We start from the raw sequence: 118,859 nt of genomic DNA, 5'->3' as shown, positions 1-118,859 counted from the left end.
GGCGGGGCTGTTTTGGCTCCCTTGACATTTTATGGAAAAAACATGAGCCAAGGCGGGGCTGCCATCAGCTCACTGGAGAGTCAGAGAAAAGGGACCCTTGGGGACAGGTTCAGGGGATTACCAGGGAAGAGCTGCCACTGCCCATTGCTCCCCTGGTTGCAGGTCTCATAGGCCCCTTAGAGTTTAGGAGATGCCCCTCTGGAGGTAAGAAGAGGAAGGGAAAGGTGCAAGCGAGCTCCCAGAGAGAGAGCATGCGCTGAGTCCTTTGTCCTGAGAGTTCTAAAGGCTGGGAGTTTAGGGAAGGATCTCCTAACAGAATATTCTGGGTGTATCCTTTCAGGTCCAGGTCTCCATTGATTGGTTGGCGCTAGGGCAGGGTGCTTAAGTCATCACAGCTGGTCCTGGTATCACCTGCCTGGTTTTGCTGCTTTTTCTGGGCCTGAAGTTGAAATACAGCTGAAGCTTAGATGTTATCTCTAGGGAGGAAAGGTCAGGGGGTTTAAACATGGCCAGTGATATGCCACGGGAGGAAAGTCCACCCTGGGGTCGAGGTCTGGCACCAGTTTTGTGTGTTGCTAGACACCCCAAACTTTTGGCCCTGGTAACCTGTATCTGGCTGTAAATTGCTTGGCCAATTTGCTCAGCCAATCTGTCTGTTTCCCTATTCCACTTGCCAACAAATTTTCATAGCTTATTATGGTCCTGCCTCAATTGGTTTGTCCCAATTATCAGGTAGGCCTTGTTATTTAGAGGCCAGGGGACAGATCCACACAAAGAATTATTTTGCTCAACATGCCCGTCATTTCTTCGATTTGCTAATGAGAAAGATGAGGCTCACATGGTGCTTGGCATAGTGATTGGCATATCGTAGATACTCCATAAATATTTGTTGTTGAATGAGTGACTGCCCAAGAGTTTGGTTCTTTACCTTAATGATCAAGTACAGAAAAAAGTGAGGAAACTGAGGCCAGGGACTAGGCAAATAGTAAGCTCAGAAGGGTGTGCCTATTGTCTTATTTTGAGGGGTTTCGCCAGCCCACTACAGGTTAAATGTGAATACAGTAGGCAGCACAGACGGCTCTGTCTCATGCTTGGGAAAGAAGTCAGGCACTAGCTGAAAGTAATGGCTGACTTCTTTGTAATTGTTTATAAACCACTCCGCGTTTTCTACTTTAGCCTCCTGTCAACCCTGAGAGGTTTATTTCCTTTTTTGTAGATATAACAGTGGAGTCCAGAGAGTTTAAGGCGTTTGGACAGCAATTTAAACTCAGGTCTGGTTGACAATAAAGTGCACTGCTTTTCTGGGTCCCTAAGAAATCTAAACGTAACCCTGGCTGGGTAGCTCAGTTGGTTTCCTGATACGCCAAGGTTGGGTGTTCACTCCCCTGTCAGGGTTCATACAAGAAGCAACCAATGAATGCATAAATAAGTGGAACAACAAATCGATGTTTCTCTCAAGTCAATAAATAAAAATGAGATGAAATGAAAATTTAAGTGCCTTCAGTGGGGCTCAGTTACTGAAGCTGGGGTTCATGTGTGTGGTGGATTCCATGAAGCCTTTGAGAATTAGGAGTGAAGCTCTAACGTGCCTGCATGGAAAGATGTCCATGCCATATTAAGTGAAAAAGGGGAACTTCAGTCTTGTTTTAATGTTAAAAATAACAGCAACTCACTGAACAATGCTTTTCGAGCTATGGGCAGTCCATTAAGGAGATTGTGAAATTATTTTAGTGTCACAAATAAGTCAAACCACATGAAATTGCCCATATTTGACCATGTTGACTAAATAGTTATGTTTCATATGTCTCAACCTCGTAGCTCTAGCAAAACTTAAATGGAGTGAACAGAGCAGAAAGCAGTGCTGCCTTTGCCTGTGAAATGAAGGGACGGAGTGTTTGTTTCAGATATTTACATGGATGTGTGTACTTCTCACTAAAGTCACAGTCACAAAAATTTGAAAACCACTGCAGTTCAACGGTTACCTCTGGGATAAGTTTAAGGGAAACTTCACATGATTTCCGTAAGCACTTTTGGATTGCTTTACTTTACAGTTGCCACTAGCAGTGAAACCCTTGTTTTAATGTCAGGATTCAAGCCCTGTCCTGTCCAAGCTGCTGTTGTGGCTTCCCAGGGGCCACAGAGTAGGATTACAGTGAATATCAACTGCAAAAACCTGGGAGCTCTGTGAAATAGTAGGAGACCAGGAAGTAACTGTGTTTCACTTTTGAATAATAATTGCCTATAGCTAGAAATCTGGGATGTGGGGTGGTGTGTAGGGGCTTTTAAAGACAAGTATTCTATTCGCCTGGTGGAAAGGAGGAAAGGGTGCTCTTAAGGAAATAAAATCTTTAGGGAATACCTTTGGAAGAAGACTGGGAAAGAAGATCTATAGAGCTGTACTTATATATAACTGAATGTATTCATGAGAAAGAATCATGAAATTAAAATACCCAGATCCTGACAGCTATGAAACCTGCTTTCGAAGAGGGAGTTTCTAAGCGGATCGTAATTTAAGGGTAGAGTTCTAGATGTCTTTTTTTTCCCTCAACCCAGGATACTTTTCTATTTATCATCAGAGAGAGTGAGAGAGAGAAAGAAAGACAGAGAGAAACAGCGATGTGAGAGGGACACATCGACTGGTTGCCTCCCGCACGACCTGACCAGGGCCGGGGACGAACTGCAACTGAGGTATGTGCCCTTGACCGGAATCGAACTTGAGACTTACTGGCCTGCAGGCCTACGCTCTAACTGCTGAGCCAAACTGGCCAGGGCTCTAGATGTCTTTTAAGTAGGTATGCTTACCCAGTGTTTGGGGAGGAAAATTTGGCACCATAGTTTTAAATGTAAGAGAAGGAGCCTTCTGGATCCAGCCATAAACTTCATATATCACTTTTCAGTCATAAAAGAAAAAGAAAACTTTTTATTCTGGACCACCACTGCCACCACCAACAAAAAGCCAGGACAAAGACCCTGCTTGACTTACAATTGCTGATCATTAAGCATTCGCAAGGAATATACCTAAGTATTTTATTTGTGTATATACATATTTATTTATTTATTTATTTTTGTTAATCTTCACCTAAGGATATTTTTACATTGATTTTTAGATAGAGTGGAAGGGAGGGTGGGGGAGAGAGAGAGAAACATCGATGTAATTGAGACACGTGGACTGGTTGCCTCCCGCACAATCCCTGGTTAGGGTTGAGGATCAAACCTGCAACCCAGGTACGCACCTTTGACTGGGAATCGAACCTGAGACCCCTCAGTCTGAGGGCCGATGCTCTAACCACTGAACCACACAGTGATTCTTTTATTATTTTTTTTATCTTCACCCGAAGACATTTTTTCCATTTTTTGTTCAGAGTGGGAGGGAGAGAGAAGAAGGGAGAGAGAGAGAGAGAGAGAGAGAGAGAGACAGAGAGAAACGTCGATGTGAAAGGGATACATCGAGTGGCTGCCACCCGCACGACCCAACCAGGGCCGGGGACAAACCGCAACCAAGGTACGTGCACTTAGCAGGAACCAAACCTGTGTCTCTCTGGACCGCAGGCCAACGCTATAACGGCTGAGCCAAACCGGCCAGGGCCCTATTTGATTTTTTTTTGTTTTAAATCCTCATCCGAGGACATTTTTCCATATTTTGTTCAGATAGAGTGGGAGGGGGAGAGGGAGGGGGTGAGAGAGAGAGAGAGAGAGAAACATCGATGTGAAAGGGACACATCGAGTGGTTGCCACCTGCACGACCTAACCAGGGCCGGGGACAAACTGCAGCCGAGGTACGTGCCCATAGTGGGAAATGAACCCAGGTCTCTCTGGACCGCAGGTCGACGCTCCAACCGCCGAGCCAAACCGGCCAGGGCAAAGTTATAGTTTTTTAAAAAATATGTTTTTATTGATATTTTAGAGAGAGAGGAAGGGAGAGAGAGAGAAGCATCAATGTGAGAAAGAAACATCGGTCAGCTGCTTCCAGCATGCCCCCCACTGGGGATCGGGCCCACAACCTGGGCATGTGCCCTGACCGGGAATCAAACCAGCGACCTCTTGGTGCATGGGTCGATGCTCAACCACTGAGCCACTCCAGCCGGGCTAAAGTTACAGTTTTGATAAGAGAAATCCTGTATTTTTTCTCTGATGAAACATATCTATGATGCCAGTTTTTTTTGGACTGCATGCTTCTGACAGAAGCACCACCAGCACGTGGTGGCAGCATACCCAAGGGTAGGTTTTGTCCTGCGTGGTAAACAGAGAACTGGATGTTTGAATGTGCAGCCTGATCTCTGAAATGGCAGCTGCCTGTACCTCAGTGCTGCCCCAGCCTGCTCTGGTAGTCCCGCCCCTTCGGCATCCAGCGTGGCCTGTCTGTGTACCGTGGGCAGGCCACAGCTGAATGCCTCAAATGGCAAGTCAGTGTCCAGGCATCTTCCTTACAGGTCTCAGCCAGCTGCCTGATGTGGGAGGCAGAGGAGGTGTCCTCTCCAACTTCCAGACGACAGAATGAGCTGTTACTCACACCTCTGCCATCCATCCAAGGGCACATGACATCCTAGGCCTTTCCAGAACCTGAGGAGTGGGGAGGGACTTGAAAACCTGGGCTCTTCCAACAACTGCACCCACTTCACCTCCCCTGTGCCTATGGCATCTTCAAGAACAAGGCTGTGCCACACTTTGTCCCCACAGGGCCTGGCCAGGGGCCTGAGCGTGGAGTAGTTACTGAGCCTTCACTCAGCAACCTGAGAGCCAGATACCCTGTTATCTCCACTTGACAGAGGAGCCAGGAGCTCCACACACCCAGATGGCTGCCGGGGCTTTCAACCAGTCTCCCTGTTCCCCCCCCCAGGCCGAGGAACTCTTGTAATTGGTGCTCAGATCCTGTCCTTCCTCTGCTCAAAGCCCTGCCTTCAGTGTGCTCCCTGTCTTTCAGAGTTAGAGCCCGAGATCTCCAGTGGCCTGTGAGGCCCTGCATGAATGGCCCCTCCGTTCTCTGCCCTGAGGACCTGCTCCTCCCTGGCCCCTCACCAACCCTCCAACCCGCCAGTGCATTCCCACTGCCCTGAAGACAAACCTCCCTGTCACCTCCTGCTCTTCAATGCTTTGTTCAGATGTCCAATGTCTCAAAAAAAATTTTATTGTTCAGATATCTCAATGAGGCCCAGCCTGACCACTATCTATCTATCTATTTATTTATTTATTTATTTTTTTATCCTCACCCGAGGACATTTTTCCATTCTTTTGTTCAGATAGAGTGGGAAGGAGAGAGAGGAAGAGAGAGAGAGAGAGAGAAACATCGACGTGAAAGGGACACATCGAGTGGCCGCCACCCGCACGACCAACCAGGGCCGGGGACAAACTGCAACCGAGGTACGTGCCCTTAGCGGGAACCGAACCCAGGTCTTTCTGTACCGCAGGCCGACTCTCTAACCGCTGAGCCAAACCGGCCAGGGCCTGACCACTATTTAAATTTGAAACAGCTGCCCGGCTGGTGTGGCTCAGCGGTTGAGCGTCGACCCATGCACCAAGAGGTCGCCAGTTCAATTTCCAGTCAGGGCACATGCCCAGCTTATGGGCCCGATCCCCAGTGGGGGGCGTGTAGGAGGCGGCCAATCGATGTTCTCGCTCATCAATGTTTCTGTCTCCCCCTCTCCCTTCCCCTCTCTCTAAAATCAATAAAGAAAAAATAATAATACAAATAAATAAATTTGAAACTGCTTAATCCCTGACCCACATTCCCCAAATCCTTTATTTTGCTGTATTTTTCCCATGACACTTAGGTCTTCTACCAGCCTATATAATTCCCTTAATTTATTGCATGTATTCTGCCCAACCCCTCCATCCCCACTAGAATGGACGCTCCACAAGGGCAAGGATTTGGATCTTCATGTTTATTTTATTGAAAAGTAATTGATTCCCATCACTATATGACTTTGAGATGGACAGAATGGTGGTTTGATTCACATATATTGTGAAATGATTACCACAAGGTTCAGTTAACATTCACCTTCTCATATGGAATCAAAATGAAAGAAAGGAAAACAATTCTCCTTGTGATGAGAACTCTTAGGATCTATCATCTTAAGAACTTTCCTACAGACACACAGCAGTGTCAGCTACAGTCATCACGTTGTACCTTATGTCCCTGGTGCTCATGTATAACTGGGAGTTGCATCTTTTGACCACCTTCCTCCGCTTCCCCCTCACCCCACCCTCTGCTTCTGATATTGGACCTTTTTTTTTTTAAACAGATATCTCCCAGCACCTAGAACAGGGCCTGCCACATAATAGCTGCTCAGTAAATATCTGTTGAGTAAAAGACAGAAGCAGAGTGTCCATTAACTGCTTTTTAGCTGCTCACCCAACCAGAAAGCAGCAGTGTCGTCAGCCTTGATCTTAACCACCAGGCTTCTCTGCCCCCAGAGCAAGGCACATCTGGCGCCTACCCTCTGTGTGAGATCACACAGATGCCAACTCCCAGACATGCCCAAACCTAGGAGGGCATCTCACAGGCACCCCTCCCCGCAGGTTCCCGGAGGGCAGCTGAGGCCCGGTGTGGAAGGCAGGTAAGTGGCGATGCCCGAAGAGGACCCCAGGTCTCTTCTCACCCTCAGTTCAACATTCGGCTCCGTGTTCAGTAAAAAGGCCCCTCCGTTCTCACAAATGGCACAGCCCCCTCGGGCCTGGAGGTGTCCATCTCCCGAGGCCTCCGGCTGGCACCAGCCTCCAGCACAGCAAGAGGAAACCTGAAAGGGCAGTCAGCGCGGTCCTTCATTTTATTTTAATTTAATTTAATTTAATTTTATTTATTTATTTATTTATTTATTTATTTATTTATTTATTTATTTTTAATCCTCATCCGAGGACATTTTTCCATTTTTTGTACAGACAGAGTGGGAGGGAGAGAGAGGAAGGAAGAGAGAGAGAGAGAGAGAGAGAGAGAGACGTCGATGTGAAAGGGACACATCGAGTGGCTGCCACCCACACGACCAACCAGGGCCGGGGACAAACCGCAACCGAGGTACGTGCCCTTTGCCGGAACCGAACCCGGGTCTCTCAGGACCGCAGGCTGACGCTCTAACCGCTGAGCCAAACCGGCCAGGGCCGGTCCTTCATTTTACATTTGGGGAAACTGAGCCCCAGAGAGGGCTCAAGGCCCCTGAGGCCTCAGGCCTGGTGGCACATGAATGGTCGTCCTTCTTGGATCCCTTCTCAGCCTTTCTTCTGGACGGGGCCCTCCTGGCCCAGGACCCACTGGTGCTTTGATGTGGGTCAACAGTCCTCCCCAGGTGGACCACAGCAGGTTTCTGCCACGGGTGCAAGTGTCCCTGCCCTTCTGAGGGTGTTGTGTCCCCATTATTTCCAGTCCAGGGTCAGGAGACACCAGCTGGATTGGTGAGAGGTATCTGGTCTGCAGGCTCTGCCACCTCCTTGTACTTGGCCAAGTCCCCTCCCCTTGCTGAATGAATCTCAGACCATCTCTAGAACCCTCTGCTCTTGGCACCCTTGATGTGGTCCTTTGGCTGGGTGGGACAAGGCCAGTGCTCTCCTGTTGCTTGGAGTCCCTGGCCATGCTGGGTTGGGCTTTATCCCCCACTCCAGCCTTTCAGGCCCCTGCTTGTGACCCCATGACCCCGGCTGCCCACTTCCCCACACCAGCCTCCGAATGGGGTCTTTCCGCCTCTTAGATGCCTGCGGGAGCTGGCCTGGGAGGCCAGGGAGAGCAGTCTGAGGCGTGGGAAGGCTGCCTCGAAGGCTGGGCTGACGTTTCTTTCCCTCCAGTGTTCAGGGTCCCAGCAAGGGGCCAGCCTGGCTTCTCTGCCATTCGCAGTGGACGGCGGGAATGGACAAGGAGGCCCAGCTGGGGGCCCTGGACAAGAAGGATCTCGCTGGTGACTGCTTTATATGTGTGGTTTCAGTTGTCATGACAGCCCTGGAAAAGCAAGGGTATTCTCTCCATTTTACAGACAAGAAAAGTGAGGCCCAGGGCCCCGGCCGGTTTGGCTCAGCGGTTGGAGCGTCAACCTGTGGTCCAGAGAGACCCGGGTTCAGTTCCGGCAAAGGGCATGTACCTCGGTTGCAGTTTGTCCCCGGCCCTGGTTGGTTGTGCCACTCGATGTGTCCCTTTCACGTCGATGTTTCTCTCTCTCTCTCTCTCTCTCTCTCTCTCTCTCTCTCTCTCTCTCTCTCTCTCCCTCCCACTCTATCTGAACAAAAAATGGAAAAAAAATGTCCTCGGTGAGAATTAAAAAAAAAAAAAAATAGAAAACTGAGGCCCAGGGAAATCAAGGGTCTTGATCAAGGTCATAAAGCTGGACGTGGCAAAGCAGAGATTTGAACCAAGCCTTTCTGGGACTTGTACCACCTGGGAAAATCCAGGAGCTGTGGTCACCACTGCCACATCTCGAAAAGCCCCGGGAGGCTCGAGGACACTTTGCCGCTCAGCTGTTTATTATGTCTGCTCCCGTCCACTTCCAAAAGTTTGAGTCAGCTTCCTGGAAAAATGTGTATATTAAAGAAATAGCAGAGAATCATAAGCACAAAGCTTTGGATGTGGCAGGGTTCCCGGAAGGATGGGGGGTCGGGAACGTGACAAACTCTTGCCAAGGATGGGGTGGTGATGGCATCAGAGAGCTCCAGGTGAAGTCACCCAGCTCCTGGGAGGCCTGGCTATTTGCAGACTCCAGCTTTAATGAGCACTCACAGGTACTGTGCTGAAGTGAGTCAGTCCTCTCCTCCTACGCCCCGGGGAGGCCCCAGTGTCACTGCCCCCGTCCTTGCCCAGCTCTCAGTCCACCTGGCATCGTCCCCTCAGCGAGACTTTGCTCCCACCCACAGGTCCCTGTGAAGCAGTGGAGAGGTTGCTGGTCTTGGTGTCAGAGACACGGGGGCATCGAGTTTGCCCTACCTGGGGATGTGACTCGGCCAGGGATGTACCTCTGAGCAGCAGCTTACATCTGTCTGAACCTGACGTGGTAGTGGTAGCCCAGCATCTTCCCCTCTGCTCTGGCCAGTAGCACCCTGATGTCCTTTGGGAGTTGCCCCTTCCTCATCCCTGGTCCCCGTGGTTAAAAAGGCGCTGACCTTACCCCCCGGGGCTCCAGGAAATGCCTAGGACCTGGCCTTGCCTCTCTCTCCTTGCCACAGTGACTCATGTCAGGAATTAGCCACAGGACTCAAGTGAGACCAAGGAAGGCCAGGCCTGAGACCTTTGTTGGAGCTACTGGGAAAGTAGTGAGGGGTAGAGAGATGCACCCCCATCCTGGGGCAGCTAAGCTGGCGTTTCTGGTGGCTAGCTTACTACCATGAGTGGTCCCTGCCTGAGGAGGTAGCCAGCCCAAAGCAGAGCAGAGAGGGCGAGACGCTGACCTCTTGGGACATTGTTTGGGCATCATGGTTCAGCCATGCCTAAAGCTGGAATACTCTCTAGACTTGTCAGTGACTCAAACTTGAGTTAGATCATTCTTAAAACTAAGAATCCAGAGAACCCTGATTTCTCTTTCTTATTGAGACTTCTTTGTAAGCCTGAGAAATGTTGAGCAATTCCCGTCAAGTATTAGGTGCTACGTCTTACACGTGGACACAGTCATTAACTTTGTTTTTCATTACAAAGGTATTTAATTAGAAAAAAATCTCCTCCCTGTTCTTGCATTCCACAATTTGTCTTCTTAAACTTAATAATAATAATGAGTAAAACACAAACCTATTGTGTGAACGAAAATTTCATCAGGTTTTTGTTGAGTGCCTTTGTTAAAAGTTTAATAGATGTTTGTGTGGTTTCCTGTGTGCCAGGGACTGTTCTAAGCCCTTTACGCACATTACTCATCAAATCCTTATATTATTATCCCCATTTTACAGATGAGGCATAAAGAGGTTAGTTAAGTGATTTTTCCAGGATCAAGTTCCAGGCCAGAGATGGAGTCCCCTGCTTCTCTGGAAAGCCTTCTCTAATCTCCCCAACAGGAAGTGCACCTCCTGCCCTGCCAGTCTGTATGCCCTCTGGGTTGTAAACTCGTCCCAGCTGAGGCTTAGTTCCCACAAGGCCCATCCACAGTTGCCTGAGGAGGTAGCCAGCCCAAAGCAGAGCAGATAGGGAAGTCAGCCTCACCAGCAGCCTCTGCCTTCTTCCTCTGCTACCCAGCGTTGGAAGCTCCTTTGAGATGCCCTGAAGAGACCAGGCCTCAAGTGAGGGGTGTACATGGTGAGGAAACCTAGAAAGAAGGTCCTCATCCCTGGGCAGCTGGCAACCCCAGAGTCTCTCCAGTTCCAGGAGGTGTGGGAAGGAATTGGGACGAAGCATCAATGCATCCTAACTTCTCCCAAACCAGCCATGTGACTGTCCCCTCCCTGTGCCTCAGTTTCCTCAATGGTAAAATGAGGAGGTTGGTTAGGGAGAGTCTCCCAGAAACCCAGGGCAGGTCCTGTGGGAATGAGTTGAGACAGAAGTTTCTTTACTCATCCAGGAAGCTTTTGGGGTTCCCAGATGTCAAGCTGCCTGCTGGACTTTTGCTCATGTATTCATTCATTAACTGAGCACCTGTTATGCTTCAGAGAGTAAGACAGTGATCCTGCTGCCCAGGAGCTTACTCTGTAGCCCTGGTTTGGGAGGTCTCCAAGCCTTCACCTACCGAGGTTGCAGGCCCCTCCACACACCTGGTCCAAAGAGGGAGGACTGGGGCTGGGGGAGAAGGGGAGGCGTGTCCTCCCTCCAGCTCTGCCCTCTCCCACCCAGCAACCTTGCCTCTCAGGCACTAATTTCTTTACCTTTTAAGTGAGAGGTTGGACTGGATGGCCCTGAAGCCTGCTCTGCCAGCCTGGGAGGGGGTCCACCTCTGTGGGGAAGCTTGCATAGCCATTCATGGTTAAACATTACCCACTCCGTGTCCATCCCTCCCTGCCACTCCTCAGTGATATCAGGCCATAAACACTGCCTTCTCTGGTTTTCCTCCAGGGTTGTGGCCTGCTGGAAGGGGCCGCAGGCACACTTGCTGACAGTTTCCCCCCAGAGCTGGGGTCTGGAGAGGGGAAGACTGGGGTTCAGGGCTGGAGCTATAGGCTGGGGTGGGGACACTTGGGCTCTAGCCGCTGCCCTCCCCACCCTGAGATGTTTTTCCTTTGTTACATCATGCATGTGGCTCCCTGGATCCTTCTGTGGACTGGGTTAATGAGCCCCTTAGGTGCCCGTCTCAGGAAAGACGCCCAGCCCTCCTGGTTTCTGGGAAACAAAAATAGTTCTGAGAAATCAGGGCAGTCTCTGCATGGGGTGCCCCACTTCAGCCTCTGCTCCCAGCCCCTCACAAGCAGGCAGTGTCAGGGCCGGCTGTCATGCCCAATCCCATCCACCCAGTCATTTTATTTTAAACATTTGTATTGACTTTTAGAGAGAGAGGAAGCAAGAAAAGGAAACATTAATGTGAGAATGGAACACTGATCCACCGCCCCTGTGTGCCCCGCACCGGGGATCAGCCCACAACCCCGGCATGTGCCCTGACCAGGAATCGAACCAGAAACCTTTTGGTGCAAGGGAAGATGCCCAACCAACTGAGCCACACTGGCCAGGGCCAATCAGTCATTTTATTTATTTAATTTTTTAAAGACTTTCCTTTTGTATCTTTTTAAAAAAAATATGTTTTAATTGATTTTTTAGAGAGAGAGGAAGGGAAAGAGAGATAGAAACATCAATGTGAGAGAGATGCATTGATACTAGGGATCGAACCCAAAACCCAGGCATGTGCCCTGACTGGGAATTGAACCGGGACCGTTCAGTCTATGGGACAATGCTCAATGCCCTGAGCTACAACCAACCAGGCCTGCCCAGTCATTTTAAATTACGAGCCTGCATTAATCTTGCATTCCCACAAATCTCAGGAACGGGAATAAATTCCAGCTGAATAGTACTATACAATATGCAAAGAGCTCTTCTCATTTCCTTCTTTCCATCTTCAAAACAAATTTGTAAAATAGGTGTGACTTCTTTGTTAGGCCCAGCATATATATGAGAACACTGAGGTGCAAAGCGATAGACCCGGTGAGTAGAGAGCCAGCTGTCAGAGTCGTCTGCTGACTAACTCTAAAGCCCAGACTGGTGTCATGTCCAGGTCTAGGAGAGCAAGGAACTATTACTCTCAATGCGCTGTTCATGACAGACATCACTAATCAATCATTGCCAGGCAGACAGTGTTAATCAATTGCAGTGCTCTTTTTAAAGAAGATCAGAAGCTGCTGTACACTCAGCACAGTACCCCAGGACACCATCACCAGAAGACCAAATCCATGGTATTTGCCATTCTTTTGATCCCACATCATCAATCTTGAGCCCTCAGGACTCAGGCACAACCCCCAGATGCCCTAGTAACCAGACCACAAGAATGCATTGCCCATGCAGTTCCGGGACAGGAGTTACTGGCTCCTCCACCCCCCAAACAGATGTCCCTTCCAAGCATAGTTGGAAATACAACAACTATGCAGGTTTGCCTGGGGCTTCAGGGCTTGTTAATAGCATTTTTGGTTGTTGTTGTTAATCCTTACCTGAGAATATTTTCCCATTGATTTTCAAATAAAGGGAAAGAGAGGGAGGGAGAGAGGGAGAAAGAGAGAGAAACATTGAAGTGAGAGAGACATATTGATTGGTTGCCTCCCCCACGTCCCTGACCAGGGCTGAGGATCAAACCTACATCCCAGGTATGTGCCCTCAACCGGAAATCAAACCCAAGACCCTTCAGTCCGAGGGCTGATGCTCCAACCGCTGAGCCAAACCAGCCAGAGCAGCATTTTTTTTTTTTATTATAAAACATTTCAGGTATACCTTGAAAATGTAGATGATATTATCACACGGAACTGTTCCCACAGTTTAAGCAGCAAAACGCCACAGACACATCTGAAGTTCCTATGTCCCCCTCAGCCCATCTTTCTGAATTCTCATTCCCATGCATATTTTTATACTTTTATTACATATTTACAGTTACATATTATTAACCGACATTGTGTTGTTCGAATCTTGTTGCTGCTTGTTCCTGTCACACGATTACAGGCGTGATGATCCGTGCAGCTTTGAATCTCCCACCGGCTCATAATTGTGAATATCTGCTGAGCCCTTACTTTGCACCAGGCACGGTTTTAGGTGCCTTACCTGGCTTAACTCATTTAATCTTCACGACAAAGTGATTTTTCTCCCCATTTTACAGATTCGACAACAGTCACACGAGTGAAGTCACAGCCCCGCGTCACATAGCTTGAAAGCTGTGCTTCTGCCTGCTAGACGTCACTCTGCACGGTCTGTTGGATGAGAACACACTACCTTATCCACCTGTTCTCCTATTTCAGGGCCATTGATTATCTTTGCCTCAACATTGGCCCCAGAAGGTCTTGGGTGGTTGTATTATTTCACGTGGTTCCTACATCAAGACTGTGAGTGGATATTTGTATCATCCACCTAACGCCCTTTACAGTTGGGGAAACAAAGGCTCGGAGAGGATGACACCTTCTCAAAGCTGCACAGCTCCGGTGTGCGGAGGTGGGCTGTGCCGGAGGTGGCTGTACACTCACACTGCTCCTGCTCCAGAGCCCAGAGGCTCTCCATGTCCCCTGTGAGCCTTCGGTCCCGTCGTCTTCTCTGGACTCTGTCCCTGGCAGCCTGCCCGCCCTCCCCCAGAACACCCTCCCCACACCTGGGCTTTGATCTCCCTCCTCTGGCCACCCTCCACTGTCCTCCTCCCAGAGAAGTGGCCCAACCGGAAGGCCAGTTCGTGTCAGGAAATTCCAGCCACGTGAGCCAACCCGAGCCAGGGATTCTGAGCAGCCTGTGGCTTTAGAAGAAACTGAAACTTGTCTTGCTAGGGGCGGAGTGGTCACTGAGGATTTAAAGAGTCATCACTTCCTTGGGTCCCCAGAGGGCACTGAGAGGCCACAGCAGCCGAGGGACACCCTGCACCAGATGTGAGCATTTGCTCCACTGCCCAAGCCATGCGCCTCTGCGGGGGTGAAGGGCTGCTGACAGGGATGGTGAGTACAGGGAGCCAGGGAGAGGGGAGGAGAGGGGACATATGCCCCAGGGTCCCTATGCCTGGGTGGGGAGAATGTGGTCAGAGCTCCTCTTCCCAGCTCTGCAGACATGGGCTGTGTGACCGTCCGTGACCCCTGCCCACCCCGCCCTCTCTGGGCTTCAGTTTCCTTGGGGATTGGAATAATGGCTTTCCAGCGCTCATGTTGCAGACCCAGCCTCCAGCTTAGAACGTGGCCTCTGAATACTGCTCTCCTAACCCACCTGCTCTCCCCTCACGGCCCTTAGGGTAGCCGCCCTCTTCCCTCCCCATTCTCCAGCACGACTCCCCTTGGAGACCCTGCCTCTCTCCCAGGACCCAGAGGCCACCCCCTTCTCTCACTGCGGTCTTTTCCTGATCTCAGGTTCTTGCACACACACACCCCCCCCCCCCCCGCCACCCCAGCACCTGGAATGGGCCTGCTGTGGTCACGGACTTAGGAGCATAGTGTCCTCAGCCAGGGAGGCCAGGGTCTCCCCTGAGCTCCCTTCAATCAGGACACACCTTCCAGAGGGACCTGTGTGAAGGGAGGTAGGGCTGTGGGGCCTCCAACATTCTTTCTGCCTGACCTTCCAAAACTCTGGGCATTTAGGTTAAATAGTTCGTCTAAGCATCAGGGACCCTTCGGTCTGGGGTCCGGCAGGGCAGGGTCACAGCTGTCCACCTTTGAGCCCACTCTTTCATCAGACAGACTTCATGCCTTCGTTCTAGGCTGCTGCCCCGCTCGAATGGAGCAACTCGAGGGCAGGAGTTTTGCCTGTTTTGTTCACTGCTGTGTCCCCCTAGCTCAGTGCCTGACACACAGCAGGTGCTCAATAAATACGTGTTGAGTGGATGAATATCACCTTCGGGGCTGAGTTGAGCATGGCCTCATGCAGCCGAGTCAGCACCCCCCCCCCCCCCCCCCCCGACGGAGCTCACCGCTAGGGAAGCAACCACCTTGACTGTGGAAATAAGAGCTATGGGAGGCTGACCGTTACTAACTCCGGCTCTGGGCTGGCCCTGGGCTGCCTGCTTTATGGCCTGTGAGGAAGACACTGTGACATTGAAGATAAGGCTGATTCAGAGAAGTGAGTGACTTACCCAGAGCGACAAAGCCGATAAAGAAAGTGTGGGTGTGAGGTCAGGTCTGTCTAGGTTCGAATCCCAGCCTCCCAGCTCCCTTTGTCCTCCCCCAATGTGTGATGTGAGCAGGACATTGGCATTGAGTATGGCTGGCATTTCAACGAGGTGTGCCATGCCTGCGATGGGGTGTGTGGACTCCAAGGGAGACAGGTGGCCTCTGGGAGAAAGGGGACCTTTGGGGACTTGACATGGGAAGGGCATGGCTTTATGGAAGGCCAGGGCACAAGCCGTTGCCAGGACCTGAACCCTTTGCTTGTGCCCTGCAGGACCCTGAGGGGCATCAGAGGCAGCTGAAGAAGAAACAGAAGAACCGGGCATCTGCCCAGCGCAGCCGGAAGAAGCACACGGACAAGGCAGATGCCCTGCACCAGGTGGGGGACTCTGCCCTCCCCACCCTGCCTGCACCCACCTGACCCAGCTGCCTCTTCTCCAGCCACCTATGAGCAGACCCCTACCCTGCGGTGTGTTCCCTGGTGCTGAGTTTGGGAGGAGGGAAGGGCTCTGCCCTGAGATTTGGAAATTCCTGGGTGCTGAGTGCAAACTGGGTTTCAGATACACACGGGGCTCTAGGGGCAAGAGGTGTGCCCACAGTCTACCCTGCCCTCTAGGTGCCCCAGTCAGTGCAGGGAGAGGAGACAGCAAGTGAGGGGAAACGGGAGAACCCAGCGCAGCAACCAGCTGAGGCTCTTACAAGGCAGATCCCTGGCCACCCTCGCCCAGGGCCCACCTCCGGAGGCCAGAAGCTGCACTGTGATTAAAAACGGGACAAGGATGCCTGCCCACCGGCAGGACACTTGTGGAGACTAAAGGAGGCAGAGGAGCCCAGTGGGGCAGGAGGGGGCGGCACCTGCACTGGCCTCTTGGCCTTGAATGGTCCTTTGATCTTGCATGGTAACCTACCCTTGGAGAGTCCCATCTCCTCTGTGCAGAGAGGAAGGACACCATCAGTCCCTTCCCAGGGGGACTATTATGAGCTGGGCTCAGGGCCTGGCCCTTCAGAAGAAAGGCTGCATGCACTTTAGTCCTTCTAGGGATGAGTAAAACCCACTGCGCTCTGTACCCAAAGGCCCTACACTCTCTGTAACGCCACCCCCACCCAGCCACCCTCCTCTCCTAACATCCCAGTCCTGTTCTCCCTGGTCCTTGTCTGGACAAGCACACCCAGCCTTGGGGGCTCTGCTTTTGTTGTTCCCTCTACCCTCCGACAGCAGTCCAGCTAGATCCTCACTTCTTTCCAGTTGTTTGGTTGCAATGTCACCGCCTCAGAAGGGCCTTCCTAAACCATCTGAGCTAAAGAGATCTTTCCTTGTTACTCTGGTTTATTTTTCTTGTCAGCACTGACCTCCTTAGATGTTGTTCATTGCTTGTCTCCCTTGCCAGACTGTAAGCAATATGAGGGCCGATAACCCTCTGTTCCCTGCCGTTTCCCTGTCACCTGGAACAGTGCCTGACAAATGGAAGGGACTCAGTAATTCCCTGTGGAGCGAATAATACAGCCAGAATAAAATGCTCTAGAAACACAAAGGGGGCAAAAACAGGCAGTAGCACCAAGGTGATATAGAGATGAAGTCTGAGCTGGTCTTGAAGGATGAATAGGAGTTTTCCAAGCAGATGAAAGTAAAAAAAGGCATTGCAGGCAAATGAAATTGTGTTGGCGCAGGTGTGAGAGAGCAACACCCTGTAGTTTACATGAGAGTAAGGACTGATGCCAGGATGGGGTTCCATTGATTCATTCATTCATTTATTCATTTACTCACTCATTTATTCCCTTCTTCAAGAAATGCCTGTTGAGTGTCTCCATGTGACAGGCACAGTTCTAAGTATTAGATACACAGCTGTGAACACAGCAGACAAAAGCCCAGCCCACGCTCCCCAGGACTCATATATATTTTTTTTTTATCCTCACCCGAGGACATTTTTCCATTTTTTTGTTCAGATAGAGTGGGAAGGAGAGAGAGGAAGAGAGAAAGAGAGAAACATCAATGTGAAAGGGACACATTGAGTGGTTGCCACCCGCACGACCCAACCAGGGCCGGGGACAAACTGCAACCGAGGTACATGCCCTTAGCGGGAACCGAACCCGGGTCTCTCTGGACTACAGGTCGACGCTCTAACCATTCAGCCAAATCGGCCAGGGCAGGACTCATATTTTTATGGGGAAGCCGGGCAGACAAATAAATGGTTTGTGAGGTGTTTGGGATGTCAAATGGTAACGATAGTGCTATGGGGGAAAAAAATTAAAGCAGGGAAGAGGGAAGGGAGTGGGCAGGTGGGGTGAGGGAAACCTAACAAGGGATGACCTCCCGGATAGGTAACATTTGATCAGCCTAAAGGTGGCAAATGAATGAATGAATGAGTGACTGAATTTCTGGAGGTGAATTGAAGCCTTTGGGAAATTTAGGTGAAGGGTGACTTAATACTATTTAAAAAATGTCCTTCCACATGCAGAGACCAGCCTGGGATGGGGCTGCTGCTGGCTTTCATGCCTGTTAGGACTTTGAGTCCACGGCTGAAGCAACATTTTTATGTTTTACAACTTCTCCTTTTAAAAAGTATCCACAAGGGGTGGGGTGAGGGAGGGAACCGAAGGAAGTCATCCAGCCTCCTGAGCTTCGGAAATGAGTTCTTTCTGCATTTTCTACCACTGTGCTCATCATAAACGGCTGTTTAGAAGTGTAGGCTGACTTCTCGCGCCCTGGGCTCTGAGAACCCAGCAGGACAGAACCTGACACACGCAGACTCAGGAATGCTGACAGAACTCAGTGCTGCAGAGCAGGACCTGGGCTCCTCCACAGGGCCTCAGTGGGCCACGCTGGGCGCCCGGGAGGTCAGGCAGGGCATTAAGCAGCCTGGGCGTGTCCAGGATAGTAGGACGCCTCAGTTGCCGTGAAGTCCATGTAAGGATTAGCCCAGGGGAGGGCAGAGCTGGAGGTGTGTCCAGGGAGAGGAGACAGGAAATGTGAGAAGGCAGAGTCCATCTGAGGGACAGGAAGTGGGAGGGGCAGGAGAAGTTGAGAGATAAAGCTGCAGGTGTGAGCTGGGATCTTCACGCACAGGCACAGGGACTTGTGGGAGCCTTTGAAAGGCTCTAATGTTTGGTTAATGACACAGTTGCCCAATGGTTCCTCGGGTCAAGAAAGCAGGGTGGGTCCGGCAGGTGTGGCTCACTGGTTGAGCGTCGACCCATGCACCAAGAGGTCGCCAGTTCGATTCCCCATCAGGACACATGCCCAGGTTGTGGGCCAAATCCCCAATGAGGGGCATGCAGGAGGTGGCCAGTCAATGTTCTCTCTCATCAATGTTTCTCTCTCTCTCTCCCTCTCAGTAAAATCAATAAAAGAAAAAGAAAAAAAATGTTTAAAAAAAAGAAAACGAGGTGGTTTTTGAGGGGGGCACCCCAGTTAGGACACTGGTGAAAATCCTAGGTGAGTGGAAATCGCAGACTGGTAGAGACACCGGCTGGGGGACTGAGGATGGGGAGCAGGCACACCTGAGCCCCCGTAAGAGGTAGAACGGGGGAGACTCGTTGGTGGTTGTGGAGAGCTGGCCAGAGTGTAGTGAAGGGCCTCCAGCTTGGACATTTGCAAGGCGGTGGTATCTTTTCCCTAAGTTGAGAACCCTGAGGGGTTGGTGATGGGTGGTGGTGAATAGGGTTCATGCTGAGCCCCTAGTGTTGGCTGACACCCCCCTCCCTGCAATCTGCTTCTCTCTGCAGCAGCACGAGTCACTGGAGAAACACAACCATGCTCTGCAGAAGGAGATCCGGGGCCTGCAGGCTGAGCTGGCGTGGTGGAGTCAGGCCCTGCGCATGCATGAGTGCCTGTGCCTGGTGGACTGTGCCTCCTGCTTGGCTCCTTTGCCCCCTGGCTTCTGGAGCCAGGCCAAGCAGCCCCTGGACCCCGGGCCTCACCGACAACATGACTGCCAGGAGCAAGTGGGCCTGTTTCAGACCCCAGTCTCCTCTCCCTCGGCTCATCAACTCTCTCCAGATCTGCAGCCTCCTGCTTCCTCTGGCCTCCTGTCCCCTCTGCCTTCACTGTCCCTTGGCTCAACTACAATTACTGCACCTCCTGCCCAACTGTCCTCCACCCCTGTCCAATCTGCCTCACCCTCTGGCTCCAGCCTGTTGAGACCTTCCTCCAAGCTCAAAGCCCTCCTGCCCAGCTCGTCAGCCCAACCTGCCCCTCCACAGCCTTGTGGGCCGGAGCACCTCACCAGGGGAAAGCTGATGTCCTCACCCCACAGTCCCTCGGCTGCACTGGGGCTGGCCTGTCTGCAGGACACGGAGCACAAGCCTCTCTCAGTAGCAGACCAGCAGGGTCTGGGTGTGGAGCTCAGCCCCCACCCTCTTTTGGCCTTCCCCCTGCTCTCCTCTGCTCAAGTCCACTTCTAACCCGGCACCCTGGAGCTGGGCTGGCCCTTCCTCAGGCTCAGGAAGCAGCCCTGGCACACAAGCGCCTCCTCCATTGGACCAGAGGCTGCTCTTGGCTGACCAGCTGGCCCAGCATTTGCCCACGGAAAGGAAGCCGTCACTGTGTGCCTACCACTCCACCAGCCCTGTTTCCACCGCTGTGTCATTCAACTTCATGCTCATCTGCAACATCCAGATTACCACTCCACTCTTCCAGACGAGAAGACAGGCTCAGAGAAGCCAAGTGACTTGTCCAAGGTCACACAGCCTTTCTTGGGACCTAAAACACCACCGTCTGCCCTTCCTTCTCCTGGTGGGATCCCGGCCAACGCACTGTAGGGGCTGAAGCCCCAGGAACTGCAGGCTGGTGTGAAGAGGCTTACGGGCTGGGGGCAGAGAGGAGCTAGCTCTCTCCTGCTCTGTGATTCCCAGGGCCACAGGGCCCTGCAGTACCTGAAACCTCGCCCTACTAGGGGTGGTCCAGAGTCCGAGCCCGGGGGGATAGGCCAGGCGGTGGGAGCCTGGGACTCTTCCCCAGCAGTGCTTTCAGGTCCAGGAACTGGACCTGTGGGTGGGAATTGGAGAGAAGCCTGGAAAAGCCTCCCCCAGGGCTTCTGCAGGTGAGGTACCTATAGCCATACCAAGACCTGGGGAGATTCTGCAGGGTAAACTCTTCAGGCTGTTCCAAACAGCTCCCTGCCTCTTCCCGCCCCACAAGGCCACAGTGGGGATGCGGAGACTTGAGAGCTGTTCACTTCATGCACAAAAGGCTGAAGGAAAGGAGGGAAGGGCCAGGCACAAGGTCATGTTTAAGCAAGTGCTGGACCTGAACCTGGCAGTAGAGAGACCTGTGCCTTCTTCAGTACCACCCCCCTCCTTGTGCAGCCCCCAGGCCCCTCTGATCAGTGCCCTTCACTGTGCTTTGGTCTGATGGCACCTGGAAGAATAGGGACCAGAGACCAGGCTAGAGCTCAGCAGCAGTCTGTCCCAAGGAGGGTTCTCATTCAGACACAGGACAAGCACTGTAAGGGGCTTGAGATGAGAAGACCCCGCTCTTCGCCAGATGTTCACACACTCATACGCAGGCACTATGCTAGTATTTGACACACTCCAGGATGCTGAGCCTCAGTCTCGGCACATTGTTATAGTAAATAAAGTGTTTTCCGATTTATTTTGCTTTGGCTAGTTGTTTAAAGCTCTGTACTCTGTGCTATTGAAAACAAAGCACCTTTGAAAGAAGAGGGAATAGTCTTGAATCTCGGAGGTGAGCAATCCCTCATGGACCTCCTCATCTAACCCTCCTTCCATATTTCAGATGAGGAAACTGAAGCCCAGCGATGTGATAGACTTGCCCAGGATCACCCAGCAAGAGTAGGTGCGCTTACCCCATGTGGCTCAGTGGTTGAGCATCATCCCATGGACTGAGAGGTCCTGGTTCAATTCCCCATCAGGGCTCGTGCCCCGGTTGTGGGCTCGATCCCCAGAAGGGGGCGTGCAGGAGGCAGCTGATCAGTGTTTCTCTCTCACATCGATGTTTCTCTCTCTCTCTCCAATAAAATCAATAAAAAAGATATTTAAAAAAAAAAAAAAAGAGTAGGAGCGATGGTCACAGTCTTGTGGATGGCAGCAGAGCTGGGACACCAGGAGGTGAAACCAGACAACAAATGGGTCTGGGCTGCCTGTCACTATTTGAGCCAATTAAGCAGAGACAGGATGAATCATATATGAGCATTTATTGCAATATTGCCAGTAGTATGGGAGCGCAGCCAGATCATCCTGCAAAAATCTGCTCTGCACTCCCTCCATAGCTGGTCACTTATACTGGGTATCACATGAGGAGTAGGCAAGAGGAATACCAATGGGTACAATGGTTGGGGAAGTAGGCAAAGGGAATGTCAGTGGGTAAAACAGTCACAGATTACAGGCGTGAGGAAGTAATGGGAGCTGGGGAATGTGGGCTGTCTCCTGTGCACGCCTCCAAGACTCCAAGGTTGTTAGTCTTCCCTTGATGGGGGCTGGGGGGTGGGGAGCAGTTTTCAGGTGAGGAGAATAGAGACAGCATTTCCGAGGTAAACTCGAATACAGCTCCCAGCCAGGTCAGAATGGGCTTCCTTTAATCAGAACAAAGCAATCATGATGAACAGAGTAAGGATGTTCAACATTTCTTATCATTATGGCTAGCCTCCCATTATGATTAGTTCTCTATTATTCTAGTATTCTCTCCCTCCCCTTTCAAAGGGTCAGGGAGAGCAGATTGGCAGGAGGGAAGCCGAGATGTTATCAGAGGGCAGCTGGACTCTGGGGCAAGAGTTGCTGTAATGCACACCGACCAGGACCAGCTGGGGGGATGAGCGTACCAGGATCTGGCTTGTGTCTGTACACCCTAAGTTTGTCAGGCACTGTGCTGTGTTTTACTTGGGTTAACTCAGTGATGCCTCTAATAACTCTATGAAGTAGATAGCATTATTATCCCCACTGTTCAGAAGGGGAAACTGAGGCCCAGGGGAGTTAACTAACAAGTTCAAGGTCATCTAGCTAGGAAATGGTGTAAACTTGATGCGCTGCTAGGAGCACTTGGCTGCAGGCAATCCTGCCTCCTGCCTTCCCCATTCTCTCCCGGCAGGTCCTGCACCAGGGCAGCCGCAGGCTGACAGACATGACCCGAGAAGGTCGAAGTCTTAAGAAGTTCAAAACAAATTAGAGAGGGGAGTGACTAAGTCGGTACGCTCATGACAATGACTGAAGAGGTGCTAAGAACAAAGAATGTTTTGTTATTATTATTTTTTAATCATCCTCACCCGAGGACATTTTTCCATTTTTTGTTCAGGTAGAGTGGGAGGGAGAGAGAGAAAGAGAGAGAGAGAGAAACATCGATGTGAAAGGGACACATCGAGTGGTCGCCACCCACACAACCAACCAGGGCCGGGGACAAACTGCAACCGAGCTACGTGCCCTTAGCGGGAACTGAACCCGGGTCTCTCCGGACCGCAGGCCGATGCTCTAACCGCTGAGCCAAACCGGCCAGGGCATGTTTTGAAGAATATTTAATAAGGTGAGAAAATGCTTGCAACATATTAAGCAGAAAAAATAGAATGTGCAATTGTCACTATAGTTTGATGTTCTGCTTGTTTAAAAATATAAACCATTGCCCTGGCTGGTTTGGCTCAGCAGTTAGAGCGTTGGCCTGCGGTTCAGAGACACAGGTTCAGTTTCCGCTAAGGGCGCGTACCTCAGTTGCAGTTTGTCCCCAGCCCTGGTTGGGTCGTGCGGGTGGCAGCTACTTGATGTGTCCCTTTCACGATCGATGTTTCTCTCCCTCTCTCTATCCATCTCACTCTATCTGAACAAAAAATGGAAAACTATCCTTGGGTGAGGACTGAAAAAACCAAAATATATAAACCATTGCCCTGGCTGGTTTGGTTCAGTGGTTAGAGCATTGGCTTGTGACCAAAGAGTAATGGGTTTGATTCCGGTCAAGGGCATGTACCTTGGTTTCGGTTTGTCCCCAGCCCCAGTTGGGGTCATGTGGGAAGCAACCAGTCGATGTGTTAATCTCACATTGATGTTTCTCTCTCTCCTCCCCACCTCCCTTCTACTCTATCTGAGATAAATAGAAAAGTATTCTCGAGTGAAGATTAAAAATATATACATATAAAAACCATGCCCTGGCCAGTTTGTTCAGTGGTTAGAGTGTCGACCTGTGGACCAACGGGTTCAATTCCAGTCACGGACCAGACCCGGGTTGCAGGTTCCATCCCCAGCTCCAGTTGGGATTGGATAAGAGGCAATCAATCGATGTGTCTCTCTCACACGATGTTTTTCTCTCTCCCAACCTCCCCCCTCCATCCCTCCTTTCCACTCTAGCTAAAAATCAATGAAAAAATATCCTTGGGTGAGGATTAACAAACAAACAAAAAATTGAAAATAAAAATATAAACTAGATCAAAGAAGTGGGAGTAGATACTATGGCTTTTTGAGAGAGAGGTGCTAATATCTGTGAAGGCTGATTTGTAAACATGGCCAGCACTATTGCAGGAGCCTTCCATATGGTTGAACAGATCCTAGGGCTCTATATTTGAGTGTATCTATTGCTACATAACAAATTATCGCAAAACTTAGTGGCTTAAACAACAAACACTTATCCTCTCCCAGTTTCTGTGGGACAGGAACCTGGGCATGACTTAGCTAGGTGCCTCTGGCTCAGGGTCTTGGCATAGGCTTCAGTCAAAATATTGGCAGGGCTGTAGCCGCTCAAAGGCTCACTGCGGGAATCCAATACCAAGCTCATGCCAATGGCTGTCTGAAGGCCTCAGAAGGTCCACTTCCAAGCTTACTTACAAGGTTGTTGGCAGGATTCTTCTGTTCCTTGAGGGCTGTTGGACTGAGGAGCTCAGGTTCTTGCAGGCTGTTGCGTGGAAATGTTAGTTCCTTGCTGCTTGGGCGTCTCCACAGGGCAGTTTGACATCTCTAAGCTAGCTTGAAAGCCAGAAAAGGTGAGCAAAGGGAAGCCGCAGCCTTTTTGTAACCTAATTTCAGAAATAACATCCCGTCATGTTTACTGTGTTCTAGCAGCAGAGGCAAGTCACTGGATCCAGCTCATGCTCAAGGTGAGAGGATTAAACAGGGCACAAAACCAAGAGGGGCATGAAGGGGGCATCCATCTTAGAGGCTGCCTACCATCCTGGGTGAGAACCAGCACTTTCTTGGGTCCTTTCTATTTCCTTTTATCACCAACACTAGAAGTTGGCTTTTTTTTGAGGGGGCCATTTTTCAGAAGGAAATAATTTTGTCCCCTCTCTAGCAGTGGCAATGTCCCCAGCAGTGAACAGAGAGGATCCACTGGGTTTGGGGCTGAGCAACAACCCCCAAACCTCCCCCTAGAGACACACAGCCTCGTATTAACCTCGTAGCAAGCACCATGCAGACTCCCCTCAGACTTTGAAGTCATGCACGAAGGGTCAGTGCCGAAATCGCCAGTATGCTCAGACCAAAAGTCTTCTCTGCTTTGAAAAGTGATCATTCACTGGAGGACTAAAGTTTAAACTTAATTTAAACTCTTTTAGCTGCTTTACCCCTGGTATTTACCTCTGTATGGGTTGAACAGTGGCTCCCTAAAATATATGTTCACCCAGAAGCTGTGAATGTGATCTTGTTTGGAAAAAGTATCTTGGCAAATGCAATTAAGTTAAAGATCTAAAGCTGAGCCCTGGCCGGTTTGGCTCAGCAGTTAGAGAGTCGGCCTGCGGTCCAGGGAGACCCGGGTTCGGTTCCCGCTAAGGGCATATACTTCCATTGCAGTTTGTCCCCGGCCCTGGTTGGGTTGTGCGGGTGGCAGCCACTTGATGTGTCCCTTTCACGTTGATGTTTCTCTCTCTCTCTCTCTCTCCCTCCCTCCCGCTCTGTCTGAATAAAAGATGGAGAAATGCCCTTGGGTGAAGATTAAAAAAAAAAAAAGATCTAAAGCTGAGATCCTCCTGGATTATCCAGGTGGGCCCTAAATCCAATGACCAGTAAAAGGAGGTCACTAGTAATAGGAAGACACAGAGGAGAGGCCATGTGAAGACAGAGGCAGAACCTGGGGTCGGGCTGCTCCAAGCCAAGCAACATCTGGAGCCACCAGCAGCTGGAAGAGGCAAAGAAGGCGTCTCCCTCTGGCCTTCAAGAGGCCCATGGAAGCAGGGAGGGCAGTGAGGAGGCTGTTGCAGTCATCCAGGTGAGCGATGGTGGTGGCCAAACCAGGGTGGTGGCAGGGAGGTGGTAAGAAGAGGTCAGATTCAGGGTGTGCTTCACAGTTAGAGCTGATGGGATGTGCTCATGGATTGGATGTGGGGAAAGGGAGGAAAGAGGCATGATATTGTGGTTTGGGGCTTGAGCGGTTGGTGGTTGGTAGTGCCAAGGACCAAGAAAGATAGATTGAGAAGAGAAGTTTTGAGTGTGTGTGTGCGTGCGTGTGTGTGTGTGTGTTAGGTGGGGATCAGGCACCCTGGTTTGGGCTATGTTAAATTTGAGATGCCTATTTGTCATCCATTTGGATAAAAATGAGTTTAGAGATCAGGGAATGGCAAGACTGGTATATAAATTTGGAAGCCAGCAGTGTAAATATGGGTGGATAGACAATGGCGATTGGATGAGATGACCTATGTGGACCCTTGCAGCTGTGTTTCCATGAGGGCCTTTCTTCTTCTTCTTCATTTATTTATTTATTTATTTATCCTCACTCGAGGACATTTTTCCATCTTTTGTTTAGATAGAGTGGGAGGGAGAGAGAGAGAAACATCGGCATGAAAGGGACATATCGAGTGGCTGCCACCTGCAGGACCCAACCAGGGCCGAGGACAAACTGCAACCGAGGTACGTGCCCTTAGCAGGAACCGAACCCCGGTCTCTCTGGACTGTAGGCTGATGCTCTAACTGCTGAGCCAAACCGGCCAGGACTAGGGCCTTTCTTCTTAAAAAAAAAAAAAAATGTTATTGATATATTAGAAAGACAGAGAAAGGGAGAGGGAGAGAGAGATAGAAACATCAATGAGAGAGAACATCAATTGGCCGCCTCCTACATGCCCCCGCACTGGGGATTTGGCCCACAACCTGGGCATGTGCCCTGACCGGGAATTGAACTGGCGACCTCTTAGTTCATGGGTCGATACTCAACCACTGAGCCACACTGGCTGGGTGGGGCCCTTTCTTCTTGTGCCCCCAGAGCCCTATCAGCCTGACACTCCTTCCATCGTCACTCCTGAGTGCCCAGAATCTGCCCCCATCCTTCCTCTTAAAATGCTTCTTCCTCCAGGAAGCCTCCTATGATCTTCCAAGATAAAAGTGACCCCTTTTCTTCGGGCTCCTCATCACACTCCTGTGCCTTTTATCAGCAACTGTCATTTTCCTTCTTGTGTGACTGAGCTTTCCTATCTTCTTATCGTCCTCAGTGGCAGCAGCCACCTTGGCACACCAAAGCACTTTTAAATAGCCTACACTTCGGGAGACAGTAAAACATAATGGTTAGAGAGCTTGAGCTCTAGCGCCAGACAGGAATGGGTTCTTGTCCCAGCTCTGCCACTGCCTGGCTCAACTTTCAAGCCTCAGTTTTCTTATCTAAAAAATGAGAACTGAGGCTCAGCTGGTGTGACTCACTGGTTGAGCATCGACCCATGCACCAAGAGGTTACTAGTTCGATTTGTGGTCGGGGCACATGCCCAGGTTGTGGGCCTGATCCCCAGTGTGGAGCACGCAGGAGGCGGCCAATCGATGTTCTCTCTCATCATGTTTCTACCTCTCTTTCCCTCTCCCTTCCTCTCTCTCTAAAATCAATAAAGAAAGACTTCCGGTCAAGATGGCAGTATCGCGTCCTCCCACAACCACATCCAAGTTACAACAAAACTACAGAACAACCACCATTCAAAACCGCCTGAAATCAAGCTGAATGGAAGTCCTACAACTACGGAATTAAAGAAGCTGCATCGAGACTGGGAGGGGCGGAGGGGACGGGCTGGTCCCACACCCACGTGTGGCGGATAAAAATCAGGAGGACACCTCGGCTGGGAAGGTCCTTCCTGAGGACTGAGGGGTCCCCGTCCCACACCAGGTGCCCTGCTCAGGGTTCCAGTGCCAGGAAGAGAATCCCCATCCCTTCTGGCTGGAAAACCAGCGGGAACTGAGGCTCAGGGAGGCTGACATGGCTGGAGCCCCAGGCAGCTCCTTAAAGGGCCCGCGCACGGACTTATCGGACTCTCTCCCTCTAAGCTTGGAGGGGAGGCAGCTCGAGGGGCGCCAGAGACATACAGGGAAGAGCTGTTTGGCACTGGAGCGAGGGCTGGAGAGAGGGCTTTCTCCGGGACAAACGTGCTGTCAGAGGCCTTTGTTCCTTTGGTAAGCCCTTCCCTGGGGCGGCAGACAGCCGCCATATCTGGGACTCCAGCAACCTGGCTCACACTGGTAGCCCCGCCCTGCTGACTCCCTGAGGCCCCGCCCCGCCCCGCCCCGCCCCACCCAACTTTCAGGCCCACCCAAGCTGTTGGCACTTGCTTAACCATAGGATTGGCCTGACTTGGATCCTGCTTCAGGTTTTCCTGAATTTTTTCAAACGAGCAGCATCTGGTCTCAGCTAGCCCCATACCGCTCGTTAAGTAATACACAGAAACAAACACAGGGAGGCAGCCAAAATGAGGAGACAAAGAAACAGGTCCCAAATGAAAGAACAGAACAAAACCCCAAGAAAAGAACTAAGCGAAATGGAGATAAGCAACCTAACAGATGCTGAGTTCAAAATACTGCTTATAAGGATGCTCAATGAACTCAGTGAGGGCCTCAAGAGCATAAAAAAGGACCAGTCAGAAATGATCGATGCACAGTTAGAAACGAAGGAGGCTTTAAATGAAATAAAGAATAATTTACACAGCTTCAATAATAGAGAACGTAAATCCAAGGAGCAAACCATCGATTTGGAATATAAGGAAGCAAAAAACGCCCAATCAGAACAGCAAAAAGAAAAAAGAATCCAAAAAAATGAGGATAGTGTAAGGAACCTCTGGGACAACCTCAAGCGTGCCAACATTCGCATCTTGGGGGTGCCGGAAGGAGAAGAGAGAGAACAAGAAATCGAAAACCTGTTTGAAACAATAATGGCAGAAAACTTTCCTAACTTGGTGAAGGAAACACACATACAAGTCCAGGAAGCACAGAGAGTCCCAAACAAGATGAATCCCAAGAGGCCCACACCAAGACACATCATCATCAAAATGCAAAAGGTTCAAGACAAAGAGAGAATCTTAAAAGCAGCAAGAGAAAGGCAGCTAGTTACCTACAAGGGAGTTCCCATAAGGCTGTCAGCTGATTTCTCAAAAGAAACTTTGCAGGCCAGAAGGCAGTGGCAAAAAATATTCAGAGTGATGGAAAGCAACAACCTACAACCAAGATTACTCTATCCTGCAAAGCTGTCATTTAGAATCGATGGCCATATAAAGACTTTCCCAGACAAGAAAAAGTTAAAGGAGTTCTCACCACCAAACCGTTATTATATGAAATGATGAAGGGTCTTTTTGAAGAAAAAGATAAAATATATGAACAAACAAAATGGCAATGAATACATATCTATCAACAATGGAATCTACAAACAAAATGAACAGATAGAACAGAAACATTCTCATAGATACAGAGAACATTTTGTTGGTTGCCAGATGGGAGGGGGTTTGGGGGAATGGGTGAAAAAGGTGAAGGGATTAAGAAGTACAAATTGGTTGCTAAACTGACAAACCTCAAAGGGAGAGGGGCTGGGGGGGTGGGAAGAAATAAACCAAAGAACTTATATGCATAACCAATGGACACAGACAGTAGTGTGGGAAAAGGCAGGAGGGAGGCGGGAGCTGGGAGGAGGGAGTCAATGGGGGAAAAAATGTGGAACATCTGTAATACATTTTACATTCAACAATAAAGGTTTAAAAAATATATTAAAAAAAGAACAAATATTAAGAGAAACATCTGTAAAAAAATAAATTAATAAAAAATATATATTAAAAGAAAAAATGAGAACTGCGTTCTGGCCGGTGTGGCTCACCAAAAGGTTTCCGGTTCCATTCCCAGTTGCCGGTGATCAATGTTTCTCTTTTACATCATAGTTCTCTATCTCTCTCTTCCTCCCTAAAACCAATAAAAAAAATTTTTTTTAATTTATTTTTTATCCTCATCTGAGGACATTTCTCCATTTTTTGTTCAGATAGAGTGGGAGGAGATAGAGGAAGAGAGAGAGAAACATCAATGTGAAAGGGACACATCAAGTGGCTGCCTCCCGCACAACCCAATCAGGGCCAGGGACGAACCACAACCAAGGTATGTGCCCTTGACTGGAATCGAACCCGCGACTCATTGGTCCATGGGCTGATGATCTAATCACTGAGCCAAACCAGCCAGGGCTAAAAAGATATTTTTAAAAAATGAGAATCAAAAAATGTACCCACCCACAATCACCCTTTGTACATGTGCATATGTGTATACATATCCATATATACATGTACATACAATTTTTCTTTTTTTTTAACCTCACCTGAGAACATTTTTTCCATTTTTTGTTCAGATAGAGTGGGAGGGAAAGAGAGAAACATCCACGTGAAAGGGACATATAGAGTGGTTGCCACCCACACGACCCAACCAGGGCCAGGGACAAACTGCAACCGTGGTACGTGCCCTTGGCGGGAACTGAACTCAAGTCTTTCAGGACCACAAGCCGCTCTAACCGCTGAGCAAAACCGGCCAGAGCTGGATATATCATTTTTATAACAGGCCTATGTTCACCATACGACACAAACATGAATGTTTATGTCAGCAATATTTATATTTCAGAAAACTGAAAACAACTCAAATGTTCCACCAATAGTAAAATGAATAAATTGTGGAATATTTTACACAAGGTAATGCTACATGCAAAGAGAATGATCAAACGACAACCATTTAGAACAATATGAATAAACTTCACAAACATAATGTCAGGCTATAGAAATCAGACTCCATACAGGAGCCAATTTATATGATTCATTTATATGAAGTCTAAAATAGAAAAAAAAATACTATGGTGTTAAAAGTCAAGGCTGTGGTTATAGTTGGAAGACAGCACCTAGAAGAGGACATGAGGGGCCTTCAGGGTACTGCTGGTGTTCTGTTTCTTTTTTTCCCTTTTTTTTTCTTACTTTATTGATTTTAGAGAGAAAGGAAGGGAGAGGGAGAGATAGAAACATCGATGAGCCCTGGCCAGTTTGGCTCAGTGGTTAGAGCATCGGCCTGTGGACCAGAGAGGCCCAGGTTCGGTTCCTGCTAAGAGCATGTACCTCAGTTGCAGTTTGTCCCTGGCCCCGGTTGGGGTTGTGTGGGTCGTAACCACTCGATGTGTCTCTCTTGCATTGATGTTCCTCTCTCTCTCTTCCTCTCTCTCTCCCTTCCACTCTGTCTGAAGATAAATGAAAAAATGTCCTCGGGTGAGGATGGAAAAAAAAAGGAAACATCGATTGGCTGCCTCCTGCATGCCCCCCACTGGAGATCGGGTCCACAACCTGGGCAGGTGCCCTGACTGGGAATCGAACTGGCGACCTCTTGGTGCATGGGTTGAAGCTCAACCACTGAGCCACACTGGCCAGGTATGTTCTGTTTCTTGATCTTTCTTGGTGGTTACATGATATAGTCACTATATGACATTTCATTGAGCTGTATGTTTATGATCTGTGCTCTTTTTGGTCATGTCTGATACACTTCAATAAAAAGAGGATGAATGTAAGGAGCATGTCACAGTCCCTGACACATAGTAATTACCTCAATAAATGTTAGCTACTGCAAAGGAATGAATGAAAACTCATGCTAGCCCTGGATGGGTAGCTCAGTTGGTTGAAGCATCCTCCCGATATGCCAAGGTTTCAGGTTTGATCCCTGGTCAGGGCATGTATAAGAATCAACTAATGACAATGAATGCATAAATAAGTTGAATAACAAAATTAGTCTCTTTCTCTCTCTCTAAAATCAAAATATAAAAAATTAAAAAGAAAACTCATGCCTTGCCTCCCAGTGAAATTCATAAATAATCAGAACCATGGACAGATCAGAGTCTGCCCTCAAGAAAGGTTGGAGGAAAAGGAAGAGATTCAGACAACACCAAATAGAGACTCTGAGAGCTTTTCCCTAAGTTAATGGTTCAGTGCCTTCTATGGGCATTGCTTCCATGAAGAAAAGAGACTCTTCCTAGGGGACCGTGGGTGTCTGTGTGTATTCATGCAGAATTCCATTCCATTTTAAAATGTCTGCAGCACCTGGGTTTTCTAAGCCAGTGAATGCTGAAAGCTCCCTAGAGAGGCAAGTGCTAGATTTAGTATATCCGATGGCTTGCTCAGGCTCTTGGAGGCTTTTGTCACTGTCTTGGGCTTATAGTTATCTGGTTGGGGGACAGGAAAGAAACTCTAGGCAGGGTAAAAATAACCTATGACAGAAGATCTTCTCTCTGTCATGCCCAAGCTCCAGGAAGAAAGACATATTTTATATCAATTTAATGAGCTGCTTTATTTGGTAGTGAGTTCCCTGTCACTGGGAGTATCCACACTGAGGCTACACAGCTCCCTTTCAGGATATTGCAAGGAGTACTCCTACAACATCAAGAACTTGCCCAGGTGCCCGCTGAGGGCACTCCAAGGCTAAAATTCTATTATTTAAATCAACACAAAATTTCCTTGAAGGCACGAACTGCTTCTTTCTGTATCTCCCTCCCCAAGTATTTTTCCTTTTTCCTAAGAATGGGAATATGTCATGTTCAGCAGGAAATTTGAAAAGCAGGGGAAAATTGTATTCTTATCACTGAATACTACTCAGCGATAAAAAAGAATGAATTATATATACACGTAATAACTTGGATGGAACTCAATGGCATGCATTATGCTGAGTGAAACAAAAAGCCAATCTCAAAAGGCCACATACTGTATGTCTCCACTTATGTAACATTCTCAAAATGATAAAGTCATAGAGATGGAGAACCTAAAGTCATAGGTTGGGGGAGGGGAGGGAGTAACTATAAAGGGCTGCATCTTTGAGGTCATGGGACATTCTTCATCTTACCTGTGGTGGTTACACAACTATACTCGCGTGCTTAAGTGACATGGAACTATACAACACTTAGAGTAATGACGATTTCCTGACAGTTTTTGATGTTGTACTAAATCATATAAGATGTAATCATTGGAAGAAAATAAATGAAATCTACATGACCTCTCTGTACTGCCTTTGCAATTTCTTGTGACTATAATTATTTCAAAATTTTAAAAAGTATATAGCTTTGGCTGGGTAGCTCAGTTGGTTAGAGTTATCATCCTGATATGCCAAGGTTGCAGGTTTGATCCCCGGTCAGGGCACATACAAGAATCAACCAATGAATCCATAAATAAGTGGAACAATAATGAATCAATATTTCTCTCTCTCTCTCTCAAATTAATAAATAAAAAGAAATTCGGCCCTGGCCAGTGTGGCTCAGTGATTAGAGCATCAGCCATGTGAATGCATTCCGGAAGCAGGTTCTCCAGCCCCAGTCCAGCCTCCAGATGACTGCACTCCAATCTACATCCTGACTGCAAGCTCACGAGAGACCCCAAATCGAAACTACCCACCCAGGGTGTCAAGGCACCCTGATGCACAGACACTGCATGTGAGATACATATTTATCATTTGAAGCCATGAAGTTTGGGGGGAAATTGTTACACAGCAATAGACAGTTAATACAAGCAGTTGGCTAGGTGATGGGGAGGATTCATACGGCAGGGAGAGAAGTCTGGGCAAAGGGAACAAATCGAATATAGAAGGCATAACAAAACCTTTTGCTTTTCTGCCCCGCCCCCGTCTTCTCTGCATTGGGAGCAGCTCCCCTCATCCCCTGAAAATGTATGCCTGCGCCAAGTTTGTCTCCTCTCCCTCCTTGGTCAGGGGCACCTCTCAGCTGAGCCGGTCACTGTCTGCAGTGGTGCTCAAATGACCAGAGACGCTGACAAATGAGAGCCTCAGCAGTTTGGCAGCCCCACGTTCCCGACCTCACTTATTTCTAGCCGCAGCATCCAAACCAGCGCCATTTCAAGAGACATCGACACAGCCGTCAAGTTCATTGGGGCTGGGGCTGCCACAGGAGGGGTGGCAGGCTGTGGGGCTGAAATTGGGACTGTTTTGGGAGCCTCATCATTGGTTATGCCAGGAAGCCTTCTCCGAAGCAACAGCTCTTCTCCTAAGCCATTTTGGGCTTTGCCCTCTCTGAGGCCATGGGGCTCTTTTGCCCGATGGTGGCCTTTCTCATCCTCTTTGCCATGTGAAGGAGCTGTCTCCACCTCCCAACCTCCCTTAGTTCTTTCTCCCAAGTCTTGTCTGCCTTGTATGTTTTTTCCTTGACCTCCCCAGGCAGCCTGGGGAAAGTGGTTGGCTCAGGGTTTGACAGAGGGAAGAAAAAAATAGGCACAACAACCAGAGAGAGGATGCTTATGGGGATGGAGTAGGCCAGGTCCTGGGGTACCCCAACTCAGCTGCAGGGCTGTCTCCTCCTCCCCAGAGTGCCCCGTGGCACAAAGGAGCTTGATCTAGACCTACAGCAACACCCAAGGGGGCTGAGATGGCAAGTGGAGGACAGCCATTAAGGTCACAGGCAGCGACTGCATCAGAGCTCTGAGTCCTTCCGGTCTGAACGGTGCCCCAGCAAGCTGCAGGGACCCGGGGCCAGGGCCCACCTGAGGAAGGAGGAGCCAGCAGGGACTTAGCTAAGATCCTCATCTCTGTCCGGAACTGGCAGATGCCATGGGAAGCAGTGACACGGAGGAGAGACACATCAAGCTCCCTTTCTGCCTTTGTCGCTTACTGTGTGGTCTTAGGCAAGTTATTTAACATAATGGAGCCTGTTTGCTCAGCTGTACAGACAAGACTCATGACAAGGCTTACCTGGCTGGGTTGGGCGCGGCTAAATGGGGTTGTGCGTGGAGAGTCATGTGTCAAAGCCCGGCATACAGTCAAACTTGGGGTCTGGTGATTCCATTTCTTTCTTCCCTGGGCAAAAATAGGGGTGGGGAGGTGAATGGACGAATGTGGTTACAAGAAGGTGGGCTTGTTTGGTTCACTCTGGATACCCACCTTCGGCAGCATAGAAGCAAAGCCAAGTACCCAGGAGGAGAGACGTTGCGGAGTTGTCATCCTGAGTTAGGGGGCGGGGCCGTGCCACTGCTTGGGGAGGGCAGAGAAGAACAGATTTGAACAGATACTTCACAAAGGAAGATAGAGGAATAGTCCATCACTTCATGACAAAGTGCTCAGCATCATTAGTGTGAAACTACTGACGTCAGTAAGATACTGCTACACCCCCACCGGAATGACTAAAATAAAAGTGACTGGCAATACCAGATGTTAGTGAGGACTGACATGTTTTTGGTGAGTGTGTACAGCGGTATAATCACTTTGAAAAAAGGTCTATATAATGAATCATACATCTATCTGATGACACAGAGATTCTACTTTTAGGTAAATGAAAAATACATATGCCCACAAAAAGACTTATAAAGTGTTCATAGAAGATTTATTCATAATACTCAAAAACCAAATAAAGCCCAGGTGTACAAACTGTTGTATATTCATACACTAGAATACTTCTCAGCAGTGAAAAGGAAAAACCTGTGCAGACTTATGCAACAATGTGGCGAAGTCTCAAAAACCTTGTGCTGAGTGGAAGGAAGCTTCACACAGAACAGTACACACGACACAGACTTTCACTTACATGAAGTCCTAAAGCAAGCAGACAATCTACGACAGAAAAAAATTAGGACAGTGGTAACCCCGGGGTGGGATGAACTGGGAGGGGACAAGAGGGGACTTTCTGGCGTGTGGCTAATGGTTCAGATCTTGGTAGGGTCTGCGCTACACAGTTATATGCATTTGGCGAAACTCAGCAAATATACACTTAAGATTTGGGCATTCCTGTTTGTGTAAATTTTATTTTTATTCCTCACCTGAGGATATTTTTCTATTCATTTTCAGATAGAATGGGGGAGAGAGAGAGGGACACATCGACTGGTTGCCTCCTGCACAATCCTGACCAAGGCTGGGGACCAATTGCAACCCAGGTATGTGCCCTTGACCGGGATTGAACCCTGCGACTCCTTGGTCCACGGGCCGACATTCTAACTGCTGAACCATCCGGCCAGGGCTCAATTTATGTAAATTTTATCTCAAGAGAAAAAAAAATTTATAAATCAAATTTGATCTCTATTTAATGATGTACATGATGAAGGATTTAGGGGGAAGTATACTGATGTCTACAACTTCTTAGAAATGCCTCAAAAATAGTGGACTGACAGCTGGACAGACGGATGGGTAGAAGGATGGACATGTGAGAAAGCAAGTCGAGCTAAATCGTAACAATAGAGTCTAGGAGGTAGATGTACAAGTTTGAAGATTTTCATAATAATTTTTTATATTTTTTACATTTACCAGTTTATCATGAAGGATACAAATCAACAGCCAGATGAAGAGGTACATAGGGAGCGGTCAGACAGGGCCTGTGCACAGGAGTTTTTGTCTCCCGAGAGGTTGGGGTGCGCCATTCTCCTAGCACATGGATGTCATCGCCAACTCCAAAGCTCAATCATTTTTATTTATTTATTATTATTATTTTTATCCTCACCCGAGGACATTTTTGCATTTATCTTCAGATAGAGTGGGGGGGGGAGAGAGAGAGAGAGAAACATCAATGTGAGAGAGACACACATTGACTGGTTGTTACTTGCACGACCCCAACTGGGGCGGGGACAAACAGCAACCTAGGTATGTGCCCTTAATGGGAACTGAACCCAGGACTCTCTGGTCCGCGGGCTGATTCTCTAACTGCTGAGCCAAACCGGCCAGGGCAAAGCTCAATCATTTTTAAAAATCAAGACAAAAATCACTTGGGATCCTTGGTACAGATGTAGAGTGCTGCCCGCCTCCCTCTCGCCTGCATGTGATTCCTGGGCTAGGACTGGGACCCGGTGCCTAGAACAGCTTCCATGGAAGATTCTCAAGCTCCGAGGGGCTCAGTCTCCCAGCGAGGTCCACACTCAGAGCCTTCCCAAGGAGTGCTCTTCTGAAGGGGTCTCTCCAGGGTCTTTTTCACCTCCTTAGGGTTCTTGCTTCTGTGCTAGCAGCCAGCACCGGCAGGAATCAGTTCTCATTACTAAATGCACACAGACCTCCAAAGTCTAAGCTGAGCCCAGAAGGATTCTGAGGCCTCTTTGGGCGGCCCGGCCCATCCCATCGCCTCCCTAAACTCTACAAGGCTCACACCTGGGTGCTTACCAGGTTTCACAGCCCTGCTGTGACCCAGATACCCAACAGGCAAAGAAGGAGAGGCAACTGGCAAACTGAATGATAATCTCTATCCTTAAGAGACAGCCCTCATCCCCCACCCCTGGTCCGCTCCCAGGGCTACCTCTCTGAGTCGGGTCAGTTCTCTTTGAGGCCCTGCCAGACCAGTCTCTGGCCTCCAGCCTCCCCCACTCAGGACTGAGGACTGTGGCCTGGCAGGTAATTGGCGTGGGAAGCCCAGAAGGAGGGGGAAGGGGACTCAGGGGAGGAGGAGCCCCAGGTGCAGCTGTTGATTAAGTGGCTCCTTCCCAAGGCCTGGGAGACCAGAGCTGCAGAGGCCCAGGGAGCAGCTGATCTTAAAGGAGACAAGACCCCATTCTAACCCTCATGGGGAGGGGGCAGGTCTGTCCAGGGGTTACCCTAAGATCTGTGGCTACCCGTGCCCCACTCCTGGAACTCCACTCTTCCTTCCTACAACCTGGGCTTCTTCACAGCTCATGCTCAGCATTTGTCCTGTCCTCTGGGGCTCCTCGGTAGAACCATTCAATGAGAGGGAAGCCAGTTAAGGAATCCATGTGACCAGGCCACACTGAGAAGCCCTAGGGAGTCCCTGGGATATAAGGCCCAGGAGAGGGAACCATAACTCCCAGCTCCAGCTCAAAGCAGGTGGGATAAAACTCAGACCAAGGAAAGCCCTGAAGAACCAGGTAGTCAGATGGCTGTGATGAACGGAAGCAATGACAGCCTCTTGACAATGCCCAGCCAAGGGCTTGGCATGAGAAGCACCTGAATTGTAACCACAGGCACATCCAAGGTTCTCAGAGTGTGGTCCCCACCAGCAGCAGCACCTGGGAACTTACTTTGCAGGTTTGACATGCAAATTCTCAGGCCCCCTCCTTCCAGACCTGTGCATCAGAGACGTGCCCAGCAATCGCACAAGCCCTCTAGGCGATTCTGGTGCACACTCAAGTTGGAGAACCACGGGCACAGTCTCACCGGACTCTGGAGCCGGCTGCCTACAAAACAGTCTTCTTCACAAATTTGTTCACAGTCATCAAACATTCATTAGCACTTTCTATGTGCTAGACCTCATATCAAGCTTCACAAGGAGCTCAAAATGGGGAAAATTCTAGTTCCTACCCTCTAGGCAGACTAACCAGTAAGTGCAGCAGGGCAAAGAGCCCTGGGAAGGAGCCAGTCTTTCTGAATAGGGGATTAGTGAAGGTTTCCCAGAGGAAGTGACCTTTGAACTGGGCCTTGAAGGATGAGCTAGAATCAACAAGCAGAAAAGGAAGGCACCAGAAACATTCTTCTAAAACCAAATTTAACTTTTAAAGGCATCTTATTGCTTTCAGAATAAAGTGCCTCAGCACAAGCTTGTCCGCGATCTAGCCCATCTCCTTCATCAACCCCATCTCCTCCATTCCACACCTCCATTCACATGTTCGAGTAAAACGGAACTACTGCCTCTTTCCTGGAATGCCCTCTCTGTGTCTCAGCCCAGTACCTCCCCATCCTTCAGGGCTCGGGTGTTTTCTCTCCAGGAAGCGGTCCTGACTCCTGGCTGGTTAAGTATCATCCTCTCGGTCCCCCAAGGCCCGGAACACAGGTTCATCAGTGCCCCCACTACCTTGTATTTGAAAAGCTGCTTTATGTTAACCCCCGTTAGATTGTGAAATCCTTGTGAGTAGGCATCTCCTTTAACTTTGTGATCCTAGAGCCTAGCACAGAGCTGACATGCAGTGGTTTTCGAGAAATATTTATTTAGCGAAGGAAGGAAGGAAGGGAGAATGTGAAATAGAAGGTCTAGGATAAGGCAACAGCAGGAATGATGAGGAGTTCGACAGGGGCACATCTCAAAGGCAAAGCCCCAAAAGTTTTCCTCTACATAAAACCTGGGACAGAGGAGACGGTGCTTAGCAGCCGGTACCTCTTGCCGCCCGCTTGCTGGTCTGACAGATCCGGCATATGTGCTGAGTCCTGCTGTCATTGGCTGAGCGTTGTGTTAAGAAGTTCCAGAGTGTCAAGCCAAGGGGGAACCTAGATAAGTCTCGTTAGCACTGTAAGTTGGTTTCTGAGTTGAGGTACAGGTTTATTAAGTCTCAAGAACCCCAAGGGCTCATGCAAAATGCTCAGTTATCATTAGTCATTAGGGAGATGCAAATGAGATCTGCACCTACATACCATTAACATCTATTAGAATGGCAAAAAGTTTAAAAACTGAAAATACCAAGTGCTGGAGAGGACTCAGAGCAAGTGGAACTTTCATACTCTGGCCCTGGGGATGCAAAATGGTACAGTGGCTCTGGAAAATAGGTTGGTCATTTCTCTCTTTCTTTTTTTTTAATCCTCACCTGAGGATATTTTTTTCTATTTATTTTCAGATAGAGTGGGAGGGAGAGAGAGGGAGAGAGAGAGAGAGAGAGAGAGAGAGAGAGAGAGAGAGAAACATCGATGTGAGAGAGATACATCAACTGGTTGCCTCCTGCATGACCCCAACCAGGGCCAGGAACAAACTGCAACTGAGGTACATGCTCTTGACTGAAATCGAACCCACAACTCATTGGTCTAAGGGCCGATGCTCTACCACTGAGCCAAACCGGTCAGGGCAGGTTGGTCATTTCCTATAAAGTTAAACATACACCTACACTATAAGCCAGCAATCCCACTTCTAGGTATGACTTGAGAAATATGAAGACTGCAGTTCACACAACCTGTACGTGAATGCCTATAGAAGCTCTTTGAAATTACCCCACCCTGGAAACAACTCAAGTGTCCATTAAGAGGCAAATGATAAACAAATGGGGGTCTATCCATACAACAGAAACCACTCACTAATAAAGAGGAATGAACTATCAACACACACAACACGGATCAGTCTAAACTCACTGTGCTAAGAGAAAGAATCCAATTCTGAAAGGTTGCATACTGTATGACTTTGTTTATATGACTTTAGAAATGAGAACAGGTTGCCAGGGGTTGGGGTGGCAGGAGGACGGTTTGACTACAAAGGTGCAACTTAAGGAAACTTTTCTGAGTGATGAAATTGTTTTCTATCCTGATCTATGCATATGTTAAAACTCATCGGCCTGTACACCCAAAATAATGAGTCATATTATCTGTAAATTTAAATGAAATTTAATACCAGTTTAAAGAAAAAAAGAATCCCAAGGGACAGGCAGTCACCAGAGGTGGCTCCCTCACCCACTGTCTTATTGGCAGTGGCCAGTGTCTGTCCCATCTCTAGTCAGCCCATACAACCCTCCTGGTTGGCTCACTAAGCAAGTTGTACATCTGGCTGATGCTCCAGGTGATGTCACAGGGTTGAAACCCCCTCCCCCCCAAACAATTCTACCATTTAGTTTGATTTCAATATTATCTCCATGATGGCAGCTGACTTTGTCTTGTTCACCAAGGCATCCCCAAGGGCCTAGAACAATGCTTCTATAGGGTGGGGCAAAAGTAGTTTATTCTTGTATTATTTATTAATTATTGTATTATCTTCCAAACAAACAACTGTAAGCCTACTTTTGTTTTGTTTTGTTTTATCCTCACCCAAGGACATTTTTGCACTTATCTTCAGATAGAGCTGGAGGGAGAAAAGGAGGAAGAGAGAGAGAAACATTGATGTGAGAGACACATCAACTGGTCACCACCCACACGACCCCAATCGGGGCCGGGGACAAACTGCAACGGAGGTACGTGCCCTTAGTGGGAACTGAACCCAGGTCTCTCTGGTCCACGGGCCAACGCTTTAACTGATGAGCCAAACCAGCCACAGCTCTAAGCCTACTTTTGCCCCATGCTGTATATAACAGTTGTGTGTGTTATGTGCCATTGACTCAGCTCTAACTCCTTGTGACCCTGTGAATGACTGATATCCACAATGTCCTGTCCTCAGCAACCCTGCTCAGCTCCTGTAGACTCCTGCCTATGGCTTCCATTAGCCAATCCATCTCATATTTGATTTTCCTCTTTTCCTGCTGCCTTTTGTTTGTCCCAGCATCACTGTCTTTTCCTGCCTTCTCACAATGTACCTGAAGTAGGACCACTTCAGTTTGTCATTTTTGCTTCTGGCGATGTTTCAGGCTTATTTTGCTCTAGGACCCACTCGTTCATCATTCTGGAAGTCCAGGGCATCCATAGAGCTCTTCTCCAATACCATATTTTAAATAAGTCAATTTTCCCATCAGCCTCTTCACTGTCCAACTTTCACATCCATTCACAGTAATTGAGGACATGAAGGTGTGGATGATCTTAGACTTGGTTTCTAGTGACACATCTTGGCTTTGGGTGTTTTTCCCTAACGCTTCCATTGGCTGCCCTCCTGAGTCTCAGCCTTCTCTCGGTTTCTTGGCTGCAGTCTCCATTTGAACTGATGACTGCACCAAGGTAAGCAAATCTTGAACAATTTCAATGTCTTCATTATCTATGTTAAAGTTGTGAATTTCTTCTGTAGTCATGATTTCTGTCTTCTTAATATTCAACTGTTCTCATTCCAACAAGGATATGTCAACAAATATGGAAACAAAACAATGGCGTACAGACTGGAAATATTCAATATACGTCCCAATTTTCAAGAAAGGAGATGCCAAGGAGTGCAGTAACTATAGGACCATTGCTCTAGTTTCCCACACAAGAAAAGTGATGCTTAAGGTGATGCAACAAAGACTCCTACCTTATATAGAGCAAGAAATGTTGAACATCCAAACTGGATTCAGAAAAGAAACAGGGACTCCAGATCCAATTGTGCACATTCGTTGGATATTTGAGTTCTCCAAAGAATTTCAGAAGAAGGTTTGTCTATGTTTATAGACTGTAGTAAAGCATTTGACTGCATGGATCTGAAAGATGCTCTGGAAGAAATGAGCATGACTCAGCACTTGATTGTCCTGAAGTGTAACCTGTATTGTGGACAGGAAGCCCCTGTCAGAACAGAATACACAGAGACAGAATGGTTTCCTATAGGCATAGGTGTCAGACAAGGGTGCATTTTATCTCCTTATTTGTTTAATCTGTTCACAGAACATGCTATACAAAAAGCTGGGCTAGACTCAGGAAGGAGTGGAAATTGGTGGGAGATTAGCAATGTAATAGTTACTCATCCATATTTGTTGATGGAGTAAATATTTGTTATCTCTTTATCTCACTGCCTCCCAACTCCTGAATTTAATCTCTTAGCTTAAACACTCAGCCCCTTTCTCCAATAATGCCACTTACTCTAACTGGAATTTTGGCACTTAATATCCTGCTCAGGTGTTGGCTCTGCCCCTCCTCTGGCCCAAGGGTCTCCTGAGGTTTCAGGTGAGAATTCCTCCCTCTCCCTCTTGATGCATCCCATTGTGGCCCCTCAGCCAGAGATCCAGTGGAAGCAGCCCTGGCTTCGTTGCAAACAATGGTGGCCAACATGGGGCTGCCACTCTCCTCAAGCAGAGGTGTCAGTGGGCTGAGAAACCACTTCGGGCTCTCCAGGTGCTGCTCCCATGCCTGACAGCAGTGTACGTGTATATTTGCCAGGAGGCACTATTTTTTTGCCAGGAGGTTCTTTGGTTCTGTTTCTCTCACTCAGTCAAAAGGTTTGTGTGTTCCTTTTCCTTTCATTTCACTTGACACTCCATAGTCCATGTGGGATGTTCAGTCGTTAGGCGTTGTAATAAAGCCCTCTGGTTGGAATCCTTTGGATTGCTGCCTATTTCCCTCCATGTTGGTTGAAACTGAAGGCTATTTGTGTCCAATCAGTGGTTATTTCCTTTGTCCTTTGTCCTTCACACCTGGCAGAGGCCCTCCTCCACAGGAAATCATTATGTACATCACACAGGCGGCCACTTAAGACTCATGACGTTCTGTACTACAATCTTAGGTATAAATAATATCCAGGTAAGTAGATTGCAAGGAAACAGTACAAGTACAGAACAGTTTTCTCCAGCCTCACCAGAATGCTGATTCCTTTACCCTGCCTTGACCCCACTCCACTTCACCCAGAGAAGTAGGGTCTTTCTCTTGGTGCCCAAGCAAGGAGAGTGTAAGGAATATGAACCCAAAAGCAGCCAGAAGGCAGCTCTGTGCTGGAACTCAAGTCCTATTAACTCGGTCAACTTACTCTGTGCCTTACTCTGTGCCAAGCAAGGTCAGAGTTGCCAATGGGTGGCTCAAGAGTTACACTTGCCCACAAAGGTGTTAGCTTCAGTCGACAGAGTGTATTAGACTTTTTCGATTAGTTGCCAATATTTTCTTTTCTTTTTTTTATCCTCACCCGAGGACATTTTTCCATTTTTTTGTTCAGATAGAGTTGGGGGGGGGGGAGGGAGACATTGACGTGAAAGGGACACATCGAGTGGTTGCCACCCGCCGGGGACAAACTGCAACTGAGGTACATGCCCTTAGCGGGAACCGAACCAGCGTCTCTCCGGACCTCAGGTCACCGCTCTAACAGCTGAGCCAAACCGGCCAGGGCGGTTGCCAATATTTTCTAATTGAGAGATTAGAAAATAAGATCTGGCATTACCTGACCACACTTCCCACAGGTCTCTCTTCAGTGGGGGACTGGATAGCAGATGCCCTCTTTAGATGGGGCTCATGTCCTGCTGAGATCCAGTTTCTTGTCTCCCTCTCCCTCTCCCACTTCTTTCTTTTCCTGCCTTGCTCTCCTATGCCTCTGGGAGTACTATGCAGTAGTAAGCGGTAGTTGCCCTGAGCATGAAGATATATAAGACTCAGCCTCCAAGGACTTTACTATCTGGACGTAGTTAAGGTAAGAATATCCAAACCTGTAGAGAATTAGTTTATTTGAGCCAAACTGACAATTGCCAAGGAGCAAGATCTCAAATGCTTTGGAGAAAAATAGTTTTACAGTTTCTTTTATGCATTTGAGATTAAGGAGGGAAATGTAAAGAGGATGAGAGAGGGATTGGATTACAGGATAGTGAACAAGATTGGGTGCTTTCTTGGGGGTGGTTAGGCTTATTTCAAAGGTATGCACAAAAACAAGGGGCAGTAAACAAAAAAAGTTATATGCCTGGGGTGGGACTGCTTACCACGACCTGTCCCATTAAGATTTTATTATCAGATCACTCTGTGAAGTTACTTTCCCTAGAAACCCTTTCCTATCCACAACATGTGGAGTAGGGTTTTAGAGTGAGGTGGGTTTAGGGATAGGGGAGACACTGCATTCCGAGGGAACATGGACAGCTAAGGTGGAAGCAGAATGCAGAACTGCAGGGATGAGTTGCCTCCATGGGGTATCTCCCAAATGGGCAGGTCTATTATCAGGAAGGCAGCACCCCCAGCACCCCCAGCCCTACCCAGACGTGGGACGGAATCACTTAATAATTCACAACATGGTCAGAATTTGATCAGCAGGAAGTGGGAGGGAAGGTGCAGGGCCTTGGATCACACACAGACCTTTGTTCTCCACAATTTGCTCCCATTTCCAGGTCTCTTTAAAATTGGGATATTCACAACTACTTTGCAGCATGGCGGGCCGTGAGGATTAAAGGAGAGCGTGAACGGAGAGTGCCTGCACTATTGCTCTGCACGCAGTAGGGGCTCTGCTGTCAACAGTTCCAAACCGGACCACGCCAGGCAAGCAGTAGGCGCGAAATGAATAGGTGCACATGCCTGGGGAACTGCTGAAAGGCGCCGGGGTGTCTCAGTTCCCGCGGTTGGGGTCGCTCTGGGTCTTCGCATAGCGCGACCCCAGGCCAGTGTTCCAGCGGCGCGCAGGCGTAGACCGCGGCCAAGCCTGTGAGCGCGCGCCCGGCGGGTGGGGCGGGGGAGCACTCCTGCGCGGGCGCAGAAGGCCTGATGGGCGGGGCGTGCAGCTGCGCGTGCGCAGAAGGTTTGGCGGGCTTGTAGCGCGAGCAGGAGGCGCGGGCGAGCCCTGAGTGGGTGGTGTAGCTGGGCTCCGTTCGAGGTCGGTGCCCACCTTTTCCAGAGAGCATTCCTTAGTGAGTATTCCTGCCGAGGCCACTTTTATGAGGCACGAAGAGCCTTAGTGCGTGAGAAAGTCTTGCTGAACCTGGGAGGTCCTTGGGTGTGAGGTAACAGCCACCAGCGGCCTGGTGCTTCGAGTTCGTTGCTTTTTCTCTCCCGGAGGGAGATTTACGGCCAGGCCCGGCCCCACCCCACCACTCCGCCGCTGCCGCCTAACGTAACCCTCCCAGCCCTTGGACCCCTTGGAACGCCCAGCACACCCTGTGCCCAACCTGGGCCTCCTCGTCGAAGTGGCGGCCTGGTGCTCAAGCAGCAGCTGCTCGCGATCGAGGGAGAGCGGGGTGGGGGTGGGGGGGCAGCAATGGCGTCTGTGGGCCTTCGCCAAGTGCCCGAGCCGGCAGGATCCACGGGCCAGTGAGCAGCGCAGACAAGGAGAACCTCGACCACCTGTCTGTCTACCGGACTGCAGAGACCAATCTTTCTGCCGCACCACACCCGGCAGGAAATGCTGCCGCTGATGGAGCTCCAGTCTTCCGCACCCTCACCCTCTTTAAAAAACTTTCCCTGATAAGAAGTGTTATTCTGATCCATAGCTATCCTCTAACCCAAGCTTAACAGTTGCCATGAAAACAAGACTTCTTCCATTGAAGCATTTCTTGTCACATCATGTCTTAATGACTGGGATGAGTTTCTGGCTTTCAAATACCTGATTGAACCTAGAAAGTAACATCTGAGTCACGGTGCTCAGTGAAATCTCTGCTCAGCCCCTCAGGTTCTTGAATCTTGGCATCTGGGAACGTGGACAGAAAGGTTCAAGCAGGTATACTTTGCTGTACATCCTCAACTTTTCCGAACTTTAGTTCTTTCACCTGCACATCTGCAGGTAGTAGGCCTACCACAGTATCCAACAGTCCGCCTAGACTCTCTTTGGATATCTCATGAGCACCTGATGACTGAGAAGAAAGTGGCGCATTTATCCTTTATCCTAGTTTAAACAACTAGGAATGGTCCTTGTCTGTCCCTCACCCCACCAAGTCATCAAATCATGAGTAGACATCATCCTAGACATTTTCCAAACTAGTCTACTTCACTTCATCTACGCTTTCATCATTGTAGACCAGGCTACTATCAGTTTCTGCCTGGAACCATGGGAGTCTCCTAGCTGGTTCTCTTTCATCTGCTCTTATTCTGGGTTATTTGCACATTACAACCAGAGGGAATTTTCCTTCTTCTACCTCAGAGTTATGTGGTCATGTCCTTCCTTTTATACCCTCAGTGCTTTCTTATTGCTTTTAGGATAGACTACACAATCCATAATCTGGCCTATAAGGAAGGCCCTCATTCCTTCTCTACCTGTGCTTTCTTCTTAGATGATGTCATCCATTCCAACAGCTTCAAATGCCACCTAAATACTATTGATTCAGATTTATGTTTCCACTCCTTGCACACTAGGAGACCACCCCTTAGCATATCCACTGAGATATCTAATAGGCCTCTCAGACTTAACCAAAACAGAACTATTGATTTTTCTCTCCAAATCTCTTTTCCTAATATCTTCATCTCAGTAAACAGCATGTACCAATATCCAATCTCATAGCGAAGGCCAAAGTCAAGTGACATCTTTGATTCCCACATCTAGTCCGTCAGTCTAAAATATGCCTCAAGCCCTGATGGGTTTGGCTTAGTGTTTAGAGCATCGGCCCAAGGACCAAAGAGTCATGGGTTTGATTCCCTGTCAAGGGCACGTACCTCAGTTGCTTCGTTCTCGGGTCCCGGTCATGGTGGGGCGGGAGGCAACCAGTTGAAGTGTCTCTCTCACATCAGTGTTTCCCTGTCTCTCCCTCCTCCCTCTCTAGCTAAAAATAAAATATCCCTCAAATTCAACTATTCAATAACTACTAAGACCCTAAAGTCCAAATCAGCAACATCTTTCTCCTAGACTACTACAAAAGCTTCCTAACTGGTCTTTTTGCTTCTATTCTTGTCCTCTTCCAGTTCATCTTCCTCTCAGCAGCCAGAGTGATATTCCTAAAGCATAAATCATTTTGATCCTTTTTATAAAACCCTTAGCATAAAATCTGAGTTCTTGCCCGGCCGATGTGGATCAGTGGTTGAGCATCAACCAGAGCACCAAGAGGTCACCAGTTCAATTCCCAGTCAGGGCACCTGCCCAGGTAGTGGGCCCAATTTCCAGTAGGGGGCATGCAGGAGATGGCTAATCAATGTTCTCTCTCATCAATGTTTCTATCTCCCTCTCCCTCTCTCTCTAAAATTAATAAAGAAAATTTATTTTTATTTATTTGTTTTTTAAATCCTCACCTGAGGACATTTTTCCATCCATCTTCAGATAGAGCGGGAAGAAGATAGACAGAAACATCAGTGTGAGAGAGACATCAATCGGCTGCCTCCTGCACAACCCCAACCAGGGCTAGGGACCGAACCACAACCAAGGTATGTGTCCTTGACCAGAATTAAACCCGTGATTCTTTAGTCTAACCGCTGAGCCCAACCGGCTAGGGCAAGAAAAATTATTATTTTAAATGTTTTTATAGATTTTTTAGAGAGAACATTGATTGGCTGCTGCCTGTATGCCCCCCACTAGGGATCAAACGAGCAACTAGGGCATGTGCCCCAACTGGGAATCGAACCGGGGCTCTCAGTCCATGGGACGACACTCAATCCATTAAGCCACATTGGCTGGGCAAGAAAAAATATTTAAAAAAAAAATCTGAGTTCTTTACAATGGTCTGCAGGCCTTACGTGATCTGGCTTCTGCCTGTCTCTCTGATTTCATCTCCCTCTGCTCTGTCTTCATTCTCTGTGTTCCAGTTACACTGACCTTTCTGTCCATTAACTCACCTATCACAGGACATCTGTGCTTGCTGTATTTTCAGCTTGGAATGCTTTTCCCCTTGACTTTGCATGATTGTTTTACTTTCCATTAAGGCCTCAACTCGGTTGTACTCTCTTCTGAAAGGCCTTTGCTGGCCATACTTCACTACTATAAAACCCTATTTTATTTTCTTTATATTACTTAGAGTACTTCAAATTGCACTTATTTATTTATATGTTTATTGTTGCTCTCCACACCTCTCCTGAAGTGGAAGCCCTTAAAGATGGAATCATGTTTCTCTTTTTCCCACTCATCAGTGCTCAGAACAGTGCATGATGCGGAACAGAGCCTTGAGGCTCTCAAATGTGTGGTGACTGACTCACTTGCAGTCTTATCTCAGAGAACTGCCCTTACTGTCCACTGTGTTCCAGGTTACTCAATATCTCTCTTTTGAAAGAAAATGCAATGCTGCTCCCAGCTGAGGACTCTTGCATCTTCATTTGTGCATTCCTGAGTCATACCATCTTTCAGATAGGAGTCACTTAGACTGGGCTTCCCTGACTTCCATTCTAGGTTGGAATACTCTGTAACATGTCCCATCCTATCACCCTATTGTTTATTTATATTTTATTATTGTTGTTTTTAATTCTCATCCAAGGATATTTTTGCATTTATCTTCAGATAGAGTGGGAGGGAGTGATGGGGAGAAAGGGAGAGAGAGAGAGAAAAATAGAAACATCAATGAGAGAGAACATCGATTAGCCGCTTCCTGTAAACCCCCCACTGGGGATTGGGCCCATAACCTGGGTATGTGCCCTGACCAGGAATCAAACTAGTGACCTCTTGGTGTATGGGTCGACACTCAACCACTGACCAGGCATATTTATGTATGTATTGTTAATCCTCACCTGAGGATATATATTTTTTTCCATTGATTTCAGATAGAATGGGAGGGAGTGTGGGAGGGAGGGTCAGAGAGAGAGAAAGAAAGAAATATCAGTGTGAGAGAGACACATCATTTGGTTTCCTCCTGCACAACCCTGACTGCAGCGGGGGATCAAACCTGCAACACAGGTACATGCCCTTGACCTAATCGAACCTGTAACCCTTTGTTGGTTGCGGGTCGAAGCTCTAACCACTGAGCAACCGGTCGGGGCTCACCCGATCTTCTTTTTTTATCCTCACCTGAGGACATTTTTGCATTTATTTTCAGATAGAGCCGGAGGGAGAGAGGGAGGAACAGAGAGAGAGAGACAGAAACATAGATGTGAGAGAGACACATCAACTGTTTGCCACCCACACAACCCCAGCTGGGGCCGGGGACAAACTGCAACCAAGGTCTGTGCCCTTAGGGGGAACTGAACCTGAGTCTCTGTGGTCCTTGGGCCAATGCTCTAACTGCTGAACCAAACTGGCCAGGGCATCACCCTATCCTTTTTTAGTTGTTACAGTTAAAATTATTTGTAAGCTCCTTGTAGGCAGGGACCAAGTTTTGTTTTGTTTTGTTTTTAATTTAGAAAAGCTTTTTACTCCCAGTTATGGTTTATTACATTGAACGGATACAGATTGAAATATCAAAAGGAAGAGGAGCATAGGGTCCAGGAGATGCTAGGCATAAGAGTCTAATTGTCCTTTCCCAGTAGAATCAAGTGAATAGTAGCCAGTTTTCCCAGCAACACTATGTGACAACATACATAGAGTACTGCAGCCAGGGATGCTAACCTGAACCTTGGTGTCTGGGCTTTTTATTAGGAGACAGTCACATACATAGGCATGGCTGACCTCCCACATGACTTAACTTAGTCTCCAGCCCTTCCAAAGAGCAAGCTGATACTGCATAGTCCAAGGACCCCAGGTAAACCAAGATACTCTTTTTGAGCATGGTATTCCAAGGGCTTAGAGGTTACCTTCCAGGAACTGGGCAGGGACCAAGTTTTTATTCTTCTCCGCTTTATTTCAAGAACTTTGTTTCTGGAACACAGTAGATACGTAGATATTTGTGAACTGAATGAATGAGTGTTGAGTAAACACAATTTTGAGAGAATCAAATCAGGCAAAAATTAGAGCTGTTAGCATAGAGCATAAGCTGAATTTGCCTTGTGTACTTCAGTAGAAGTTTTTGGACCTTGTGGGGTAGGGATAGGAAAGCATTGTATAGACTGAAAGTGCTTTATAAATATGAGGTCTTTTTTTTTTTGCTAAGGCCCATTCACACTCAGATCTCTATGGTTTTATGGTCTTTCAAACTACGAAGTTTTATGTTTCTTAGCAATAATAGCCTGCTTCTGTTATTTTAGAGCTATGCTTAGGTGGTAAAATAAAAGAATTGAGTCTAGGCCAGCTCATAAGGTAACTACATTCTTAACACCCTTCATTCAGCTGCATTTTCTTGCTTTAGCAATACAGCGAAGTTTTAGTCTCGCCCTTCATGTGTGACCTTGGCCAAATTAGATGATCTCGCATCAGGTATGTCATTTTGTAAATCCCATGAATACAACTCTACCTCCCTAACATTTTACCAGATTTGTACTAAAGTTAGTAAAATATTTCGCCCTGGCCAGTTTGGTCTAGCGGATGGAGCGTCGGTCCACAGACCTGAGAGTCCTGGGTTCAGTTCCCACTAAGGGCACATACCTCGGTTGTAGTTTGTCCCCAGCCCCAGTTGGGGTCATGTGGGTGGCAGCCACTCGATGTGTCTCTCTCACGTTGATGTTTCTCTCTCTCTTCCCCCCTCTCTCCCTCCCACTGTACCTGAAGATAAATGCAAAAATGTCCTCGGGTGAGGATAAAAAAAGTTAGTAAAATATTTCAATTTTCCTATATGAATTTTCTCTATTTTTTAAAAATATGTTTTTATTGATTTTTTTTTTTAGAGAGAGAGAGATAGAAACATCAATGTGAGAAAGAAACATCAGTCGTCTGCCTCCTGCATGCCCTCTACTGGGGCTCGAGCCCACAACCTCGTCATGTGCCCCTACCAGGAATCGAATTGAGACCTCTCAGTCCATGGGACAATGCTCAGTCCACTGAGCCACACCAGCTGGGTGAAATTTTCTCTCTTTATACAAAAGTAATTTGGTTTTCTTATTAACTTAATTTCTTCAGAATCTGCCATTATTTCATGCCAAGAACAAAGCTGTATATTTTAGAAGCCTTCTTTTCACACTTTCCTATATCTGTTTTCTACCATTAAGACCCTTGAGATATGTACATCAAGGACTCATGATTTATAGCTCAAAATTATAAAAGATGTTCCTTTCTCTCTAGCTAAGAATATTCTTTCCACCATTTGCCCTTCTGAAACTGCAGATGATTTTTTCTTAAGTCTTCTTCCTTATATGTACTGCTTCAGGGCAATTCACTCAGTGGTGTCACCAAAAAATAAAATGTCCCTCTTTGCCTGTAGTTTTATATCTAAATGTTTTGGGGGTTTCTGGGATTGTAGGATTTTTAGAGTGCTGCAGTGAATTTGGTGTAATGTGAATGCTAATAAGTTGATCTTCATGTATCAAGCTGCAACTGCTACTGGCAGGGTGGTGAGATGAGATACTATTCTATTGCTTTTCCATAATAAGAAACACAGTCCTGGACCTGTTGATGAAAGATAGTTTTTCTTTTAGCTTCTATGATGGTTAAGATGGAAGTGGAAGAGGCACTTAGGTGCAAAGAGTATCTTAGGGGTTGACTTAGACACCTTTCTGGGTCTATGCAGTTGTCCACTAAGGCCTTTAGATTTCATTTCAGGGCATCTTCCTACCTCTCTGTTAGGAGTTTAGTTACTCCCTCCCAACAAAACAAAACAAAATCTATTCCTAAACAAATGCCAATGGCATTTTAAAGATTGTGCCTTACCAGAAAGAGTAGGAAGAAACCTAATGAGAAAGAGTGACATCAATAATCATGAAAGTATCCTGAGTAGTGTTAGATCAGTCTCTTCCTGTCCCATATTTTAGCACTTTTTTTTTTTAAGGGCTACTCTTTATTGAGTAACCTATGTATAGAGCATTACAGTAAACAATTATATATGCATTATTTCATTAACCATTCTAATCACCCTGTAAGATGAGGAAACTGAAAATAGAGCTTGGAAAAAAAAAAGGAAAATAGAGCTCGAAGACAAACAAATGTGAATGTAACCCTTTACACCACAAGATATAATTCTAAGAACCTTTAATTAGAAAATCTTACGTTTTGGTTTTATGCTTCTACTCAGATAAGTTTGCCTTTTGAGTCATCCAGAGTTATGAGAGTGACCTTTTGAATTCTGTTATGGTTTAATACAATGACTAACTGAATGATGTGTTGTAATTGGAAATGTATGGGCTAAAGGAATCAACAGTCTCTAGGGTGCTAATCCTGGTTCTATACTGAGTTGTGACCTTGTGGAAATTAACTTTTTTCTTCGGTGAAGCTCTTCCCTCTTGTCCCCTCTAAAACAAAGGGCAACCATAGCTCTCTAGTTGGAAATACAGACTTTCAAAGAGTCTGAATCTATTTCAGCCAAAGCAGGCAGACCTCCGAGGCTAGCCACGGATTTTTTTTTTAATCCTCACCTTAGGATATTTTTACATTTATCATCAGATAGAGTGGGAGGGAGGGAGGGAGGGAGAGAGAGAGAGAGAGAGAGAGAGAGAAACAATGAGGTGAGAGACACATCAACTGGTTGCCTTCCGCATGACCTGACCAGGGCCAGGGACAAACCGCAACCAAGGTGTGTGCCCTTGACTGGAATCAAACCCTCGATTCTTTGGTCCACGAGCTGACACTCTAACCTCTGAGCCAAACTGGCCAGGGCCAGACTTTTTTTTTTCTTTTAATCTTTATCTGAGGACATGCTTTTGATTTTGAGAGAGAGACACACACACATTTATGTGAGAGAGAAACATCGATCAGTTGCCTCCTGTATACACCCTGACCTGGGATCAAACCCACAAACTCTTGGTGTGAGGGATGACGCTCCAACCAACAGAACCACCTGGCCAGAGCTAGCCATGGACTTTTATTTTTTAATCCTCACCCGAGGATATTTTTCCATTTTTTGTACAGATAGAATGGGAGGGAGAGAGAGGGAGAAACATCGACGTGAAGGGACACATCGAGTGGCTGCCACCCGCACAACCAACCAGGGCCAGGGACAAACTGCAACCGAAGTACGTGCCCTTAGCGGGAACCGAACCCGGGTCTCTCCGGACCACAGGCCGACGCTCTAACCGCTGAGCCAAACTGGCCAGTAGCCATGGACTTTTTAAAAAGTTGTTTTCTTTATTGATTTCAGAGAGAGAGGAAGGGAGAGGGAGAGAGAGACAGAAACATCGATGAGAGAGAACATCGATTGGCCGCTTCCTGCATGCCCTACATTGGGGATTGGGCCCGCAACCTGGGCATGTGCCCTGACCAGGAATTGAACCGGCAATCTCTTGGTGCATGGGTTGATGCTCAGCCACTGAGCTACACCAGCCGGGCTAGCCATGGACTTTTTGAAGGTGTAAGGAGAAGTTATCAAATAACACCGGAAAAATTTAGTGACAGTACTTAATTATCATCTTCTTCTACCTCAGTAGACAATGTCATTATCTTCATATAGCATTCAATCCAGCTTCAGGTTCTGTGCACTGACACAGATTTTCCTTTATGTGAAACAAATTACTAAAACCGTGAAAAATATTTCTCTTTCTAATATCAGTGCCAATGTGTCATTTAAGTCTAATTATTGGGGATTTTCAAGGAAATATTTTTGATTGGGATTTGTCAGATCTTGCACTGAGATTAAAGCTAATCAGTTTTTGTTTTTTGAATTTGCTTTTCTAGTGAAGCATTAATAGAGAAACTTAAAATCTATCCAAACAGCTAATGTTTATATAATACTCTTGAATTTATGAAGTGCTGTTTTATAACATTATCTCTTATTCAGTGCCCACAATTCCAGAAGTAGGTGGGATCCTGATCTGTAGAAGTAGAAACTGAGAAATTAAGAGGCTAAGCGAGTTGTTGAGGGTTTAATAACTAATAAGAGACAGGGCTAAGACTCAAGCCTTGGTCTTCCAATTCCAAATCTTGTATCTTTTCCATGATCCCATATTGCCTATAACTTTTCTTCTTTTGTTTTAATGCCATCAGGTTTTGTGATCACCTAAAAATGGGTCGAGAGTCTGTCCCTTCATCTGCAGGATCCTATCAACTTAATAATAGTTACAGGGACATAGTGTTGCCATGACTGCTATATTCACGTTGAAAAATAACCTTGTGAAATCTTTATTTATTTATTTTTTGATCCTCACTGGAGGATATTTTTCTATTTATCTTCAGATAGAATGGGAGGGAGAGAGGGAGAGAGAGAGAAACATCAACGTGAGAGGGACACATCGACAGGTTGCCTCCCACACGACCCTGACCAGGGCCAGGCACGAACCCATGACTCATTGGTCCTTGGGCCGACGCTCTAGCCACTGAGCAAAACTGGCCAGGGCACCTTGTGAAATCTTTGAACCACTACTACTATGTGGTTGTTTTGGATTATTCTGTCTAATCTTTATTTTCAAATGAAGTAATTAGTGTATGATGTTTATTTCTGAAGTGGGCAGCCAACAATTGACAGGAATAGGCTCCAGCTAGAAGAGAGCTGTTTTTACTTCTTTCAGTAGTGCAGCACATGAATTGTCCTCTCTGGATTGTCATTTCCAGTAAATGTCCTTCATGCTCTCATGCCCCCAGCCCTCAGTCTATGAGGAGAGAGGACTGCATTTCAGAAAAACCCTCTGAATAATTGAGATCTAAATTTTTGTGGCAGCAACCTAAGTCTCACTAGGTAAACCCCCTGCCTACTTAGAAAAATCATCTAGAACCCAAAACACCATCAAATCTAGCCTGGGTTCCTGCTATGCGTTAGGTATGGAGAATCAGCAAGGTTTTTCTCAGGATATGAACAGTATTTCCCCTCTGGTAACTTTGCAGTTGGCACCAACTATTTCTTTTCACTTTTGACTGCAATTCTAGTCTAAATAGTCTACTGGGCTCTGGCTCCAACCTCCGGTCATTCTAATCCCAAGCAGCCAAGATCAGACACTGGGATATCTCTTTACTGGCAGCCCTAGGCTTGAACTTGGGAAATTGTGGGAAATTCCATTATTTGGGCACATAGATCTTCTGACTCCACCATACAGGAGTTTTTTCTGCTCAGTAATGTGGAGTAAAGAATAATGAAAATAGTCCTTTATGTGTGTATAATATTTTAGTACTTATAAAATGATTTTATATTCATTATTTTTCCCCTTCATAATAAGCCCAGGAAGCAGAATGGAAAAGTAGTTAAGAGCATCAAGTCTGGATTTATACTGTTTTAGTTTGAATTCCATTTCCAGCATTCAAAGCTATGGAGGTTACTTCATCTCTCAGTGTCTCAGTTTCCAAATTTTATTTAACTCATAGGCTTATTGTGAGGATTGAGATAAGAGGACATTAAAAAATTGTTAGTTATTATTGTATAAATAAGAAAATCAAAGCTGAGAGAAACTAAGTAAGGACATTGGAGCTGATATTTAAACCTAAATTGTTCTTACTTTGTGCCTGTTCTGTCTACCTCATCTCGGCTTCCTTTGAAAACATTATCTTGCATTATATAAAAGTAGCTATAATCTTCAAGAATTATGGACCTCTTACTCTCATTATTTATTATTTAATCTTCTATATGAGGAGACAGAAAGTACAAGGTTTATTATCTCTACAAAGAAAAAAGAGGCACAGAAAAATCCTAGTGACTTAGAAAATCACAGTGTGCTTGATTCTTAGCTCTGAGCACATACCAGTTGCCCTCTTGGAGGAGAAGAGACATGTCATCCTTCTTTTTCCATCTTTCCCCTTTCCTGAGTTTCCCACAATAAGAACTTTAAGTGGGCAAAGAGTCTAGACTAGGAAAAGTAAAACTAATAAGTACTAGGAGGATAGTAAGCACTAGTGGCACAGTGCAGTCTCACAAGTGGTGAAGAGGAAGAGTGATTGAGAAGTAGGGAAGGTGAGGCATTCCTCAGCACCACTGGGAACAGTGTACATCCTTATTTGCTGCATTGGCTCTGGCAGGGAAGTGTGCTCCTCCCTTAACTGCATGTAAAATTAATAGCAGAGAGGTCTTCCCAGTTGTGCTTCTTACTGGTATATCCTTTAGATTATTTCATTATTTGGCTTGAGCCCTGTTCACATTGGCCTAGATTACAGGGAAAGTGAAGACAGAGGTGGAGAATAGATTCAAGAGATAATTGGGGATACATATTTAATCCTAACAAAAATCCTGTCTGAGTCATCAGATGTTAGTATTAGTCTCATGGAAGAGAAGTGATTTGCACAAAGTTTTAAGGAAAATGACAAAACATGCTCAGTATTTTTTACTTCAAGTATAGAGGTTGTCCCAAAATACCATGTATTCTTCCCAATGCAGGTAGGACAGTCAGTGGTTCAGGTGATGAATATCAGAACTGACTGAGCCTGGGACATAGAAAATGCTACAGTTTGGGCAGGCTCTCTTTCCTAAGGAACCTTCTTTAGCTTTTTAATAATTGTTTAATATTTCTATTTTATTTAGGCTATCGTTTGGGAGCAATGAGTTTAAAACCCTTCACCTACCCATTTCCAGAGACGAGATTTCTTCATTCAGGATCCAGTGTATATAAATTCAAAATCAGATATGGCAACAGTATCAGGTAAATTTAAAGCTAGGAGGGGTAGCCTTTGCAAACAGGTTAGTGCATTTTTTCATAGGTCATTCCTTCTCTGCTTTTATCCAGTCCAGGAGACTGGCTGAAATAACACCTTGTAGGACTTTCTTTTCCAGGTATTTTGTATTCTATATGTTATTATTTATATAAGTTTCTAAATTAGTAATGATATGCATTTGGGGCAGTGGTTCTCAAAATTTTTTATCTCAAACCCTTTGCACTCTTAAAATTATTGAGTATCGCAAAGTTTTTGATTATGTGGGTTATACCTGTCATTATTTATCATATAACAATTAAAGCAGAAAAATTAAAATAACATACTAATTTTTAAAAATATTCAATTTTTAAAAATTAATTTGAGAGAGAGAGAGGAAGGGGGGAGAGTGAAAGAGAAAGAGAAACATCAATTTGTTATTCCACTTATTTATGCATTCATTGGTTGCTTCTTATATGTGCCCTGACTGGGGATCGAACCTGCAACCTTGGCATATTGAGACAACACTCTAACCAACTACCTGGCCAGGGCTTTATATCCTTAAATGTTAACAAATAAAATTTTATTTAAAATAACTATATATTTTTAAAAGTTAATGAGAAGGTTGGCATTGTTTACGTTCCTGGGATTTACTCCAGAATGCAAGGATGGTTCAACATACAAAAATCAGTCACTATAATATACCATATTAGGCACGCTCTCCCTCTCAGGAGCATGCCCATACCTTTCTTCCCTCTCAGGCATGTATCTCCTAAACTCTAATAAGGCTCCCCATGAGACTTGCAACTAGGGGAGCAATAGGCAGTGGCTGCTTGTCCTGGGCAGCCCTGAACCTTTCTCTGACCTTTCAGTGAGCCAGAGCAGACCAGCCTAGGCTCATTGCTTCTCTATAACAGTTCTAGAGAGCCAAAACAGCCCTGCCTAGGCTTTCTCCTGTTGTTTCTTCTATCCTCTGACTTTCCAATGAGCCAAAGCAGCCTCATCTAGGCTCTTTCCTGTGCTGCTTCTACCCTAATCACTTCCATGTTTCACTGTTCTCAACTTTAATAAACATATGCTCAAAATAAATAATTATTATATGTATATATACCACATTAATAAAATGAAGGGGAAAAAAACCCCATGATCATCTCAATTGATGCAGAAAAAGCATTTGACCAAATCCAGCACTTTTTTTTGTGATAAAAACACTCAATAAACAAAGGATAGAGGGGAATTTCCTGAACGTGATAAAGGCCATATATGAAAAACTCATACCTAACATCATACTCAAATGGAGAAAAACTTAAAACTTTCTTCCTAAGATCAGATATAAGACAAGGATGCCCACATTCACCACTTCTCTTCAGTATAGTACTGCAGTTCTAGTCAGAGCAATTAGTCAAGAAAAAAATAGCCCTGGCCAGTTTGGCTCAGCAGTTGAGTGTTGGCCTGTGGACCAGAGAGTCCTGTGTTCGGTTCCCGCTAGGGGCACATACCAAAAAAAAAAAGGTGTTAATTCGAGCCCTGGCTGGTTTGGCTCAGCGGTTGGAGCGTCGGCTTACGGACCAGAGAGTCCCGGGTTTGGTTGGTTCCTGCTAGGGGCATGTACCACCCCCTCAAATAAATAAATAAATAAAATACATACGAATTGGAAAGGAAGAAGTGAAACTATCTCTATTTGCAGATAATATGATCTTATCTATAGAAAACCCTAAAAAAATACACACACAAAAAAAACCTGTTACAGCTGATCAATGAATTCAGCAAAGTTGCAGGATACAAAATCATGCAAAAATCAGTTGTGTTTGTATATACTAGCAACAAACAATCTGAAAAGAAAATTAAGAAAATGATTCCATTTACAATAGCATTGAAAAAGAAAAAATATACTTAGCAATAAATTTAACCAAGGAGGTATAAGACTTGCACACTGAAAACTATAGAAAAATTTTGAAAGAAATGAAAGAAGACCCAAATAAATAGACATCTTGTGTTCATGGATTGGAAGACTTAATATAGTTAAGATGACAACAATACTCAAAGCAATCTACAGATTCAGTGCAATTCTTATCAAAATCTCAATGGCATTTTTTTTTCAGAAACGGAAAACCCATTCTAAAATTCATAAGGAATTTCAAGGGACCCCAAATGTCGAAAACAATCTGAAAAAGAACAAAGTTGGAGGACTTCCACTTCTCAGTTTAAAAACTTAATACAGAGCTACAAGTAATAATAATAAAAAAAAGTAGTACTGGCATAGGGACAGATATATATATATATATATATATATATATATATATATATATATATATACCAAAAGAATTTAATTGAGAGCCAAGAAATAAATTTTTATATCAGTGGTCAATTTATTTTCTAATAGAAGGCTAGGACCATTTAATGAGGAAAGAATAGTCTCTTTTAACAAATGGTCTGAGAAGACTTGATATCCACATGCAAAAAAATGAAGTTATACCTTTATTTTACCCAATATACAAAAGTTAACTAACAGTGGATCAAAGACCTAAATTTAAGAACTAAAGCTATAAAACTCTTAGAAGAAAACATAGGAGCAAATCTTCGTGACTTTGGATTTGACAGTGGTTTATTAAATACAACACCAAAGGTATAAGCAACAACAAAAATCAGATAAATTAGTCATTAAACATTTTTAAATTTTGCACCAAAGAACACTATCAACAGAGTGAAAAGGCAACCCACAGATGGGAGAAAATATTTGCAACTCATATTACCAGGCCCTGATTGGTGTGGCTCAGTTGGTTGGAGCATCATTCCATGCACTAGAAGGTCATGGGTTTGATTCCCAGTCAAGGCACATACCTAGGTCAGGTTTGAGCCCTGATTGGGGCACGTACAGGAGGCAACTGATGGATGTATCTCTCTCATGTCAATGTGTGTGTCTCCCCCCCCCTTCTCCTTTCCTCCCTCTTTAAAATCCAGAAAAAAAGCATATATACAGATTATATAAAGAATTACAACTCAATAACAAAAATATACACAACTCAATTTAAAAAAGAACAGAGGACTTGAATAGATATTTCTCCAGAGAAGATAAAGTGGCCAGTAAGCACATGAAAAGATTTCTAATATCATTAGTCTCAAGGGAAATGCAAATCAAAACCACTTCACAATGAGGTATCACTTCATATTTCCTAGGATGGCTATGAGTTTTTAAAAATGTGTTTTTATTGATTTTAGAGTGAGAGGGAGAGAAACATTGATCGGTTGCCTCCTTTATGCACTCCAACCAAGGATCAAACCCAAAACCTGGGTATGTACCCTGACTGGGAATCAAACTGGTGACCTTTCAGTACATGGGATGGCGCTCAACCAACAGAGCTACACTGGCCAGGGCTATAACTTTTTTTTGGAAAATAATAGTTGTTGACAAGGATGTGGAGAAATTGAAATCCTCTTATATTGCTAATGGAAGTAAAATGGTGTAACCACTATGGAAAACCGATGGTTCCTCAAAAAGTTAAACATAGAATTACCATGTGACCCAGCAATTTTACTTCTAGGTATATGCCCAAAAGAACTGAAAATGGACTCAAACAGATGCTTGTACAACAATGTTCATAACAGCATTACTCACAATAGCCAGAAGGTAGAAACAGCCCAAGTGTCCATCAGTAGGTAAATGGATAAGTAAAATGTGGCTATATGTGTGTTATATATACAATGGAATTTATTCAGCCATAAAAACAAATTGCAAAAGGAATGAAGTTCAGATACATGTACAACATGGATGGACTTTGAAACATTCTAAGGAATAAACCAGTAACAAAAGGACAAATATTGTATGATTCTACTTATGTGAAATGTTAGAATAGGAAGAGTCAGAGAGACAAAAGTAAATTAGAGATCATCAAGGGCTGGATGGAGGGGAGAATTGGGAGTTACTGCTTAATGAGTATAATATTTCTATTGGGGGAGATAAGCTTTGGAAATAGTGGTCATGGTTGCACCCCATGGGTTGTAAATGTAATTAATATTACTGAATCATATACTCAAAAATGGTTAAAGTGGCAAATTTTACATTATATTTTACCACAGTTTTGAAACATTAATTCTTAAATTGATTTTAGAAAGAGAGAGAGAGAGAAAACATTGATTTATTGTTCCACGTACTGATGCATTCATTGGTTTCTTCTTATATGTGCCCTAACTGGGGATCAAACCTGAAACCTTGGCATATTGGGACAATGCTCTAACCAACTGAGCTACCTGGTCAAGGCTTTTTTTTTTTTGCTGTGGTAGTTTTTTAAAGGTTAGCTGCAATGTGGAATCTGAAATTATATCAATGGATTTTTTGAACTCTGCTACATTAAAATTCATTGGTCATTCTTGTTCTTTGAATGAATCTTTCACCTAGAATGATTTTGTAACATAATGTGTTTCATTGGTCATTTGGAAAACATTGGTTCACTGACTTTAGCAGATCATATATATGTCAGCACATTTCATTATACAAGCATACCTGTGAGATATTGCAGGTTTGGTTCCAGACCCGGCAATAGAGCAAGCCATAGTCTTTTTGCTGGTGGAGAGTTTTGCCTTGAACTTTTAAAAAAGACAACGTCTGGCCAGCCAGTGTGGCTCAGTGGATTGAGCATTGTCCCATGGACTGAGAGGTCCCAGTTTGATTCCCGATCAGGGCACATGGCCAGGTGTTGGGCTTGATCCCCAGTGTGGGGCGTGCAGGAGGCAGCCGATCAATGTATCTCTTTCACATCGATGTTTCTATCTCTCTCCCTTCCTCTCTCTCTCTAAAAAATCAATAAAAACATATTTTAAGCCCTGGCCAGTTTGGCTCAGTGGTTAGAGCATTGGCCCATGGACCAGAGTCAGTTCCCACTAAGGTCACATACATTGGTTGCAGTTTGTCCTTGGCCCCAGTTGGGGTTGTGTGTGTGGCAACCAGACGATCTCTCTCTCTCTCTCTCTCTCTTCCCCCCTTCTCCCTCCTGCTCTATCTGAAGCTAAATGCAAAAATGTCCTCAGGTGAGGAGTCAAAAAAAAACCCAAACATTTAAAAAATAATAATAAAAAGGCAACATCTGTGAAGCACAATAATGCAAAGCACAATGAAACAAGGTATGCCTGTACAATATCAAAAACGCATATTTGCTAATGTCCTACCAATCTCATCAGAAAAATGTTTTAAGTATTTGGAACCTGCCAACCTCACAGTGGTGGACAGAACTTTCCTAAAGTGCAAATTTCTGCTTGAAACCCCCAAATTTATCATTGACGACGAGTACTATTAGTTGTCATTTGACAACAAATACTTGAATTGATAAGCTAACTGTTCATTTTTGAGAAAATGTCACATTATCAAGTCTGAATAACAACCATAGTTTGTGTGTCAACTTAGCGTTCAAGTAAAATACTGTTCCATGAAAAGAGCAGCTAGTTCAGTTTGCAACTCAATTGCACAAGTGCTTTTCCTCCAGACAGTTCTGATATTTCTGTAAGCAGAAGTGCTTTAGGCATGCTTCCCACTTTATATATAGTGATACAAGTATTAATATTTTTTTAAAAACATGTATTTGCCCTGGCCGGTTTGGCTCAGTGGTTCGAGCATCAGCCCGCAGACCGAAGAGTCACGGGTTCGATTCCAGTCAGGGCACGTACCTTGGTTTCAGTTCAGTCCCCAGCTCTGGTCGGAATCGTGTGGGAGGCAACCAATGGATGTGTCTCTCTCACATCAATGTTTGTCTCTCTCTCTTCCTTCCTCCCTCCCACTCTATCTGAAGATAAGTGGAAAAATATCCTCAGTTGAGGATTTAAAAAAAAAAGACATGTATTCAAGGGTTGAGACTTTATAAAATTATTACATTTGTACTGCTTCCTCAAGGATATTAAATGAAACTGGATTTTTTCCCGTGTGGCAATAATGATTACCACAACTGCTAGTATGGTTTAGTGCAAGCGACTTAGTTTATGCTAAGACACCAGCAGTTTTGCTCACCGTTTGTTTTTGCACTAATGATTACAAATGTTAACACAGTGAAAAAGGCAAATAACATGTTAGTATTATTATGAAAATAATGTTTGCCCTTGGAGACCCCTTGAAAGTGTCTTGAGGAGGACCCCTAGGGGTCATCAGGCTACATTTGAGTACAAATGATCTAACAAATTAGTAACTTTCACAGTGGGAATGTCAAGTCTTGGCAAGTTAGTGGAGGAGATATTTTATTATATGCCTTGTACCAATTCTCAGACCACACCACTAGGTGATCACTTCCTCCCATGAGCACTGGGTCAGCACACAATTGTTCTTTAGTCATGTTTCTTTAGCTCTACTGTCTATAGAGCTTTCCTTCTTGGCTTATCTCTTGTTTATTTACCTTCTAGAGGGGAAGACATAGAAAATAAGGAAGTCATCGTCCAGGAGCTGGAGGTAGGGAAAGAAGCTGACAACTTCTGGGAAGGTTATTCTTTAAGCTGAGGATGTGTCCATATCCAGATTGTAATTCTTTCTTACCAACTGAGTCACAACCTCCACTTAATTACTTGGCTTCTCCCTGCCACATTTCCTCTGCAAAGCAATTTTACTGTTTTTCCAGGGAAATTAAAACCGGTGTCCTTTCTCAGTTTTTCTAGTTGAAATGTCAGCACCTTTGAGGCTGAGTGATTTTGTTTCTACCAGAGTTCCCAGCCACGGGCAGCTCTCTTTTGTGGCAACTGGCATAGAGAAAGCTTCCAGAGAACTGGAAGGACTGCCGCCTTCCAAGGCCCTGGAAAACCTCACTATCCCAACCACTGCCTGGTATTTGACGTTCAGGAAACTCAACTGTAAATACAGAGACAAGGCTGCTGTGTCTTCATTTTAATTGAAAACATTTGCCATTGCTTTATTCCCACTTCCATTTTCATTCCTTTTCTACCCAGCTCCTCTAACTTTAGATTTTCCCACAGGAAGAAGACTGAGCAGGTGGACATTTTGGTAAACTGGTAAAAGCACTAGGCAGGGGGTTAGAGTTCTGGAGACTGGCCCTGGATTCCAGTCCTGGCTGAGCCACTAATTAGCTGTGTGACCCTCAGCAAACCATTTACATTTCTGGGTCTTGATTGCCTTATTGATAAACTGAGTATTTTAAAGTAGTTTATTCTCTTCTAACTTCACAACTCAGTGATTTATGACTATTGTGGTTTGTGAAGACATATGCTGCCACATTTCAAAGAATTCTAACATAATTAAATACATAAACATAAAACTCTATGAAACTAGACATTTGAGTCATAGCCCTAAAGATACTTGTGACTCTTTGGCTAAGTGTTGAACAATACATTAGGATCTTATAGGACCTCAGAGACATCATTATAAATAACAATATAGGACCATGACAGTTTTTTGCTTGTTTTAATTGTGAGTAGAGCAGAATTTATTTCATTTTGCTCCAGTTAATTAGGACAGAGAAGAGCTCAAGGCAGCATAGTAAATAGAGAGAGCATAGACTTTAGAGCCTTTTAAACTTTTATTTGAATTCAGTTCTGCCTTCACAGTATGACTTTGGGCAAGTAACCTACCTTCTCTGAGTTTTTATCCTTACCTGACAATGAAGTTGATAAATAATGCCTGTTTTTAAGATTGTGGTAAGGATTAGAAATAGATGTGTGCAATGCCTGCCACCTAGTAGCTCAATAAATGGTAGCTAGAGAGCATTTATATAGATTTATAATCATATTAAAGTTTTCAAAGTGCTTTTCATATGTTCTCTTTCTCTTGCTCTCATTAGTTTTGAGGTAGATGTTATCATTCATTTAGAAAACATTTATTGATAGGCTGTATAGCCTAATTATTAAGAGTGTAAGCTCTGGAACCCCACTGCCTGGGTTCATATCTTGGCTCCACATTACTAGCTATGTAACCTTGAATAAGTATTTTCTCTCTCTTTGTCTCAGTTTCCTCATCTGTAAAATGGGGATAATAGAAGTGTCTCTCTCATACTGTTTTTATGAGTGTTAAATTAATTATTATGTATCAAAACAATACTACATACCAGAGTGATTACTCAATAAATATTAGGTATTAAAATTATAAGCTAGCTCGGCTGATATAGCTCAGTGGTTGAGCGTTGACCCATGAACCAAGAGGTCACTGGTTTGATTCCCAGTCAGGGCACATGCCCAGGTTGTGGGCCTGATCCCCAGTGAGGGGTATGTAGGAGGCAGCCAATCGATGTCCTTGCTCACCAATCTCTCTCTCTCTCTCTCCCCCTCTCCCTTTCTCTCTAAAATCAATAAAGAAAAATTATTATTGTTATTATTATTTTGTATATGCCCCTAGCGGGAACCAAACCTGGGACTCTCTGGTCTGCAGGCCGACCCTCCAACCGCTAAGCCAAACTGGCCAGGGCTAAATAAAAATTACTTTAAAAAATTATAAGCTGGCCCTGGCCGGTTTGGCTCAGCGGTTAGGGCGTCGGCCTGTGGTCCAGAGAGACCTGGGTTCGGTTCCCACTAAGGGCATATATCTTGGTTGCAGTTTGTCCCTGGCCCTGGTTGGTTGTGCAGGTGGCAGCCACTCAATGTGTCCCTTTCTTTTTTTTTTTTTTTTTTTATCCTCACCCGAGGACATTTTCCCATTCTTTGCTCAGGTAGAGTGGGAGGGAGAGAGAGGAACAGAGAGAGAGAGAAAGAGAAACATCGACGTGAAAGGAACACATCGAGTGGCTGCCACCCTCACGACCGACCAGGGCCGGGAACGAACTGCAACCGAGGTACATGCCCTTAGTGGGAACCGATCCTGGGTCTCTCAGGACTGCAGGCCGACGCTCTAACCGCTGAGCCAAACTTTCCAGGGCTCAATGTGTCCCTTTCATGTCGATGTTTCTCTCTCTCTCTCTGTTCCTCTCTCTCCCCCACTCTATCTGAACAAAAAATGGAAAAATGTTCTCGGGTGAGGATAAAAAAAAATTATAAGCTAGATACTATGCTTAGTACAGAGAATACAGAGATAAACAAGACACAATTTCTGCCTTCTGTGAGCCCCAATATGAGTAAAATGAGGCTTAGAGAGATGAAATGACAAAGCTGGGACTGAAATTCTGATCTTTTTCCCTATAGAAATCTAGTAGTCTTTATATGATACCAAATTGTTTAATTAGTAATAAGCATAGGTTAATTAGAGATGAATCAATTAAAATGTTTTAAAGAGTAGAAGAAAAGGTTTGACTTAAGCAAAGTCAATATAACTGTCTATCAGTAAATACCAGCTTGATTCATTCATTCAATATATGTATACTGGAGGCTTGTTTTGCATTGTCCACTATGGAGACACCAGAGAACGGATACCAAAATAAATCAGGTATATAGTCTACCTCAAGGAGATTTCTCAGTAAGGAAAATAAAACATGTATACATGGAATATAGTAAAGGCCCAAGGCTAATTACTGTGGAGTTTGAGGCTAACCATTAATTACAACTTGGAGAATCAGGAAATTTTTTGGAGATGGCTTTGAACTGTAGCTTAAAGGTAAGTAGGATTTGGACTTAAGCAGGTGTGTGGAAAGGGCATTTCAGCAGAGGGAACAGATTATGTCAGAGTATAGAAATGGAGATTCAGAAAGTATATTCAGGGAACAGCAGATAGTTCAGCTTTAATAGAATATGGGGTATGTGAAGAGTAGGGACAAGTATAAATGGAAAGATAGGCTGAGACTAGACAGGATTCAAGTCATTTCAAATTTTTTTTCAGGATTCTATTCGTGTAGTCTTGGGAAATTTGGACAACCTGCAGCCTTTTGCTACAGAACACTTCATTGTATTTCCCTGTATCCTTTCATTTCTGGATGGGAATGAGCTACATCTCAGATTATAGATTCAAATGGAAGCAACAAACCCATAGGCAATTTGGAGGGTAGGTCAGGGAAAGGAGAAAGAGTCTTATTTCTAAAATAGTATTCAAGGATTCATTTTTTTTAAATTTTGTTTTCCTTTATTGATTTTAGAGAGAAGAAAGGAAAGAGAGAGAGATAGAAACATTGATGAGAGAGAACATTGATTGGCTGCCTCCTGCATGCACCCCACTGGGAATCAGGCCCACGACCCGAGCATGTGTCCTGACAGGGAATTGAACTAGTAACCTCTTAGCACACGAGTCGATGCTCAACCACTGAGCCACACCAGCAGGACTTAAGGATTCATATTGACTTTTTTCCTCACTCCTTAGCATTATTTCCCAGATAAAAGCAAATGGGAGAGAGTGTCCCACTTGAAATTCAAACGTGGGGAAATCGTCTTGGTCCCCTATCCATTTGTTTTGACTCTGTATGTGGAGATGAAGTGGTTTCATGACAGCCTGTCACCTGGTAAGTAGAATGGTGGAAGTGTGGGTGTTGGAGAAGAAAAAGGGGGAAGATTGAACTTCCATGGATTAGCAGTGTAAGGTGAATATGGCAAAATGGTCAGCCGGACTGGGCCCCAAAACCACACAGTGTAGAGGTCAAGAGCATGTGCTCCAAGCCAGACTGCCTGGTTCAAATCCTGGTGGCTCTGTCACTTAATTTGTGTGACCTTAGATAAATTAATAAAAAAAAAAAAAACGTTTTTACTAGAGGATATGTTTATTAAATTCATTTTTAGATAAATTTCTGTGACTCCTTTGTGAAATGAAGAATAATAATAGTACTTATCTCATTAAGTTATTAAAACCATTAAATATATAAATAGTGGGAGATGGAAAGTAAGTACAAATCACTAATCACTCAATGAAAGAGACCTATTATATGAATACTTCCTTCCATTTTAGAGTATTCAGTGACTTTCACTTTAGTGGTATCGCCCAATTTTTAACCTCTAAGGGCCATCACTATTTTTACTAATAGAGGGACAAGTAGACACCTGCTAGTTTGATTTGGAAAAGAGTGTAGAGGCCTTGCCTTAAAATATCTCCCCAATTAATTTGTCACTGATATCAGAAGTTCCATCTTTTGTTTCATAGTAGGGACACCCCTTTTAAGTGGTATATTGTTAGAATATAGTGTGACTCAAACTCTGAATTTTCAGCTTGTAGATAATAGTTCTAAAATAGGGGAGGAAGAGCTTTTTGAAGACTGTATTTCTAGGATAAGTGGTACCAGGCAGAAGGGGAAAGGGCACACACAGCGATTTTGAGTAGGACCAGTTCTGAGAAGTAAATGGTAGCCAGGAATCCAGGTGGAACATTGTCTCAATCCATGATGACATTTTAATTTCCTGTTGTAGGGAAACCAAAAAATGACAGTCCTCTTGGATTGGTAAGTTTTCCTTTTGTATATAAAGTGAAAATTGCCTTTATTGCTTCATGTTGTCCAAAAAATCCTGCTCTAGTCTCTTCTTGTTACTTTTTTCCTTTGTTGCTCGTCAGGTCCAATCAGAATTGGATACACGAGACCATCTTTTCCCCCTTGGCTAAATTTCTAAGACTGTCTCTGACAGAATGTCTACCCTTACTTGCAAAGCTGGCAAAGTTCCCTTTGGCAACTTAAAGATGTGCCCTCATGAACTGTGGGCAGCTCTGGAAAAGGAGAAGTCACAGGTGTCTGGTTCCTCTCTGAAGGTCCTAGCTGAAAGGAAAGCAGCTGGAGCCATGAGGAAGAAACGAAAACGCATGGAAGTATCCAGCTCCCCCAGCAGGCCAAGGCTGGACAGGTCAGTGGTGTTATGAGAAACTCAAAATCCTGCATCCTAGTTAGGCCTTGCCAGCTGTTGCTGCTGGTTGATCTTGTCTTTGAGCAAGTCACTTTCTCTCTCAGAGCTTCATTGGTATCTGCCTATTCCAGTGGGTGGACTAAGGGAAGGAAGCAAGTTGATATTTGCAGTGTAATTTGAACACAGTCCCTTCCTCAGCAAAGTAGGATTCTTCTGTTTATTAAGACAAAGGTTGAGAAGAAATGCAATCAGATCTATACAGTTGCATCCAACACATATTCATTGGGAATTTACTATGGCCGTACTACCAGAAAATGCAGCCAGAAGGCACAAGATTTCCCAGGATATTATATAAGAACATAGAACAAATAAAATGTAATTCTGTTTTCACCTAGTGAGCAGTAAAATCTACCTTGAGATAGTCCAGTCTAAAACATAAATGTCTGCAAGAGGATATGTATCAATTATTGGGTGAGGTGCTGCGATATTAGGTGGAATATTGAGCACATCCCTAATATGTTGAAGTTGCTATTGAGAAGGCTACTTATTTTCTTCTTTTTTAAAAATATGTTTTTATTGATTTTTTTTTAGAGACATATAGAAACATCATTGTGAGAGAGATACTGGATTGGCTGCCTCCTTCACGCTACCCGCTGGGGATTGAGCCTGCGATCTGAGCATGTGCCCTGACCAGGAATCAAACCAGAACATCTCAGTCCATGAGATGATGCTCAATCCACTGAGCCACAGTGACCGGGCTTATTTTCTTCTGATTCTCTGTCAAGGACAGAATGAGTCAGTAAAACAATTCAGTCATTCTTATTAGCACCCAGAGAGGGCTGCTGGAATAATCCAAAGTGTGGTTTGCTTCCTAGCCCAAAGTGCTTTCTGCCGAGGTTCACAGAATGCAGCTGCTTTCTTCCTGGGATTGTGTGGACCCCAAGATATACAGTAGACCATGAGGAAGCTGACTCCTACACCCTCTCAATGCACATAGTGGAGAAGAGTTAGGAAACTCTTTTCCCAGCCAGGATCCTCTCATCCTTTAGAGAGGGAACTTAGAAGTATGGAACTTCGCTGATGAAGCTTCACGTCTTCCCTTTCTCTGTGTGTGTGTGTGTGTGAATCCTCACCTGAGGATATTTTTCCATTGATTTGTTAGAGTAGAAGGAAGGGAGGGTGAGAGAGAGAGAAACATTGATGTGAGAGAGACACATTGATTGGTTACCTCCTGAACAACCCTGATTGGGCCAGGAATCAAACCTGCAACCCAGGTATTTTTAAATCCTCACCCAAGGACATTTTTCCATTTTTTGTTCAGATGGAGAGAGAGGAAGAGAGAGAAACATCGACATGAAAGGGACACATTAAGTGGTCGCCACCCACACGACCCAACCAGGGCCGGGGACAAACTGTAACCAAGGTATATGCCCTTAGCGGGAACCGAACCCGGGTCCCTCCGGACTGCAGGCCGACACTCTAACCGCTAAGCCAAACCGGCCAGGGCCAGGTATGTACTCTTGACCAAGAATCAAACCCAAGACCCTTTAGTCTGTGGACCAATGCTCTAACCACTGAGCAAAACCGGCCAGGGATTTCTCAGGGTTTTGATGCATGGTCAAGTATTTTAAAATCTGATTCTTGGTATCAATCCACTTTCCTTTTCTCAACCACTAGATCCCTAAAAGTCTTAAATTGGGATTCTACTGTGAATTAAAGCACCCAAAGAAAATTTGGCCACACAATTTATTCTGCAGGCCAGGAGAGGTATAAAAATAGCCAACCTGCTGAAATATTCATTTGAGCCACGTTTGCTTGAATGTGGTGATGCTGCTGCCAATAACATTTCCTGGGCTTTTTTCCCCCTACCTCAGGGCCAGGATGAGGACTTCCAGCCAAGGTCCCAGCAAAAAGAAGCTCCTTTTGGAAACCAGGAGGGTAAGCACCACAATGGAGGCTTCGAGGCTCTTGACTGTTCCTGCTCTGTTATAAGCAAGTCAGGATTCCTGTTACCAGCACATCTTGGTACTTAGTGCAGACTGAATTGACTGAACTCATTCTCAGGTTTCACCATCTGCGAAACAACATTCAACCATTCTATTCTTGCCACAACCTGTCCCAAAAGTAGCTGCTTGATACTGTACACATTGATGAATTATTTTGTTAAGATTTTTTTTCTCTTCTCAGCTTAAAAAGCTGCTTATTGTACTTGCAGTTGAAATAAGAAAAAAGGTGTGCTGAATTGAGGTAGGATCCAATATAGAATTTTCTCCTTAGAAACCTTTTTGCCTTCATCTACGTTGGGATTTGGGTCTAGGAACATCTAGTTTTTACAGACAAGGTAGGCATATAGAAGCACAGTACACTGGTAAGAGAAAACTTAATGTTCTGTGTTAGGTGCAGGGGTGTACCCAAACATGTAAAATATGGTTTATTTCTAGGAGCTTATCATTTAGTTGGAGGAAGAGTGAACTCTTTGGGACTCACACTTCTACCCGTGATGGGCTGGCCCCCATAGTATTTGATTTCATTTGTGAGGTCTGTTCCCCATTTAGATATTCATATTTCTGCTACTCCTCCATTTCAGAGCTTCTTTTCCGTAGTAGTTTCTAAAATAGTTCTCTCTTTCTTTTTCTTCTCTCTTGAAATAGTGTTATTTATGCCTTTTTCTTACTCTCTCTCTCCAAAGTAACTCTTAACTTTTTTTTTTTTTTATCCTCACCCGAGGACATTTTTCCATTTTTTGTTCAGATAGAGCGGGAGGGAGAGAGAGGAAGAGAGAGAGAGAAACATCGATGTGAAGGGACACATCAAGTGGCTGCCACCCTCACGACCAGCCAGGGCCGGGGACAAACTGCAACCGAGGTATGTGCCCTTAGCGGGAACCGAACCCGGGTCTCTGTACCGCAGGCCGACGCTCCAACCGCTGAGCCAAACCGGCCAGGGCCAAAGTAACTCTAACTTTAAGTATCCAAACACTCTTACCTCACCTCCCTCACCTTCCCAGGACCCATAATATGATCAGTTAGTGAGCAAACATTTATATATGCATTCATTCAACAAACTTTTAACTAAATCTACTGTGTGCCAGGTAATAGGGATATCACAATCTCTCCTATAAACGCCAACACTGTAAAGCTAGGCAGACAATTACTGATAGATGTGCCATGTGCAGGAATAAAGGAAGCACAGGGTACAAAGGGACCACAGAGGAGAACCTCACCCAGACTAGGTGGATGTGAGGAGGGTTCCTGTAGTAGCTCAGAGCAGCTCAAAGAATTAAGGCGAAGAGGAGAAAGTACAGTGTTTTCAGTGACTGCAAGCCGGTGCCCTTGGGGCTTGGAGTAAGCACAGTGCTCGGAAATGTGACTTGAGAGGTCAGCACTGGCTGGATCATGAAAGGCCTTATGGCTAACTTCAATATTACAGGAATTCCCTAAAACACCTTTAAGTAGAGAAGTGAAATGATTTTCATTCCTAAATTATTATTCTGTCCCCTGTTTGCAAGGTACTGTGTTAGGTGCAGGGGTGTACCCAAACATGTAAAATATGGTTTATTTCTAGGAGCTTATCATTTAGTTGGAGGAAGAGTGAACTCTTTGGGACTCACACTTCTTCCCTTGTGGGCTATAGGGCCTTCTTATGCCATGGCCAACTGGCCCATGGAGTGATTTTAGGCAGATGGTTGCCCTCTTCGATCCTCTCATCCTTTAGAGAGGGAAGAACTAAAAAAGTACAACAGAAATACATGAAGCTCTGGAGAACAAAGATGCTTTATACAACCAAGATAATTACTGTTAAAGGAACATTTCCTTCACTCTTACCCTTTGTACGTTCCTATTCTTAGTTTGACAAATCATCTCCCTCAAAAACAGTACCCACAGTTTCTTATTCAACATAATTACCTTTTCAATCTGATACTGAGTTTAGAAAAAACTGAGAAGAGAAAAAAAAAACGGGAACGTGTTTATTGATTTTGACTCAAAGCCCAAAGGCGGTCTCCGTTGTAGACCCTTTTCCCAGAGAGAGGATTTCTCCTAAATTAAAGTGATCACAGTGACTCTCAGTGTAAGTCACTTGAACTGGAAACAATTGAATTTGCTCCTATGGTCCAATGCTTAATATTTTTTCTCCCCTTTGGGGGAAGTTAGGGTGTAGGATCACAGTGTGGATTATGCATGTCTGAACATATTGAGAGCTTATGTGAGGAAAGCTTAGAAGAATATAGCACATATCTGAATAAGGCCTCTGTTCCATAGAAGGTGTTTTGGGAAGAATGGTAAGGAAGGGCAAACCCATTTATTCCCTTTGTTACCCCAGGTCCCAGACCTAGAGATCCAGAGGTTGGAGGGATAAAATATAGGAGAGAACAGAAGAATGATCCAGAGGTGAAACACGTTGCCATGTACGTGTAGCCTTTTTTCCCCACCTCTGCTTGAATTGCACTTCTAAGCAAATCTGGCCCTGAACATACCGAAGACAGTCTTGTGTTTGGTTTTCAGGGTATTGCGTCCCACTGGATGTCCCAGATGATACCCTCAGTCTTATTTCAGACTATAATGTTTTTTCCCTTTGACATTTGCCTAAAAGGACCCACGTTTCTCAAGATTTCTGGAGAACAGAAAAGCTAAATTATCCTGTGAGGGGACTCTCCCCTGGTTCAGAAGTAGGCTCTATCTCTGCCCTAGCGCCTTTGCCCTTCTGGTTCCTGCTAGCAAGTTACTAGATGCTTTCATTAGGGTCCATGCATCAGGATTTAAGCCCCAAACCATAATTTCATTACATTTGTAAGAATCATCTCCTCAAGCTAGAAATTAGAGCTAGGCCCTCTGAATTCCCTATCTACCCTGTCTAGAAGAGGTCAAAGATGGTCCTCCTTCCAAGAGTTCCCTTTCACTTTTATAGGAATATGACTTAAGTGGCTGTCTATGTGGTCTAGAATTTGATGGTTTGTGGAAAGGCTCATATCAGAAATATCAGCTTATGCTTAGGATGGGGGCATATCCTAACTTCCCTAGGGGCTTGCCATGCTTCTGCCTCCCAGACCTACCTTGATAGTTTACAACCCCGTGCTGTAGAATTCTTTACCAGCACAATGGCTCAAGGAACTCCCCAGCACTGCTTGGTAGTCGGGCCCTCAGGTTCTGCCCAGGTGAGGGGAGTGGTCAGTTGGTAGAGATTCCCAAAGAAAATATATGAACCATGTTTCTGACTGTCCAGGTGTCTACTGGAAATGTGGACTTGGAACCAGGTTGTGGGATGTCAGAGGAAACTCGAAAGGAATAGCACAAGGAGAAATCATGAGATCGCATCATAGTGTGCTGATTCCTTATGCTGTGGTCGTTTCCCCTACCCTAGTTCTAGCCATGCTAATCATATTTACTCATTAATGGCATTGTGTCTTTGTACATCATGTCCCTGTCTGGAATGGCCTGCTCTCTCTGACCATCTCCTCACCTCCATTAACCCCCATTATGACAAAAATGCCACTCATTCATCAAGGCTCCATTCAAATAGCACTTCCCCTGTGAAGTCTTCCTTGAGTAACCACCACCTACTCTATTCACGTCCTCCCCATCAACCACAGCATTCTATATAGAATCTCATCACACTGTCTTATAATACTTAGTCTACATGTCAGTTTTACCACATAGATTATACATTTCTCCACAGTAAAGTTAAGGTTCTGAGTTCTGAAACCTCAATATTCTGTCCTTATTAATAGTTGGCACTCAGTAATATGGAATGATAAATTAAACCCAGCTTGGTCTCTTCTCGGCTTTACAAAGACAGTAGTTAGGAAGCTGAAATGGGAAAAGGACAGTCACATTGAAGGAAATACAGAACCAGCCTAGGCAGTCAAAAGCCAGGCCCCAGCGCTGATGTGAAATCATTCACCAGCAAATAACATTTGGACCCCCAAACTGTATAGGAATAAAGTTCAAACTTTTTTCTTGGTCCTCTTTTTATCAGAACAGGGAAAGAAAAACTCAGCAGGAATGTCAGGAGACTCCAGCATTTGGTGTCAGTGATGTCCAGGAACAGGGTAGGTTCTGGGAAATGCGTTTACTCTCCTTCAATAATCGTCCTGTCTCCTTTAGTTTTCTGATGAGTGGAGCAGCACAGAGCTCTGAGTCTGGGCACGCTTGGTGGGTGATATGCTCCCATGGAGATGCCTGATGGCCCCCTCCAGTCTGGGGGCCTGCCCTTGAGTAATAGAAGCCAGCTTCCAAGAGAAGTGAAGGGAGGCAATGCTTGTCCTTCCCATGCTTTTGATAGCGAAACTGATACTTCAAAACATTTCCACATAGGGTGATAAGTTTTACAGAAATGTAGGAAGGGCTTTGTTTCACTTTTTTGCCTTTTTGAAAAACAATCTCTGAGAAGCTGTCTTTTCTCTTCCCTTCCGGGCATTAGTATTAATAGTAAAGGTGTAGCGGATGCTCAGCAAGGCAGGAAATACATGTCGAAGTGTTGCCCTTCTAACTTGCTGAGCTTTTACCCAGCATGGGGACTCATTATGGACTGCAGTTATCATGGGTGCAGGATAGAAACAAGTGAGTTCTTCAACAAGTTGTCATTCCATGTGAAGACACCAGCCGTGGTGGGTGGCTGGGACTTGAATAGTGTGAAAATATCAGAGGCCTGACTTTGAAAATACTCCAAGGTAACGATAGCATCTTACTGAGCTGAGATGAAATTAGAAAAGTCAATACAAACAATTCTCCTGGCTTCAAAAAGTCCTGGTGTGAGGCTGCCTTTGGCTCATGCTGAGAGTGTTCTGCCTTCTGCTCACATGCAAGTAGCCTACGGACTAACACCTTTCCCTGCCTGAGTGTCTTCCTTGCAGATTCTAGATGGGAGGGCAGTGTAGCAGGGGAGATTATCCCACCAATGCAGCCAAGCAATCCTCCTCCACCTAAAGGACCCACAGACCTTGGAACTAGTGGCTTCTTTGGGTTTTTAAGGTAAGACAGACTTCTCTCCTGCCATCAGACTGAGACCCAAGGTGAAATAGCACCAGAATCTTCCTCATGGGGTTTCTCAGGGAAATTAGAACAGAAAGCAGATTTCCTGCATAATCTCTATTTTATCCAGGATAGATCTTGAAAATGAGATTGAGCACAAGTCCCCTAACTGTGAATTTAATAAAAACTGTATCTTGTTCATTTTTACACACCCCACCCTACCCAATGTGCCCAGCATTGGGCCTGGTTCCATAACTGCTGCTTGGACAAAGACTATTCTCATTGAACTTGGCTCATTTAGATGATTTGGTTACCAGGGTGCTTCCATTCTCCCCTCTGAATCTAGACTGTGGCTTCAGAGTCTTTTTTGTAGAGGACAGTTAGCAAATCCCTTTATCTATCTAGAGCTCAGCCACCCCATTGTAATTCTCCCCCCCCCCCCCCCCCCCTGCCTGAGTATAATCTAATTTGGGTACCTTTTCAAATGCTGTTCCAGACTTTGAATTTCCATTTGGTGGTTCCCCAGAGCAAAAACACCCTAGCTAATGGAGCCCTAATGTTACCTGGGAGAAGAGAAGGGGACCTCTAGAGTCTCAAACTGTTCTGCTTTCTTTCTTGCAGCTCTCTCTTCCCGTTTCGGTATTTCTTCAGAAAGAGCAGCCAGTGAGCCTTCCAAATGCAGCAGTAGGAAGTTTCCTCCCGCAGTGACTCCTCCCACTCTGTCTTCAGCTGATGACATGCCAGTCATTGGGGATGAGGACCCCAAACTCCCTGAGTCCTCCTTTTGGTTTATCCTGTCCTTGACCCCTTTCCAATGTTATTTTTATTATTGTTATTTTCAATTTAAAAAGAAATGTATAGAACTTACTAAAATGCTCTAGTCTGAGAATTGTACTGCTCTGAGGTTCAGTTTAGGTTTTTCATCTCCAGCACTTAGGATTTTAATGACAATAAATTATTTATGAACAGTTATTGACTGAGTTCAGTGAAGTAGAATGTGAGAGAGAGCAAACTCTTCCCTCAAGATGCAGGGAAGCAATGCCTGAACCCTCCCCTGGGTCTACCTGGTTCTTGTTGACAGAATGCTTTCAGTGGCTGGGGTCTCCACCTCCCCTCAAACTTTATAGGCCCCCGTGGGGAATTAGAGAACGGGGTCTTGCCCAACTCACTGTTTTGAGACCTGCTGACCCTCAAAAGCCATCTTTCCCCAGTTGCCCCAAAGAGTTGCCTCTCAGTGGACAAATGCTTCCCACCCACCCATCCCTCTGGCTTTTGACAGTAATGCAGGTAAGTTTATCGTATTACCTGGAAGTCATTCCAGGTTAGGGCCCCTGGAGAAGACCAGGGCACCTGAGCTCTGTCTTCATGTAATGCAAGAGCTGATCCGGGACAGACAGATTAGATTTGTGTTGCGTGGCCACAGAGGATCAAAGTAATTGTTGGAAATTTAGGGAAACTCATTTTAGTTGAGGACAAAGGAGTCACTTTTTTTTTTAATCCTCACCTGAGTATATTTTTCTATTTTTGTACAGATAGAGTGGGAGGGAGAGAGAAAAAAATATAGATGTGAGAGGGACACATCAACTGGTCACCTCCCGCACGACCCTACCATGGCTGGGAAGAAACACAACAGAGGTACGTGCCCTTGATTGGAATCGAACCTGCGACTCATTGGTCTGCGTCCCAATGCTCTAACCATTGAGCATGACTGGCCAGAGCAAATGAGTCACTTTTTAACTATTAGAGATGTTTAATATTAGAATGGACCACCCTATGAAGTAATGAGCCCTTGTCAACCTCTAGTCTTTAAAAAGCTGATTTATCTGTCAGGTGCTAGAAGGTTCCCGTGATGAATGGGAACATTGGGGCTGGACTGCTTGGATCCCTTGGAGATCCCTTGTTTTGCTGCCTTTACCTTGGGTGGGGAGAAGAAAAGGGGTTGCTGCGAAAGGGCTGGGGGACCCGAGGAGACCAGGGTCAAAGGGGAAGCCGCTGTGTGGCTGGACTGGAGGACTAGTGACAAGTTGCACTGACAAACATGGCCTGCTTCCCAAAGCTGCCGAGAGGCACAGCTCTGGAATCTGGAGACCTGAGCGCCGTCTAACTGACTGGCTTACAGCGAAGCCTTGGCAATGCTGCTTTCTCTCTGGTTCTTATTTTCTCATCTAGAAAATGAAGGGGTAGGATTTGATGAGCTCTCAAGTGTCTTCCAGCTCTGGCAGTCTGCAGCTGGCTCTGCCTTTCTGAGCAGGTCGGTGAGGCCCTGGCCCTGGGGTATGGGAGGCCAGTCGCCCCAGGCTTTCTTCGGATTTCCGCCCCAGTCCCTGCAGCTACTGGTAACTCTGGGGTCTTTTCCCAACTTGCCACATTCTTGTCCCAAGTGTAATTTAGCACCATTCGTGGAGAGCAGATTTGGGTTCCCAGTCAGCCCTGACATTAGCTATGATGTGACTTTCAGTAACATTCCTTCTTTGAGCCGTAGTTGCCTCACCTGTAAAACCAGAGCTGGAGCTGGGCCGAACCGATGGGATTTGCTGAGATCAACAGCTTCAGGCTCTTCCCGGAGTCAGCTTGTTGTTCCAGGGACGAGGGGAAGCCCTCTCTGTAGCTGACCCCCAGGGTGAGAAGCCCTTCACTTGACAGTGGAAATGAAGCTCTGAAATGGACGCAGAACCCCTCTCCCTCTGGCTCTGCCACCAAGCACATTTCAGGAGACTGCCACTGGTGTCATTTATTTCTGTTTAGATAATACAGGAAAGGCAAGTGGCAGCTGCCTTGAGTTTTGGCTTTGACCCGAGCTGTCAGTCTCTCCAGGTTGCTCTCACATGCAGTTGGAGATCCATCCCATGGCTACAACCAGCCACAACCCTTGGAAAAATGCTGTCATTTCTCTTGTCCTTACAAATCTCCTCCAAGACCCTTTCCTCTGCAGCAGATTAAGGAGATGGCAGGGCTGAGTTCAGTAGTTTCAGGGTTGGGGTGGTGAGGCCCTCTATGAGTGTCCTGCCCAAGGCCACACAGCCAAGAGAACCCAGGTGGTCACAACTCAGCCCAGTCCTGGGCCCCCTCTTTCCAACTGCACACAAGCTGCGCCACTCCACCAGCTCCTGGGCTCTTCTCCACACCTCACTACCCCCAGTCCTGGACCTTGGCAGCTTTTGGACAGAAGGGTGCAGAAAGGAGCAAAAGCCTCTCTCCCAGGACCACACCTCAGATCAGAGCAGATCTCCCAGGTGGGATTGCCCTGAGGGCTGGCAGGCGGGTAGGCCTGAAAGCTGATCTCCGAGAAGGCGTGGCTCCCAAATGCTGGCAAATAAAATTCCGGAGAGCCAGCACCGGCTGGAGACCAGCAGCAGGCACCAGGAGCAAGCCTCTCAGTTCCTGAGCCTTAGAAGTGGTAAGCCCCTAAGGTAGGAGCCCTGGGGGCATTTGGGGACTGCAGATGGGGTCCTGCAGGCCAAGATGGGGCAGATGGAGGCAGGCAGATGTTTGTGCTCCGGATGGTGGAGAAATGCAGGGGGAGATTACCACAGTGGGCTGACATACAGGTTACATCCAGAGACAGCTGCTCACAATGACACCCATCCAGAGAGACACAGACAGATGCACACATACTAAAGGCAGGTAGAGGGAAACGATAGCCCCACTCACAGGCTTGCCTCACCCCAGGCAGATAGGCCAACCCAGCCCTGGCTCATTCACCTGGAAGCATTCAGTATTTAAAGAGCTCCCCCTTCCACCTGCATACCTGTCTAGAGACATCTATCTACCCACTGTGTTTGAGATGCTCATGGCGCACCCCCAAGCCCTGCTCTTCTGCCTGCTGTTCCTGGTGATCGCTGAAGGCTGGGGTCGGCAGGCGGCCATCCCAGGCTGTCACTTGCACCGTGAGTAACCCTGGGAACAGAGAGCTGGGTAGGAGCAAAGAGCTGATGGACCGGACAGAGGGGCAGGCAGCACCCTCGATGGACTCAAACTGGGGGAACAGGCAGCAGGAACTGGGCGAGCCTTTGGAGAGGCCCTGTCTACCACTTGCCTATCTCCTTCTAGCCTTCAATGTGACAGTGCGAAGTGACCGCCAAGGCACCTGCCAGGGCTCCCATGTGGCACAGGCTTGTGTGGGCCACTGCGAGTCCAGTGCCTTCCCTTCCCGGTACTCCGTGCTGGTGGCCAGTGGCTATCGACACAACATCACCTCCATCTCTCAATGCTGTACCATCAGTGGCCTGAGGAAGGTGAGGGGGCCCAGCCCCATGGTTGGGGGAGACAGAGGAGACAGGTCTAAAATGGCCCAAGGAAAGGGACTGGAACATGGATCCCCCTCTCCCACAGGTGAAGGTGCAGTTGCAGTGTGGGGGAGACCGGAGGGAGGAGCTGGAGATTTTCACAGCCAGGGCCTGCCAGTGTGACATGTGTCGCCTTTCACGCTACTAGCCCACCCTTTCCCCACCTCCTTCCCTGGATCAGAGATTGAGTTGGAGTACATCTCGTATATCCTGAGCCTCGCTTCAGGGGGACAGTGGCTTCAACCCTCTTAAAATTCTTTGTCACCTCCGTGAAAGGGGAGTTTCTGCCTCTTCCCTGCCTCTACCTGGCCTCCTAACCAGTCTTTCATCATTTCACTCCCCTCCTTGTCCCCTTAATAAAGCAAGCAGTCCTCGAGTTTCTGTCTTTATTAGGTCTACCCCCAGCCAGTGGAAGGGGAACAGACCATGGTAACTGACTCCACCTTGCCCCAGGACATGGGGAATCTCTTCTTCCTGTGCCCTCACCCCTCCCCCTGCCCAATAAATAAAAAGGGGACAAGAAAGTATAGGGTGAGGGAGGGGAGGAAAGGAGGATGCCCTGGGCCCAGGACAGCGTCTGTGTTGGGGGTGAGCAGGGGAGAATAAATAGACCATGGATCCATGGTGGGGTGAGGAAGGACCTCGCGCTGGCACGAGGGGGGTGCACGAGGAGCTGAGTCCCATTGCCCTAGGCTGGGAGTAGGGGCTGGGAACCTGCCTGCAGTCTGGAGCCCAGCTTTTCGGGGCAGGGAGATCCCTGATGGCAGCTTCCTGGTCAGGCTTGCCCTGGTCAAGTCCTGCCACAAGGGCCTGAGAGTTCTGTTGCCAGGACCTCCATGTCCTCTCCTCTCCCCACAGTGAAAGCTGCCCACGTTGGGCCAGGCAGGAAGCCCTCCAAGCCCACTCTGGCAAGGCCAGGGGTAGGTGTGTGTCTCTCTGGGCCCCTGGGCAGAAGAGGGGATAGAGGGACCGATAGCTCTGGGTTTAGCTCCTCCCTTTCTATGGGATCTCTAGCTCTGACCCCCACTGGCAGCCACCTGGGGTGTAAGGCGCTGGAGGGGAGCCTCTTTGGCCCCCTGGGTCCCCTGTAACCGGCGTAGCCGTAGCTCCTCCAGGCCTTGCCACAGCTCCTGACGCTCCTGGGCCTTCTGCTGCTCCCTGGGGAGAGAGGGTAAGGCAGCTCCCCGACCCGTGGCCCTGACTACAGTCTAGCCTCCCTCACCACCACCTCATCTGCAAAGGGTCTGTGGGAACCTTCCACTCCTGGAAGAGATCAGAGAGGAGAGACTGGTCAATGAGCAGATGATGAGCCTGGCTCCGAGAGGCCGGGCTGGAGGGGAGGAACCTCCAGGGGGTCAAAGCTCCCTACCTGGAGAAGCACTTGGGAGGATGACTGGAGAATGCAATGGAAGTTGGGCATGAATGGCCCAGCATTGCTTTAGAGAGAGACTAAATATCTGATCAGATTAGATGTGGGGTCATTCTCTTAGGCTCCCTCCAACCGTGAGAAGCTGGTTCTTTCCTGCTTTTCTCCCCGCTCCCTCTATGCCCAGCACCCCACTTCCCCCAACACTCACTGCTGCTTTTCCAGCTTGTAGGAGGCTGTGAGCTCATCAAACAGCTTCCCATTCATCTCCATGAAGGTCTTGAGCACATTGTAGATCAGAGATACAATGGTTCTTGGCAGGTCAAGGGAGGGGGTGAGGAGATGAGAGCAACTTCAGTTTGGCCCTGCCTCCTTCTATGGTACCCTGCCCATCCCTGTTCCCCAAACACAGCATGTGGCCCTCTACGCCCTCTATGCCACGAGCACTGCCCTCTTCCTGCCCTTTCACCACCCTCGGCCCTCTTGAGATATCTTTCCTCATCCTCTCTAGCTAGGAGTAGCCCCGGGTCTGGACTGGCTGGCCCTGGACACAGCTTCTGGGGGTTAAGTCAAGGCCTGGGCGCTCACTGATTCCAGTGCTCCTTGGAGACTTGGTAGAGGGTCCCAAACACAGCAGGTAGCACAGTGTGGCAGTTGTCCTCAATGAGGCTCAGGATATACTCGTTGTTCCAGAAATACAGAGCCCGCTCTGCAACCTAGGGCAACAGATGGCAAAGTGAGTGCCTGGCAGTGGCTTCCCTGCATGTGCAAGAGCTGGTACCTACCCCCACCCCAAACCCAGGGTGCCCTGCCCTCCACACACGCCATCCTCGGGACTCATCTGACCCACTGGAGGAAGTGATGTGACGAGGAGGAAAGAACACTGGATTTGGAGGCCAGTGCTCAGGGTTGGATCCTAGCTCCCCTGCACAATGGCCACACTTTGGGCAAGGCATTTAACCTCTCAGCTTCAGTTTCCTCATCTGTAAAATGGGGCTGACAGTAGCTACTACCCCAGCTCTGTTGTAAGGATCAAATGAGGTACCAGAATCATTGTAAGAAATTGACTTCCACCAGGTTATGGCTCATAAGGATGGGAGAAAGTCTGTACACATATGTAAAACACTAGTTATAGCCAGCCTCATGATGTGGGGAATCCTGGCTGGGCCCTGAATTGGGACTAATGAAATTGGAGGGACTAAGAAAAGGAGAGAAATGATAACATCCCACGGGGAGCACTTTTCGGTTTACCAAATATGTTTACACTATGATCTCCGAAGTCCTCATCCTCATCCTCTGAAGAGATCCCTGTTGGCCCATGTTACAGAGGAGGAAGCGTAATCACACTCAGAGTGGCAGAGTGATTTTCCCAAGGCCCCTCAGCCAGCGGGAGGCTGATCTGAGGCTTGACCCAAGGGCTTCTGACCCTGAGTCCAGTGTCTCCCCATTATCAGACCCAGGAGGGTCCAGAGGGCCAAGGGAGCTGTGCTACGTCAACTGGCCAACCTTCCTAGTCCATTCCCCAGCTCCCACCCTCACCCATCCCCACCCCATACCTGGAAATGGGGGCTGGACACACAGCGAGCCACCTGCTTGAAGAGGGGCTCCTGGATCTTCACAAATTGGGAGGGCTCGATGACATCAAGAATCTCTTCCATCTCCCCCAGAAACATCACCTGGGGGTAGGGACATAGAGGGCAGCAGTTCCATCGCCCCGACACACACCTGACTGCCCTCCAGAAGCTAAGCTCTCCCAACCTCCCTCTGGTGGTCGTCAGAGCCTTCTTCATACCTCCTTCTGGGTGCAGGTTTTTGGCCAGTATTTGAGCAGTCCCCGGATCACCTGTGGGAGGTGAGGCAGAACGGAGTCAGACCTGCAGGGATGGAGACTTGCCTTTCCCCCAGAGGTACTCACATGCTCTGTCAAGGTGGCATCCTTTTCCAGGAACTGCACCACACAATATGCCAGCTGTAGGGTCGCGGAGAAAGAAGACTGGGGTCAGGAGGGGACCAGGACAGGACTCTAGAGGTTTGCTTCCTTACTGTGTCTATGCTCACTCACACACGCTTGGTGTGCGGGGACATGATCATTTCACAGAGGAAACACTCAGTAAACCAGTCCTTACAAATTTTATAGAAGTTTCCATGATAAAAATCTGTATCATAATCTACAGGAATATAGGAGGAGGAGATTGTAATCCTGCCTAGGGCAGGTCGAGAGGAAAGGGCTGGGAAGGAGTCACAGAGCTGATGTCTGGGAGCCTTAGAGGATCGTGGGAAATCTCTAAGGTAGATGGAACAGAATCAGTAAAAAAAAAAGGTGAGAGAGGATCCCATGAACTGGTGACTTAATGTGGCTAAAGCCAGAATGTTAGGTTGACCCAGATAGCTGCCCTGTCAACTCTGCTGCGCAGGGCCAGGCCTGTGCCTTACCTGGGCGTGAAAGACAGACAGCGACTTAACGGAGTGCAGGGGAATCAGGACCCGAACCAGGAATTGCTTGTGCTCAGTCTTCAGGGGTAGCGCAAAGCCATTGATGATACTGAGGAGGGGACAGAAGAGAGGAGGAGGGCTTAGATGACCAGGCCTCAATTCTTCCTCCCGGAATACTGATGCTCTGGCTAAGGCCCAGGGAGAGTCACCTTCCTAAGATCTCTAGCAGCTCAGCCACACCATTGAAGTGCTCAAGTTCATAGATGAACCTGTGAGAGGAAGAGAAGGATGTAGAAGGGCTCAGAGCAATCGGAGCAGGCCCCGCCCCTCCCAGCCATCCTGTCTTCCACTCAACCTGCATGCTACTTCAACTCTCTCCCAACCCAGCGGCCATGCTCCCTTCCCAGTACCCTAAACCAGGCCCCACCGAGATACACACCTACCTCTGAATCGCCTTTCCCAGCCCAGCCACCGGTACCACTCTGGGTCCCAGCACAAACCTCTTCTATGAAGCATTCCAACTCATCTCTTCTCTCAGACTCTAACCCTCAGTACCTGCTCCCCATCCAGTCAGCAGGCACCTAGCCTGTGTCCTTCACTCTTCATGCCAGTCAACCAAAAGAATGACAAACACTTAGAGCATCTACCCTGTGCTATGTACTTCTTGAAATCGTCCCAGGAGGCAAGGCTTACTAGATCCATTATACAGATGAAGAAATCAAGGCTCAGTGGTTCAGTGAAACTTATCCCAGCCCAGCTGGTGTGGCTCAGTGGTTGAGCATTGACCCATGAACCAAGAGGTCACTGGTTTGATTCCCGGTCAGGGCACATGCCCAGATTGTGGGCCTGATCCCCAGTGGGGGTATGTAGGAAGCAGCCAATCGATGTCCTTGCTCATCAATCTCTCTCTCTCTCTCTCTCCCTCTCCCTTCCTCTCTAAAATCAATAAAGAAAAAAATAAATAAAAAAGAAACTTATCCCAAAGTGGATAAACAGGGGATCTAAGGGACTCTGAGCTCCTGGAGGAGAGGGATCATGTCTCACCTATTCTGTAGCTAATAACTGAGAGCTAATATTTCAGAGTCTTCGCCTCAGTCTGGGCACTGGACTCAGTGCTTGGAGGCATTACCTCATACCATCTTGATGACTGTCCCTGATATAGCTATTATTCCTATTTTAGAGATGAGGAAACTAGGAGAGAGCTTAAATAATTTACCTGAGTACCCAAATATTTGAACCAAACTCAAATACGGGCTGTCTAACTTCTGAGCCAGTCTCAACTACAAGGCCATGCAAGTACCGGTGCTCAATACACATCTGCACAAAGAATCTTTCTATAGTCCAGTCAGTGTGGCTCAGTGGTTGAGCATCGACCCATGCACCAAGAGATCGCTGGTTCAATTCCCGGTCAGGGCACATGCCCAGGTTGTGGGCCCGATCCCCAGTGAGGGGCATGCAGGAGGCGGCCAATCAATGTTCTCTCTCGTCGATGTTTCCATCTCTCTCTCCCTCTCTCTCTAAAATCAATAAAGGAAAAAAAAAGAATCTTTCTATAGGTCCTTGTGGCTGAGCACAATAAGGGTCAAAAGATATAGATCCTAGGCCCCCTTGGACTGGCCTAGGCCCTGCAAACCACTTCATCTCTCTTGGCCTCTATTTCTTTATCTGTAAAATGGAGATAAATACCTTTCTGTGCTGACCTCACAGGCTTTGAATAATCAATATTATGTAATATGTTGCCAAGAAAGGACTCAGTAAACCAGGGCTTCGCAGGGCCCCCCTGCCTGGAGCCTCTGCCCCAGTCCTCTCCCCCACGCTCTCCCTCTTCCTCTGCAGGGCTAGCTGGGCAGGCAGCAGGCACCTACCGCAGGAAGATGTGGCTGCACTGTTTGCGGATGTAGGCCCGGAGCCCCAGGAACTTGCCATAGACCCGGTGCAGGATGGTCTTGAGGTACTCACGCTCCCGGGGGTCCTCGCTATCAAATAGCTCCAGGAGCTATGAGACCCAAGGGTCAAGGGTCAGGATAGAAAGACCAAGCCCAGGATGCTTCCATCCTATCTCCATGCCCCTCAGTGAGCCTGCCCCTGCCCCATGGCACCACCCGGCCTGGGCTCCCCACTTCACCATCAGGACAAACTTTTGATCCACATATCTCTTGGCCACGGAGGGCTGGAAGTCTGGGCTCTCCAAGAAACGCAGGAAAAACTCATATACCAGCTGGAGGAGGGGAAAGATAAAAGCATGAGTCCGGGAACAGACTCCCACTCTCCCTGCACCGTGGCCCTCATCACCAGTCCAGGACCTAAGGAGACCCTCTCCCCGGTCCTCGATCTCTTCTAAAACTCGATCCCTGCCTTCCCAGCCCTCGTACCTGCAGATGTGGCCATGAAGGCTCAAGGTTGGGCTCATCTTCTTCAGGGTCAAATTCGGGGTTCTCACTGGGTGGCAGGGTCCGGAAGATATTTACTGAGATCTGAGGGACAGAATCAGGGTTCTTTAAGGAAGAGCCCTCAAAGGCAGAAGCCAGGACCTCAGTACCTGCCGGAGCAAGCAATTCACTCCTTGGCAATCATTAGTGGAAGCCCTGGGCCAGGGGCTGGGGACCCAGGGGTGGACAAGCCCACCCCTGCCCTCTACTGGGTGCAGGGGGGAGATGCATGGAAAGCAGTAGGTCTACAGCAAGAGGGAGATGTCTGGCTTGGGCACTGAGAGAGGCTTCACGGAAGAAGTAGCACCTGAGCCAGGCCACTGCGATGAGGGACTTGGGGCAGGAACTGGAACGGGGGTGCACAACCAGGCCTGAGGAGAGCATGAGCAAAAGTGTAAGGTGGAACAGGCCCAGAGGCCACCGAGTGGGTGACCTGGAGGACGGAGTGGCGGGGGTGGGATGTGGGACTCATTTCCAAGCAGAGGCTACTGGGTTTTTCCTCCGCACAGGAGCGCCCAGGCAGTTCAGTAGTATTCCTGTGCCCCCCAGACCCTCCCCCAGAGGCTGAGTGACAGGTGCTCACCATACGGATGATGTCTGGGTAGACAGGCTCAATGAGGACCCCCCGGGTGCTCCCCACGCACTCCACCAGCTCGTTGAGTGCCGCACGCTTCACCTCCTTCCCCTTCAGGTCGGCCACACAGTCCAAGAAGTCAAACATGACCCCACATTGGGCCAGCTTCCTGCTCAGCAGCTCGTGCAGCTCGGAGGCCGGCACATCTGGAAGGAGGGAGGGGCTGAGCCTGGGCTCCCGCTGCCACCGCTCTGAGGAGGGCGAACCCTCCTAACCCTTAGGGCAGCCTCCCCTGCCCCAGACCCCATGCTCTGGTGCCATCGCCACTCCGTCAGAGAGCAAATGACTCCTGTCCCATCCTCCATTCCTGTGGGGTAAAAGGGCTTAGTGTCTTCCTCCTGACCCAGACTCAGAGGGCATGACGGCCTGACTTTAAAGCAAGGAAACAGACCCTGAGTGCCCGGGCTTTCCACAGGTGCCCCAGACAGCACTGCCTCCCTCTTATAGGTGGCACTCCAAGAGCCAGAGGTAGGGAGGAGGGTCAGGGCTGAGTATCTGTAGGGTGCCCTCTGGCTCAGCCAGTCAGGCCCTGTGGCCCAGAGGTAGGGAGGACTGTGTGGTGACCACAGGGAGCCATGCTAAACACCTGCTCCAGGACCCTGGCAGCGCCTGGGCTGCTAGTGGCCTCCTGGAACCCAGGCTGTGGGCCCCACCCTTGGCCCTGGTCTGCCCCCCAGGGTGGCGCCACCTCCAGATGCCCCACCTCCAAGGATGACAGGCCAGTCAGGCCATGCGTCAGCACTGAGGGCTGGGGAAGGGGGTAGCTGGGATGGCGGCGTCCCTGTCCTGGAAGGGGCTATCCAAACTCCCTGGCGGCAGCTGCCAGCGCTGCTGACTACTCCCTGCAGCTTGGCAGCCAGCAGTCAGGCTCACCTTTGAGCAGGGGCAGTGGAGTGAGCTCCTGCTGGGTGCTCTGATAACGAAACTGAGAGGAACTATGGGACCTCCGGGGCCGGGCCCTTCGAAGGGACCGGCGGGAGAAGCCATCCACCTTGTCGGGCGGGGGCACAGGTGACAGCCCAGGGGAAGAGGGGCTGGTGGGGGTACTCGCAGGGGGCAGCTTTGTTTCCATGACAGCCAGGCAGTGGTCAAGCCTTCAGAGACCCCGGGGTTCCTGCTGGCCCTGGAGGATGCTGAGTGAGGCCTGGCTGACTAACTTGGGCCCATCCTGGGAGGGGGGGGGCACAACCACAGTCCGGGCCCCCCCCCAGGGCCTCCGGCAACTGCCCAGTCCTGGGGGGCAGGCAGGGTAGAGAGGAGGATGGCTCAGGCCCTCAGGTCCTTCCTGGGGGTCACGAAGAGTCCAGTTAGGGTTCCCACCCTGGATCTTTTGAAAACGAAGTCAGGGCAGAGAGGTCAGCAAGAAAGAGATAGAGAGAGCCTGTCAGTTTTCCAGGAAAGACAGCCTGTGGGTGAGTACTCCTGAGTGCCCAAGTCCTCTTTCCCTCCTACCCCTGCCCAGACCCTAAACAGAGGCATAGCCTCTTCCCATAGACCTGTTCCTCCCTTCTCTCAGACTGAATGGCCCCAGCTCCAAAACAACCCCTCTCAGAATAGAGGCTAGCCCCAAGCCAGCCCCTACCTAGAATGGACCGTTCCTCATTGCTGGCCCCTAATAGAACGGGGCCCCATTTCTGCCCCACTAATCCTGGCCACCAGGGGCTTCCCCAAGAACGGGGCCCTATCCCTGTGCCATCCCCCTTCTAGAACCCAGCACCCTCCCCCACCTCAGCTCCTTCCTCGCCCCCCAGATCTCATCTGCCTCCCGGTGGGGGGATACTCACTTCTAAGAAGCCCAGACTTTGGGCCCCAGACCTCAAGGGCTGCTGGTGGGGAGGGGGCAGCTGTTCAGAGCTCCTTCACCGCGGTTCTGCTCCGGCTGCTGGGCGGCGGCGCTCCTGGGTTCTCTCTCGGGCTCCGGGGGGGAGGGGGGGGCCGGAGCATACCCTCAGCTCAGCCCCAGGCCGGGGCGCGGGTGCTCGGCCGGCGGGCGGTGGGCTGGCCTGGGCAGCGCGCGGACCTCTTCTCAAGTCCTGGGACCCGACCTGGCGCAGCGCGGCGCCGCGGGAGCCCTGGCTCTGCGCGCACCGGCACCCGCCGCCCAGCTGCTCAGGATGACATCAAGTCACCTCCCCCCTCCAGGCCCGCACCGCCCCGCGGGCAGGGGGGCAGGGGGGGGGCTGCGTCAGGAAGTTCCCGGGGCCGCTGGGAGATGTAGTCTCCGCATCGCTTAAAGGGGGCTGCCAGACCAAAGGGGTAGCTCCTGTTGGCACCCAGGGACAAGACTGAAACATAGTGGGATGGGGTCCAAATGATGCTGGGCTCCTAGGTTCTGGAAGGGAGACTGAATAGAGAGGAGGACTCCGGAGTTTGCACCAGGAAGCTCGGACTGATGACAGGACACGGGCAGAAAGAGGCCCAAAGCTGTGTCAGGCCCGAAAATCGGGCCTGCTCCATGTGTGCCCCAGCCATTCCACCCCCATCGGAACCCCACTCTCAACAGATTTGCCAGACACTTTACAATCCCCTAGGAAACCAGCACTGGGCAGGTTAATAGTCCGCTTAAGCCAGTGCCTGCTGGGAGGGGTGTGGCACCCCCAAGGCTGCTGGGAAATGCAGTCCATCCTCAGGCCTGCAGTCCCCCTCCCGTCTCTTGCTGTCTACGGTGACATCATGGACTGGGGTTTAAAGGGCCAGCCTCGGAGTGGCAGAGCATCAGAGCTGGAGATGCTCTCTGGCACTGACACCAACCGCCTCCACGCAAGCTGGACTCCCCGGACAGACCTCCTAGCCCCTCTGGGCCCTAAGATGTGGAGTCTCTTATTCAAAATCCTGTGCAGAGTATCCAAGGCACAGGTGGCATTCCAGGAGTTGGGCATTCCTGCCAGAAGTTCCTGGCCTGCAGTTCCCTTCACCCCTTTCTAGGACCCTGGATCCCAATAGCCTTTATACCCCCGAACTCGGTCCCCCTACACTACATTATGAAAGCACCACCCAGAAGTTTTGCTGGATAAACAATTAACTGGTCCATGTGAGCAGCAGGAATGGTCAATGAGACCAGACAATGAAGTCAGGGAGGGGTATAGGGGTTAGGGCCCTTTTGCCAGTCTTTCCCACACTGCCTTGGGCCTTGGTGACCACTCAGTGCTTCAATGCAACCACCCAGCCATCTTTCCTGTTGTATAGGGAGCCTAGGTGCCCAAAGGTGCCCACCTGCTATAGCAACAGAAAGCCAAGGCCCAGTTTAGCCAGCCTGGAATCCAGGACTGTGCCACCGGAGAGCTGGCCAGTGACCCCCTTGCTCAGAAATCTTCACCAGGCTTGTTCATCTGGCCCTTGGTGTCCTTGTCTGTCAATGGAAACCCATAATCTCTCCTTGCCCAACTCCCAGGCTCAAGAGGTGCAGTCTCTCCCCATCCCTGCAGAAAAAACTGGAGGAAGCCCTGGCTGGGTAGCTTAGTTGGTTAGAGGGTCACCCTGACACACCAAGGTTGAAGGTTCAATCCCCTGTCGGGGCACATACAAGAATCAATCAATGAAGACAAAGGAAAAAAATAAACAAATGGGACTACATCAAACTAAAATGCTTCTGCACAGCAAAAGAAACCACCATCAAAATGAAGAGGGAACCCACTGTATAGAAGATTATATTTGCCAGTGATACATCTGATAAGGAGTTAATTTTCAAAATATATAAAGAATGCCAGGAAAACAAACAAGCCAATTAAAAAATGGGCAAAGGCGCCCTGGCCGGTTTGGCTCAGTGGTTGGAGCATTGGCCCATGGACCAAAGAGTTGAGGGATCGATTCTGATCAAGGGCATATGCCTCGGTTTCGGTTTGGTCCCTGGCCCTGGTCAGGGTCATGCGGGAGGGAGCCAATCAATGTGTCTCTCGAACATCAATGTTTCTCTCTCAACCCGCCCCCCCCTCCATCCCTCCCTCCCACTCTATCTGAAGATAAATGGAAAAATATCATTGGGTGAAGTTTTTTTTTTTTTAATGAAAAAAAATGGGCAAAGGACCTGAATAGACACTTCTCCAAAGAGGACATATAGATGGCCAATAAACATATGAAAAAAATGCTTAATGTCACTAATCATCAGAGCGATGCAAACTAAAACTACAATGCATTATCACCTCACACCTGCCAGAATGGCCACCTTCAATAAATCAACAAACAAATGCTGGCAAGGATGTGAGGAAAAGGGAACTGCGGTCTGAATGCAGACCAGTTAGCCACTGTGGAAAACACAGTATGGAGTTTTCTCAAAAAGTTGAAAATGGAGCCCTGGCCAGTTTGGCTCAGCGGTTAGAGCGTCGGCCTGCAGTCCAGAGAGACTCGGGTTCGGTTCCCGCTGAGGGCATGTGCCTTGGTTGCAGTTTGTCCCCGGCCCTGGTCGGTAGTGTGGGTGGCAGCCACTCGATGTGTCCCTTTCATGTCGATGTTTCTCTCTCTCTCTCTCTTCCTCTCCCACTCTATATGAACAAAAAATGGAAAAATGTCCTCGGGTGAGGATAAAAAATAAATAAAAATAAAAAAATTGAAAATGGAACTGCTGTTTGACCCAGCGGTCCCACTTCTGGGGATATATCCTAAGAATCTTGAAACATCAATCAGAAAGAGTATACGCACCCCTATGTTCACAGCAGTGTTATTTACAATAGTTAAGATCTGGAAACAGCCCGGCCTATGTGGCCCAGTTGATTGAGCGTCATCCCATGGACAGAGAGGTCCTGGTTCAATTCCAGGTCAGGGCACATGCCTGGGTTGGGGACCTGATCACCAGTAGGGGACATGCAGGAGGCAGCCAATCGATGTGTCTCTCTCAAATCGATGTTTCTCTCCCTTTCTCTCTCTCTAAAAAAATCAATAAAAACATTTAAAAAAAAAAAAAAGATCTGGAAACAGCCCAAGTACTCATTAGAAGGTCTGAGCTGGCGGGAGATCACATCCACAACACAAGGCCAATGTAGAGCAAAATAGCTTTATTGCATACGCCTGGTGCAGGCGAGCTGAGCCGAGAAGGGATCAGCCTTGAACCTTCTTTGTTCTCTGGCTTATAGAGGCACAAGCTACAGAAACTACAAAAAAAACTACATTAAAAAAAACCCACATTCTCTTGGCACCACGTAATTGGTGCCGGGGCTGATACACACTGTCTCAGAGGGAAGGGGGGAATCTGCACCAGCAGGGTCTGGGCCATCATTAATCTCTTTCTTTTTATGGTCCCTCCAAGTTTCCCAAAGCCACCATTAACCCCTTATCTTTATGTTTCCTCTGGGTGTCAGGCCCAGGGCTTTTAGAAAACTGCTCGGGTGTTTACGTGCAGGAATAACTGGTCAGAACGGAGTTTAATTTTGTTAAAACATTACTAACCCGCCCTGGCCAGTGTGCTAAGTGGTTAGAGCACCGGCCTGCGGTCCGGAGAGACCCAGGTTTAGTTCCCGCTAAGGGCACGTACCTTGGTCGCAGTTTGTCCCTGGCCCTGGTTGGGACGTGTGGGTGGCACGTCGATGTTTCATGTCGATGTTTCTCTCTCTCTTTCTTTCTCTCTCTCCCTCTCCCTCTCCCACTCTATCTGAACAAAATATTGAAAAATGTCCTCGGGTGAGGATAAAAAATAATAATACTAATAAAATAAAATAATTTTTTTTAAATATTAAAAAAATAAAACATTACTAACCCTTTCACTCATCAATAGATGAGTGGATACAAAAGCTGTGTCGGGCCCGGGCCGGTTTGGCTCAGCGGTTAGAGCATCGGCCTGCGGTCCAGAGAGACCCGGGTTCGGTTCCCGCTAAGGGCACGTACCTTGGTTGCAGTTTGTCTCCGGCCCTGGTTGGGTGGCAGCCACTTGATGTGTCCCTTTCACATCGATGTTTCTCTCTCTCTCTCCCTCCCACTCTATCTGAACAAAAATATCAAAAAAATGTTCTCGAGTGAGGACAAAAGCTGTGTCGGCCCATGTACTTCGATTCTGGTCAAGGGCATGTACCTGGGTTTCAGGTTTGATCCCCAGCCCTGATCGGGGCATGTGCAGGAGGCAATCAATTGATGTGGATGTGTCTCTCTCACATCAATATTTCTCTCTCTCTCTCTCTCCCCATTCCCTTCTTCCCTTCCGCTCTCTCTAAAAATCAAAGGAAAAAATATCTTTGGGTGGGGATTAACCTAAATAAATAAATAAATAAATAAATAAATAAATAAATAAATGCTGTGGTATATTTACACAATAGAATACTATGTAGCTGTGAAAAAGAAGGATCTTTTACCCTTAGAGACAGCATGAATGGACCTGGAGAGTATTATGCTAAGTGAAATAAACCAGTCAGGGAAAGACAAATATCTCATGATTTCACTTACATGTGGAATCTAATGAACAAAATAAACTGACAAATAGGTCCAGAGGCATGGATGCATAGAACAGACCGATAGATCTCAGGAGGGAAGGTTGGTGGAGGGGACAGGAAGAGATGAACTAAAGAACATATACGCATACATGCATAGCCCATGGACACAGACAAGAGTGAAGGCCTGGGGTGGGGTGAGGGCTGGGTTCAGGGAGGCTAAAGGGGGGAAATGGGGAACATGTATAACACTGTGAATAGTAAAAAATAAATTTTAAAAAAGAATCAACCAATAAATGCATAAATAAGTGGAACAACAAATCAAGGTCTCTCTCTACAAACCAGTAAATAAGTAAATAAATAAAAAGAAGAAAACATGGGGACAGGGCAAGCCCATGGAGCCTTCTACAGCCAGACAGAAGATCCCAAGCTCCAGAGAGGAGAAGGCTTTGCTCAAGGTCACACAGCCTATTATCAAAGGCACCTACTCCTAAGAGACAGATGTGGCTCCCAGGCAAGTTACAATGAGGGACAGATGTGAGTGCATCTTCAATAGAGAGAAGCCCACCTAGGAAGCTGCTACCCCAGATTGGGGACCTGAATACTAGGCGTGGTCCTGTGTTCTCCACCTTTGCAAGGATAACATTTCCTAGTCTCCAGAATACGCTCTTTTATTCCCACTGCCTTTGGGAGGAGAGGTGATGCTTGTTCATTCACTGACTCCACAAGCACTTAGGCACACAGCCTCTTTTCCTCTCCTGTAAAACAGGGATATTAAAATTGTCTTTCATTCAGCCAGTGTCGCTCAGTGGTTGAGTGTCGATGCACCAAGAGGTCACCAGTTCTATTCCTGGTCAGGACACATGCCCAGGTTGTGGGCCTAATCCCCAGTGGGGGGCATGCAGGAGACAGCCAATCGATGTTCTCTCTCATCAATGTTTCTCTCTCTCTCTCTCTCTCTCTCTCTCTCTCTCCCTCTAAAATCAATGAAGGAAGAAATTTAAATGAAAATAGTGTCTCTCTGTGAATGGTGGTGAAGAGCAGATGAGGTAATGCAAGTAAAGTGATAAGCCCAGGACGCTGGATATCACACAGGCTCAATTCATAATGTCTTTTTTTCCCCTTCTTTATTGATTTTAGAGAAAGGGAGGGAGAGGGAGAGACAGAAACATGGCTGAGAGAGAACATCAATTGGCCGCCTCCTGCATGCCCCTCACTGGGGATTAGGCTTACACCCTGGGCATGTGCCCTGAACAGGAATCAAACTAGTGACCTCTTGATGCATGGATCGACACTCAACCACTGAGCCACACCAGCCAGAGTGTCTTATTTGTTTAATAATCAGTTTAATAAACATTCGATGAAAACAGCAGTGCCCCTGGTCTGTCATGGGGGAGAGGCAGATCTCTTGAATCATTCCATAAGCATTTCTGAGTGGGCATCCTGTTAGCAAGCTTCCCATAGTCTCCCAAAATTCTCCTGGAGGCTGTTCCTCAATCCCCTCTGGGAGTCCTGCCTACTAACCCAACCCTGGGTTACAGGGAATAAAACAGGCTCACAGGTTCTAGGAGCAACAGTGACTTGCCTGAGGCCACATAGAACCGAGACTGGCATCCAGGCCTCTGCTTCTAGGCCAGGGAGGTTGCCCTTGCTTCAGGCTGGTTTTTGCCATTAGATTGCAGTTGAATACACCTCCCTAGCAAGGCTAAAATAGAATTTCAATTACCTTTGGGTATCTCTTAAGTCACCCGTGATGTAACAGGGCTTGTGTGACCAACCTTATAGAGCAGGAATCTGCAAACTTTTTCTGTTAGAGGCCAGAAAATAAATATTTTAGGCTTTGCAGGCCTCTCTCTCAAGTACTCTAACTCTGCTGCTATAGCAAGAAAGCAGCCTTAGACAGTACTTAGTCAAATGAGCATGGCTGTGTTCCACTAAAACTTTAAAAATTTATTTATTGGTTTGAGGGAGAGAGCGAAAGAGACATCGATTAGTTGCTTCACTCATTTATGCATTTATTGGTTGCTTCTTGTATGTGCCCTGACAGAAGATCAAACCCACAACCTTGGCTTATCTGGATGACACTCTAACCAACTGAGTTATCCGGCCAGGGCCCACTAAAACTTTACTTATGGACACTGGCATGTGAATTTCATATGATTTTCACATGTCATGAAATCTTATTCTTCTTTTGATTTTTTCCAACTATTTAAAAATTAAAAAACCATTCTTAGATCACCAGCTGTGCAAAACAATAGACCCCTACGGAAGGGGTTGAGAATCCATTCTTTATAATTTTAGGATTAGAAATATAAACAACTACTATTATTTCAGAGGGGATAGAACTCTGACCACCCTGAGAAAGAAGGGACAGTCAGTAAGTCTCCTGCCAAGCTTTCCATGCAAGGAATGGAAAAAGACCTTGGTGATGGCCCTGTCTGGTTTGGCTCAGCAGTTAGTGTGCCCTCGGCCTGCAGGCGAAGGAGTCACAGGTTCGATTCTGGGTCAAGGGCTGCAGGTTTCATCCCAGGCCCTGGTCAGGGTTATGCAGGAGGCATCCAGTCGATGTATCTCTCTCACATTGATGTTTCTCTCTCCGTCCCTCCCTCCCTTCCACTCTATCTAAAAATCAATGGAAAAATATTCTCAGATGAAGATTAATTAAAAAAAAAAAAAGTTCTTGGTGACGCACTCACAGCAGCCTTCATAAATCTATTTTCCTATCTGTAAAATGGTGACTATAATCTTTACTTTGGAAGGTTGTTACTAGGGTTGAAAGATTGAAAGGATGGTAAAGCGTTTTGTAAGATGCAAATGTTTATTTGTTTCTACAGATGCATGCTGGAACTCTCATACCAACTTTTTCTCTATTAAGTTTTATGAGACATTGTCCCTTTAAATTGTCCCCAACTACTTCAAGTAATTGTACGAGTCAGCACATGCGCATTCCTCTGCAGGGCTGACATCTCCAGCAATAGTCTTCCCAGAGCCTGTAGAAGGAAGGTTAAAGGTCCTCCCACAGAGAATTTATACGCAAGCGCATATCAAGATTGGGAGCACTATATCACGCAGAGAGCCCAGTCCCTTTTTGGCGCTTGAAGTCTCCGCCCCCCTCGGCCAATCAGTAGACCTCGGCCTTTGCAATGACCAATTACAGTGAGTGTTGGGGGCGTGGCTGAGCGCCCCGGGGCGCGGCCTGGCGCTGAGAGAAGCGGCGGGGCGAACCCGAGGCTCTAGTGAACAGCGCAGCAGGGCTGGTATCGCCGGCGGCCGGCGAACGGAGACGGCCCGGGCTCGGCGGTCTCCGAGATGTCACGATGGCTGTGGCCCTGGTCGAACTGTGTGAAAGAGCGGGTCTGCCGCTACTTGCTACAGCACTACTTGGGACACTTCTTCCAGGAGCACCTCAGCCTGGACCAGCTCAGCCTCGATTTGTACAAGGGCAGCGTTGCCCTGCGGGATATCCACTTGGAGATCTGGGTGAGCAGCCAGGCCCGAGCCCGGGAAGAGAGCGGGGGGCACGGGACCGAGGGACCAGGTACCGGGCGTGTTGAGGTCGTGGAAGTACGGCTCGTTTCAGGCGTCAGAGGGACCCGGCTTATCGCCTCCAGAGCAAGAACCTGGGCGGGAAGGGGTTCCTTGCGGCCACTTCACAGGAGGAGAAATTGAGGCTGGGGAGAGGGATGCCACTTGTCTGGAGGGTGCCAGAATAAGCACGTTGAGTTTGGGGCCTGATTTGAGGAGCATGGTGCCAAGGGATTAAGGAGAGGGTGAGGAGGAGCGCAGCGGAGGAACTAAGGGGTTCCAGTAGGATCAGGCCGGGGCAGTGATGAGTTGCGGCCATGCAGCTGGACAAGGAAGACTGGTAGGGGTCCGGAGCCCTGCTGAGAACACCTGTGGGAATGTTACCCTGACTTCCTGACCCCCTGACCCTACAATCTGGGGCCCAGTGGGTGAGGTTCGCCTCCGGATGTGAATGTCAACAACCGCGTCAGCACCCATGTTGATCAACACCTCGTGTGACTGCCGCCGCTGCTGCTCCTGCTTACTTCCTGCTTTTGGGAGAGTGGGATGGACCGAGTGGGTGTGTAGGGAGGGGATTGGGAATGAACATCCCCACCCGGAGGGAAGCCTCCAGGGTAGGGCGGAGAGGTCTGGCCACAGGGTGGAAGGAGGCAGGGGAGATGCTGGGGAGGCAGAGAAAAGTCAAGTCTGGGTCAGGCCTGAGTCTGGGGCCGGTGAGGGGCGGTGACTCACATCTCAGCTGACCTGGAAAGTTGCAAAGGAGCCACCAATTAGAGACACCAACCCAGGGCTGGCCCTGGATGGCATGGGGGCAGGGGCTTCTCAGTTTTCTGTCTGGGCGCTTTGCAATCAGGCAGGAAGAGTTGTCTTAGAGGTAGACCATGTCTGGGGTGAGGGAGGTCCCCTGAGCCTGGCGTTGGGAGCACCTCCCAGTAGCCTCTTGCCTGTGAATCCCAGTGCAGAAAGCCTTTTCAGACCTGTAAACTGCCTCTTTCTACTTCCAGTCCCAGGAAATACTTCTTCCCCTCCTAGACCTATTGGGATTGAATTGACTCCTAGCTGATTATGCCCTGGTGGAGTGCAGGTGCTTTCTCAATAGCCAGCCCCTCCTCCCAGCTGTTCTGCCTGCAGCCCCTACCTTGAAGATCCCAGCAGAAGCTGAGCCTGGGAACCCTGAGATGGGATAAGGAGAGAGGCCCAGGTCCCAGTACACTGGGTGACTAGACTAGTCCCTTCCCTAGGCCTCAGTTTCCCCATCCGTGGATCTTGCATGAGGAGTTTGGACTTGATCTCTGTGGGCCTTCTAGTTTGTTTACTTGTGGATCCAACAAGTGTTTACTGAGGTCTTCTCTGGGTCATTCGGAGAAAGCAGGAGGGCTCCTACCCTCGAGGAGCTCCCAGGCTGGTGGAGGTACTATTCCCCCATCTGTAACAGTGGGGGAGTGTGGGGGCTCAACCTGTGCCTCAGAGAGATGTACAGCTACACCAAGTGTTTGGAGTTGGGGGGCATCCCCTCAGCTCAGGTCAGGCCCCTGCCTGCCTCTCCTGGACACTCCCCATGAACTCTGCTGCACCCTCTGCCCAGCCTTTGAATGTGCTGTTCCCAAGTCTGGAACATACCACCTTCTATCCTGTCTACCTGGCTTCCTCCTCTTCATCCTTCAGCTCTCCCCTCCTCTGGCTTGAAAGACTGCACATCTGGGTTATGCAGTGATAGGGCCAGCCAAGAATAGGGATTCGGCACGAGCAAAGTTAGGACCTTGTAGTAGCATGTGGAGGATCTGGGAGAGCGAGGGTGCTCTCCAAGGTAGAGCAGACAGGCAAGGGATACAGCAGCCAGGGAGACAGCCCGGTTCGGGATTTTCCTGAGCCAGCTTTGTACCCTGTCTGCTCAAAGTCTGTGAACGAGGTGCTGGAGTCCATGGAATCGCCATTGGAGCTGGTGGAAGGTTTTGTAGGCTCCATCGAGGTGGCCGTGCCCTGGGCCGCGCTGCTCACTGACCACTGCACTGTTCTTGTGTCAGGCCTCCAGCTCACCCTACAGCCCCGCCAGGGCCCAGGTGAGGGCAGGGTAAGGCTGGGGAGGGGGTGGGAGAACAAATGGTGGGAGTGGGCCTGGGCACTCAGGAGCTGACTGGGCCTACTCACAGTACCAGGACCTGCTGACTCGCAGAGCTGGGCCTCATGCATGACCACGAGCCTGCAGCTGGCTCAGGAGTGCCTGCGGGATGGGCTGCCTGAGCCCTCTGAGCCACCACAGCCCCTGGAGGGCCTGGAGATGTTCGCCCAGACCATCGAGACTGGTGAGCAGGCCCCTCCAGGTCACCCTGCTACCCCAGAAGGGAACGTCTACCTACCCTTTACAACTCTACCTGACCTGAGACCCCTTCTTACCCCTTAGTGCTGCGAAGGATCAAGGTGACCTTCCTGGACACTGTCGTGAGGGTAGAGCATTTGCCGGGTGATGGGGAGCGTGGCGTGGCAGTGGAAGTCCATGTGCAGAGGTAGGGGCAAGCCTGGTGGGGTGGGCTGGCATGAGGGAGAGGGGGTGGAGGGGCTGTCAGGTGGCCCTGGCCCTGACCTCACCTCCAGCCTAGGCTCCTGGAAAGTGGCAGAGCAAGTCTGGATGGGCCTGGGCAGTGGCCACAGCAAGGAGGAAGTGGGCTGGAGTGGTGTCCAGGGGCCAGGTAGTACAGGTGAAGTGGGGTGGGAGGTGGGGACGGTGTGTGCCAAGGATCAGGTTACGTGCTAAGGGAGTGAGGAGCAAGGACTGGCTGTGGATGTCCAGGATGGCCTGGCTGTGATGGGGCAGCTCCATGACCCCAGACTCCTAGAACAGAATACTGGGCGGGGAGAGGAGCTCCACACCTGGGGTGACCAGGGCAAAGGCTGACCCTACACTCCCCAGACTAGAATACTGTGACGAGGCAGTGCGGGACCCAAGCCAGGCGCCCCCCGTGGATGTTCACCAGCCTCCTGCTTTCCTGCACAAGCTGCTGCAGCTAGCAGGAGTCCGCCTGCACTTGGAGGAGCTTCCCCTCCAGGTGGGCCAACTCTAATCCCACGGGCTCTTTCTCCTTCTAATCCCTGCCCTCTCTGGCCCTTGACCCCTCTGCCCACCCATCCCTTCTGACCAGCTCTGATGTCATCTTGAGCCTTCCCCTCCTATATCCTCTTGCCTCCCAGGACGGATCCCCAGATCCCCCCTTGCAGATTGGCAGCTGCTCAGGGTACATAGAGCTGACAGTGAAATTGAAGCAGAATGAGGCTTTCCCAGGCCCCAAGGTGAGTGCTGGGGCCTGGGGGGAGGAGGGAGCATGCTCCCTCTCAGAATTCTTAGCAATTTTTTGTTTTAACTTTTTTCTTCATTGATTCCAGAGAGAGAGGAAGGTAGAAGGAGAGAGAGAGAGAAACATCAGTGAGAGAGAACATCAACCGGCCGCCTCCTGCATGCCCCCCACTGGGGATTAGGCCCACAACCTGGGCATGTGCCCTGACCGGGAATCAAACTAGGGACCTCTTGGTGTGTGGGTTGATGCTCAACCACTGAGCCATGCCAGCCAGGCATCCTTAGCAATTTTTATCTTCCCTGGGACAAAGCAGGGTTGTTGAGTGGGGGAAGTTACTGCCTTCTTGACAACTGGAGAAACAGGCTCAGAGAGGTCAAGTTGTGGCCAGGGTCACACAGCTAGTTGGTGAGAGAGCTTAGCCTGGCTACTGGCATCCTACCTCCTCTGGGTGAGGCAGGTAGGAAGTAGCTCTCAGGGGGCTTGAGTGGCTGGTATAGGCTCCATGGTTGCCCTCTCTGCCCCCAGCTGGAGGTGGCCGGACAGCTGGGCTCCTTGCACCTGCTCCTGACCCCACGGCAGCTCCAGCAGCTTCAGGAACTGCTTGGTGCCATGAGCCTTGCAGGTGAGGCCTCTGGGCAGTCCAGGAGGTGGGATGGCTGGAGAGGTGCCAGCCAGGCCAGACTGACGCAAGGAAGTGTCCTCCCCTGTAGACCCCAAAGCTCTGGTCAACAAGCTGAACAAGAGCCGACCGCTAGGTGCTGAAGACCTGTGGCTAATTGAGCAGGACCTGAACCAGCAGCTGCAGGCAGGGGCTGTGGCTGAGCCCCTCATCCCAGACCCCCTAACTGACCCCCTTGTCAACGTGGACAGCACTGGTAGGTGTGGAGCAGGCCTGGTGGTTGGCGGGGTGGCTAGTGTGGGCGCAGGAATCAGGGGGCCAAGCATGCTGTCCCTGACCCCCTCGCCTGGTCCACAGACCTCTTCTTCTCCATGGTGGGCCTCACGAGCAGTGTGGCCTCAGCCCGCTCGGAGCTCTCCCTCTCCGACGTAGACCTGGGTGCCTCTGTGCACAGTGACATGACCGCTCGCCGGCTCTCTGCCCAGGGCCACCCAACTGGTGAGTGCTCCAGGGGCAAGAAGAACTGGAAGAAGCCTTGATGTTGGTGTGATGTCACAAGTCTGAGGGAGGCCTCCAGTGATGCCCAGAGGCCCACTGTGGGTGACTTGGTTCCCTGGGGAGGCTGGTGGGCCTGGACAAAGCCTTGGTTTCAGTCAGTGATCATGGGTGAGCACTTCAAGTCTCCCAGACTTGGTTTCCCCTTCTGTTAAATGGGGGTAATAAGATCTGACCTCGGGCTGTGTGTTTTCGCTGATGTTTAGTGTCGGGTACTGGGCTGAGTGCTTTATTACCTCCAGTCCTTACTTCGTGACACCCCTGCCTGGCCAAGCCTCTACCAGAGCCACAGTCCAGCTGGGCCAGGACTTCTCGCAGCCCCCAGCCTGGGGTGCCCGTGAGCTCTGGGGAGCTCCTGGTGAAGCCTCTGTCCCCTCAGGCAAGACGGCCCTCACGCCCCATCTGGACACCATGCGCCCTGACTCACTACTGAAGATGACGTTGGGGGCCATGACCCTGACCTTGCTTGAGACATCAGCCCCGTCTTCCGGACCACCTGACCTCACCACCCATTTTTTTGCCGAGTTTGATGCTGTCAAGGATGGGCCCTTCAGCTCCCGTGACTTCCACCATCTCCGACTGCGCTTCCAGAGGGCCTGTCCCTATAGCCATGTCCGGTACAAGCCCAAGGCAGGGGCCTGAGGAGAGACTCCCTGAGCCCTGCAATCCCCTCATCTGATGCCCAGCTTCTTCCCCGCAGGCTGACAGGTGCAGCTGTGCAGCTGTCCTGGGAGGTGCGGACAGGCAGGGGCCGCCGGACCACCAGCACAGAACTGTACTTCGGGCAGCTCGAGGTGCTGGAGTGTCTGTGGCCCAGGGGCACTTCGGAGCCTGAGTACATGGAGGTGAGGGCCAAAGGCGCGTGTGGTCAGGGACTGGAGGTGGGGGTGGATGTGAGGGCTCAGCCTGGTCCTCTCACCTCCCATGTCCCATCCCAGATCCTGAGCTTCCCCAGCAGTGAGGACTCTGAGGCCTCGGCTCAGCCCTGCGCCCACCTGCACCACACACAGACCCTGCGCCATGTGCCCAAGGTAACCCACCGCGCTCCAGGCCTAACGGCCCTTGGCTCTTTCCTGTGGCGCATTGACACCGCACCCCAACCCTCCCCTCCCCTGGTACTTCCCTGCTCCCACCCTCTACCCTTTACCCTGTGCTCCGAGCACAGCATACCTCCCATCTGGGGGCCCTTGAATACACCTGGACCTATCCATGTCCTTAGCCTGGTTGCCCTGTCCCTAGCTCATCGTGGCGATTCTTAGCTGGTGTCTGTGAGTGGTGAATATTGAATGGCTGGGTTTTTTTTAATGTTTTTATTGATTTTTTTAGAGAGAGAGGAAGGGAGAGAAAGATAGAAACATTGATGTGAGAAACATCTGATCGGCCGTCTTCTACATGCCCCCTACTGGGGATCGAGCCTGCAACCTGGGCATGTGCCCTGACCGGGAATTGAACCGGGAGGACGCTCAATCCACTGAGCCACACTGGCCAGGCTGGATGGCTTTTATTAAACAAGCATGGTCATTTGCCTCAGGCAGGGTAGTGAGGGTCTCTTGGTCCCCTCCCTTGGTTCCTTGACCAGACTCTTCTCACCACCACCTGGAGGGTTCTATTTTTGCTCAAGGGGGCCCCTTCCCGTCCTGCCCTCACCCACCCCACAGCCCTTGCTGACCTGAACACCCTCAACCTCAGAGCCGATCCCAGCGCCCAGTTACCTGCCATTGCCACTCAGAACTGGCCCTGGACCTGGCCGACTTCCAGGCAGACCTGGAGCTGGGGGCCCTGGACCGGCTCACAGCCCTTCTGCACCTGGCCACCGTAACCCCTCCTGAGCCACCTAGCAGCCTGCTGGTAAGATGCCTAACCAGGGCTGGGAGTGGGACACAGATCCTCTGACTTGTGATCACGGTGGTGGGGGCCCTGGCTGCAGCTGTGACCCCCACGCCCTCTCACAGATGGAGTCCCCGCCAGCTATCGAGCAGGAGACAGTGGTGCGGCTGTCGGCACCCCGGGCCACGCTTCGGCTGCACTTCCCCGTTGCCGACCTGCGGCCCGAGCGGGATCCCTGGGCAGGCCAGGCTGTTCGGTCTGAGCAGCTGCGGCTGGAGCTGACTGAGCCCCAGTTCCGGTCGGAGTTGAGCAGCGGGCCTGGTCCCCCAGCCCCTACCTGCCTAGAACTTACTTGCTCCGACCTACACGGTGAGAGCCCCTGGGAGACAGCACCTAGGTCGGGCTCAGGCCTCTGGGAGACATGGGCATAGGGCTACTGAAGAGGCTGGGTCACTGGGGAGCAGACCTGAGCCCGGGCCTTTCCAGCTCTGTGGAGCACCAGTATTGCCTGTCCCAGGCCTGCTGTGGGCAGCAGGCAGAGCGGACCCTTGATCCTTGGGCTGCAGCAGGCTGTGGGCATGTCTGTAAACAGTGAAGGAGAGACCACTGACTCCAGCTGGCATCGGGGAAGACATGGGGAAAGGCTGCAGCAGGCTGTGGGCATGTCTGTAGACAGTGAAGGAGAGACCACTGACTCCAGCTGGCATCGGGGAAGACATGGGGAAGGCTACAGTGATCTCCACCCTACCCCCATTTTTCCATCCCCTCCAGGCACCTATGAAGATGGAGAAAAGCCACCTGTCCCCTGCCTGAGAGTCTCCAAAGCTCTGGATCCCAAGAGCCCTGGTTGCAAATACTTCCTGCCCCAGTAAGTGGGGCTGTGGAAGGGGCAAACAGGACAGGAGGACTTTGCTACTGTGCCAGGAGGTCACTTGGGATCAGGAGCTGAGATACCCTGCAGACCACTGACAGGCCTGTGCCCCGGCAGGATAGTGGTGACCCTGAACCCCCAGATCATCAGTGCACAGTGGGAAGTGGCCCCAGAGAAGGGAGAGGAACTGGAACTGTCTGTCGAGAGTCCGTGCGAGCTGCGGGAGCCTGAGCCCTCGCCCTTCTCCTCCAAGAGGACCATGTTCGAGACAGAGGAGGTGAGGCCTGGGACTCCTTGGGTCTTGTGGAAGCCACATGGTGGCTCTGAGCCAGAGGGAAAGGACTACTTGGGGCTCCAGGTGATATGACCCAGCACCAGTGAGAATTTCGTTTCTTCCTTCACCTTATGTCAATGGGGAATCAGAAGCATCCCAGCTCGTGGGGCCTGGAAGTGAGGGCGCTGGTGAGGACAGACGACAGGGGAACGATCAGGACCCCTTATTTAGCCTTGGGATCCTTTCCTGATAGTGATGAGGGTTTGAGTGAGAGGCAGTTTAGGTCCTGGCCTCTGGGCCAAAATGTCTGGGTTTGAATCCAGGCTCTGCTACTTAGTGGCCATGTCATCTCAGCTTGTTGCCTAACCTCTTGGAAAGTTACATACAGATGAATTTCCTCATCTGGAAAGTGGCACAATGACCTCTCTCAGACCTGTCCTGAGGATAAAGGAATTAACATATGTGAAACCCTCAGAGTTAGGGTTGGCATGCGGTCAGCACTGCATGAGATGGCTGTCATCCTAGCAGAGAAGAGCTCATATGAATGAGTCAGTAAGAATGAATGAATGTCTTTGGCCCGTGTGCCTCAGTTGGTTGGAGCATCATCCCATATACTGGAAGGTTGTGGGTTCGATTCCCAGTCAGGGCACATACCCAGGTTGCAGGTTCAGTCCTAAGTTAGAGTGTGTATGATGTTTCTCACATCAATGTTTCTCTCTCTCTCTGAGGATTAAATAAAAAACTTAAATTGTAAAAAGAATGATGCCCTGGCCAGTTTGGCTCAGCAGTTAGAGCATCGGCCCATGGACCAATGAGTCGCTGGTTCGATTCCAGTCAAGGGCACGTACCTCGGTTGCAGTTCGTCCCCAGCCCTGGATGGGTCGTGTGGGAGGCAGCCAGTCAGCGTTTCTCTCTCACGTTGATGTTTTTCTCTGTCTCTTTCTCTCCCTCCCTCCCACTCTATCTGATGATAAATAGAAAAGTATCCTAGGGTGAAGAATTGAAAAAAAAGAATGAATTGCCCTGTCCAGTTTGGCTCAGCAGTTAGAGCATCACCCCACAGACCAAAGGGTCATGGGTTCAATTCCCAGTCAAAGGCACATGCCTGGGTTGCAGGTTCAATCCTTGGCCCCAGTCAGGGTCAGGAGGCAATTGATCAATGCATCTCTCTCACATTGATGTTTTTTTTTCTCTCTCTCTCCCTCCCTTCCACTCTATCTAAAAATCAATTGAAAAAAGACCCTGGGGTGAGGATTAACAACAACAAAAAAAGAATGAATGATCCCGGCTGGCGTGGCTCAGTGGCTGAGCATCGACCCATGCACTAAGAGGTTGCTGGTTCCCGGTCAGGGCGCATGCCCAGGTTGTAGGCTAAATCCCCAGTGTGGGGCATGTAGGAGGTGGCCAGGCGATGTCTCATCGATATTTCTATCTCTCTCTCTTTAAAATCAATGAAGAGCCCTGGCCGGTGTGACTTAGTGGTTAGAGCGTCGGCCTATGGTCTGGAGAGACCAGGGTTCAGTTCCCGCTAAGGGCATGTACTTCGGTTGCAGTTTGTCCCTGACCCCAGTTTGGGTTGTGTGGGTGGCAACCACTCGATGTGTCTCTCACATCGATGTTTCTCTCTCTCCCTCTTCCTCCCTCTCCCCCTCTCGCTCTATGAATACAATCCTCAGTTGAGGATTGAAAAAAATAAATGAATAAAATAAAATAAAATCAATGAAGAAAAAATATTAAAAAAGAATGAATGAACGGTAGGAAGTTAGGATGAAGACCTGCGTCTGATTCCCAAGCCAGCAGCAGGCCTGGACATCTGTCAGATGCCTTTCCCCACTCCCCCATCTAGTTGGTGATTCCTGGAGACCCTGAAGAGATGAGGACCTTCCAGAGCCGGGCCCTGGCACAGTCGCGCTGTAGCCTAGAAGTGGTCCTGCCCAGCGCCCATGTCTTCCTGCCCAGCAAGGAGGTCTATGAGAGCCTCTACAACAGGTGGCAATGCGGACGGGTGGGGGGTGTGGCAGGGAGCTGGACTGGGCCTCCCTTACTGCCACCATCCATCTGCCCATCTCAGGATCAACAACGACCTGCTCATGTGGGAGCCTGCAGACCTGCTTCCTGCCTCCGCCCCTGCCTCTCACCCTCCTGGCTTCCCAGGCCCCTCGGGCTTCTGGCATGACAACTTCAAGATGTGCAAGTCAGCCTTCAAGCTGGGTAGGAGTGGCACCTGGTAGGGTCCTGGGGCCCCCAGATCTGGGCAGGGCTGAGGCAGCCCTTCCAGGGCTCCTTCCCACTTGGCTCCTTGATCTCACCCAGACTCAGACTCGGATGATGAGGATACCCACTTCTTCTCAGTGGGGGCATCGGGCACCGCCCAGGCTGCCCCTGAGTCCCTGCGCCCGCACTCCCAGAGTACCTTCTCCGCACTGGTGACGGTGCTGAAGGGCCGGATCACGGCCCTCTGCGAGACCAAGGTGAGGGCAGCCCTAACTTCAGACCAGTGTGAGCAGTGCCAAGTTGGTAATGTGGGAAATGGGCCCCAGTGGGGGCGAGTGGGGCCTGACACCTCACCCGTCCCGTCGCATCCGGTCAGCCCCTGCTGTATGTAAGGCTAACAGTCTGAATGGGCACCGTTTGATGCTAGGAGGCAGACTTGGCAGGGGCGGTTCTTCCCCTCTGACAGAAGAGACCAGTGCCGCCCTGGGCTCTGTGGAGTCTGGGTGGATGCTGGAGCTGATCCTGCTGAGGCCAGGGATCCAGGAGGCATGGGAACTGCTCCGTGCAGCTGCTGAGGCCGAGCCGCATGCTCTGTCTGCAGGACGAGGGTGGGAGACAGCTGGAGGCTGTGCACGGAGAGCTGGTGCTGGATGTGGAGCAAAGCACCGTCTTCAGTGTCTCCCAGTACCGAGGTCAGCCGGGACTCGGCTACTTCTGCCTGGAGGCCGAAAAGGCAACACTCTACCACCGAGGTGTGAGGGCTGTGGGCCAGTTGTCAAGGGGTCTCTAGAGTCCATGGATAGGGGCGGGGGCTTTCAGGATGGCTGTGGGCCCTGGGTGAAGTGGGCAATCAGCCGGCTTGGCAGGGGGCTCACCAGATGCCTCCTCAGGGACCGTGGATGACTACCTACTGCCCAGTCACCTAGAGCTGCCCAGCTTTGCTCCTCCTGCCCATCTGGTCCCGACCATCTACCCATCAGAGGAAGGGGTGACTGAGCGGGGAGCCTCAGGCCGAAAGGGCCAGGGCCCTCACATGCTGTCTGCTGCTGTGCGCATCCACCTGGACCCCCACAAGAACATCAAGGTACAGGCACGCCTGCTTCTGCCCACCCACTTGGCCTGGGTGACTACCTGCCCGGTGCAGAGAGGGCTGGGCTCCCTCCTCGCTGACCGTGTCCCACCCCCAGGAGTTCCTGGTAACACTGCGGCTACACAGAGCTACCCTACGTCACTACATAACACTGCCAGGGCAGAGCTGGCACTCCCAGGTGAGCAAGGGCAGCATGGGCAGCAGGTCTCTAGGCTGGGAGGACGCTAGTGCCATGGGCATGGGCTTGGCCCATGCTGGGGTGGGGGGCTAGAGGGTGGAAGAGGTCACTCTATCCTCACCACCTCTCCCACCTTGGTCCCCAAAGCTGTTGGAGTTCTTAGATGTGCTGGATGACCCAGTGCTGGGCTACCTGCCCCCGACGGTTATTACCGTCCTACACACACACCTGTTCTCCTGCGCTGTGGACTACAGGTACCCAGGCTGGGCGGGCTGGGTGCCAGGGGCAGGGGACAGGCTCTCGTGTGTGTAAGGAACCTGCCCCAGCTTAATTGTCACCCCCAGGCCCCTCTACCTCCCTGTGCGTGTCCTTGTCACCGCTGAGACCTTCACTCTCTCCAGTAATATCATCATGGACACCTCCACGTTCCTGCTCAGGTATACAGCCCCCTCCCTCCCAAGCTGGGCTGCAGTTGCCGCACCCACAGGTTGCTGTCTACCTGCCGTGTGTCCTCAGGCCACTCTCTGAGCCTTTCTGTCCTTTCGGGTGATGGTCCTTCCTGGAGGGAGGTGGGACCACCGACTCAGCCTCACAGGTGTTCGCACTCTCTGTCCTGGTGATTCCACTTGTGGTGGTTGATATGCAGATAAGACAGGTGGAATATAGTGCCTCTATGGTACAGTTTAAAATACTCGGAACTTCCGGTCCAAATGCTGGCAAGTTACAACCTGAGTCAATAAACATAGACTATTCAACTTTTAAAGTCAAGTCAAAGAATAACACTGAAAGATATGGGGAAATGCCATGGTACTGTTTACTGAAAAAGTAAGTTATAAAACTACGTGTGTTTAAAACAGATTTATGAGGAGGTCTTCATGTGCACTTCCGGGTGGCTTCATAGAAGAGCCTGGAAGGAGATGTAGATCAGATTGGGGATTAGGAATTATGATTAGGAAGTAGGGGTCATGTCTTTTTTACTGCTGTATTTTAAAACATTTTAAAGGAGCTTGTGCTATGTGGCCATTAAAATAAGGACCTTGTATAAAAAAATTAAGTAAGTGTGTTAGAAAACTGGATTATATCAGAAGAATGGCAATGTGAGAGATCCCCTGGGTCTCCCCGTAAAAAGTAAAATAAAATAGACTCCTTTTAAAGAACAATGAATGCAGGAGGGGAAACAACCCTTCCTGCCCCGGGTTGCTGAGAGCCACATAAGGTGGAGGACTAGAGGCACTTGGAGATCCACCCATCTGGGCCTGCGGCGCGGGAGCCGGGCCGTTCTCCCCACAGCACAGCCAACGCCGAGGCAGAGAGGGCCCAGCACTAGTGCCTGTGGGTCTGGGACCTGCAGTGGGTGTCTCTTTGCCTGTCTCTGGGCACCCTGTCGCCTGCAGTGGCTCCAGGCCCCTCTCAGCCCTACTCCCCACCAGGTTCATCCTCGACGACTCGGCCTTGTACCTGTCCGACAAGTGTGAGGTGGAGACCCTGGATCTGCGGCGAGGTGGGCAGGGCCTGGACTAGGCTCCCTCCCCTCTGGGGACCATGGCCCCTGGCCACACACACAGCAGCCAATGTCCCCCACGTGGCTGGGTTCTCAGCACCCACACACGTACACGCACGAAAGGGCTGCACCCAGACAAACCCCCATCTCTCCTCTGGTGGTGGGTCAGGGGCTGAGTGTGAGGAGGCAATAGGAATGTCTCCTGTCCTCTGCTTCAGATTATGTCTGTGTCTTGGATGTTGACCTCCTGGAGCTTGTGATCAAAACCTGGAAGGGGAGCACTGAGGGCAAACTGGTGAGTGCTGCTGTTTCCCAGAGTCCCTGGAGCCAGAGCAGTGCAGGGGCCGAGGGTGCCTTCAGGGATCACCCTTCGCCCACACAGTCTCTTTGCTGTGCTCCTCGGCCTGGGCTCAGGTCACGGTCCTGCTTGCCCCTCCTGTGCTGGGCTCTGGTTATTGGTCCTCCTGGGAAGGGCCAGGCCCATCGTGGGTGTCCCTCAGGTGAGTCCTACCACCAGAGGGCAGCTGCAGCCAGGGCAGAAGCAGAGCCTGGGGAGTCAGTTTCTTCATCTGTGAAATGGAGGTAGCAGGCCTCGCCTGGCTGACTGGGGTCAGGGGCAAAGGAGACGGGGCTCGTGAAGCCCTTCACTCGGGATGGCACTCCGCTTCCTTGGGCAGCCTGTGGCCAGGTCCTTCAGTTCTGTGGGCTCCGTGTGCATACCCATTCGGTGGGGTTGTTGGGCAGGCTGACCGCTCCAGGGAAGACCCAGCTTGTCCTGTCTGTGTGTGGGGAGGATAGAGCCCGGGTGATGGGACCCTGCCCCCCGCACAGAGCCAGCCGCTGTTTGAGCTGCGCTGCTCCAACAACGTGGTGCACATGCACACGTGCGCCGACTCCTGCGCCCTGCTGGTCAACCTGCTGCAGTATGTAGTGAGCGCGGGCGACCTGCACCCCCCGCCCCGGCCCCCCAGCCCCACTGAGATCGCCGGCCAGAAGGTACAGGTGAGGTCTGGCCACACAGGCTACCAGAACTCTTCCTGACCCCTCCCCTGCCGTGGTCCCCCAGGGGCCTGGCCATGGGGGACCCCTGGGGCCTTCCCGTCCCTGGCACTCATTCACCACTCCTCCCCTGCCTGGCCCAGCTCTCCGAGAGCCCTGCCTCCCTGCCTTCATGTCCCCCAGTGGAGACGGCCCTCATCAACCAGCGAGACCTGACCGATGCCCTTCTGGACACCGAGCGCAGCCTGCGGGAGCTGGCCCAGTCTTCAGGTGGGGTTGGGGGGCTTTGGGGCAGAGGATATGATCAGCACCCACATCAGGCATCCCCCCGAACCAGCCTCTCTTCCACAGGTGGCACTCTCCCTCAGGCCTCGCCCGTGTCGGTCTACCTGTTCCCAGGTGAACGGAGTGGGGCCCAGCCTCCCTCGCCTCCTGTTGGGGTCTCTGCTGACAGTTTGGGGTCCTGCTCAGAAGCTAAGGAAGATGAAAAGGAAAAGGAGGGGGATGGAGACACTCTGGACAGTGACGAGTTCTGCATCCTTGATGCTCCTGGCCTGGGCATCCCGGTGTGTGGGGGGCAGGCTGGGCAGGGCAGGAAGGGGTGGGAGGGTGGCTCAGCTCCAGGCCCTTCCAGAGATGCAGCTGTGAGAGAGGCAGGAGGTGGCAGATATCCTAGGGGAGGTGGGCGGGAGCGTCTTCCTGGGGAGGCAGCCCTGAGTCACTTTGGTGGAGCCGGTGGATTTCCAAAGGAAGAGGAGGGATGGCATCCTGGACAGAGGGACTGGGCCAGCCGCGTAGGGAGGGTGGGGGCAGGTGGTTAGTGGGAGGGTGAGGAGAACTATTTGGCTACAGTGGTGCTGACCTGGCCCCCAAGTACCTGTGGGAATGTCGAATGCAAGCAAGACCCAGGTCCCCGGGAGACAAGGCTGACAGGAGCAAGGGGCACTCGGCTCCTTCCTGGACAGTCTATTCAGACACAGGCTGTAGGGACAGTGACCCACGAAGGTCATCTTTTGTCCAAAATGGAGAGAGGGATGAGAAGGCGGAAGAAACGGGGTGCAGGGAGGCCTGGAATAGGGAGAGCATCTGTGCCGCGTATTCACTTGGCCTCCCCCCTGCAGCCCCGAGATGGGGAGCCCGTGGTGACGCAGCTGCATCCAGGCCCCATCACCGTGCAGGACGGGCACTTCTCACGGCCTCTGGGCAGCGTGGACCTGCTGCGGGCGCCGGCCCACTTCCCAGTGCCCAGCACCCGTGTGGTGCTGCGTGAGGTCTCTCTTGTCTGGCACCTCTATGGGGGTCGAGACTTTGGCCCCCACCCCGGCCACAGGTAAGAAGGAGAGAATGCAGGTGGCAGCTGTGACAAGGGCTGCCCTACCCAGGAGGTGGGGCCTGGGCTGGGGTCCAGCCTTGACCTGCAGCAGCTGGTAACCTTGAGCCGTATCCTCACCTCCCTGGCCTCAGTTCTGCCTCTTACCTTATCCCATCCACGGCCCAGGAGAGGGTCTCCGGCCACATGCTGAAAGTCCTGCTCGGAGAGGGGAGGGTGAGGAAAGGGTGTTCCTGTGAGTCAGCTTGCCCCTTGTCCCTCTTCCTAGGGCAAGAGCTGGCCTCACAGGTCTCAGGGGCTCCCCTTCTCGCTGTTCTGGCCCCAACCGGCCCCAGAACTCCTGGCGCGTGCAGGGGGGCAGTGGGAGGCAGCACCAGGTCCTCATGGAGATCCAGCTCAGCAAGGTGACTGGGGCTTGGGCTGCAAGGGGTCAGCTGGGGAGGGGTCAGCGGCAGGCTAGCCCATCCCTGCTCCTCAGCCAGCACTTCACTGGGAGCTTACTTTGTGGAGTGGATTTTACAGATGTTTCCAAGATGCAAAGCCAACGTCCCTGGTGATAGAGTTGGAAGAGCGAGGGCTGAACCAGGGTTCATGCCTGGGGTGACGAGGCAGATGGGGAGGCTGCGGGAATATAGACGATAGATTGGCGGGAGGTCAGGAGTTCAGTGTGACCACGTGGGTGTGAAATACCTGTGGGACGGCCACACAGAGGTGTCCAAGCAGCAACCAGGCACAGATCTGAGGTGGGGCTGCGTGCAGGAGGGTGGCTGGGAGAGGAGGCGCCTGGGGTGAACCCCTCCGTCCCTGTCCGGGCCCTGCAAACCTGGCTCAGGCCTCCATCCACCCCACAGGTAAGCTTCCAGCATGAGGTGTACCCCATGGAGCCAGCCACAGGCCCCGTGGCCCCAGGCAAGGAGCTGGAGGAGCAGCCGCTGTCCCGGCAGGTGTTTATTGTACAGGAGCTTGAGATCCGCGACCGGCTCCCCTCCTCCAAAATCAACAAGTTCCTGTACCTGCACACGAGCGAGCGGATGCCGCGGCGCACCCACTCCAACATGGTACCGTGCGCAGCCTGTCACCCACCCTGGGCAGGGCGTGGGGTCACACACTCATGTGTTCACACGCACCTGGGAGGACGGTGGGGCTCGGGCCGGCTTAGCTGACGGTGAGCAGTGGTGAGCCAGCACCAGGGGCCTGAGGCGCAGCAGGCACCCAGAGCTCACCCTCTGTCCCCAGCTCACCATCAAAGCGCTGCACGTGGCCCCCATGACCAACCTGGGTGCACCCGAGTGTTGTCTCCGGGTCTCACTGCTGCCTTTGCGGCTCAACGTGGACCAGGTGAGTGGGCTGGGTAGGGGAGGCCCAAGGAGAGCCCCTTTGCCGCCAGTGCCTGAGCCCAACCTGTGCCCCACACCTTCGCCCACAGGATGCTCTGCTCTTCCTGAGGGACTACTTCACCAGCCTGGCAGCAGGCATCAACCCCATGGTCCCGGCAGAGACCTCCGTTGAGGGTGAGAGGCGGAACCTGGTCAGGGAGGGTCTTGGCCTCTTGCTTCCCAGACACCCAGGGCCCATCCCTGGTCTGTCTGATCTGCAGCTCACCCTGAGACCCGAGTCCAGCAGGGCGGCCCCCAGGAAGGGCAGCCCGAGGGCACAGAGACAGCCGGCACCCAGGAGGTCTCAGGCGGTGCGCAAGGCTCTTCCTCTGAGCAGCAGCCCATCTACTTCAGGTAAGGCCGTGGGCTGGGGCCCTGGCCGGGCTGCACAGCGCCAGGTCAGCCACTAAGGACCCTCTCCTCCCCCCAGGGAGTTTCGATTCACTTCCGAGGTGCCCATCTGGCTGGATTACCACGGCAAGCACGTCACCATGGACCAGGTGGTAAGTGGGGTCATCAGGCAGGATGGCTGAGTGGGGTGGACCGTCGGGGGTCTCGGTTCTACTCGGGTGTGGCCTGGTCTTCAGGGGCCAGGAGGCCAGGGCTTGCGCCAGGCACTCTCGGCTGCTGAGCTGGCCTCCAGGGGGCTGGGCAGGTCCGCGTGCCCCATCATGTGAAAACCTGAACCCTCCCTAGGGCACTTGCACTGGCCTCCTCATCGGCCTGGCCCAGCTCAACTGCTCCGAGCTGAAGCTAAAGCGGCTGTGTTGCCGGCACGGGTGAGTCCTCCATGCACCCCAGCTTCTCTCCAGGGCCCTAAACTCCCTCTTTCCTCCGTTCCTGATTGACTGTGTGGCCTTGGCCAAGACATCAACCCTCTGGGACCTCAGTTTCTCTGTAAAATGGGTACAGTCATATCCCCCACACACACAGGGCTGGGTGGGACCACGAGGAGTGTTGCGGTGCCTTAGGTCCTCCTGGCACTGTGACCCTCGGTGTGTATCTCTGCCCCACCCTCCCCCCTCTCCTCTCCCTTCCCAGACTCCTGGGTGTGGACAAGGTGCTGGGCTATGCTCTCAATGAGTGGCTGCAGGACATCCGCAAGAACCAGCTGCCCGGCCTGCTGGGGGGAGTGGGCCCCATGCACTCAGTTGTCCAGCTCTGTAAGTGTCTGGCTCTGGCGACTCTTAGGCATCCTAGAAGTTGCCATTGGGACTATGTAGGGGAGGTTCTAAAGTAGGATGGTGGGGGCATTGTAGTCTCAGCACCTCTGACAACCCCATCCCCCAGTCCAAGGGTTCCGGGACCTGCTGTGGCTGCCCATCGAGCAGTACAGGAAGGATGGGCGCCTCATGCGGGGGCTGCAACGGGGGGCTGCCTCCTTCGGCTCATCTACGGCTTCTGCTGCCCTGGAACTCAGCAACCGGCTGGTGCAGGCCATCCAGGTGAGTGGCAGCTGGCTACGCAGGGCAGGGAGGGTCTGCCATGGTGTCCCATTTCGTCCCCAAAGCTCTACTGACGGTGGGTAGTCTGGGTGCACATAACATTTTTTGAGGAATAGTCATGAAGAGGGAGAGGCCAAGTAACTGGCTGGGGCCCACAGTGGGTCTCCCAAGGCCCACTGTGGCCCCCATGCAGGAGGGTGATGCCCCCCAGGCTTTATAGCCCACTGGGTCTCTGCTCATGGTCAAGTCTTAAAGGGAAGGAGGGCTCTGTTTACAGACAGGAAAGTGAGGCCAGACTGGCCTTGGTTCCTTCAGGCTCTGCACCTTGCTAGGCCCTGGTGGGTGCCCAGGGAGCTGTCCCGTGGGCGGTTGCCGTTCAGGGCAGTGAGGTCGGGGGGGGGGGCAGTCCTTCCAGGTGGGGTGAGTGCAGATGCACGGGGTCATGGTGCTTTCTGGGCCCTGCCGGTCCAGCCCCGTGAGGGCAGAGGGCAGGTCTCTAGGGAGGAGGCTGCAGGGATAAGCAGGCACCTGGGGGCCCACCCAGGGCGTTAGCTGGAGTGTGGCACTGCCAGTCAAGGCGGTTGGGTGGGAAGGAGTGAGGCCGGTGGGAGCAGAGAACCGAGGAGTCTCGGACAGTAGGCAGGTCGGACTTGGTAATGGACTCACTGGTCCATGGGGGGTGAGCCGAGGGGGAACCCCTGGTTTCTGCAGGCCTGATGGTGAGACCAGGCAGTGCACCCAGCTTAGGCAAGCTGCATATGGGGTACCCCACAGATCCGGTGGGGTGCACAGGCGTAGTGACCAGCAGGAGGACATTAGGAGCAGCCCCCGAGCAGGCCTGCAGTCCCCCTGAAGCCCCTGATCTTGCTGGTGGGGGCCTTGGCAGGACCCCTGGGGCAGCTCAGTGAAGCACGGATGTGGAGGAGGGGCAGTGGTGGTCTCCTTGGACTGAGGACCTAGGGGTCTGCCATGTCTGCCTGAGTCACCTCTCCTCATCCAGTGTCCCCTGTGCTCCCCCAGGCCACAGCCGAGACGGTGTATGACATCCTGTCCCCGGCAGCACCCATAACGCGCTCCCTGCAGGACAAGCGCTCTGTGCGAAGGCCACGCAAGGGCCAGCAGCCCGCTGACCTCCGGGAGGGCGTGGCCAAGGCTTACGACACTGTCCGAGAGGTAATGAGGCCCAGCCCTGCTCCCCACCACCCCACACCCACTTTCCACCCAGACCCCACACTGACCTCGCACCTCTGCAGGGCATCCTGGACACAGCTCAGACCATCTGTGACGTGGCATCTCGAGGTCATGAGCAGAAGGGGCTGACGGGTGCTGTGGGGGGCGTGATCCGCCAGCTGCCCCCAACAGTGGTGAAGCCCCTCATCCTGGCCACAGAGGCCACATCCAGCCTTCTTGGGGGGATGCGCAACCAGATCCTCCCCGACGCGCACAAGGACCACACTCTCAAGTGGCGTTCAGACGAGGCCCAGGACTGAGTGCCAGGTGCCCAGGACTCCAGGGCGCTGCCGGCCCACCACGCCCAGCCAACCACTGGGCACCTCGGCTCCCACACCTCCCAAGAGCTGTAGCCCACAGCCTGGTGGACCGGGCCCTCTGGAGGACCAGGAAGGACCCTGCCCCTGGCCTACCTGCTGCCAATCGCTGGGGGAGTGGGGCCCTCCTGCCTGGGGCCTCGGCCCCTCTGCACTTTTTCTCTGGGGAGAAAGGACACCGCCCTACCAACACCTGGGCCCACACTGCTGCCTTGTCCCAGGATGGAAGCTTTTTGGACCCTCGGACCCTGACCCCCCTCAGCCAAGTGTCTTTCTGTGTCTCCAGGGAAGGTGGGGGGGTAGACACCGTGTGGTTCAGTGTATTATTTTTAAGCTCCTGAGCGTGTGGGTCAGTGTCTGCATGAAGTGGAATAAACTGTGCCCACCGCCAGCCCCGTCCTGTGTATCTGCACTGCCAGGCCTGTCTTGACCTTGGCTGGCACCCAGATTCCCACCTCTGCACGCAGCACTTCCTGTCACCACCAGGGTTCACACCTATTCCCCAACCCAACGGGACAGGGTCCCCGCCCCTGGTCTCTAACCCAGCTACCTGCCAGTCCCTGCATTCCTTCCCTTGTCTGCCCTGGGCTCCTCCTTGCCAGCCTCCCAGGGGGCCGCCAGCCTGGCCCCACTTCTGATGTGGCAGAGCTGAGTGAAGGGGAGAAGCAATGGCCCTCTGAGACCACCTCTCCCAGACTACTTTCTTGGCACGAGCCCAGGGTCCAGCCTTACCTGGGGCCAGGTGTGAGGGGACCACTGGGAGGATGCTGGACCAGAGCAAAGGGTCGGGCTGTGGACAAAGGCTCAGACCCCGACCTTGTGAACTGAGGCTGCTGGGCCCTGGGTCTCGGAGCCTCAGGTCCTTCCTGGTAATCCCTGCCCAGCTTATAAGGACTGAGGCTCAGTCAAGCCCCTTCCTGGAAGGCGGGGCCCTCTGGAGGCTGCTCCCACCATCCCTAGCAGAAGGCTTTTCAGGTGACTGAAGCCTCTATCTTGGGGTCTCAGCTTAAGGGCACTGGAGAGGGAGGGGTGCTGGAGGTAGCGCTCTGGTTGGAAGGGGTCCTGTCTGGCATTTGCACAGAAGCTTACACGGGTCAGGAGAATAACCATTGTCCGTACCCCTACAAACGCAGAAATACACCTTGGGTTTTTTAATCCTCACCTGAGGATACTTTTCCATTTATCTTCAGACAGAGTGGGAGGGAGGAGAGAGAGACATCGATGTGAAGAAGACACATCAACTGGCTGCCTCCCACATGACCCCGACCATGGCCGGGGTCGAACCGCAACTGAGGTACATGCCCTTGACTGGAATCGAACCCAAGACTCATTGGTTCACGGGCCGACGCTCTAACCTCTGAACCCAACCAGCCAGGGCCACACCTTGTTTCTTGAGAACAAGGAAGAGGGGCTACTCAGATTGCCCCTCCCTGCCCCACTCCCCAGTAGCGCTGCACTGAGGTAGGTGGGCCTGTGGGGAAACTGAGGCACAGGCTTAGAGAACCCTCATCTTGTTGGGGCCATCTGTGGATCCCTCTGTGGTTTGCAAATGTCCCCCCAAGCTCCCCATAGTATCCCTGGTGTCCCCTCAATGAGGGAGACATGGGCACCAAGTGAACAGGGCAGGTTTGCCTGGCGGACTCGGCATCCTCACTGTCCATGGGCACCTGGGCCAGCAGGTCAAGCTGGGCGGAAGAGGGCCAGGAGGGCGACGGGTGTGGACAGCTGGGGTCTGGTGCCACCAGAAGGGCAGACGGGCCTGGCCTGATGCTTCCTGGAGCTTCCCCCTTGCCGGGGCACAGTCCAGGCTCTCCTGCCCTTCGAACCGCACTTGTGCTTCGTATTGACGGGGGGTAATCATTAACCGCCACTAGGGGCTGGGCCAAAGGCTCAAAAGGCGCTGGCCCAGGGCTTCCCCACTTCCTCCTTATGCCCCAAGGGCCAGCCAGGCACCCAGGTAAGAACATGCCCAGTGGGTCAGGCCCCTGCAGCCCCTCTGCCCCAGGGCTCTCTAAGCCCAGCCACCTCTACAGGGTCCCTAGCCCTTCTGAGGAAGAAAGGAAGGGGCCAAGGCAATGGCTGGGTGATCTCAAGTCCCTTCCATCCTTGGGCCTCAGTTTCCACCCGTGGGGTGAAGGAGCGGACTCCAGATGGGCTGTGGCGTCCCTGCGTAGCCGCTGCCTCCACCAGGTTGGGCACTGGTCTCGCCCCTGCATCCTCGGGAGGGCCTGCTGGCTGGGGAGGGACGGTAACTAGCTCAGTGTGTTCATTCACAGGCGTGTCTTCCCAGACATGACACCTGCCTGGGGACCCCCCATCCCACCATGACTGTGTCCTGGGAGGGCGCCACTTAAGGGAGGTTGCTGGGCAGAACAGACCTCGAGGCCCTGCTCTGTGACCTTGGGCACTCTCCTTTGCCTCTCTGGGCCAGCTTCTACTGCAGGGAAAGGGGGCATGGCCAAGCCCAACCTCAAAGTTCAGAGCCCCAGCTCTTCCTCTCCAGAAGCCTCGGGACCGCTGAAGTATCCTCTCGGCAAGACTGGCCCTGGGGCCTGTCACTGAAGCCTCGGGCCAGCGCTGGTCTGGGGGATGAAAAAACACTTTGCAGGGGAAAGTTCTGCTCCGTGGGCGCCGTGGGCCAACAGCTCCTTCCTCTCCCTAGAGCAGGGACAGGCCCAAAGGTTGAAGGGAGGGTGGCTTCCCACCAGTGTGCAGAACAGCCTCAGGCCCCGAAGTGCTTATGAGGAATCAGTGGCTCAGAGAGGCTGACACATGTTCAAGGTCACCCAGCTCCAAGGCCACCAAGGTGCTAAGTGTTCTTCCAGATGGGTGGTTGCTTACAGCCTTGTTCTTACCGTTCTACTGGCAGGTCTGTGTATTAGCATCTTTCAAGTTCCTGTCCTCCTCTTCCTCCACCTCACCCTTCTCTACCCCTATCCGCTCTTTCCCGTCTCCGCCTGCCCATCTGTTTCCCTTTCGGCCTCTCTACCTCACTGGCCCACTTTCTGTCTCCCCTCATCCCTGCCCTTCTCTCTGTCACATCTCCGGTTTCTACAGGGCCATCCAAAGGACTCTGGGCATTCAGAGGTCCCTGGAGGCGACAGAGGCCCAGCCGTCCATCGATGTCCCTCTGCCCTGTGGTTTCGGCAGGAAGGGTGGCCAAAGGGCAGAGGAGGGAGGCCGCAGCAGCCAAACCGGGAACTGTGGCCCTGCTCTGGTTGGGTAAAAAGGAGGAAACAGGAGCTTGGGGACAGAGGGTGTGGGTGTCCGAGTGGGCAAAGGCTGGCTCAGAGCTGTAAACCAGATCCACTCCCTGCTTTATGAGCAGATCTGGGGTTGAGCCTGGACTTCGCCCAGACAAGGAGTGGGCCCGGATTGATAAGGAGCCTCAATAAAAAGACCATGAACCCAGGGCCATAAGGACTCAGGGACCCAGGTATGTGGGCATGGGGTGCTCCACAGACCTCTGCCCAAGAGGAGGTGCCTCCAAGTGGCTCCCACCCCCTGTAACAGCAACTCCATGTGGAAGTGCCCACTGGTTCCAGTGGGGCTGCTGTTATCGGGGGTGGGGGCCAGTCCCCGTGGAGGCGGACACGAGGCTGCTGCCCAGCACACCAGCAGGGACCTCCACGGCTGTGCTCCCAGGCCCAGGATGGCAAAGGGTGGGCTGTCAGCAGGCTGCTGAGACAGAGTGCACAGGGCTCTGACCTATGAATTGACAGCCAGTGCTCTCATCTCCTCTCTGGCTGCCAATTCCATAGGTCACAGGTATGTTCGCCTCAAAGCCAGCTGCCAGGACGCGTGGGGCTGGGGGGCCCAGCGGGCAGTGAAGAGTTGCTACCCCAGCGCAGCACTCAGGCCCAATGCCCTCCCGTCTCATTCCCACTATTCCACGTCCCCTCCTGTGAGCCCGGACTGCTCTAGGCCCACCTGCACTCACTGTGCTGTGGTATGGCATGCCTCTGTGCTTTGCTCATGCTGTTCCCTCTGCCTGAAGCACCCTTCCCAGCTTTTTTGCCAGGCTCACTCTTACTGACCATTCCAGGCTGTGCCTAAGCATTTGCCGCCTCCAGGAAGCCTTCTTGAAGCCTATTTGACCTATGTGCCCGCCCGGCACCCCAGGCGCCTGGTGCTTCCCCTGAGTACTATACTCACCCGGGGTTTTTTGTTGTTGTTAATCCTCATGCCAGATATTTTTCCATTGATTTTTTGATCGAGAGGGAGGGAGGGAAGGAGAGAGAAACATTGATGTGCAAGAGACAC

At 49.6% G+C, this 118,859-nt stretch overlaps 5 protein-coding genes, 1 non-coding gene and 1 pseudogene across 10 annotated transcripts; 5 read left to right on the top strand and 2 right to left on the bottom strand.

Moving 5' to 3' along the window:
• The first annotated feature begins 13,866 nt into the window (after positions 1-13,866).
• Positions 13,867-19,545, top strand: BATF2 (basic leucine zipper ATF-like transcription factor 2). Of its 2 annotated transcripts, XM_036259884.1 has the most exons (3): positions 13,867-13,989; positions 15,419-15,523; positions 18,868-19,545. In XM_036259884.1, exons 1-3 carry the CDS (start codon positions 13,951-13,953, stop codon positions 19,543-19,545), a joined length of 822 nt encoding a protein of 273 aa, XP_036115777.1. In that variant the 5' UTR covers positions 13,867-13,950. The 2 variants fall into 2 exon arrangements, with proteins under 2 accessions (XP_036115777.1, XP_036115778.1); XM_036259885.1 differs by lacking the exon at positions 13,867-13,989 and having other exon boundaries at positions 15,449-15,613.
• Positions 19,546-32,923: 13,378 nt separating this feature from the next.
• Positions 32,924-33,377, top strand: LOC118628460 (annotated as a pseudogene).
• A 22,361-nt stretch (positions 33,378-55,738) lies between these two features.
• Positions 55,739-75,124, top strand: MAJIN (membrane anchored junction protein). 2 transcript variants are annotated; one of them, XM_036259857.1, is made up of 10 exons: positions 55,739-55,839; positions 62,210-62,255; positions 65,556-65,631; positions 66,043-66,168; positions 67,064-67,095; positions 67,398-67,489; positions 69,364-69,427; positions 73,463-73,535; positions 74,340-74,457; positions 75,079-75,124. In XM_036259857.1, exons 1-10 carry the CDS (start codon positions 55,739-55,741, stop codon positions 75,122-75,124), a joined length of 774 nt encoding a protein of 257 aa, XP_036115750.1. The 2 variants fall into 2 exon arrangements, with proteins under 2 accessions (XP_036115750.1, XP_036115751.1); XM_036259858.1 differs by lacking the exons at positions 65,556-65,631; positions 66,043-66,168; positions 67,064-67,095.
• A 2,079-nt stretch (positions 75,125-77,203) lies between these two features.
• On the bottom strand, positions 77,204-77,340 carry LOC118629163. The gene has a single exon (XR_004959405.1). It is a non-coding gene; the product is annotated as a small nucleolar RNA SNORA44 (small nucleolar RNA).
• Positions 77,341-77,813: 473 nt separating this feature from the next.
• On the top strand, positions 77,814-79,007 carry GPHA2 (glycoprotein hormone subunit alpha 2). Its single transcript, XM_036259244.1, has 4 exons — positions 77,814-77,867; positions 78,214-78,344; positions 78,508-78,692; positions 78,790-79,007. The coding sequence occupies exons 2-4, from the start codon at positions 78,242-78,244 to the stop codon at positions 78,889-78,891; spliced, it is 390 nt and encodes a 129-aa protein (XP_036115137.1). The 5' UTR covers positions 77,814-77,867; positions 78,214-78,241; the 3' UTR covers positions 78,892-79,007.
• Positions 79,008-79,115: 108 nt separating this feature from the next.
• PPP2R5B (protein phosphatase 2 regulatory subunit B'beta) lies at positions 79,116-87,727 on the bottom strand. Of its 2 annotated transcripts, XM_036259242.1 has the most exons (14): positions 87,390-87,727; positions 86,479-86,932; positions 85,555-85,751; positions 84,915-85,016; positions 84,668-84,760; positions 84,408-84,538; positions 82,752-82,811; positions 82,543-82,651; positions 82,025-82,078; positions 81,902-81,952; positions 81,666-81,785; positions 80,698-80,825; positions 80,321-80,422; positions 79,116-79,901 (listed from the first exon to the last, which is right to left on the bottom strand). In XM_036259242.1, the coding sequence occupies exons 2-14, from the start codon at positions 86,675-86,677 to the stop codon at positions 79,754-79,756; spliced, it is 1,494 nt and encodes a 497-aa protein (XP_036115135.1). In that variant the 5' UTR covers positions 86,678-86,932; positions 87,390-87,727; the 3' UTR covers positions 79,116-79,753. The 2 variants fall into 2 exon arrangements, with proteins under 2 accessions (XP_036115135.1, XP_036115136.1); XM_036259243.1 differs by lacking the exon at positions 86,479-86,932 and having other exon boundaries at positions 87,390-87,506.
• A 7,460-nt stretch (positions 87,728-95,187) lies between these two features.
• ATG2A (autophagy related 2A) lies at positions 95,188-114,960 on the top strand. 2 transcript variants are annotated; one of them, XM_036258308.1, is made up of 41 exons: positions 95,188-95,435; positions 97,505-97,540; positions 97,631-97,783; positions 97,882-97,984; positions 98,389-98,524; positions 98,667-98,765; positions 99,296-99,392; positions 99,481-99,645; positions 99,747-99,887; positions 100,324-100,561; positions 100,645-100,789; positions 100,883-100,975; positions 101,634-101,792; positions 101,897-102,140; positions 102,543-102,639; positions 102,760-102,919; positions 104,763-104,905; positions 104,988-105,127; positions 105,230-105,387; positions 105,732-105,882; positions 106,021-106,214; positions 106,318-106,398; positions 106,546-106,652; positions 106,743-106,835; positions 107,829-107,899; positions 108,118-108,194; positions 108,731-108,901; positions 109,042-109,168; positions 109,250-109,464; positions 110,020-110,228; positions 110,497-110,632; positions 111,080-111,286; positions 111,465-111,566; positions 111,655-111,739; positions 111,826-111,958; positions 112,035-112,107; positions 112,301-112,383; positions 112,646-112,767; positions 112,895-113,049; positions 114,070-114,222; positions 114,303-114,960. In XM_036258308.1, exons 1-41 carry the CDS (start codon positions 95,273-95,275, stop codon positions 114,537-114,539), a joined length of 5,652 nt encoding a protein of 1,883 aa, XP_036114201.1. In that variant the 5' UTR covers positions 95,188-95,272; the 3' UTR covers positions 114,540-114,960. The 2 variants fall into 2 exon arrangements, with proteins under 2 accessions (XP_036114201.1, XP_036114200.1); XM_036258307.1 differs by having other exon boundaries at positions 97,378-97,540.
• Positions 114,961-118,859: the final 3,899 nt, after the last annotated feature.

Source organism: Molossus molossus, unplaced genomic scaffold, assembly GCF_014108415.1.
Source record: "Molossus molossus isolate mMolMol1 unplaced genomic scaffold, mMolMol1.p scaffold_m16_p_13, whole genome shotgun sequence".
Classification (NCBI taxonomy): domain Eukaryota; kingdom Metazoa; phylum Chordata; class Mammalia; order Chiroptera; family Molossidae; genus Molossus; species Molossus molossus.
This window is presented reverse-complemented; position numbering and strand designations above follow the sequence as displayed.

Bases quoted from the DNA above. Each gene is read 5' to 3' on its own strand.
- PPP2R5B (XM_036259242.1), bottom strand. From the start codon at position 86,677: ATGGAAACAAAGCTGCCCCCTGCGAGTACCCCCACCAGCCCCTCTTCC. The intron at 85,752-86,478 runs GTGAGCCTGACT...CCCTCCTTCCAG, and splicing joins TCCACTGCCCCTGCTCAAAG to ATGTGCCGGCCTCCGAGCTG. The intron at 79,902-80,320 runs GTGAGTGTTGGG...CTCTCTCCCCAG, and splicing joins TACAAGCTGGAAAAGCAGCA to GGAGCAGCAGAAGGCCCAGG.
- MAJIN (XM_036259857.1), top strand. From the start codon at position 55,739: ATGAGTTTAAAACCCTTCACCTACCCATTTCCAGAGACGAGATTTCTT. The intron at 67,096-67,397 runs GTAAGTTTTCCT...TCCTCTCTGAAG, and splicing joins ATGACAGTCCTCTTGGATTG to GTCCTAGCTGAAAGGAAAGC. The intron at 73,536-74,339 runs GTAGGTTCTGGG...TCTTCCTTGCAG, and splicing joins CAGTGATGTCCAGGAACAGG to ATTCTAGATGGGAGGGCAGT.
- GPHA2 (XM_036259244.1), top strand. From the start codon at position 78,242: ATGCTCATGGCGCACCCCCAAGCCCTGCTCTTCTGCCTGCTGTTCCTG. The intron at 78,345-78,507 runs GTGAGTAACCCT...ATCTCCTTCTAG, and splicing joins CCCAGGCTGTCACTTGCACC to CCTTCAATGTGACAGTGCGA. The intron at 78,693-78,789 runs GTGAGGGGGCCC...CCTCTCCCACAG, and splicing joins CCATCAGTGGCCTGAGGAAG to GTGAAGGTGCAGTTGCAGTG.
- BATF2 (XM_036259884.1), top strand. From the start codon at position 13,951: ATGCGCCTCTGCGGGGGTGAAGGGCTGCTGACAGGGATG. The intron at 13,990-15,418 runs GTGAGTACAGGG...TGTGCCCTGCAG, and splicing joins AAGGGCTGCTGACAGGGATG to GACCCTGAGGGGCATCAGAG. The intron at 15,524-18,867 runs GTGGGGGACTCT...TTCTCTCTGCAG, and splicing joins AGGCAGATGCCCTGCACCAG to CAGCACGAGTCACTGGAGAA.
- ATG2A (XM_036258307.1), top strand. From the start codon at position 95,265: ATGTCACGATGGCTGTGGCCCTGGTCGAACTGTGTGAAAGAGCGGGTC. The intron at 97,784-97,881 runs GTGAGCAGGCCC...CTTACCCCTTAG, and splicing joins CGCCCAGACCATCGAGACTG to TGCTGCGAAGGATCAAGGTG. The intron at 111,740-111,825 runs GTGAGAGGCGGA...TCTGATCTGCAG, and splicing joins GGCAGAGACCTCCGTTGAGG to CTCACCCTGAGACCCGAGTC.